The 144,179-nt window shown below is 41.1% G+C and overlaps 4 protein-coding genes across 6 annotated transcripts; 2 read left to right on the plus strand and 2 right to left on the minus strand.

Moving 5' to 3' along the window:
• Positions 1-802: 802 nt before the first annotated feature.
• LOC128784530 (complement C4-like) lies at positions 803-41,971 on the plus strand. The gene is made up of 41 exons (XM_053936217.1): positions 803-917; positions 2,386-2,578; positions 3,587-3,767; positions 4,412-4,482; positions 4,793-4,878; positions 5,566-5,648; positions 6,771-6,858; positions 9,252-9,357; positions 9,558-9,681; positions 10,001-10,116; positions 10,869-11,036; positions 11,779-11,976; positions 13,613-13,804; positions 15,123-15,272; positions 15,692-15,818; positions 16,189-16,260; positions 17,112-17,312; positions 18,148-18,259; positions 18,485-18,555; positions 19,448-19,587; positions 20,423-20,635; positions 21,876-21,927; positions 22,368-22,448; positions 23,507-23,710; positions 25,225-25,300; positions 25,731-25,887; positions 27,236-27,331; positions 27,659-27,827; positions 28,762-28,928; positions 29,380-29,538; positions 30,127-30,186; positions 30,640-30,733; positions 31,440-31,608; positions 33,207-33,294; positions 33,877-33,951; positions 34,564-34,672; positions 35,648-35,737; positions 36,128-36,220; positions 36,934-37,017; positions 40,385-40,517; positions 41,643-41,971. The coding sequence occupies exons 1-41, from the start codon at positions 853-855 to the stop codon at positions 41,779-41,781; spliced, it is 5,052 nt and encodes a 1,683-aa protein (XP_053792192.1). The 5' UTR covers positions 803-852; the 3' UTR covers positions 41,782-41,971.
• Positions 41,972-43,663: 1,692 nt separating this feature from the next.
• STOML3 (stomatin like 3) lies at positions 43,664-51,799 on the minus strand. Its single transcript, XM_053935498.1, has 7 exons — positions 51,748-51,799; positions 49,383-49,486; positions 48,689-48,761; positions 47,399-47,481; positions 45,499-45,702; positions 44,394-44,528; positions 43,664-43,986 (listed from the first exon to the last, which is right to left on the minus strand). The coding sequence occupies exons 1-7, from the start codon at positions 51,797-51,799 to the stop codon at positions 43,786-43,788; spliced, it is 852 nt and encodes a 283-aa protein (XP_053791473.1). The 3' UTR covers positions 43,664-43,785.
• A 3,249-nt stretch (positions 51,800-55,048) lies between these two features.
• Positions 55,049-76,627, minus strand: PROSER1 (proline and serine rich 1). Of its 3 annotated transcripts, XM_053935223.1 has the most exons (14): positions 76,079-76,627; positions 72,958-73,023; positions 72,154-72,222; positions 71,602-71,696; positions 68,841-68,934; positions 68,264-68,374; positions 67,439-67,522; positions 66,456-66,534; positions 64,137-64,232; positions 63,971-64,015; positions 61,531-61,712; positions 59,951-60,081; positions 59,145-59,292; positions 56,176-57,835 (listed from the first exon to the last, which is right to left on the minus strand). In XM_053935223.1, the coding sequence occupies exons 1-14, from the start codon at positions 76,121-76,123 to the stop codon at positions 57,713-57,715; spliced, it is 1,368 nt and encodes a 455-aa protein (XP_053791198.1). In that variant the 5' UTR covers positions 76,124-76,627; the 3' UTR covers positions 56,176-57,712. The 3 variants fall into 3 exon arrangements, with proteins under 3 accessions (XP_053791197.1, XP_053791198.1, XP_053791196.1); XM_053935222.1 differs by lacking the exon at positions 56,176-57,835 and adding an exon at positions 55,049-55,137 and having other exon boundaries at positions 59,951-61,712; XM_053935221.1 differs by having other exon boundaries at positions 59,951-61,712.
• Positions 76,628-76,941: 314 nt separating this feature from the next.
• On the plus strand, positions 76,942-86,304 carry NHLRC3 (NHL repeat containing 3). Its single transcript, XM_053936013.1, has 7 exons — positions 76,942-77,036; positions 78,048-78,197; positions 79,079-79,226; positions 79,702-79,902; positions 81,083-81,174; positions 83,050-83,162; positions 83,644-86,304. Exons 1-7 carry the CDS (start codon positions 76,989-76,991, stop codon positions 83,870-83,872), a joined length of 981 nt encoding a protein of 326 aa, XP_053791988.1. The 5' UTR covers positions 76,942-76,988; the 3' UTR covers positions 83,873-86,304.
• Positions 86,305-144,179: the final 57,875 nt, after the last annotated feature.

Below are 144,179 nucleotides of genomic sequence, written 5' to 3' on the forward strand. Positions count from 1 at the left end.
AAAAATGAGACCTGATGATGGTTTCAGTTCTTTCATTTACCTTTGAGCAAAACTGGTTTTTGTATAAACAGTTATTCTTCAGGTGGGCTTTTTTTTCCCACCTGTTTATCAGTATCCTACTTTTTAAGATGTGTTTCGTGCAGTCTGGAATGCCTTCAGCTGATGATTCATCTTACATATTTATGGTAAGACAAGACTAATTACCTTCTGGAAAAGCCCAGTGTCCTGGGCATAAAGGAAAATTGGACTAAGTGGCTCAGATAATGGCATCAATTTCATTTTCAGTGAAGTTAAAGCAGATGAATGCCTCCAAGCACCACAGATTGAGACTGATTTGTACAGGTAGATTTCCAGCACAGTTCCTTTGGTACTGTCTAAACCAGAAGGAACTTTCACCTTTGCTGGACCACAGAGATGTCTGGGGTTAAATAAAGGCATAGAGAAGGAACCTGTCACCTGCATTTGTCCCCATTTAGAAATACTCTACAGCCTCTTGAAGCCACAGTGTTTTGTTTGATTTTGGGATGCCTTTGCATTATTTGTGAAAACTTCTCTCTGCACTTGACTTTTAGTTGCTATCGTGTGAAAACATTGAAGCTGGGAAGAGAATGGATGAACAAAAAAATATGAAATTGTGACTTAGTCCAGAACGTTTCTCCCTAGGGTATTACTGTGTGCACCACCAGCATGTCCATCACTATTGCTTGCACAGTTTTGCAAGTTATTAATAAATAACCAAGATAGGCAACATCATTTGCTGCAATGTTCTGTCAGCCCATTTCCTACAGCCAGCACCTAGATTGATGGTGGCTCTTTGGTGCATGTGTCTTGCAGATGTTGTAGAGTTTTCCAATGGAAAGGCTGGTATTGTTGATGAGCTTCTGTTTGCTGCTGTCCAATACACAGCAAACACCATCGTAAGTATATTTTATTACAAATTCTTCAATGCTAACAAGTCCCTTGAAAGTGGAGGTAGGAAATAGTCTCTCTTTCCCAATAGAGAATCAAAAAAGCCAGGTTCTTGGACCACTGAAAGTTTTTGTAACCTTAAATAGGTGAGAAGTAAAAAGCTTAAATCTACCCTTTTGAGGAAGAAATCTTCTCTCAGGAGCCAATAACTAAAAATGTACTACTAAAGCATGTTGTTCACTCTCTTATTGCTGCTTGATCATTTATTGTTTGTGACATTTATTCGATTGAAAAATCTTGGGGGAAAAAACTCTGTAATTGATTTATACATTGCAGAAAGCAAAGGTTTAATTTCTGGGAGACCTTCAGTATTCTATATTTATCCTCTGTTTCAGTGGAGATTTACATATAAGCTAGGCCTTGTGTCACCTTTTGCTAGAGCCAACAGATTCCAAGTGAATAAAATTAAATAACAACTTCATTGCCTGATTTCTATACCTCACCATTCATTTTATGCATTTAAGAAAGAAGAAGGGTTTTTTTGAAAAATAAAAAAGGTAGTTCAGCCAACCCATTCTGATAATAGAAAATCATTCACCTTTCATTTTAGAAATCTTCTGAAAAATACTAATTTTCCAAAAGCACCTATCTTGAGCTCAGAACTGTTCTTTATCTATAAGACATCACAGGTGAAGAGACAGGACTTGGCTCTTCACACAGTTCTCTGATTTTTGTAAAATTGTTTTGTGTAAAATAGACTTGAAAAAATGAGAGCAAGGATAATGATCTACATTTTAAAGGTCATGAAATCAATTAGTAAGGAGCACCAGAGTAGTTAAGAATGAAGGAAAACAGTAAAGAAGAAAAAAATCCCAACCAATTTAGCCTCCAACTCAGCCCTTCCCAGGGATGTGTCTTACTTTCTGTGATCTCTCATTTCCAATATTTCACAGTGATATTGCAAGGAAGATCAGCTACTTGCAACCCCATACATAGGGTTATATAGGGAATCTATACCTCCTGACATAGTAAAGCATAAGCTGGCATAATGTGGGTGCTAGTACATGAAGATACATAACTTTGTAGCATTAATTGTGTATTTTTGAATATATATTCGTTGTCTTTCAATGCATGGCCTCATTCTGTTTCAGAAATCTGAGTTTACAGAGCTGTCTCTGAGTTGCACCAGGTTATAAATTGCGCTGGTAGTCCCTGGGACATATTGCAGGCTTTTTCTCGTCTATGTATAGTGATTGATGTTTTACAGGACTTAAATGGGAAAGTTCAGAATCTAGAGATCAGTCAGAGAAAATTATTTTCTTGTAACCTCTACTCTGACTAACAAGGGTGATGGATTAGTTGATCTCCACAAGTCCCACGCTCAGCTATTTTGTGCGACCCTGTTTTATCTTTAAAATTCATATTGTTTGGACATTCATTGAACATACTGGACAATCTGCTTATCTGTTGTTTTAGATTTCTTATTACTGCCCCAAATGTGGTGCATTTGGGCACACATGAGACGATAACAGTTCAAGTCCATGGGGCACAGAGCCCTGTGCAAGTTACTGCATACTTCAAAGATGAGACGAAAAATCAGCTAATATCAGAGAAGATCTACTTTAACCTTAATCAAAATAATGGCTACCAAGAGATGAAAAAAATAATGGTGAGTCTGCCACCACAGTGATTTTTTTTTTTTTTTAATTTTGTGATAAAAAGCACATAATCTCTACTTGGAATAGGCTGGAACCGAGACAACACTGATCCTGAGAGACACCGACAAAAACAATTCCAGTGACAGCAGCACCCTATTCACCCAACCAGCTAATAAAACAATGCTGAATGTAATTTCAGTGGTGATTGTAAATATTCTTTTGTGCCCATATAGCTCAAGAATTTGTCACATGGTGAAAAAAGAAATTTAATTTGAACACATTTAATTGTTTTATCACTGTTGTTTTTTTTTGGGATTTTTGCTTAAAGTATGACTGCATTCAGGCCTTTTGGTTACTACTGGCAATTTTACAATACAGGAGAAACCTTTAAAAATGTGTAGTCTCTCAGACCAAAGCCTGTGTTCTTTCTGCAGATTTTTGAGTTGATTAATTCTTTATGTCCTATGTTGCATCATTTACTCCTGGCATGATTCTTTGAAGTCTGGCAGCATTAATTTTAGTAGCACTAGTTCGGGCTATTTGGTTGGGAAAAAAGCACACAGCAATATTCAGTTTAGCTCTGGTTGGTTACTCCCAAAGCTAACAGCTGAGCTTTCAAATCAGGTTCCTGTCAAGGGTGATGTTTAGAAACAACACATTAAACTGCATGAAGTAAAGCAGCGATCTCATAACCAAGATTTTAGCATAAATAGGAGTTACAGGTTACAGGCATGTAGACTGAAGTCTCCCACCTGGAGTTATTGACACTGGACAGAAGAAAGTGTTTTTCTGTGGTGGAAAATGGAGGATCAGAGAGTATTTCTACTTTAAAAGAAATATTCACCTATTAAGAAGGATATAATACCCAGTAAGAAAGATATAATTGCAAATCTTATGTTGAATGGTGCTAATAAGATTATTTAAGTTCTTCAGCTGTTGTGGGGCCTCAGCTATGTGGTCCCAAAGTTACCAGGCTCATCTCTGACTCTGTGGGGGGTTTTCCCTTTTATTCTCTTCAGGTCAAGCCAGGGAGTCTGCAGCAGAGCCTGTTCAAGAAGAGTAATCTGCCATATGTTCTACTGGTCACTGAGAGCAAGGAGCTTCATATGACTGCCAAGAGCACTCGCATCCTCCTGTCCTCTAAGAAAGGCTACATTTTCATCCAGACAGATAAGCCCATATACACACCAAGTTCCCAAGGTTAAAATACAAATGCTTGTCTTCAGGTGTTGAATATGGATGTTACAAGGGCAGGATTAGAAAAAGTAATAATGAGCCAGTTGTTCTGGCAGCCAGGGCTTCTGCAGGGTCTGCGCTGCACATTGAAGCAACCCCTGTGGAAATGCTTCCAGAAACAGGCACTTTTAAGGGAGACAGACAAAATTTGCTCCTTTTTGTTCAAAAAGGTTAATGATGACTTTCCTTTGGAAAAAAAATTCATGAGCAACTGCCAAAAACTGAACTCCTACTGCTTCTGCTTGTAACACCAGCAATAAGTTACCTTTGCTTGTTATGAGCGCTACTGCTTTGTTACTTACCAATTTAATTAACAAAAGTGGGAAGTAAAAAAGGGGTTTGAGTTTGAGTTCAGGCCTCAGCTGCAGAAGGAACACAAAAACAAGTGGAGTTCCCAGAGTAATTTTCAGAATTTGCTTCAAATATTTATCCAGTCGTGTAACATGTGAAGACTATGGAAAATTATTTTTTTAAATTTCTCAGTCTTCTTTTCACTAAAAGAAAGTGTTTTATCTTAACTTTGGTAGCTCAGTTTCCAGAATGCAATGATATGTATATAGAAAGTCCAGAAAGAAATTTGTGAACATATTTATTCTTCTGTTAAACAGTCAGATACAGGATCTTCATTCTGGACAATGCTATGAGGCCGACAGATGACACGGTTACAGTTGCTGTGCTAGTAAGTATGCAAAAACACTTTTGATGAGCGCTTCTTCAGCACAGGAGCTATGGAAAACTTGTACAAAACATCCAAGAGCACAACAATAACTGGGACTCCTCTCCAGATATCTGCATTTGCACATAGTGAGATATCTAGTTATTTTTGGCCCATATCAGAAACATGGAGATACATGATGTGTGAATAATAAAGTAGGAAAGTAAGCAAAACATTTTCTCTTCCTTAGGACTAGGATATGACCTTGAGCTTTTGGATGTAAATGTTTGACACCTGGTGCATAATTTCATGTTTGCTTCTTCTGTCTCAACAGAATTCCAAGGGAATGGTGGTTAAAAAGTCAGACCGGAAAATAAACGCTGTGTTTGGTGAACACTTTGATATACCTGACATTGCTGAGTATGTTACTGCTGTGCCTTCTGCATCAAAACCTGTAGATTAAGATTTTTAACTGCTGACTTTCTTGAATTACCTTTCAAAATTTTCCTTCTTTCACCGTGGGACACATATGGAGCCTATGATCAATATCCTTTTACCTTTAAATATCCTATTACCTTGGAGAGATGAGTCCAGAATTTACTGTTAATATGCTGCAATTAGCAACATGTATCCTGATAAAGAACAATTAAACAAACTGCTCAAATATCTGCTCAAATGTATGGCTGCATTCAAGAGAGCACATCTACAAGGGCTAGTCTGTAAAGTGTCTTTTATTATATCTGATTTCAAACAGTCAAACTTTTTCTTAATAGTCAGGGTCTTCTGGCATGCTAGGTTGATTTTGATATCTCAGTGAAGATAATCTATAGGAAATATTTGATGAGTTCTCTGTTTCCGCAGACTTTTCAAAGGTAGTGGTTTGCAAATATGTTATCTTGCACTTCCTCATACTTGTTTTGAGTGTTTCCTAAGACATTTGGAAATATGTTGCTGGCTCCTCCCAGTAAAAAGAAAGCCATTAATTAATTAGCTAGGGATGAGATCAAAGTAAGGAAAATATTATAATTCAGTGATAATTTATATGTTGGCATCATAAAATATCTGAGGAATTGTAATTAAATATTTTCTGCTGAATCTGAACTTTAGGCCTGGAATTTGGAAAATCAAAGCCTGGTTTCATCAACATGAAATGTCTAATGTTTCCACTGAATTTGAAGTTAAAAGATACGGTGAGATATTATAACATTTGCATTATAAATATAAGGAGCTATCACAATGTGCTAAAAATATACTGCAGTGGTTAAAGCTGGCTGTAGTTAGGCACTTAGGACAACTTTCATGATATTTCAATGCATCATTGCTATCTCTGATCTCTGGGTTTGTGTAGCTTCCACTTATATTTAAAAAAAAATATAAACACCTCTGGTTTTATAGAGATTTAGTAACATTGTAAACATTTTTTTAACATTTTGTCACAAAACATTGGAAGGGCTCGCCTACCGCAGAAAAAAAATAAATGAGATGAGCACCATTTTGAAGTCATTGCAATTCTGGCTAAAGTTTGCAGTGAAGACTGGGAAGGAAAAAAAAAGAAAAAAAAAAAAAAAGCTGCCCATTTTGTCTCAGTCGAATTCAATCTGGAAGTTTATTTGAGTTATTCCTATCCTCAAATAACCTTTTTTATGGAAAATAAGGGCCCTTTGGATAAAGTAAAAATGTAACAATTTGGGACAAGAAGTGGTTTGATTGATTTACACTGAAATTATACTTTCTTGTAAAATTAATGTGGGGTTTTTGTTTCATTGTTTTGGTTTTTTTCTCCTTCAAAGACAAAAGGAAACCTTGAGATTGTATAAAAATCTCAGTTTAACAAAACTGATTGCCTTCGCTAGTGGAGGTAGCAGAATTGTGGAGATTACTGCCTCCTCTCCTGCAAGCAGGAGCAAATCACTCTGATATACCTGCAGGAGCAAATAGGTTGGCTTTGTAGGAGCAAATTCAGAATGGCACAGCTGATGCTGAGGAGCTCATATCCACACTCAACCCATTTCAGGGTGGGTTTAGTTCAGCCTGCTCCTAGTTCAGGGTACTTCATGCCCATGTGTGGTCAGAGTTTATTGTATTTTCATTGTAAATAAATACATTTTGTGTGCTTGAAGACTGCTCCACTATGTGAAGCAAAGCAGAATAAGGGAAAATGACCAGATTTGCTTCAGAAGAGCACTGCTAATTCAAACTAAAACATCCCCTCAGTGCAGCTGCATTGTCTCAGTGTGTGTTACCACAACAGGCGTTTAAGGTATGTTTGAAACTCACATGTCGTGACCTTTTGTCTTCTTTTTTTCATACAGAACTTCCAAGTTTTGAAGTCAAACTCATCCCACTTCATTCATACTACCACATCTGGAATGAAAGCTTTGTGTTTGATATCGAGGCAAAGTAGGTGTGCTCAGGGCTAAGCTGGTTAAGAAGCAGATAAGCAGTTATGAGTTTTGTGACTTCTTCCTTTTTCTTCTCATTAACACTTAACGATCTTCTGGCTTGCCTTGGATCTGACTAATCTTATATACTCTCTGTTTCCACCATGGACTTGATACATCAGCGCCGAGTGTTGCCTGGGTCCAAGTCATGGTGGTCAAGCTGGAACAACATTTTCTGAATATTTCAGTTTGCTAGCAAAGGTGGCTATTTAGGATTCTCCTCTGTGTTGCTAAGCAAGGTTCCAGGCTGATCACCTGGGGTTTTTTTTGTATATTTTTTAGTTTAAACATTTAGAAATGTTCTAAAGCCTCCACTGTGCTATGTAACATGATTCAAGTTCTGGTATGGAATTTTCTCAAAGCACAGTAAAGTCTGTAAGTAATAAGCTAGTGCTTGTTTGAGGGTAATGATTTATGCAGAAAGATCAGAGGAGTTTCCATGACCATCACTACCACATCACATGTCTATTGCTGAACAGCAGAGCACTGGTCTGGATGTTTTCCATAGCTACAGAGCTCTCAGATGGGCCAGACCATGGGGCAGGGCTCAAGGGAAATTAATTGCACCTGGTCCCATACCAAATTAGAATGGCATGAAACACAGAGAAACTTAGGAAGGCAGACAATGAAAATTGAATCCATCAAAATATTTTTTAATAAAAATAATTTTTTGGCTGTTGAATTTTCAGGTTTCATAAGAGTGGAAATGCTAAGAAACTGCCTCTTAGGAGAATGACTAAATTAGAACTTGATACTTTGGGTTTTTTCCTTTTTCTAAAGAGGAATAAATGTTATGAAATGAGAACAGGCAGGTGGAAGCAGCTGGCCTTCTTTCACAGTTGGGAGAAATCTATTCTGTTTCAGAGGAGTGAGGACTTAGACTACTGCCTGCTGTCCTTGACTGTGCTGGTCCTTCTGTTCCCCAGCACACCTTGAGAGAGCAGACAAAGCCTGTATCCACCTCCTTGTACTTGCCTGAACAAACTCAACTCTTCTTATCCCCTCTTGATCACCATAAATTTTTATTTGGTTCTATTGAATAATTACTAGCTTTAATCATGATCACTTGATATTGTGATATGAAGTGATTTCAAATCACTGGCTTTAGTATTTTGATTTTTCCTAAATTTTTCTCTGTGCTATTGCAGCACTCTATTTTGAGTTTATGAACTTCATATATATTTGACTCCTCATTAACATCATAATTATTTAAGAAGAAACATTGATGTTCAATAACTGGAGGCCATTCCTTTCCTTATTGGAAAAGCTCCTAGCAGTGCTACACAGGCCTGCATGATTTTCATCAAAATCAGCATATGGAATTCCTGATGACTGAACTTATTTCTCTGAACAGGCCATGCATGTAATGGCATTACTTGGTGTAATTGACTATTTTTTCCCATTTATTAGCTCTGGCATTTAATGCAGTTTTCATAAGAGCTGCTTCTCCGTTGGCTTTATTGGTAGAGTTCGGTGCTGCTGATCAGGTCAATTTGAAAGAGGCTTGTTTAAACAAAAATAAGCCATTACAGGACTGAGGTGAAGCAGGATTTCCACAAGCAAAAAACAGCACCATGGCCATGATGGGTCTCACGTAGCACATTGCACACTGTGCTGCTGGAAGATGCCATCTGCCAGGGCTTTCTTGAGTACAGAGCCAGGTGCAACAACATGCCCTATCCTCTCTCCCCATGACCTTCATTAAATGTTCAGGGGTATTCTGACCAGATGCTGATATGGCAAATATTTCACTTACAAGAGGACTTTTATGCCATACTGCCTAAATCTCTGTAGGAGCAACGTGGGGCAGAGGATGTCCACTCTACCCACTGTAGGTGTTAGAATAGCAGCAGGTAGGGTCTTCCTGCTGTATGTCTTCAGAGGTACCAAGTATTTCATATCAGTCCCTGGAATGATTCTCTGATCCCTTATTTTCTATGCTCTGCTCATAGAAAAGAGCATAGACATGGTGAAATGTTATGAGTGATGTTAGACTTCTCTGTGCAACTTAAGTTCTCATAAATTTGTTAAAAAAAAAAAAAAAAAAAAAAAAAAGAAAAATTGACTCTAGTGAAATTTTATCAGATTATGTCTCCCCATGTGATTCTGCCAATGTGACTTATGCTTTAAATATCTTTGCATTTGAAATTACCAGCTGGCACAAAGATCAGTAAAATTTTTCGTGTTTGAGTTATGAGAGAATGGGACTAAACTTTGTTTTAAAGCTATTAGTTACAAATGAGATGCCTACAAATATTCTAATATTGTTTCAGCATAAAATGATTAGTCTGCCTTATGCTTGCTTTTTTATTAAAATAATGATCCCTCTCCTCACTTTCCTTCCTTCAAAAGACATTCTTATGGGAAAGAGATTCAAGGTGCTGCATATGTGCGATTTGGCATAATTGATGAAAATGAGAACAAAATACTTATTCCAGGCCTGGAGCAACAGCTATCAGTAAGTTTTCAGTGGAACTACTGTGATTTATCCTACCTGAGTTGAATATTATCAGAAATTCTGGAAACTTACAAGTCCATAATACTGTAGTTGTGATACAAACAACACTTTATTTCTAATGGCAACAATGGCAACAAACAAGTAAGGGCTCTCTTTCCCTTTTTTTTTGTTTTTTTTTTTCCCTCCCACTTTTGTTTTAGATCCAAAATGGAAAAGGAAGAGTTACTTTAAATACACCACTTTTGGAAGAGAAATTGAGAAAGAGTATTTCCACTCTGGAAGGGTTTCATTTATATGTTGCTGTTACCACTGTAGAAACTGCAAGTGAGTACAGTATGGCTTAGCTGATACAGTCCAGAAGATTCACATTGATCTTTCTTGGGTGTAATCTTTTACGTGGGGAATCTGGTCTCACTGGATCCATCTTTGCTGTAAATCTTGCTCATGCTGTAGGGAATTAACTAGAAGAATCCTAGATGGAAAGCAGCTGCTCAAGCTCCAAGTTGCAGAAGATGACATTAGGTAACATTAACTCTTGCCATTAGTTGAAAATGAAAACAAAATCTTTTAGAAAAGTAGATATCCAAGTTATGCAAGTCCATAGTTAGTGCCTCCATAGCAACATACTGTTTGATATTAACAGGTGGTGAGATGAGGGAAGAGGAACTCAGCAGTGTGAAGTTTGTGAGATCTCCTTATGCTCTTGATCTGTCTAACACCAAAAAGTATTTTGTGCCTGGAGCCCCCTTCTCTGTTATGGTATGTAGTGCTCTGACTGTATCTGTCTGCCTCCACAGCAATGCTTTTATATCTGCCCTCTTTCCTTACCTGATCCACTGTGAGCTCTGTAGGACAGAGACCTTCAAGAATAGGTCCAACAGAGCTACTGTTTGTGTGTCTGGTTTGTCTCATTTCTGTATGCTCAGAGTCTGAACAGACAGAAAATGCTGTTTTTCTGCTCTAGAAGTTGACATGCACTGTCACACCACAGGGTTTTATAAAACTTAACAATCTCTTTCTCACTTCCATATCAAAAGACTGAAACAAGAATATTGTAACAAATTAATCCCACATCAAATTAAACTTCTGAAAAGTAAAACAGGGTATAGCCTTTTTAAAAAACTGCATTTAAGTTTATGTGGCTTGAAACTTCACACCTTCGATTTTCTAGAGTTTTTTACAAAGAATTGAAGTCAGAAATTTACCTTATAATAGTTAATGACAAATATCTTTGGGACCTACTTAGACCAAATAGATGCCAATTGAAAATCTGGGGCATTTTGTAATCTGCACTCACAGATTTTTGCCTCAACTGAAGACCAGATGGAGTCAATTGCTATCCCTTTTTCTCAAAGCTCAGATTTTTGAATGATGGAGCATACAGTTTTATATTTCTTCTCAGTTTACAAAAATTATAATTATAAATTATAATTGCTTCTTATTTGTGGGCATTTTTTAAAAATAAGATTTCCTTTAAATAACAGAACTTTTTGTTTTGTTTGTTTCAATAGGCATCTGCCACTTTGGTTGATGGTGCTCCTGCTGCCTTCCTCTTTGTCACTGCCACTGTTACCTTGCCTGGAAAACCCCCAGTGAAGAAGACTGCCTTCTGTAACAGGGAAGGTCTGGTCTCCATTACTTTTGACATCCCCAGAGATGCTCAAATGCTTGAAATAAAGGTAAAGAAAATGTGAGCATCCATGTTTAAAAGTATCCCACTGAGAATTGCTCATAAGACAATTATAAACAACTGTGAAGATGATCACATTTCATTAAACTAGCACAGAGGGTGGAACATGATTTCTTACACCACCTGCAGATTCTTGTCCAGATTGTGTAAGATTTGTTATACAGAGCAGGGGCCTGAAGGATGTCTCAAGTGAAGGACACTCCTGTACATCAGAGCCTTGGGAGTACATGCATTGGTTATAGTGGTGCATTTTTGTGTTTTGGGTGTGCATTTGCCTGGCATGAAGGATAGAAATGGGACTGTAATGAATATCACCATACAAAGTGATTGAAAATTATGAGAAGAAAGTGAAGGAAAAGGTCCTGAGCAATGCAGGGAGTCAACTACATCCGCCCACTCAGAGGGTTCAATTATGTGCACAATATAAAATGGGGAAAAAAAATTGTCTGAATACAAAATCACTTTGTGATTTTGACCCATTTATTCTCATTTAAAAAGAGCCAAGGGTGAAAATGCCAAATGCAAATACAGCAAGAGGCGAAATGGGGTAAGAGAATAAAGTAACTAAAATCCTGGGGTTTGATGCAACATTCTGCTAATGAGGACTTAGCAATTCCTCCTCTCACTTCACAGTGTTTTCCAAATAACCTGGCACAATATGATTATTGGTGACACTATGCACTGTCTCCTGTGAGACACTTTACTCACTCTGTCCTTTTCTTCCCTGACAGATAAAGGCTGAAGAGGGTAAAGAAAGGTTAGAAACACCTGAAGCCAGTATCAGAGCTGAAAGATACCAGTCTGCTTCTCCAAACTACCTCAGCATCAGCATCCCGCACACTGTTGTGGCACCTGGAGATACCTTACCCATCACCTTGAATGATATTCATCAGCCTGGCCGTGGAAACATTGGCTATTTCTACTATATGGTAAACAGAATAGTGTCATATCAGTAATTTCTTTCAGAAATTATGCAACCTGGAACATTTACCTAGTTATTGATACAAGGGAAAACTGAGGGGCTCCAGCAAAGGGCAAGTGGGATGACTGCTGTTCTGGCATTCCTGACCCACCAAGACAGGCTGAGGGAACTGGGCTTGTTCAGTTGGGTGAAGAGCCTAAAAGTGAGTTAATAGCAACTTAGAACTACTTGAAGAGGAATTAAGGCATGGTGGAGACAAGATGTCCTAGGTGGTGCTACGCAATGTAACAAGGGGCCAAGGTTAAAAATTATGGCCTGGAAGATTCATTTTGGAAAAATCTATTCACTAGTGATGAGTGCAATATTGGAAGAGGTTCCCCAGAAAGTTGAGAGACTTTCCAGCCTTAGAAAAATTCAACACTCAATAAAAGAAACCCTCACAAATCTCACCTAGTCTTACCCTCGTGATGCCTCATCTTAGAGCAAGCAGCTGAACTAGAGATCTCCATAGGTTCTTTTCAGAAATTATTTATATGATTCTGCTATTTTTTATACATTTACACTTATTTTGGGAGCATGTAAAATGCATAGTATTTATTTTGCTGCATGAGACAAATGTGTTCATGTGTAGATTCCAGGAGTGAATCTGTTGAATGTGAAATGTATTTAATCCCCTTCTTTCTCTCTTTGTCCTAATTTCCCTTGGCAAGTCTAAATCTCACAGGATGATAAGTGCCAAGATATCAGTTCTCATTTATTTTTAAAAGGACTCTGATATATTGGAATAATTGTATCCCTAGGAGTTAAGTTTAAGTTTGGGGGTTTGTTTTCAATGGATGATGTATCACAGGGCTGGAACGGGTGCTGCCAGTCTTTGGGAAGGTGTAGTGCTGGGCAGGCAGGACATGTGGGAGGGATGGTGGCAGACACTGCTGGAGCTCAGCAGTGAGGGTCTCTCCCAAACTTTGGTTGTCTTAACAAAGACAGTGAGGATTTCAGGGCAGGCTGTAGCATGCCTTTGTTTCTTCCTGAAACCCTGTATGTTTGGGAAAGCTTCACGTATTTTGTTCAGGGAAGAACACTCTCACTCCTGCTACTGTGCCTGTTTTTCGTGCCTCTGACCACCCATGAATATAGTTAACATAATGTAGGAAGGAATTAAATAGTGAAGGATGGGCTGAAATCAGTTAAAGACAAGTCTGTGGTACTTTTCCTGAAACCTCCTGCTCCAACTCTTTCACACCATCTGAAAGATTCAGTACTGATTACAGATTAAATAATGCTGGTATCTTCCTGGATGTGATGACCAGTCATTGTAGAAAACAAAATTTAGTCTACTATCTGGGTACCCCTTCTAAAGCTGTAAGACTGAGTGGAGGGTGACAGATTTGTGTTCAAACCTGGGCCACAAGACCAGTGTAGCAGAGATCCACCACCACAGTGTGCAGATCTCCTCCAGGCTACTGGTATACAGATTGGCAATCAAAACTGTTAGTGCCATTAGAAGAGAATATATTTTAAACAGAAATTGCCTCAGGAAAAACAAACAAACAAACAAAAACTAAACAGTAAAATTATGCAACATAATGCCCTTCCTGGAGCATAGTAACAGTATTTGATTTCTCTTTGTTTCTGCCTTGCAGGTTATGGCAAAGGGACAAGCTGAGCTTCTGGGAAGGGTCCCATCCTCAAACAAAGTCATAAACCTTAAAATCACTGAGAAGATGGTGCCTGCCTTTCGTTTTTTAGCCTACTACTTCATTGAGCACGAGGGCCAGCAAGAGATCATCGCTGATTCTGTGTGGCTGGACGTCACGGATGTCTGCGAAGGAAAGGTGCTTTAAGAGCTTGTGGCCTCTGTTGTTGCATTCCAAAATTTTTTAAAAATGGGGTACTGGCAGAGTAAGTGCAGGCCTGGGATTATAAAGTGAGACATGTCATTTTTATTGAAAAGGAGTCATCAGGAGTTGTGCCAAAAGGTATAGCTCAGAAAGGTTTCCATGTTGTGCCTCAAAGAGATGAAAAATACAGTTTCTTACAGAGAAATCATCCCCTGTGAGTGTCTATATTTTAGAAATCGACAAGAAAACACTGATAGAATTGTTGAGGGGGAAGAATCTCTTTGTAACTTTCTCTTTTTGTAGTGATGTGTGTTGCACAAAAGAAAATGAAGCCATTTATTGGGAAAAATTATGAATTTGAACTAATTTCTCAAGCTTTTAAATTTCTGATAAAAGTAATTTTCTGAGTTTTGGTAGCACTTCAAAAGCTTTTAAAAAGAACAGTTTACATTAGAAAATGAAGTGTAGACAAAATGGGAGTCTTTCTTTCATCTTCCTTCTCCTCTTCTTCCTCCTCATTTTGGGACCATAAGGTAAAATGAAAAAAAAATGAAGACACAGGAATTTCTCCCAATAGCATGAAACCCAATTGAAGAAAATTGTCAGGTGTCTAAAAATATTTTTCCACTGAAAATGTTTGTTTTGGAAAAAGCATATGATATTCCACAGGGGAAAAAAGTTTTCAAGAAAAAATCATCCATCTCCAACAGACAAACCAATCCTTCATTTATACAAAAATAATGTTCACAGGCATTTCTAGTAATAATTAATATTATTTCATAATCACCATGGCTACTTCTTCTTTAAACCATAGAAATGTGTACATCAGAACCAAATCTGTGTTTGCTCAGTTGTGCTAAAAATTTCAAGTGTATGATAAAAAGCAGGAAATATTATTACAGACTGGTTTAAGTTGGTTAATTACCATGTAATGACAAGGACACTGTACCATGTCTTTCATGGTAACTTTTTTTTCCACTGGAAAATAACAAAATTATATTGAAGACCTCAGTTCCACAAACCCCTAACACAAACTTTAAATTTCCCTTAGTGCTTAAATGTAATTGAAAGTCAACATCCAGTATTCTGCAAGACACATCTTTCAGTTCCCCATGATTTCCTCCAGTGCGAAATATCTGCACCTATGTGTTCCAAAACACAGGATCACTGGCAAAAACTCCTGTGATCACAAAACAGGGCCATGTCCCAGCCTCTGACTGCTGACAGTCACAGCTGGCAGTATTCCTGGCCCAAAGAGTCTTCACTTTTCATTAACAAATATGATACTTCTGTTTCAATCTTTTCAATTTAGATTAAAGTGAGAACAGAACAAGACACGTATGAACCAACAGACCAGGTCAATTTACAGGTTGAAATGGACCATGCGGGAAAAGTTGCCCTAGCTGTGGTTGATAAAGCAGTTTTTATTTTGAATAAGAAAAATAAGCTTACAGCCAAAAAGGTAAGATATTTGTAAGAAAATATCACATCTACTAGTCAAGCAAATTTTTCCATGACTAATGAGAGGATCAAAATGTAATTAATGGCTATTAATTGCTTAGACAACACTTTGCTAAACTTGAAAATGTTTTTTTCTTTTGCAATTTAGGATCTATTTAAGATTAATTGCATGTTTAAGATGAGTGGTGTATTTAAGATGGGGATTTCCATCTTATGGCAGACAACTTTGTAAATTTAAAAAAGCATGGCTTGAAAGTGCTCCCTAACTAAAACATCCCTCAACTTTAATCTGCTTCCAAATGCAGCTTGCACCACCAGTTTGTCTTGCTTCAGTGAACCAAAGGCTACAAGAATTTTTCTGATACATATGTAAACTCTTTACAAGCATGTATTATACACCTGTGCCATTTTATTTGGCAGGTATTTAATGCTATGAATTCCTATGATCTTGGCTGTTCTGTGGGTGGTGGCACAAATAGCATTCAAGTTTTTACTGATGTTGGTCTGGCTTTTATATCAGACACGATTCAATCCAGCATTCGGGAAGGTAAGTGCAATCTGCCCTTTAGAAATTTGCGTAAAACCACTATAGATCTGAGGACAATGCTCAAAAAATCAGAAACATTTTTACTCTTATGCTGTAAAATCTCCTTTGCCTTTGGATTTTTCTTCTTCTGCTCTTCCACCAGATGCTGGCAGCTCGGATATCTCAGATGGTGGGTGCTGGTCCTTTGCTGACCACCTCAGCTGGGGCAGGCAGCAGTTGGCTAGGCTGGAAGATCTGTGGGACTCTCCCTCAAATTGTGGGTCTTCTGTCAATGAGATGGGTCCTAAGACAGGTCTTCATGAATGATGTGAATGATCAGGCTGTTCCTGTCATATCATCGTGACCAAGCACTTCTGTTTTGCCTTCCCAGGATACAAATGCCACCAGGGCACCAGAAGGCAGAAGAGATCTTTGGATTTTCAGAAAAAAATGTCAGGAATCGGTATGTCTGCTCCTCTGGGTGGCCTGAAAATCTTAGCAGGGGGAGGCAAAGGGATGTGTCTGGGATCTAGGAGGCAAGAAGTGATGGCATAGTGAAGGAAGCCAAGGTAGACTTAGTTCTAGTTCTTGCATTATATGACATAACTTAGCACAAATGTATGTACTATGCTGCATGATGCATCATTCATCAGCACAGCTCAAAACCCAAAACCAAATAATGCTTATAAATGCAAACTAGTTCACTGCTTTATAATCCCAAATGCAAAGCACTTCTAGTAGATAACATGTCATGTCAGCAGTCACAACTTTGAGGTTTTCAAAATCATTTGTATGGTCAGAAGATGTTTTATAAATCCTTTTTTTTTTCCTTGACATTCTGCTTTGAAGTTGTGCCAACTTTGGTACTTTGTGCTTCAATTAAGAGAAGAGTATAGCATTTGGTATAAATTGTCGATTTGTGCAATTTCTTTTTCTCAATTTCTTGCCAGAAGACATGAAGGCTTGGAGTTTGATTCTTTCTTTCTTTTGAAATCAGACTCTGAGAAAGAGAACATTGATATTGCTATTTCTATTGAGAATTCCAGCCTGCAAAGAGGATTCAACTTTTAATTCAGTCTGACTGGGAAGAGAGGGCTTAGAACAGAATGTCTAGGATGCCATAGAGCCTATGATTTCCTCCTGTGTTTGTGGACTGTTTTTAGGATGGACTGTTTGCAGGGTCCCAGGCTGAAGCTTGGCTTTGCAGTAGAAACTGATGTTAATGGCAAAGAATGACAGGAATGAGCACAATGAACACCTTTACACCGATTTCTACGTACACAGCACTAATTCTGGGCTTTAATTCTGTTGCAGCCAGCAGATACCAAAACACTGCTCTACTAAAATGCTGCCAAGATGGAATGAAATTAAATCCCATGAGGTTTTCTTGTGCAAAAAGGCTTGCAAAGGTGTCTGGCTCCCAGGAATGCAGGAATGCCTTCCAGGACTGCTGTGAGAAAGCCACAGCCCTCAGGAAGCAGGCGAAGCAGAGGAACAGAGTGGGCTTGGCACGACGTAAAGAGCAGTGGCATACAGCTCTGCCACTTTCCCCCTTCTTGTGGTGGCTGGGGAGGGTCAAGGGGTTTTAGTGCTGTGGGGCTGGGGAGGAAGTTTTCGCATCAGCATTTCAGAGAGCCCTGGTACAGTGCAGCAGCCACACAGCATTGCATTTTCACACCTGCACAGTGGGGAGGTGGGAGTGGGACGGGATAACTTCTTGGGGTGAAAAAAGGCAGAAATCACTTCAGCCACTGCTGGCCCCTCCAGTCTTACAGAGGAACTGATGGCCCCTGCCCACACCCCAGAAAGGCTACAGACAGCAGAGCAGAGAAGGGGGTGGTTGTCTGCATTCAGGGCTCCAAGTGGTCTCAGATTTAAGCCTCTTTAATTAGTGGTACTACTATTATATTACAAAAACAAACAAAACAAACAAAAAAAAACAAAAAAAAAAAAAACAAAAAAAAAAAAAAAAACCACAAAACTTTGCATCTAAAATGATCTCATTCTGAGTGTAATTTGTGCTACCATTTGTCACAGATTTCCCCTGTCTGTCACCAAGTATGGGACACTGCGAACATCTTTGCTAGCCTTACTACAGGGTACTGATTTCTCATTTAGTAGCATATAATTATTGAAGTTGAAAAGAGGGACTATTTCTTTGTTCAGGGAAAAGCTATGTCATTGCTTCTTTTTTTTTTTTTTCAACATTTTTCTTTAATGTATAAGATGAAACCTAGATGAAATCTTCTCATTCAGAGCATTTTTGTGCTCTTACAAGTTGACTCTCTGCAAGACAGTATAAGTCAGCAGCTGAAGACTTCCAAAAAGAAACCTCACTCCTGTTTTGCAGAATACAATGAACATGAAGAATTGTTTGATGAAACCTCTGTCAGCTTGCGCAGTTATTTTCCTGAGAGCTGGTGGTGGAGTCTTGAAGAAGTGGAAGGCCCTGGAAAGCACAGGTACTGTGTTGCCTGACTAGCTGAATATGTTTAAATTTGTACTCTCAAATGTCTATAAATATCAGCTTTAAGTAGTATCTGATGCAGAGGACTTCAGAATATTGCAAGTACTTTGTCTCCACAACTGAGGGAATATGTTTTTCTCTTTAAATACTCAAACTTTATTAAATGACAATGTCTACATTTTATGCATGCCTTCTAATATATTTTATTTTGTGTTTTTAGTGTAAAAAACTTCGCTCCTGACTCTATAACTACCTGGGAAGTTCAGGCAATAAGTATATCTCCTGAAAAAGGTATAAGTATTGAGTATTTTTTGTTTGTTTCTTTGTTTATGGATGAATAGAGGATGTGTATTTTTTAAAAGAGAGATACAATATTATGTTGACAGAATAAAACAGTCTGTACTGTTTTACTTGATGATCTTGAAGGTCTCTTCCAACCTAGTCATTCTGTGATTCTGTGAAAAAACACTGTGTTTTGATCATAATAGCTACTTCTCTCTTTTATGCCATGTTAAAGCCCAACTAGAAGTTAAGGTATATATTTATAAAAGCAGCATGAAGTAGGGTCTCAAGGATGATGGGTCATACAATCAAAATTGTCATTTATTCTTTCCACTCTTTAAACCACCTCATTTTAGCTTCCACATGGCCAGGAAGCCACATGAGAGGTAGGAGCAGTAACACCACTTTTCTTTGAATAATTCTGGGACCAGGTTCTGGCCATCAAAGCATGAACATCTGTGGCCTCTATGGCAGAAAAGAGCACCATAGAAACCAGCAAAGGACCAGCAAGGGCTGGACACCAGAGAGCCCAGGTTCCCATGTACTGCCCCCTGGGAGCTCCTAGGAGTTGATGAGAACTACACAGGATGGACAAAGGGTCTATACTGTACTGCCCACTCCCCTTTGAAAGGGGAGGAAAACTGGGCCACATTTCACTCACAAAACATACAAATCCTCCTACCAAGTTTTAGCTATCAAAAACCATGGAAGTGACTCCAGGGGGCAAACTGGAGAATAGGTCTCTAGTGCAGATGAGTTTAAATGAGTTCTGAATATGCCTGTTTTCTTCGCCTGCTCAGGGGAGCCCAGGCACTATTTTTGATTTGACATTTAACTTCTTATCAGCTGATGTTAAGTGTGCAATTCTCGATTCTAGCTGTTTTCCTTTTTCTCACCCCAGGTTTCTGTGTGGCTGATCCCCACACCTTTGCAGTTTTCAAAGACTTTTTTGTGTCCCTGAGATTACCGTACTCAGTCAGACGACACGAGCAACTGGAAATAAAAGCAGTGGTTTACAACTACCTGCCCAATGATCTCCAGGTAGTGTTACCAACAACTGCTGTACCTTGCATGCCTAGCTAGCTAGATCTATAGTTTTGTAATGATTTAATGGGAATGACCTGGCCACCCTTAGTGCTCCCCTACAGCCCAGACACAGTGCTCTTATCTTGAAAGCTTTCCCAAGTATCCAGTTCTACTTGGTAATCAAGCTTATCATATAAAGCAGATTTCATTCACCATGTTTCATAGACATATCCTTTGTCTGTGGGTACTTCTTCCCCTTCATTGAAGCAATCTGTTCCCTTTTTGCTGCCTTCTGATCTGGACAATACCCAGTGCTGACACTGACACTCTCTAACACTTCACAAGGTACACAAGATAGTAAATGAGTAAATAGTAAATGAGTATGAGCCCACCATACAATGTTAGCCACAAAACTCATTGAGCATACAACACAGGGCCAATTTTTCTCTTCATGTGACTGCTATGCAGTCCTGCATATGGCCACAGTTGTCACTGGGCTTAGGGCCTCCATCGTCCTAAGGCTGGTACTCTTTTTTCACTTCTTCCTATCTCCTAACCAGCTGTTCAACTAGCATCCTTTGAACGGCATTGAATTGTGTAGAGCTGGGATGTATAAAAATGCACTGTCCTTCTTACTTCACTGTGGTTCAGGGAGAGGCCAAAACTCTGTTTCGATTTTAGTGTAAGGAAGAAATGTTAGCTGATTTACCTTCAGAACCCTAATCAATATAGCTGAATATTAACAGACCATGGTGCCACAGAACAATTTACATTGGAAGGGGCATCCAGAGGTATTTTCCAGTGCAGTGTTGCACCAGAACTGCTCTGGGGCATTGCCTTGTCCCCACAGGTGATAGTGAAGATGGAGGCAGTGAAGGGGCTGTGCACCGCAGAGACGACGGCGAAGGCTGTGCAGCTGCCACTGCTGGCTAAGGGGAACTCGGCAACACCAGCCTTCTTCTCAGTCGTCCCTCTGACTGTGGGAGAAATCCCAATCACCATTATCGCTTTCGACCAGGATTCTGGGCACAGTGATAGCATTAGGAAGAATCTCAAAGTTGTGGTATGTATAACTAATTGAGGGCAGGCACTTCACAAATTGTCCTCAAATGCGACATTCACTACGTGTGGAGCTCTTGTGGAGGGAGTGGAATGGTACAAACATAAAGCTGGAAGCAACCCAGGAAATCCATTTTTTAGCAAGGACTGAGGGACAAAAATTAAGCCTCTGTGTGTGTTGTATATGGAAAGGTTTGTTCTCTATGGCAATGAACATCCTTTACCCATGACACAGCAACAAATTCTTCAGCAGGTGCCTGTCTTAGAATCCTTAACTTCTCCCTGCTTCATCAACATGTATGAAAATTCTTTTTTCCTTGAGAAGCCAAGACTGAAGATGTCCATCTAGCAAACTTTTAAGAAGGAAATGCTCTCTGCTGGTAATAAATTAAACCCTATTTATTCCTTCTGGTCAATGGATCAATCTTCACTCTTAACAATTACATAGGTAAAAACATGCTAACAGAGATACTGCATTGATTATTTAATACCTTATATCTCTTTCAAAATTATAAAAAGGAGGAGCCTTTTAGAAAAAAATTACTTTTCAAGTGCCAACACAGACTCATTACAATACCTAAGTAATCCATGGAGGGCTTTTTTCCATCCACACAAAAAGTGCAAAATATGAATCCTTGCATTCCTGATGTCAGGTATTACCATGTAGGTAAGAATAAGGCACAGGATGCTGGGTACCTGCTGTTGTTAAAGGCTATAACTTTTGTAGATATAGACACAGTCTCAGAGTTCAGTGTTACACCAAAACACTAGAAGTAGCTATAAAAATAGCTTTATTAAAACTGAAACTGTAGGAAGAGGGGTGTGAGGAATCAGAAGGAAAACATGTTTAAGTCTTACACCCAAGATGTACTCAGAATTTCATGGATTTCATGCATGAGAGGTTTACAAAAATGAGACCTTCTGTGAACTTGATAGGTCACAAAGCTGAGAATAAAGTTTGAAGTTTCATTTTTGGAAGTTGGTTTTGGGTAAAGGAATTTCATTTAGAGAAATGTCTCAATAGTAACACAAAATATTCAGCAAAGTTTATCAGGATTTCAGCTGGGAAACTGAAATTCTGATTTGGAGGTTGAGTTTTACCTAGAGAGAAATCGCCCTTCAAAATCACTTATTTGTGCCACGTGTTGGCCTAGTGCTTGGGTGGACCTCACTGGTTTCTTGCAGCTTAATTTCAGTTGTGAGTGCTTGCAAACGTTTTGACTTTTCTTTCTTTAACTGTGCAGGCTGAAGGTGTTTTACAGAGAGAAGAAGAGACCATTTGCATTAACAGTGGCCGTAAGTTACCCAAAATGGTTAGATACGGATGAGGTTTAGAGTAAGAATGAGGAGTGGATTATGGGTGCAGCGGAATACTCCTTAATGCACAGATGTTCCTTTGGTTAACCAGAACTTGTCAGAAATCTCTCCATCCAATACATAGAAAAAGACTCGTGAAAGGAAAAAAAAATTCTAAATGTTTATAATTGATTTAGTTTACTTTTGTTTTTCAAGGTATCATTCTTTATATATTAACTGGGTATCTATTTAATTCACTAATGGGTCTTAAAAGGTATTAAAAACAAGGTTTTTTTCAAGTGTAAAATATTGCTAAAGATTGAAAATTAAATCACTATAAGAAATATATTTTTTCTAAAATTACAGGATGTTGTTTATGTTTTCAAAGTCTTGATGTAGATATCTTTTTTTTTTTTTTTAATATATTCATTTATTTACAGTGAAGTCCCATACAGTTGACCTGAACAGACCATCTAATATGGTACCGGGTTCTGATAGCCACGTGTTAGTTAGCCTGAAAGGTAAATGGAATTTTTTTGTCAACAACTTCTTCATAGGTGACAAGGGACAGGTCTCTCTGTGCTGCTCATTCCTGCATGGAAAGACTCCATTCTCTCTCCTGTTTTTTCTGTTATGACTCAAATGGTCTGTGCTACATGGTCATAAAAAAAACATCCCCAGGGTTGAGGCAGTACCTGTTCCTCTTTCTAACTACTCCTTCTTACTTGTAGTGAGTGTAATAGCTTTATGAGATCCATCTTTCCTCACTGTGCTGGGACTAACATTATGGGAAAGCCAGATGTGAAGTGAAGAGCTCATCTTCTCTAAAAACTTCATGCAGGGCTGTAGAAATCTGCCTTGGATTCCAGAAATAAGGATGCCAGACTCTGATGTATAGGTTCTGGAGAGTTCTGTATTTCCAAAGAGGAAATATGTTCATATATTCATTTAATCAAATATAGTTGTATGTATATATATATATATATATATATATACTCATGCATGCATATTTTAAAACATCCATTAGCAACTACTTTTATTAGTGATAAGTATTTCTCCCCCTGCCCCCCAGAAATGTAAAATAATGCATTTGTGACACAAAAGGTATTGGCCTCCATTTCAAATCTGTGTTCTAAAATAAAGGGATCATTGAATTTGTGAAGTTATAAAATTGCACAGAGAAAAATAAAATCACATAAAATATTTGTCATGATTAATGCACAATCTTTTTATCCTTCTGTGGGAGGATCAGGGCTGGTTTGACAAGATTTTTCCAGCCCAAACCTGATAGACAAGTCTTTCCCCCTTCGTTTATTCCCTGCCTCCAGTAGTCTGAGGACTCTTTCTCCTTCATATTCCTTAACTGTGCCAGCCTCCTTTCTCCAGCTTTCACGGGGCCTGGCACCTCATCCTTGCCCTTCTTCAAAGAGCTTTATGAAGTCTCAGGTAGCTAAGAACAGTGTTGAGCAGTGAGGAGTATCAGGCCATGCTGGAATATCAACCTGTAGTTAGGATCACCTTTCTTCATATTTACAGTTTAAAATAAGATACATACTACAGCTTGTATTTTTTACAACAGGGAACATTATGGATCAGTCTGTTGAAAACTGTCTGAGTCTCAGTGGAGTTGAGAAGCTGATTCAGCTGCCCACAGGCTGTGCAGAGCAAACGATGGTGAAAATGGCCCCTGCAGTCTACGCCATTGAGTACCTGGATGCCAGCGAGCAGTGGGTGAACTTTAACCCCGAGCTGAAGCAGGAAGCCATCAGTATGATTGAAAAAGGTAAGCAGAAAAAAAGAAAGCAAGGCAAACCAACCAGAAGCCAAAGGAAGGGATCCTTGTTATCCGTTTGCACTGCACACTGGCTGCAGCTGCCTCCTGAAGGAGTGCCCACTGTCTTACCACAGCTTCACAGAAATGCCCCTGGCAGTCTGCAGACAGATATGACACATGAGGGACAGAACATGTGAGGAGGACACTAATTATCAGCATCTGGCACTGGATGGTGTTGACATTGACAGTCCATTCTCTCTCTTGCCTAATTTAGAAGTGGAAAATAAAATCTGAGCTGATCAATGAAAATTCCTTTCAAACTAAATGGATAGCAAAGGCCAGTTGTTCATTGCCTCCAAATGAATCACATCCTAAAAATGCTTATTTCTCCCTATGGTTCACAGACACTGCTTAGAATAAGCCAGCTGGGATGTAGACATCTCTGTCTGTGGCTGTCAACAGAAGTTGACAAAGGAAATTCCCAATGCTAATCATGATATTGACACCTTCCCTTGCCCACTCCTGTATTCATCATTACATAAGATAGAAGGACTTCAGCAGCCTTGGGCCAAGCCAGGGAGGGAGTTTCCTTAGGGAGAGGACATCTGCAATTCTGCTTCTGGAAGACTCCACTCCAAGATGTGATCCAAAGCTGGTATTAAATGTACAGCAAAGCCAGGATCACATTTCCACAGTATGTGAAAATGTTCCAGCTCACAGGAATTAACACAGGGAATTGTCAGTATTGGAGAAGGTACAGCTGATCTTTCTAAATATAGTGGTGTGCTTATGGCATAAAGCAGTAAAATGCACTTGTCATTGTGATCTTCAGATATGATAAACACATTTCATCAATGAAAAAATAAGTGTATAAAAAATTAAATTATAAATTAAAAGCATGCTAGCAGTTGCTGCATGGAGATCTTTGCCTATTTATCAAGCCTGCCAAAAGTGACATGAGATCCTGCTAACAAGTATTTAGTATTATCAGCATCATTTAGTGCCTACATTATGCTTTTATTGATTCTTATTGAAGTTCTCCAGTGTAAAAAATTCATTATGTGGCTACAATACAGACTTTGTCAAAATAATAGCAGTCAAGATCAGAAGCCACGAGTCATGATTTTTCTAAGACTTTGTCCGACCCAACAGATGATGTTTTGTATACTTTTTGATTCAATGCACCATAAAATCAACAGCTTGAAAAGCTGTCAATAATGGGAAACAATTTCCCAATATTCACGACACATACAATGTTTTATAACCGTAGGTATCTGTAATTTTTAGGTTATTTTCTTGGCTCAATTAAGTCAAACAAGGCAGAGGACCTTCTAAGCCTAGTGATTTTTCTGTGTCAAATTCTGCTGACCCAGTAATTTCCTCCTTAATGCCCCACTGAACACCTCCATGAACTCTTCCACCAGTCAATACAAAACATGTCCATTATAATACAAATGATGTAGGAAAATATCCAATAAATATGGATGTTCTTTGAACAGTTACATACTGTCCTGTTCTTGCAGGTTACATTAGAGTGCTTGAGTTTCAGAAGGAGGATGGGTCCTATGGAGCATTTAGAACAACCCCCAGTAGTGTATGGTAAGTTATTTTCTTTTCCTGGGATTTTGTTTTTGGAGTTTTATTTTTGTTTATTTGGTTGGGCTTTTTTTTTTTTTTTTTTTTCAATTTACCTCTATTATCATTTGATGCATCAGAAGCTTTTCTTTGGTGATGGATTTTGAAAATCTGGTGGTTGCCTATGTACTTTTGTCATGAATAATCAGCCACCAAATTCTCTGACTGTATTAAGTCCTTGGTGAAGGAGATTTATACTGAACCACTGATTATTTTGCATTTGCCACAGAGTAGAAATATTCAAGCCGATGTTGAACATTAACTCGCTAGGTTCCAGTGAGTGCACTGTGCTGAATATGAGTTTGTGCATAAAATTAGTATGTTTTTCTTCCTGTCAATACAGTCTTCTATAAATATCTCTCAGCACAAGTTTGGAAAATTTTCTTTTGTGCAGGTTAACTGCATTCATTGTTAAAGTGCTCACAAGGAGCAGAGAATACTTCAGCATCCAAGACAGTCACATAAGCAACTCAATTTCCTACTTGGTTAATCAACAGCAGGCAGATGGTTCATTCCATGACCACCACCCTGTAATGGACAGGGAAATGCAGGTAGGTCATCCATAGTTAGAATAATTTGTTGTGCATTTAGGGCTTTCAGGGATTGAAAGGGATGCTGTGAATTGTTAAATAACAAGAAATGTATCTAAAGAGAATAAATCTGTAACGTAAGTACAAAAATCTGTAATGTAAAATTATTTTGTAAAGATGTCTGTTATGTCAGATGCATAGCTAGCACTTCACTTTACCTTTTTATACAGTCTTAGATACTTTTTTCAGCTATGCCTATCGAGCACTTAAAATATTATTTGGTAAAAATGTAAGCCTTTTATTGCCAAAGGCAATAGAGTGTAGAATTATAACTTTCTTTTGAAGGGGCATCCAGAGCTCATCTAGTCCAAATGCTGCTCAAAGCACTTCTAGTTAGATCAGATTGTACAAGGTCACGTCCAGCTGTGTCTTGAATACGTCCCAGTATGTCTGGGTAAGCTGTTTCAGTATTTCACCATGGCCATGGTGAAAAAAAGAAAATGTTTACACTTAATCACAATTTCCAGTTGCATATCTTGGTCTACATAACCTCTATAATTGTCCAGAAACACAAAATTATTATACTGTCCATGAATTTAGTCTAGGAAAGTAATGTGCATCTTCCAAAACTCATTGAAAATGCAATGTAGCAACCATGTATATATGAAAAAACATATATTAATATTTTTAATGATCTCTGTCAAATAACTAGTGAGACTTTCACCCCCAAAGCTAGTTTCAGTTGATGTAACACTGTTGGGGAAAAAGAAAATAGTAGCTAAAGGACTGGTCAAAGGGTTTTGGGTTTTTTGACCTGTGTTCAAGCTGAGATAATCTTCTATCTTACATATACTTCAAGAGCTTTCAGGGGGAAAAAAAGTTAATGAGATCACAGTGCTTACTTTATCAAGAAGAGGGATAAGAAATGATGTAGTATTGGTGTATAAATACCTTTACGAGAGAGTTCTGTCTGCAAGGTAGAGGGTTCTTTAGTGTGTAGAGAGTAGCACAGAAATGAAAACAACCCCACCCTCCTAGTGACTCAAAACTGAAACTATGAATGTTTCAATGAGAAATTAGAGGTTTTTAGCTCTAAGATAAATAACTAAATATTTGATTATCAGCTGGTTTCACGTGGTGGGTTCCTGATCACTTACACTGTTCAATGCAACCTTTAATGCTGCCACCATAGAAGATATACTTTAGATGGACACATATTATTGAGAAAAATTTAAGGCAATAGCTACATAGTACATGATCAGAGGGTTTGCATAGAAAATCCTTGACTCCATGGAAAGTAATTGTCTAGATTTAATCATAAACATATGCATGCACATTTAACTTTTCCTTTTCATATTTCATCTTTCAGGGTGGCATTAAGTCAGCAGAAGACGATTTGGCTATGACAGCCTTTGTAACCATAGCATTGCAGCAGACCCTACGTGTCTACCCATCACCTGATGTGGTAGGAAGCCTGGCTCTTTAAGTCTGCAGTCTATTGCACAATGGCATATCCACACTACCATCTCTTGGAGAATTGCAAATGGGGTTTAAAATCTGCTTACATCTGTGGTGGATAGGAAAAGATGTCGTGGCCTATTATACAGCAAGGTGTTTTGAGCTACACGCTCCATCATCAATGGCTTTAATTGCTAAGCAAATATTGTTATAATTGTCTTAAAAATTACTACAGGGAAGTATTCTAATTTCCAAGTAGTATTTTCCTAGTGCCAGAAGCAACAGTTAGCAGGTCTCAGTGATCTTTACAAATGGATCCATTCTGTTTTCACAGGCACGAGTGATTACAGGAGCAGTGGCTTACATGAAAAATCAATTTTCAAGAAATACTGACTGCTATTCTATAGTCATCACTGCTTATGCTCTGACACTTGTGCAGTCTGATAGTCAAGAAGCTCAGTTTGTGAAAGAAAAATTTAGGGACTGTTCTTCTTTTGATGAAGGTACTGGTAACATTCTTAAAAATCCCTTTAAAAAGCACTTTTCCTAAGGAAACATTCTGAGCACACTTATATGAACAAAACAATTTGAAGTAAATTAAGAAAAATTAATTTTATACAACTGTATATGTATATACGTAATATATTTAATTATTTAAATTGCATAATTAAATATTTTAATATTTGACATTTTAATATGTAATTTTAATAATTAATATCACTATAAAGTGACAGCTAGTGAAGCGTGGATCATAACCTTCTCTGATTTTGAAAGTGGATCAAAACTACAGTAAATATTCATTTATTTTTTTCTCCTTCCCTTGGGAAGAAAAAGAAGTCCAAGCCAAATGAGAAAGAAGAAACTTCATATGAAAAAATAGCAACATACAGGAGTAGTCCAGACTAGATTTGTAATCCAGCCCACCTTCTTTCAAAGCCCCCCACCAGTTCTGAGTGCTTTGTCCCAGCTCCCCATGGGTGTTTCCACTGACCCCCACAGGGTGTGGCAGTGGTGACTGCTGAGTCAGTCACCTGTGTGGCTGCACCACTGTCCTGGTTATCCCTTCCAATGCATTTGGTAAAAACAGTACGGTTCAACAGCCCCAGTTGAAGCGTAGGGAATATGCTTCTCCTTAATCAAGGCTGGATTTGTAGCCATAATTAATACTATTATGTCTGAGGGACCATCAGACACAGTGCTACCACTTCATCAGATGGACATTGCTGTACAATGGGATCGTTAGACCCATGGGTTGGAGAAATAAAATTCTGGGTTTTCTTTTCCATTATCTTTCTCCCTGGCTGATTTGTTGCTCTCACAACAGCATCTGTGTCTTGTGGTTCCACAGTGCCATGACATGAAGTATCCACTGTGTAGAATAGTGATTTTTGGTAAAAGTCTCTGCCAAGGGGATTCAGGACTGAGTTATTCTTGCAGCAAAGCAGCAGCGCTACTGGGGAAATGGCAACGACGCAGTCTCGGTGGAAAGCACTGCCTATGCCCTGCTTCAAACCTTGCTCCTGGAAGACATGGAATATGCAAGGCCTATTGCCACGTGGCTGACAGAAAGAAGGAACTACGGCGGAGGGTACTGCTCTACACAGGTGCCTGACCACCAGTTCAGCGGGAGTCTTGAGGGGAGGGAAGGAAGTAGAAGCCCCCTAAATACTTTTTCATTTAGATTTGAAAGGATCATAACAGTTAATTTTCAACTTCTTTAGTGTATGAAGCAATAAAGATTTTGGATTGTTAATTAGCAATGGGCCAAAATACAATAGTTAAAAGTCAGCAAAGAAAATTCTTTTTCCTTATGAAGAAGTAGGATAATCTAAAGGTCAGGACTCCAATGTGTTTACAATTTTAGTGCTATAAGAAGAAGCTGGGAAATTAAATGAATAGTCTGTGCGAGAGACTATTCAGACAGACAAATTCAGGAGAACTTCAAAGCAGCAAAAAGCATAAAACAGAATTCAAGGTGATTGATAATGTCATCTGACGTGTTGTTGAAATTACCTGGCATAACTGCTAGATTTTCTGCTTTTCTTCCTCACCTAGGACACAGTGATGGCCTTAGAAGCTCTGTCAGCATACAGCATACAGACACTGGACACTGCTTCCACCGACCTGACTGTCAGACTGGGAACACCTGGAAGGCAAAATTACTACAGCATTGTTCTGACTGATGCCCATGAAGGATTTCAGAAACAGCTAGAGGTATACAATCGTTGGTTGTTTCAAAGGGTTTTTTCCCTCAAGAAGGAGAAATCAAATCCTCTGGCATAGGTTTTGTCATGTTAAGCTACCATGATGTTGCTGATTTATTATACCTTTAAATAATTTGATCTGTAAAACAACAAAATCTTTTTAAAGTCAAAAAAACCCAAACCCAGCAGGTGCTTAGCAGCACACTTTAGAGGTGCTTTCCTGCCTTGAGGACTTTGGTGGCATGAATTTCTCCCAAAAGTGAAGAGCATCCAGAAACCTAAGTCCTTCTAGGGAATGAGGTGGAAGGAGAATATTCTGATCATCTCTGTGCCTGGAACTGTGAAAATGTGAAATCCAGGATACAAAGGAGGGGCTGAATTTGGTAAAATACATCTACTGGGCCCTAAAACAGCAGAGTAAGATTCATTAGCTCAGTACATTTAAAATCTTGAGACATGAGGTCTCATAATTCCTTCCATAGTTTTCCCTACCCAGGTTTGGGGGGTAAAGGCATAGAAGACTGTCAAGATGTCAGGAAAACAATAGACCAAATGCTGAGCACAAACTAAATATATTTTCTTTTCCCTTGGTTTGCAGTTTGAACTTGGGAGAAAACTTGAAGTATCTGTGAACGGCAAAGGAAATGGGACAATGAGTGTAAGCTGTAAATTCAAAATACAGAGTCCAGAGTCTTCTTTAATCTCTTTTTGAAACCAAAGTGAAAACTTACTTGACATGGCCTCAACCTTTGTGTTTTTACCTCCAAAATTCTAAAATTTGGGGCCTAAAGCCTTATGGGCTGTCAATTTTTCCTGTCTTTATTAAATTCATAAAATGTCAAGGGTGATAGAGGTGGCTGGAGTTTGAAAGACCTCTTTGTGTTTGGGAATGAAGAGTTATCTCAAAGGAGTTCCACACCATTTGTGAATTGCACATGGGACCTGTGCAATTCTCTGTTCAGTCCTCTGTGACCAGTCTGTGCCACGAGGGGACTGGTCTTTCTCTCCACACTCCCATGTCCCATGATCATGTGTTGGAGTCCTGAATGGGTAAATTTCTTGTCATTTAAATGATATTTTTAGTGGATTGCTGTTTGTGTGTTCATCTTAGATATTAAAAATGTACTGGTCACCTGAGCTGAAGGACAACACCTGCAATGATTTGATTTTGACAGTGGAAGTGGAAGGGAGCCTTAAGTACTCTGGTGAGTGAAAAGGGCAGAGGCTGGGTCTCAAAGGTGACACATTTGGCCAGCTGCTAATGGTACTTCATAGCTTTCCAGGCTTGGAAAGTGGGAACAAATTAATGAAACTAGGAAAAAGAGAAGTCCCTGAACTCTACCCAGTCATTGTTTCATTTAGCTTGTTATTCATATTCTAAATAGTATAACAACCATTTGAGTGACTGTAGGTGCAGCAGGTACTTGACAGTTACACAGATACTGTTAGAAACTCTTCTTGAGAAAGGGAAGGTGAACTCCCTTCACCGAGGGGAAAGCCCTGCTCAGTTCCTGGCTAAAAAGGGACCTACTATGTGGGTTTAAAATTCTTTGAGGCAGATCTGTCATAGGTCTTTCATATGAGCAAGAATGCGTTTTGCATCTCCTGAAGTCATCATCATCTCTGCCTGTGTCTGCATCATTTTTTTCTGTTTGAATTGTTAACTTTTGGAGGGAGGGATTGTCCTTTAAATATTTATGCATTGCCTAAACCCCACTCTTAGATAGGCTTGTTAGTTATTCTTCCTATAGTTATCCCTAGAATTCTAACTATGAATGAATTGAAACACAAAGACTGTATACAGTGAACTCACAGTGATGGCATGACTGCCCACTGGTATTTATCATTATACCAAAAGGAGTCAAACTGCAGGCAAATCTGTACATGGCTGACCATGCCTCTCACCTCCAGAAGCTGAATACTCTGATGAAGATGATGATTATGAGGACTTGACTACAGGAGGAAACAGCACATTTGAGACACAGTCTAAAATGGATTGGTTTGATATCCGCAGCAGAAGAAAAAGGGATCTGACAACTCCCAGCAAAACAGAATCCTTGCAATACAAAGTCTGTGTCAGGTAGGTCTGCAAGATCAGCTCTTCATTTGCTTGTAATTCTCATTTGTCACCCTCTTCATATCCACTAACACAGTATCCAACCTAGTCATCTTCTGTGAGTCTGCATACACTGTGAGTGTGGCCTCTCTCGCATGGCAGGAGAAAAGGTTTCCAAACAATAGATGAGATTTATTTACATGGTTTATGTAAATGTACACTGCTGATTCTTCCCCATCAAATTCTTGGGGAGACTAAAGCACTTGGCAGACTAAAAATTTGAAATAAATATTTTATTAAAAAAGGTCAATACAGCTAGACTGTAGTAGTAGCACATTTACAGAGTTCCATCACTTTCTGGAGGGATGCTGTTACTTCCTTTGTGGTCACACTCTGGCCTCATAAAAAAAGAAAGGATGACTAATACTATCTAGGAGAGAAGAGGAGATGGGATATTCTGATGTGACAAGAAGTTGGTAAGTGCAGAGGTATTCAGCATAACAGTGAAACACCTGTCTTTGCTCCCATTTACAGTCTGGCATTGGTCTCAGAAGCACGAATTTGTGGCTATACTGGGTTTCCCTTCTAGAGAGGAGCAGGATGGAAGAAGCAGGTTTTGCTCCCCAGTAGAATTTTGGTTTTCCTCTGACTTTTGTCAAAGCCTTGAAGACAGTCGTTTTATCTCCTCTTTTAAACAGTGGCACAAACAATGGCAGGGGAGGGCTGAAGCTACACTAATTCCCAATGTTTACTCTCCTTCATTAAACACATATTCAATGAATTGTGTACAGGTCAAAGCATCATCTTCCCCATTAATTGCTATGTAACATTTATCAGCTACCTGATCCACTGTTGTGCATCACTGTTCTGCTGAGTGTTAGGCTGAGGCTTAGACAATAATGTGAAATTTCTTATGGCTAAGACATGGGAGAAAAACTGAAGGCATTAATTACATCACCATTCTTCTTCCCTACACTGTGGTGCATCCTTTATGGAATGGAATATTTTACATACTAATTGTATGTAAAATATCTCATGTCAAGGCACCCCATGTGAGTGCAGAACAATTTCATTTTCCAGCCATGACACCACTACCTGATTTTGAGATGGTGAAATCCAAAAGATTGAAAATCTAATACATATATTTAGTGGGTAATTACAGCAATGAGGATTTTTGCCTCAGACAGCAAAGGTGATGTAAATTTGGCTTAGTCCATGAAAAATTTTGATAAATTCATTTTCTGCCTCCACTTTGTAAGTAATAGAGAACAGATACTTTGTCAGTGTTGTTTACCTCCCTGGCTTCAACAGTGCTTTTAGGTGAGAACTGTGATTTACAGGTGATTCTTTTTTTCTGCCTATCTGCTCCAAGGAAAGCCTATATGAAAATCTCAGGCAAGGCACCTGGGTTTTGGATAACCATTTGACTAGTTTAGATGAGTCATTTTACCTCGTAGCTCTTAATGAATTAGGCACATAATTTTCAAATTAAAATCCTCTTAGGAAATTTAAATGGAGTGGAAAGTTTTGCTTCACTTTTAGCAAGTCTGGAAAGCCAGACTCTTCAAAGCAACCTGGCTGTTCCGTGCACGTGGTCACTGCTGACCGTCTCCCTTATGAAGGTCCACAGGTCCCAAAGTACCAAAGATGTCCCTGGTTGATCTCACTCTGCTGAGTGGTTTGGAGCCTGACACAAAGGAGCTCGAACAGGTTAGAAACACACTTTTCTATGCAACCTTTTATAGAGCCTTTAGAAAATTTTTCTTTCAAAATCTTTCTAAAAATCTACAGAAGAGATATGGGAAAACAGATTTTTGATAGATAGATAGATAGATTGATTGATTGATTTTCACTATTCTCATTCTAATAAAAATATTTGCTGAATATATACAAGAAATGCAAAGCTTGTGGTGAACAGAGTTCAGATTTCTTAGGCTCAGAAGGTCAGTAATGTGCCTCTCCTTACCATACACTGCTGTCCTGTGACATGCCAGGACAGTGCATCCTGTGCTTGCAGAACAGAAGACAGGTAGTCTTTCAGTGGTGCTTGGTGGCAGGACACTGTGACAAGGAGATGGGGCACAGTGCTCTGAAAATGTGGCTACAGAGTTCAGGGTCTAGAGCTGGCTTGGTTGAGGGAGTTTGCAGTTTCAATCTTTCAGGGACTGTCTCCTTTAGGGAGGAAAAAAGAGGGCTGAACAAAGCAAACTAGAATATGGAAGGTGGCAGCAAAGATATTCCTGTTCTGCTAGGGGTTTGCTCTGATTTGCTTGCTCCTTTGTTTTCCTGCAGTTGGTGACAGCTTCAGACAGGTACATTCAGCACTTTGAGTACAAGGAAGGGAGGGTTTTGCTCTACTTTGGTGAGGTAAGAAAACCCAATGATTTTCTAATCCCTGCCATTTCAGATAGCATATAGAGTTTTTAAAAATCTAATAATTGCATTTTTCACTCTGTTACCTTTCTGTAATTTTTGTCATTTATTATTATTGAACAGCTCAGTGGAAAGAACAGAGGAAGGGAAGAAGGGAAACACACACTTTCATCTTCTACCTTTCTATGTCTAAGGAGATGTAGTTAATATTCAAGATTTGGCCTTTGGCCCAAGAAAAAAGAGAAATCCTCTCCATCTCTAGTCAGAAGGGATGCTTTTGATACATGATAACAAAAGTGTTAACTGGTGGTCCTGTAAATTCCACATGGACATCTTGCATGTCGAGACCAAGATCCAGATAGTGATTAGCAAATGTAAGCATCAGGACCCCTAGTCTCTCTGTATATTTCCCAATATTTTGAATAATGACTCCACCCCACATCCATTGAATTGCTTCACCTCTACAGCCAAAGCAGATATCAGTATTAATTCAGCTATGCAATCAGAACAAGTGTTCAACAACTAGCACAGGCACAAACATTGAATAATTGATTGAGGAGAGAGAGTTAGTTTTCTCATCAAAACTGTTCTTCCTTTTTCCTCCAGCTCCCAAATGGACCAGACCCAGATTGTATATCATTTGGGGCAAAGCAAATCAATCCCATGGGCTTGGTTCAGCCAGCAAATGCCATCCTTTATGATTTTTACAACCCTGGTAAGGGCACAGAAAAATGATACATAACTGCTTGAAAGAGAAACTCTCAAAAAAACCCTCCAGTCTATAGAAAGTTGATTTTGATGTAGTGTGTGAAACCATGTAATTTTGTTGAGTGATAAAAATACCAGTTTTGCGTAACTGTCTTCCAGTTACTCCAGATTATCTAAACAGAGATCTTCTCAGGAATGGTCCAGTATTGCAAATGGACTGGAAATATGAACTTTTACACTCATGGATTTTTAAATCATATTTCCTGAGTTCCTGTTTCTCATGGTGCTTTTAAGCATATTTCACTCATGTTTTGTTTTGACAGGCTGCGTCTTCATACATCTAAGATAGGCAGTCTTAGAGGTTTGACTTTTGCAGTGTGCTTGCCACAGAAAGCAATCTTGTTCCTCATTCAAAGAAAGGTTAAATGCAAATCATCTCCATTTGCCAAAGTTATGCAAACAATATTTGAAAATTAGGTCAAATCTCTACTTTGCCTTAATGGAGGGATCCAAGACAGTTTACAATGGGTTTAAACCACTAACTATTGGTTGATCCTATCTTCTTCTTCTGAAACAGTGCCATGTTCACTGTTGTTCTGTGGTTTAAAGAGGTTTTTAAGATGGATGGTTTTCAGAAGGAAAAAAAAAAAAAAAGTGGGGGGGATGCAGGGAGGGAAGAGTACAACTTAAAAAAAAACAAAAAACAAAAAAAAAAATCCCAAACAACAAAAAAAATGCCCAAACAAAAATTATCTAAACTAAAGTAAAATAACATCAAACTGTTGCCCAGCTGTAAGGCAACACTGTACATCAGGTGCCTAAGCTCTAGGTCTTTGGGAACTGCTGATGTGGATCTGATCCCTCAGTGCTCTGCTTTCTCTGGACCAGGGAAAAGCTGGGCTGCAAACGTAATTTGTGCTGTACTGTACAGGCTTTTCCACCTGAGCTCTCCCATACAAGCTGCTTTGTTCCTTGTCCACAGACAGGAGGTGCAGTGTGTTCTACAGTGCTCCCAAGCACAGTGCCATGCTTTCAAAGCTGTGCCACGCCAACGTCTGCCAGTGTGCAGAAGGTAAGGAATGACTGCATAAGCTGGTCTAAAAGAAGATAGTTACTTCTAGGAACAATTTACATGGGAATTGTTAAGCCCAGAAAGGACCATTAGAATTATCCTAATGTCTAATACAGGACACATTCATCCTCTAGGATATTCAGTATCAAACTGATTTTTTTTTTGATAGCTAAATGCAAAATACATATATATATATATTTTTTGCATATATTTTGCATATATATATATACACATGTGCGTGTGTACGTAAAAATCCTCTATCACACCACTAAGGAAATTGTTCTGCCATTTTATTCTCTCTTATACTGTTGTGTGAATATGGATGTGTAAATTACATCTGTCTACATATCCATGCCTATAGGGGTGTATCACTTATTTTCTTCCCTCCAGGTCCCTGCCCAAGACAAAAATCAACTTTCAGTAAATCATTAACACAAACCACGCGTGTTAGTTTTGTCTGCTACCAACCTACTGCAGATTACGGTAAGGCATGAAAGACAACTGCTGATTTCAGCATCATTCATTTTAATAAGTCTAAACTTGTAGTTCTATGTGCCCAGACCTCTCCTGAATTGAGTAGGGTTTCTGTATGTGGCCAAGAGGCCAAGGAGAAATAAACAAATGCATGTGCAGTTGTAGTCATCAGGGCAGTGAAGTGGGAAGTAAAGGCCTTGGAAAGATGCAGCAGGATGCTGGGGGAAGGAGGGGTGGACATTATGTTACAGGGTTTAGGGAAAAACCCATGGTGGAGTACCACAATCCACTACATCCCTCATGTTACAGGATGTAAATAAATAATAGGGTTTCCATGGCATGCCATAGTTCAGTAGCTCCTTCTGCAGAGCTAGATTAATATTTTTGCCTTTTTTAATTTGCCTTTCTGGCCTCTTCTTTGGATACAAAGTTGGATAAACTACTGAAGGAAAACTGGTTGTGTACTGGTTGTGCACCATTGGTAAGTTAGATGCTAACAGAAGGACAGGAAAGAGTGAAAACCTAACCACAGAGGAGCTTCCTTGAAAAAATACAAATAACGGAATACAAATCTAGAGTCTCTTGATTAATAATTCCATGATTTGTGAGTAGATGGTACACTGGCCTCTGTTCAGACATTTGATAGAAGCACAGCTATTATTCAGTCTTTGGATGCAATTTCATGTTGCCATCTGGCATCACAGAGTTGTTGTCTGTTGCAGTATATGAGGTGGAGATCCTCAACAATACAAAGAAGAATGTTTTTGATTACTATGAGGCCAAAATCCACAAAATCCTTAAAGCATGTAAGTATCAAAATGTTTTACTCCTTTCATTCACCTGTAGAAAAACTAGGTTGACTAAATGTTATCTAGTGTGAGCCATGCAGACACCTTCTTCTGCCATGGAAAAGTAGGGTCAGATACCTTTCTGCAGTAGGCTTTTTAAGAAGGCTTATTTATTGCAAGGCTTGTTTGGTGCAGCTGCCTCACTGCTCAGTTAAGCCCCGGGCTAGTTTTTTTGTTCACATTGTGCAATCCCAGAGCACACAAGCTTTAATAATTTCAGATGAAAATAAACCAGAAGACACATTCCAGACTCATTGAGTCCATGGTTACAAACTGTAGCTAGCCTAAGATAAACCCCTCCAAACACATGCATAGTGTGGATATTATGTCTTCTGCATCCACTATTTCATTTTATAGACTGTTGATAGATCCTTATTTTTTCTTGTGTGGACATATCCACTGACCTCTGTTCTGATACTAAATGATGATTTGAAGTGCTTATTACTCAACTAATTATTGAGCAATTGCAACCCTTGTGAAACAGGCTAAGCGTTGTCCACAGTGACTTGCCTGAGGTCAATGAAGACAGGAAAACTTCTGGAACTTCAATTTAATAACTGTGCTAAAGAAATAGAAAGGCTTCTTTGTTGTTAGGTGCAGTGTAAAGGTTTGCACAGCTCTTAGACGATGTCCTTATTCAGGCCTGCCATCCCAGCTGCCCCCATTTGAACTGCATCAGAGAGCACTGATACTCCTCAGAATAATTTCTGGGGAAGATGTCAGATGACACGCCAGATTTCAGCTGCTGTGGTATCATGTGGTCACCAGTTTTAAGTTTGGCAGCCAGAGATTGCCTTTAAATAGTAACTTCAAAGGTTTTGAAATCTTCCTTCTCTGGAACAGAATAATTAACTCACTGAATCAATCTTTGCCCAGGGGCCTGGCAATGTCACGTGGTACTTTACGGCACACAGCTTGTGACCTACACCCAATGTTCAGTAAAATAAGGTCCATGCTTCCTGAGTTGAGAGAGAAAGAGCATCTGACATACCCAGGGCTTTCCATATGGAGGGAAATTATAATGTACCTAGTGGTCAAAATACTGACCACTAGGATTATGGTATCCCAATGCAAATCTCTTGAGAATACCTACAGGATTTAAAGACTTTAGGGCTTTACTTGTACTCACAACTTGCAGGAAAGCGATAGAAAGATTTTGGGTTTTGGTAGCAGAGAGAAACATCCTTTGAATGTGAAGCTGAAGGGAAAGGATGTCTTCTATTCCCACATACTTGATAATTCTTTTTGGTTTGTGCTGTCAGAAGCAGCTTCTGAGCATCAGGAAGGTTTCAGCAGGCTTGGGAAAGGCTGGCAGGAGGCATGAAAACATATGAGGATGAAGAAAAAGCTAGGTGTTGCACCCAAATCAGCCTGTGACTGAACTAGTGTTATTGTCTCTTGTATTCTCTGTGGCTCTTTTGAGTGAGGTTGGCCTCTGTTGCCATCGCCAAATTTAGATGAGAATTAGTAGGGTAGAATCTCATTCGCTGGACCCCATCATTATTTCCTTAACAATCTTTGAAGTAAAGGGTTGGTTCAGAATACAGATAGAAACACTTATTTGTGTTTGGGAGTCAGCAAAAGAGAATATTGCAGGTGTGTGCTTCTCAGATTACTTTGGTTATTGATAGAATTGGTGTATATGTTTTGGATGGCTAACATTTATGCTGTCCTATGAGCCCCCCAGGGGCTTCCTTTAGAGCAACAGTATAGCCCATACAAAGTAGCACAGAAACTTTTTTTTTCCCTCTTCTTCCCCTTCCCCCCTTTTTGAACATTATTTCCCATTACATATTCCAAAACTTGAAGTAATTGTTTTCCTTAAATTCCACTTGGATGCTTTGAAACATTAAATTTCAACTTTCTTTTTAATTGGAGATTTAAAATTGAAAATTACATAATAACCACTCAAGGTAATGACTCAAATACTTATGATCCCACTGTCTGAATTGTATTAGGCTATTTGTGAAGCATATGAACCAAGAAACACCTTGGTAATTTAAGCCAAATGAGGCATAACATCATCATTTTCTCAAGTAGTTCTGACCCATCTCTACATTCTATGAACAAAATGAAAATTCAGGACACCATGTAGCATAGGAACAGCAAAAAGGTCTTGGGTTACATGAGAAAAGGTACAGGACTTATATTCTCTCTAAAAATGCAGATGTATAAGTTACATATATTAAACTGATGCAAGTTTTACCTAGGTGGTAGATAAGGTTCTTAAAGCTAGGCTTCACAGATTAGCAGTCTCTGCCAAATTCTCTGAAATCTAATTAATGTTAGAATATTCTACTTCAGTTTTGTTCTACTTTTAGGATTTTGATGACTAGTCTTTCCATACTTGTAATATAATACTCTATATTAGAGCAGATGATGCACAAGAGTCTGTTAACTGATGAAAAGACCATGGTGTAATTCACATGTAATTTAAACTGATTTAATACTGAATTTTTACAGGAAATTTCAAATTATAGTTAGAAAGAGAGTAAGAAATTAGAATATTGCTGTTATTTATTTATTTTTTTAATGGACTTTGAAAACCGTTGTTCTAGTTAAAAAACATAGTGTCCTCATGACCTGAGATTGGTCAGATGAATAAGTATCTTTTCAACTCTCATGTAATTGCAGTACAATTATAATTGTTCTCATGTAATCTGAGCAGCCATCTCATCTGCCTTGGATGCCCACTTCTGTAGTGGGCAGTGCAATCCTGAATTAATAAACTTCTGGGCCAGAATCCAGACCAGAATCTTCTAAGTTACTTTAACATGGAGATCACCAGGACATTGTCCTGTGTATCAGATTCAGAGGGAAGAGCATAAAGGCTGCATTAGCAAAGTCCAGGTCAGATGTACTAAGGAGAATGAGATTTTAATACTGTCTGCTGCATTGTTAAGCCTCAAAATGTTTGAATTTAGTTTGCTAGCTTTTCAGACCACCTGAACCTGAGCATTCTGTAATGGAAGACAGCATGTTTTCTATTTTCCTTGGCTTTTCCTTCTGTCTCTGAGATTTAAGCAAACTCCATAAGGCCTGAAGAAGGCCTAAGCTCTACAGGAAAACATCTCCTTGAATAACTACTGCAACCACCATGACAACCAGCTAAGGCAAAAGTGGCTTACTTTTTGTCAGGTTGCACTAAGGGAAATGTATCCTACCATAGCAGGACCATTTATTCACATGTCAAGTGCCAATTCACAAGTGAAATATTACCTTGGCTTAGCAGTGGGGCAAATGATCACAGGGGGTTGTGTCCTGTGGCCTGCAGTTCTTCTCTCTGTTAGAAAAGTTAATGGGGTTTTCTCTTCTTGTCCCACAGCTGCGGATGAAAGCATCCAAGTGGGTGAGCACCGACAGTTCCTATCACGCTCCATGTGCAAGTTAAACATTGTCCCTGGCAAACGCTACCTGCTCATGGGGAGAGATGGGCAAACAGTGGATTGCAACAACAAGTAAGTGCAAAATGGTCTCTGGACAGCAGCAGCTGCTATCATGGACCATAAGCCCAGAGGATACTCAATCTATTAGAATACCTCCAGAAAGTAAAGGCAGCACCAAATTTCTCAGGGTATGATTCTGCTGGATTGACTAAAATGCAAAGTGTTCCACTCCATAGGCAAAACTGGAGCTATGGGGAGGACGTGAACCACCCAAATCTATTGGCTCATGAATCTATGGTTTCCAGACTTCTCAGAGTCAAATCTGGCCCTGGTTCCCCTGGGTTAAAAACTCACAGCTAGAAAAGGAGAATGGGAAAAGCTACCCAGTCCATCTACTGCAGATGCCTTAAACAGCTCCTGTGTTTGCAGAAGAATTGTGTGGGACCATGACTAAGAGCAGCTCCCAAGGTTGCTGTTATACCATGCATGCGAGTAGCATGTTCTTCTAATTTCTCACTCTCACACTTTAATGAAAAAAAAGGAATTTATCTGAGTGGGAATTTAGTATGACACTATCAAATATTCAGGGAGGAAGACATCCTGAACGTTTCATTTCCCTGCACAGAACTGGTCAAATATAATGCCTCTGAAAGCTTCTAGGGAGGAGATCTCCATCAAGCTGCAAGCACCACTGCCTAAAACCTTAAAAAGTCTCATTCCCATCTCTATATGATATCAAAGTGAGTGCTTAGGTCAGTGGCCTGCTTCAAAAGAAGCCTGATAGGGACTGGAGTGTCCCAGCAGAGGTTTGATCTCCATCTTCTCCAGTTAACATGAAATACTGGAAGTTACACGGCTTCTCATCGGTATACTCTGTTGAAACTAAACTTCCCTTCACTGTCCCACTGGTGTGCACTTGGGCCTTTTGTATCATTCTGGAAACTCTAACAGAAACTTAGCCCAAGCTTACCTGACATAATCAAAACACAAGGACAGCCAGGTCTTTCCCAGCTTGGCACTGACACATCCCAGACTTTGTTCAAAGCTCAGTTAACCTGCTGGTGAAGGCAAGTTTCTTGGCTAGTATACCTCTTGATTTTGGAGATGCCTCTATGGAGGGATGCTAAGGGATTATGCTTGCCCATTGCTCCATGTCAGGAATAATGACTAACCTTTACCTGTCCCATTTTCACTCAGGATGCAATACTTACTTGATGCACAAGCCTGGGTGGAGAAAATTCCAGAGGACAGTGAGTGCCGCAGCACTCTGCGCCGACAGAACTGTGCTCGCCTGCAGGACTTCCTGAGCATCTCTGACAGCCTGTGCCATATCTGAACAATGGCTCTGACCCCCCATCTCTCTGGGACTGCAGCTCACCTTCTGCCAGAATTCTTCCTGCAAAGCCTCTGCATCCCAGTGGCATCTGAAACATTGCGGGGCTGCTTCCATTGCTGTTTCACTGATTGGGGTATCCTCTTGTGGATGTGTGTGTGGGTAATACAATAAAAATGCAGTTCCTCTACTAGTTACTGTGTTTACTGTACCTGACACTGGGGAATAGAGGGCAGGAGTTTGTGTCTCCTTGAGCTATTCTACAACAGTGCAATTATCCTGCAGAGAGTCAAAGGGAAAACATATTGTACATTGCCTGATTAATTCCTGCAGTCCTGGACAAGAAAAAATTATTTAAAAGAAGACCAAGACATTTTCATGGGTCAAAAAGAAGACTGGGTGTACACTGCTGCTGAAAGAGATGCCAACACTCATGCTTCAACACATCAGCTGGTCTGGTTGTAGCTGTGAGTCCTGCTAACCCCGTGGCTGGATCCCATACGCTTCTAAAGCTGGAACTAGAAGGGGTACACTGAGCATGCCCTGTGCTGGATTAGGGAGTCTGCCACAGGCTCATTAGGTTGGTAGCTCACTGAGGGCACAGAATTTCTTTTAATTGCACTCTGAAGCCACATGTCTTTCAAGGTTTTCTTTTTCTAGAGTTTAACTCAAAACTGCTCTTTTCTTAGGATAAGAAAATGTTTTGGTAATGCTGATAAGCAGAAGACTTTCAACTACAGGTTTTGCTTCTTTAGCTTGCCACATCAAAATGCCATTTGGCAGTCATGTCTGAAGCAGAGAAGAACTGGGTAGCTCTCCATCCGCAGATGCTCGTACCACTATTTGTGCCAGCAGCTACTGAGCACAAACATTTGCTACCTGGACTGCTTGTACTACGTTGCAGTAAAAATAAGAAAGGCCTGTGTCAGTGATATGATAATTAGTAGGTCCATGCTGTGCTGGTTAATTTGGAGTCAAATGACCCTACTGATAGAAAGGGCAACAGTGATGTTCATGTGGCCAAGACATTACACTGCAGCAGCACCTATCAAAACAGCTCCATCACAAGAAATTTCAGATTCACAGAAGACAGTTCATTGCTGTGTGCCTGAACTGTGAACTGAACAGCTGTCTTTGAAGGCTGCAAAGTCAAATTTAACATCAGCTGAACCTGGACACCAGCAACATCTTCCTCTCAGCTGCCAAGCATTTCAGCTTGGATGGAGGGTAGGGAAGGCCCATTTCAGGAAACCTCAATGACTGCTTCATGACATACGTAAAAGAAGATAAGAAACCTACTGAAGATGTAAGATAGACACTTAAATTGACAGAGGACCTTGAGGTTTGCCCCAGCTTTCACATTTATGAAATGTGATTGTAATGCCTCGTCATTCATTCTCTTTACTTTATTACACAGCTTATATAAATGTCAGTGTGATATGGCAAAATACAGCTGAGGTCAGTAAAACAAGTACTAATTTCTATTAATATAAGATAAAGAATAGGCTGTTCCACTGACATACTCGTTATCCAGTAATTCTGCCAATATTTATGAAAGAATACCGATAAGGTTAAGCGCCAAATCCTTCCTTTCCACTCCACAAGGTTTGAGTTAAATACCAATGTCTGACCCTTCTGCTGTGTGGAGTATATCAACAGCTCAGAGGTTCTTGCCTGGAAAACAAATCACCAAATAATTGCAACACTCAAGACTCTGTAAAGTGTGGTGAAAGCATAATTAAAATTTTATATCAGGTCTAACATACATTATACATATTTTCTTCCATTTTACTTGCAGGTGACTCTATGCTTGAACTGCTTAGTGTCTAAGCAAATTTTGCATTTGCAAATGCTGTCTAAATGTGGGAGCTGTGTGTGATACTTAAACTTGTTTTGGGGGCAGAGGACCCAAAGGTGCTTCTACTTTAACTCTGCCAATTGGGACCCCTTTGCTTCCTAGGAAAATCTTTAAATATCTCTGGCCTAGGAGCTAGCATAGAACAGCCTCTATCTCCCTGTACGTTTCTGCCCCAAACTCCCAAACATATTCATAGGGAGAGGGAAGACAATGGTGGAATTATTCTGTGCTGCCACAGCTGTTAACGTTTGCAGGTAGCGCAGCAGCAGACCTGCCGGAGACTCAGCCAGCACCATGGAGGCCTTCTGGAGAGCTTTGGAAGCATTCATTTCTCCTTCAGCTGCCACAACCTGAAAAGGAACCAAAATGGAAATGGCGTGGAAACACTGCCCATAGTGGTGAAAATCCAACTTTATAATGAGGAGAAAACAAACTAGCTTGGATTCCTGGAACCATAGGACAAGAGGAAATGGCCTTTAAGTTGCTAAGGGGAGGTTCTCATTGGATATTAGGAAAAAATTAGGTTTTCAAGCATTGGAAGAAGATGCCCAGGGAAGTGGTGGAGTCACTAACCCTAGTGGTCATTTAAAGGGTATGTAGATGTGGTGCTTAGGGACGTGGTTTAGTGATGGACTCGGCAGTGCTGGGTTTAAAGGTTGGACTTGGTGATCTGAGAGGTCTTGTCCATCCTAAAAAATTCTGTGGTTCTATGACAAGGAAATGAAAGCCTAGAGGTGAACACTGTCATGGGTCTCACCTTAGCTTTTGTCTCTTGAGCAGCCTCTGCTTCAGCTGCCATTGCCCTCTGCATGGCCATGGGGATCCAGATGTCTTTGATCTCCACATGGGCCACTTTGACTCCCCACTGCTCCGTGGCACTGTCAAGGATAGCCTTTGGGACAAAAAAACATGCCAGGAAGAGCACAGTGCTGGCAGAGGGAAAACCACATGGTGTTCCCTGCTTGGACAGAAGCATGGGACAAACCTGCACAGAAGAAAGAGGGACACTGCAGGGGCACCAGCACTCAGCATGGTGTGTGACAGTGGGTACCACAGCTTCAGGAAACACTTGCTGGTCATCACCAGTGTCTCCTCTGTGGCTTCTCTCCTGCCTCCTAAATTATGATCCCCATCCTTTCTTTAGGTGGGCACTTACTAAACTTCTCCCTCTTACAAAGAAATACTGCAGCAACTTCCTTAAACAGCACAACTTGACGAAAGTACGCTGTGGGTGAGACATAGCACTGGCTGCAGCAGCACTGGCAAACTCATCTGTGCTCCAGCTCCTGGGCACTCCTGCAATCCACACCAGCACCATGACCCTGTCTCTGTGTGGCCACTCTCCTGGCTGCAGAGGGTACAGTCCCTCTTTGGTCTGACTTGTCTCTCACTGAAATTAGTAAATTGGGTATTGGATTTTTCTTCTGCTCTCTCCCTGGCTGCCAAATCAAATGATGGCCTTTTAAAGCATACAGCAACTCAATTTTGTGCTTTTAGTTGTAATGACAAGAGATACAAGCCTTGCCTCAATGAAGGGTCTGCTCAAGACAGAGCTTCCCCTGAGCAGATCTCTTTCTCCATGTTTGCAGCTGCCTCTGTGCAAGGGATAAGCTGATTTTTTTTAAACCACTGGGTAATTTCAAAATTTTCATTTCTTTTTGATAGAGATAACTCTGCTACAAGAGCCTAGGGAAATACCTTTAGTATAACTCTTTCTGACTCTAAGCAACAAGATGTATAATTGAAAAAAAAAAAAAAACATAAAGGGAGATTATGTTATCCTTGTTGAAGAAAGATTATTTCTAATTTGCTACTCCCCAGAAAGCACCTCTGTGCTTGTGAATTTTGGGTGCCAAATTTACCTGGATACTGTGTGCAATCTCTTCACGACCTGCCAGCAGCTGAGCCAAGCTCTGTGTACCCAGAACATTTCTCAGGGTTGTCTGTGCCAGAAGCAAGGTCGCAGAGTGGACATCAGTGACATTGGCAACAGCACTGACAGCGCTGTGGATCCTGTAGTGCACCACCCCATCCACCTGGGCAGTAACAGCATCCCTTGTGAGAATCTGCATTTGAGAAATGCACACAGTTACACAAAGATCCAACAACACATCCTTTGCCTAGGAAGGGGAATATATTTTTTAACCCTTAGAGTAAAAGGCACTGATAATTCAAAGAAACTAAGAATTTCTTTTGATTTCTTTGTCATTCCCCCAAGAAATTACTTCAAGAAAGCTGTTCAGCATCAACGAAGTTTAAACTGAGGGAAAATGCTTTACATACCCTCTAAATAACCCTTCAATAGTAAGTGAATCTCATAATTTGAATTAATTTCTTTTGCAATAATAAATGATGGCTAGCCTCTTTCTTTCCTGTAAAAAGGTCCATTAATGAGTTTATACATTTCATGCATATTGGAAGATCTGTGCTACTTCCCCTAGACACTGTATTTGTAAGAAACACCAACAAATTAAAACAAAAATAAAAAGTGCAAGAAATTGTGAGAAGAAACTGAAAGAAATATTTAAGCATTCATAGAAGAGTTGTCATCTTTTGCCAGACAAGCTTCTTGTGCCTCAGAAGGCAGCTAGCCTCAGTGGAGAACTGATGTTGCTCTACTATCACTTCCCTCCTCAGCATCTTTAGCCTGCAAGTGAATGCTTCACAAAAACCCAGGCAAATGCTGCAAAAGCCTGGCCAAAAGCTGCTAAGCCTTGTACAACACAAGTTCTTGCAACCATCTTCCTTCCAGCCTCACATTTCGGGGGAGCCATTTTTCATCTCACACCACACACCCCTGCACCCTATGCTCTGAGAAAAGACTCTGTTTACAAAAAGATAATAGCCAAAAAAAACATTTTCTGGGGAACACAGTAGGAAATTCTGGGGGCCCAAAGGGTCTTGGAGCTGCCTCTTCTCCCTCTGCTCTTTGTTTAAAGAAAGGGACAGCAGCGCCAACTCCATAAGCAGAAGAATTTTTCTGCCATGGGCCTGAGGCTACAAAGAACCAAAATTTGATCAGAACAGGATTGCTCAACAACTGATCCTTCAGATTAATTTTTTCAGTCAACATTTGCCAACAAAATGCCTGAAGATATATCCTACTTGGATGTAGGATGTAGGATCCATTCCTGCTTGGACCTGAGTTTTGTGGAAGATTGTCTGCTAATTCCTGTTAATTTAGTGGGACTTGTTACCCCTGGGTAATTTGCCTTTCCAGACACATGTAGGAGGCTCTTTTGAATGGTGAGCTACATGTCAGATCCAATTTCATTAGGACATTAATTTACAACTGGGAATTTTGTAGCCTGCTCCTCTCTTGTCCTCCCTGTCTCACATTCACACTTGTAACTCCCTTCCCTTATTTTTGAAATCACAGTTCTGAACACCAGCGTGACCTGCAATGATGCATCTGCAAATATTCATTAGGGGAATCATAGAATAGTTTGGGTTGGAAGATAAAAGATCACTGAGTTCCAACCTTCCTCCCATAGGCAGGGACACCTTCCCCTAGACCTTGTTGCTCAGAGCCCCATCCAACCTGGCCTTGATCACTCCCAGGGATGGGGCATCCATAATTTCTTCAGGCAAGAAGTTATTTTGTAAGCAGCTTGAAATCCAGAAGATACAGCAGAAAAGCTAAATTCCATATGGTAGATAAATTCTATATGGTAGCTCAGCATGGCAAAATGACAAAACATTCATTATTTTTGATTGTGCCATGAATCTGCTCCTGTCTTAGATGGCCACTAGAGAAGTTACCTCTTGTGGAGGAATCTTACAGGTAACGGTCCTAAGATCAACCTTGATAAATGTATCTGTACATGGAAGTACAAGGATCATTCCTGAAAAATAAAAATTATTAGATGAAATACCTCTGAAACTAAAGTCCAGATCCAGGTATCTTAGAGAAAATAAACAGATGGAAATACCCACAGCATTTGGAATAACACCCTGCCTTATCACTGCAGCTGTCCTTTCTGCTTACAAGACATGACAACAGTGATGTTTTGCATTTTCAAATAACAGAGGGAAATGCAGATATCTGCAAATAATGTGAACTTATTAGAGCTTAATGACCTAGAACTCTTGTCCAGAAATGGGCACCTTGAAGCTCTTGTCTGAAGTTTGCCATGAGAGTTTTGGCAAAAATTCCTTCCATGCCTTTAATTTTCCCTTTTTAAATCACAAGCCATGTATGGTTCAGTATGTGTCCTCAGGAAAGACATCACCCAGGTCCAGATTCCTGCACCACATGAGAAACAGTGTTCCAGGGTGTGACAAATCCTGTGAAGGAGTCGCCACTGTCCTTCACTGGAAGGGGAGACTGTACAATACTTCCAACCTCAGCAGATTGCTTTGGTGCCCAGAGCCACACAGAAGAGCTCTGTACCTAGCTGCTCTTTGGACCACATGACCAGTATTCAAGAGGAAGGACAGTACCTGAAAAGGACTTTTTCCTGTTATTTCAACTTCTAGTTTGTTCATTTCATAGGCCAGAGGTGGTAAGTGCCCCAATGCAAACTCCTCATGCAGCTGGGTTTGGTTTGTGATTTGTAAGCTGGTCCTAGGGAGCAGCCTCGGTGTAACTGCTGTGTCCCTGCCCTGACACAGTTACCATTTTCAGAGCAGAGGACAGCTAAGGGGCTGGCAGAAACAAGCTGTGTTGGAAGCGGGGTGCAGGGAGAGAGGCCACAGTCACTCAAAAAAGACTGTGGCAGACTTGAACACTGCATTTAAACCTGCCTGCAGTCCCCTGACAGTGTGTGCAGCATGAATGCATCCTTGTGTTGTCCAAATTGCTCAGCAGCAAAGTCATACCTGGTATCAAGTTCCTCAAACTTCCGTGCTATGACAGGAGCATGGCTGTATCTTCTCTTCAGAAAAGTAAAGTCTGCAGGTAAAGGAACTGCAGTAGAGGGGACCTTCTCATTCCCCTCTATGCCATGAAGAAGAATTTCATGGAACCTCTGCAATTCTCTATGTGGTCTGGGTGCATTGTAATAAAATAAACCCAGAGGACTTTAACAGAGAAAAACTGCATGTATTCACCTGGTCCCTTTGCTTTCTTGGACAGAATACGTCCCAGACGAAATACAACAGCACGTTCATATTCTCTCACAACCTAGGAAAATATTTTAAATTTAGAATTTTACAACTAATTCTATTTTCATTCCCCAGTCCTTTAATCTTTGGCACTCATATTAAATGTGAAGAAAGTACAAATATTATAGGAAGCAACAAAGCTGCAAATCACTTTCTTCACATCTTCTATTTGCCTCATGATTTGCTGGAAAAACTCAGCCTCTGCCCATGGAAACAGGTAACAAAACAGGTCACATATGAAAGAATTAACAGTGATCTAAAAAGGACACCCCAGAGCTCTCTCAACATCAGCAGCATACTCAGAGGAGTTGTAGGCAAAGGGGCTCTCACCTCAGGTAATCTAAACCACTTCACTTAGTGCATCACAACTACTGAAGGCCTGGCATTCAACTGATGTTTAACTGGAAGTTTAACTGATGATGAATGTTGAGACTGGAAGAATTAAATGAGGAAGTTGTGGCAACACAGAACACTTGTGAAAGAACCTGTGTGGATCTCATTTCCAGAGCACATCTTTGCTACAAACACTTATGATTCCCAAAATGTGAATGTGAGGTGCCTTGTCTTAACTAAATCAGTAAAAAAGTAACAGCAATGATAATAGAGCATTCTTCATGTGCCTCAAATCCTGATAGCTTACCTTTATACATGCCCAGATGGAAATAGGAAAGGTAATAAGCATCAGGAGGAATGAAAGGGAAACTAGGATCCAGCCACAGACACCAATTCCTTCCTGCCTGTCAGCTATAAAAAATATAAGGAAGAAGAGCAATGAATGCAAAATTTGAGAAGTCATCCCAGGGATGTACATCTAGCCCAGCTGCAATCATATGGGTCCACAAAGTCCACAGAAACTCACTCCCTCTTCCTCCCTCCCAACACCCAAAGAAAGCCATAAACCACCTAACCATTCAACTTTATGGCCATTGAGCACAGAAAATTAAGAAAGGTTCAGAAAATATATTTTGCAACAGGAAGAAAGGAAAATTAAAGATATTACCAAAGCTGGGGGCTGTGAAGGAGAAATAAATGAATGAGTGGAGTAACCATGAGTATGAAACTATCAGATAGGGCAAAGGGTTTAGTTTGTGTGAAACAGATAACAAGGTAAATGAGGGGAAGTCTTGCTTTCTTTAGATGGACTTTTTGAGGAATATTCATAGACTAGTCCATCCACTGGACCATAAATTTCAACGTTAGTTCTTGTCAAAATGCATTTTAAGCAGTTGTCTTGTTGTGTTCACCTCATCTCATCCCAAAATTTCATTCTAATGAAATAAAACAAATATAAAACTAATTTCATTATTTTAGTGCCTGAAAGGAAGGCAGTAGTAAGGTAAGTTATTTCAAGGATTTAGGGCAGCACTGGAAATTTCTGATATCAAATAAAACTCACATGCAGACAGAAATGAGAAATAGGAAACAATTCAATTTATACTCTGTAAGAAAAAAAAAACCCAGCTTGTCAGGACCCTGAAACAGCACGAGGCTCCCTGATCTGTAAGGCATGAGCTGGCAGACCAGCAGAGCAGGACTGACAATTTTGTCAGAGCATTCCCAGCAACTACTGTACTTCACATTACACTAGTGGTGTGGCAGGCTACAACAGATACATAAAGCACCAGCAGTCAAATGTCTTTTAATCAGTGGAAAGAGATCAAGGAAAGTCACAGAGTAGGCATCATTCATAATTCTTAATTTGAAAACTGAGCAAATTAATCATGAAGGGATGTTTTGTTCAGCAGAACTCAACGTTTTTACTTTTTCTTAATTTCACATAAATGACCAGCTTACAGAAAATATCTGAAAAAATCATTTTCTCCAGTGACAAATTTGGTTATGAATAAACTCCTCAAAAGCAATTTTGGGCTGTAGCATCCTCTGCTATCATCCACCTGAGCCCACTGTGAAGACGCCTGGTGGGAATGACACAATCCACAGACAGGGGGAATAGATGAGAAAAAATGCAAGCACCCAGCAGATTGATATTCAAGCAGCTGAGACAAGTTAGGGGTCAAGATATCACCCCTAACCACCATGGGCAAAAAGCATGCATCCAAAACTTGACAAAGTACAATTGAATCCTTCTCCACAAGAACTCTCCTAGAGATCCTGATGCCAGCTAATAATGTAGGTTACAATTAGAAAAGGAGAACATGAAAATATGCCTTTGAATGAAACTCCTAGCTCTCCCAAACCACCACAGATCTTCTCTGATTACCCCAAAGTTTCAAACCATTTAACCACACAACAAATGAAAGACTCTAGAAAAAAAAACAACAGTGAAGAACCAGTCACAATCCTATGTATCATTGACCTGGGTTTGCCATCCCTGTATATGGATTATAATAGTCATGACCACCAAAAACCTCACTTGACTCTTTAGTCCAGAGCAAATCAGGAGCTGCAATGCACCACAAAAAGGGAGAGCTCATCACTCAGCAGTTGTGGAAAAAACTCCAGGGTACTGGAATAAGATTCACTTAATTTTTTCTTGATGCACTCATTAGGGTACATCACAAACACACTTGGTAAACAAACTCATGATGTGGGTTTCACATTTGGAAAGCAAAGGAAAAACTCTGTGGGCAAAAATCTCCCAAGTCTCCTACAGCAACAAAAAGATGGAGTAGACTCAGCCTCTTTAACCACCATGCTTTCTACTTTAACCTTTCTACTTTCTCCTAAAGGCTGAAAAATTCTTCTGTCTTCCCTAACTAGATCCTATTTTCCTCTCTCCAGTCTATCCCTCCATACAGAAGAGTATCAATAGCTGAATCAGTCTTTTTCATCCATGGGGTCATGTTGGCAGAAGGTAGATGCTGATGCATCCTGGCAGGGCAGCATGAAGCTACTGTCACTTACATTGGCAAATTCTGAGTTTTCATCTACAGCCTATGTCAGACATCAAAGGCAAAACAAATGTACTTTTTTTGTTTGGTTAGTTCTGCTCCTTTTAATATTATTGAGAAAAAGCCCACTCGCGCACACAAAACAAGGCTTACCAATTAGATGTTCTCTGTTCGTTTTCTTGGGTCTCCCTGTCTGGGGATCCATCCCCTTAGAGGGAAGCTCTGATCCCCTCACAGATGAGACAACAGCGTGCCTTGAAACTGCAGGGCTTGTGCAAGATGTTGAAGAGGGAGGCAGGATGGGAGGAGAAATTCCCCACATGAGAGTCTTCTGGGAGTTAGTTACCCTGGTGAGGAGAGGATGCTCACAAACACCAAGTCTTGTGTCTCTGGTGTAAGTGGATGGTATTCTGTGGCCGTCCTCTGTCTGGGGTGCACTTGGCCCAGCTGGTCTTAGGACCCAAAAAATACAAGCTGGAAATACTTTCTATAAATCCATCACCAGAGATTAAAACACCCATGAACGAGACAGGAAGATAAAAGTTAAGTCCTGTGAGGAGCAGCTGAGGTACAGCCTGAAGAAAATGAGGCTCAGGGGAGATCTTAACACTCTCTATACCTGCCTGAAAGGATGTAGTAGCAAAGTGAGGACTGGTCTCTTCGAAAGAAACAAGCAACATTATAAGAATAAATGGCCTCAAGTTGTGCCAGGGGAGGCTTAGATTAAATATGAGGAAAAACTTACTTCACCAAAACAGTTGCCAAACAGGCTATCCAGACAAGTGGTAGACTCTCCCTCACTGGTGGCATTTAAAGGACATGTGTATGTGGCACTTAAGGATGCAGTTTAGCAGTGGAGTTGGCAGTGCTGGGTTAATGGTTGGACTGGATCTTAAGAGGTCTTTTCCAACCTATGATCCTATAAAGCAAGGCAGAGATTGCATGCTGTTCCTCTGCTATTCTGGGGCTCAGCTGCTGTTCAGATCTCAAACATCAGCATAATAAATAAACAAAACTCCAGGTGAGGTCTCCAAACTGTGTAGACTAGCTCACCACACCCCTCTTCACACTGTCCCATCAGTACAGACTGAGCCCTATTGAACTGGATAACCTAGAAACCATAGCAGAAGCATTTCAGCTCCCAATCCTTAAAACTGTACCCCAAGAGTATTTTTCAATAAATATTTTGACAATCAAACTAAGCACAGCATTTCATTTCTGAAGGCTGTAGCAGCAGAGGGCAACCCTCTCAAAGGACAAGGCTGTTACTTGTTATTTTAACAAAATATGAGAGGTGCTATCTTTCATATGTAATTTATGAGTTTGATATATAGCTGCATTAATTACAGGGCTGGTTTTTGTGAGCATCTGTTAACTAGAATATCTGTGAAGATCTGGCTTCATTTCACCCAAGTCTTCCTCCTGGTCAGTAATCACCCTGGCCCCAGATGGATCATTCAAAGCTGATTGTTCCCCAGAAAATCCTTTTTCAGTCTCACAGAGAGGAAACTAGACCCCTGAACTGACATTTTAAATACCACTGAAAGCCATAAGCACAGTCTGAAAAATCAGGATTGACATGCTTATTGCAATATGCTCCCAAAAATGTGACAAAATTCATTTTAGGCCATTTGTAGCATTTTCATCATTATTTGACTTCCAAACATTTGAGCTGTATGATCACACCTCTTCAGGACAGATGCTTATTAGCAGGGTAGCATGTGTGAACAGTGACAAGAGAAATGTTGTTTAATTATTTCAGAAACAAAAACATAATATGCAAAACTATCCCAACAATTTTTTTTTTAATTTTAGAGCAAAACTAAAGTTATTGAAAATAGCTTAATTCTGAACCATTTGAACGCCACAATTTAAAAAGCTGTTTATACCATCAGATAAATGAGCAGCACATACTAAAAATTAACAGATACAATTGCTCCCTGTTTATTGACAATTCCCTGAGGTGACTGTAGATAGAGGTGAGCAAAGCAGATGTTTTGTGTTTGTGTTCAGGAACATCACAATATTCATTTTAACGTAAGCTGCACTTTTTTTCTCTTTTCAAAATTTTGAAATCAAAGTCAGGGCAATCTTAACACTTTCTCTTTGGGACTATAGTGGGGCATGTGGATAACTCATGTCCCAGATTACTACAGATCATTCAGAGATTAAAACACATGAGAGCTCTGGCGCAAAGCAGTTTACAAGCTGCAAGTTCACTGGTGCTGAACAGCCTGGTGCACTGCTGTGACAGAGTGCACAGCCACAAAGACTGAGCTCAAAGCTGCTTCAGCAGAACTTACTTAGAAGCCACATCAGATGACTGGTTTGGGCTGCTCACAGTTCAGCTATTTCTGCAGAGTTTTATATTTGTGATATAGCTAAAACCTACAACTTCTATTCCAAAAGCAGCATGAGGGCTCAGGCACGATCAGGTGCTTACCTGTAAGCGCATCATTCTCCAACATTCCTCTGCACCAACTGCTACATTTACAAGTGGCACCAGTCCTTTACAATGTCTCTGCAATGTCTACCTTCTCACACTTACCTCATCATCCAGTTGTAGAGACTCAATCCACAGCCATTTGTAAACAGTGCCAATCCCAAAAATGCAAAAAAGAATTGTCAGGCAGTCCCCACTGAGATTTGCAAACAAAGTTGTAGGTTTAAATTTGCCTTTTTCTGACCTTCTTAGGCCCATACTACTTTCTTTTCCATGCACTGGGCTTTGGCCCTGTACATTTCTCAGCTTAGTCTTTTCCTGGCCCCAGGTTCTGCCTACTTACTTCAGGCTCGGCATTCCCTTTCCCCAGGTCAAAATTAAGGAGACAGGACAGAGCAGATTAACAGTACTGTCCTTTGGCTTGTAGGAACATCCCCATATTGCTGCTTCTCCTCATGAAAACAGCATCAGTTTTCAACAGCTGAAAGTCTGGAGATGACAGAAGGCCCTGCTTTGGCCACTAGAGTAAATACGACAGAGAGACAAAGGTATTGCTCCTCTACGAATACAGAAAGGAAGGCAATTTGCAAGAAAGTCAGAACATTCATACTATAGCAAGTTTCCCTTCAGGACCAGGCAAACTCCCAACACTCATTTGCAAACCAGAGGAAAAGGACAGAAAATTACTGTTTCTTTCCTATTCACTGCAGCTGCAATTACAGCACTTGCAAGAAACATTGAAACGTGTTTGCAAACACAGTCCTGGTATGTTCTTAGTTGTTGCAAAAAAGGTTTTATTTCAAGGAACACTTCACCACACCATTTCTACGCAGGCCGTCAGTACACACAAAATAGAGCAGTAATAGGCAACTTAAACAGTGAAAAAAATCAATTAGTCCAGAAATTAAAGTCATACAGCAAGAGCCCTTTCCCGGCACAGGCTCAGTTTAAGGTGGTTTGCCTCAGGAGCAGGCATTTCCTTGGCTGTCTAAAAATGGTGCTCAAGTAAGCATGAAAGAGCTCAGGACAAATCACTCTCTTCAGAAATTCCAATGCTGGGTCACAGCAGTTTGCTGCAATGCAGAACACGGACTTTATTCCTGAGGAGGAAAAAAAATTAATAAAAACCAATTTTATATCAGGAGAAATATTTTAAAAATTGAATTTTAACCCTAACCTCTGTTAGTTCCTTTACAGTAGAGTTCCTTTAGAACATCCAGCTCAGTATGATTCAGTAAGATCCAGTAAGAACCAGAGCCCATTCCAGACATAAGACCTTTACAATTAAACACTTCTTAACACTGATGGGAGCATCAAACACTCTTCTCTGGTAAAGTGGCCGGACAACACCCAGTAACTACACTGCTTCAGGAGAAGAACATTTAATACAGGGGATTTCACTACTTCTCACCTGTTTTCATTTGGAGAAACAAGGCTCAAATCTCTTCAGCATCTCTGAGTTGTCCAGTGCTCAGACAGGAACCCCATACCCCATGACCATACAACAGATATTTTAGAAACAAAGGCACAAAGTGCTTATTTACTGACAAAACAGTATTTGTGAGGTTTTTGTGAGCTACAGGGTGACGTGAATTAGTTCAAAATTTGCTTGATGAGGAAACTAGGATTAAAACAGGATGTCAGACTCAGCACCCCAGTAAGGTTACGAAACACTTATTGACTTGGAACTGATTTACATTTGCATCCAGGGAAGAAAAGCCAATTTGCTCTTGATAAGATACCTCTATCTTTATTTTCTCCAACTCATCTGCAAATCTACAAAGAACAAGTTATGGAAAGAAGGACAAGCAGAGTAAAATGAAAGATGGTAGAGATATCTTCCACAGATTTCTTAAGTCAATATATCAATATCAGATATATCAATTTTAAAAGCAGTTCAGAGTGAAGAATCATGAGAATTTAACAGGTTTCACAAAATTAAAAATTTAAGAACACAATTTTTTTTAGATTTAACATAATATGTAAGTTTGATTATTAAAATGTCAAAGAATTTAAGTTTTTAATCTAAAAATTAAATAGGATATTTCTAATGTCACTCCTTAGGAGGACAATTCTATAATTTTGGCCAGAATTCTGCATCAAAAAGAAACAGCATAAGCAAGATCAAGCAATAGAAGTATCTTAGAAAAAAACAAGTTTATTCATTCATATTTTAGGTAAATATGCAAATAGTCAGCAAAGCCTTTTTGCCATGACTGTAAACTTTTTATTTAAAAAATTATGTTAAAAACCAATACAGTAATTTCCATTAATGTTCTAAAAAAGTTTGTTCACATCTTGAAAGAAAATACATTAGCAACATCTCCCAGCAGAATCAATCTTTAAAAAAGTAAAACTCTAGGTGCAGAACATTTCTACAGTGTAGTATCTCTACATTTTAATTTATTCACATGATTGAATATCATTCACCTCTATTGTCTCTAGACCATGATCAAGAGCATTCCTTAAATAGAAGATATTCAATGATGTGTTACACATTGCCACAGATACTGACATTAGAAGAGTGCACAACTCAATTTAACTAACAAAGCAAGACCTTTCTATATGCTGCATTATAACAGTTAATTTAGCTATATGCCTTTAAAATCACGTATGTTTTCCAAGGAAAAATACTAAAAAAATCCATGGTCCAAATTCTGCTCCCACTTATATTCACAGGATAAGATAAGCACCATCAAATTGCAGTTTTTAGCTGAAAAGCATATAGAGAACCAGTTTGTTTGTGAGTATAAGGGAGAGAAGAACTTGCCCCATGTCTGTAAACATTCACATAATTCTGCAGTCAAAAGTGCCAGATAGGCAGCCTATCCGCAGTACAATTATTTCATTCAGAGAGGTGCTGGGGGAAAGGAGAAGACTATGGAACATTATTTTAGAGGCAAGTTAAAATGTTTTTATGTATTTTGGAAAGACATTCTCAGCTAGCTAAACCATACTCCAGTAAAACATAATCCACTTCTACCCAAATACAGTATAGCAAAATTTCCTAACTTTCTTGTTCAGACAAAGGAGTACTCAATTCAGCAGCAAGCCCATGACAGTATTTCCAAGCATAAGAAAAACCCACACACACCTCTGACCTACCCTCCCCTTAACATACTGCTGATGCTAACAGGAGATCCTCACACACAGGAAGAAAACATCTGAAAAACCATAAACTGACCTTGATTTATGCACACACAAGAAGTGTGCTTCTAGACAAAAGGTCATCTACAGCTTTAATTTCGTTTCAGTCCAGATCTCAGTCTATATTAACCACATATACCGTACAAAACATAACAGAAGGATAGGTGCTTATTCATACTATTAAATATACTTAGTCTCCCTACTCAGCTTGACAGTCAATTGCCCTATTTACAAAAACATCTGTTTGAATGTTCCTGATCCTCTAAGAAACCAAACATTGAACTCTTAAAATTAAAGAAGAGTAAATGATGCTCAGCAATTCACAGGATCAGACCCTGAATCAAACTGAATGCAATTCGTAAATTAAGTATGACATCTGACACAGCCTCCTGGAAACATTTTACCCTCAAATTTTCCCTTTCTTTCCCCAGCTCAGACCATGCTCCAACTATGGCAGAGACAGCCTCCAAAGTGAATAGGATCAGGCTCTGTCAAGCAAACACTGCAGTCTTTAGAAATGCCTGGTATTTACTGCCATCCACTCTGGGGCAGACTTGTCTGCAATGAAAATGGTGTTCCTGGTGTTGATGGATAGTTAGCAAAACCTTCAGGCTGAGCTGTATAGTTCTCCAGAGCAGAAGCAGAATGCGCCTTTAAGGAAGATAAGAAGTTAGGAAACAGCACTGACAAAAACAAGGAAACAAAAATCTAAATTAAGCACAATTTCAGCCACAATACCAGTCCTGTTCAAGCCAAAACAAATGGATTATAATCTGAAGTGTGCAAAGAATAGAGATGAACAAGGCATCTATACAAAGATGTTAATCTGTAGTGCAACTATTGCTCCGAAATACCAGAGAATGAAAAAAGCAGTTGGATTAAGAGGGGAAACAGAGAAGTGTTAATGGCATTTATTTTCCAGTGGAGTAAGCACCAGCTGATTTGGAAGGCACAGCTTAATCAGGAGCTGTAATACTTTAGTGACTCTGAACTTTCCTTCTCTTCATTGGTCAGGTAAATATGTATTAATTTTAGTGACTGGATCTTATAAATAAGAACAATTATGTTCTCAATGCAATCTGCATACATTTCTACAGAACAAATAAACTCCTGAGCTGCAAAAGCACGGTCTAGATGAAGTAACTTGCTTCTTACAATCCCCTGTTATGCAAGAAGGTATCTGACAATATGCTGCACTCTGAATAATACTTAGACACATGCTCCATTTCAACAACTGATGTGTCACAGAACAGAGAAAACATTAAGTCAAAGACACTCAGCTCTCTCTTTTAGTTCCATGTAGAGAAGGTCAAATTTCTTACAAGAGACTGTACAGAGGCTGTTTTTAACAAGACAAGCTAAACATATAAACACAAAGTCTGATGATTTTTTCAGTTAACTTATGTATGTTGAAGGGTGAAACAAGCTGTTTCATGGACAAGAGATGATGAAATTACACATTACCCAAAGCCACTTCAAGCTTATATTACAATTATATTTGTGGGAACTATCAAGAGAAAGGCACAACCACAATAGACACAAATTCAAGACATCTGATTACATGTGCAGAGGCACATAACTCATAACAAACGGTCCACAGAAATCTGTAAATTATTCAAATGTCAGACTGGAACTGAGCAGAAATTTTGCAATGGTACAGTCAGCTCATTAGATTTAACACAAACCCCATAAAAAATTAATTTGCATTATCTTTTCTTTAACTTCTCCCCATTTTACGAAGAGTTTTAGATAATGTTTTAATCTCATTTATGAAGCATTGTACACTGGCCTTGAGTAAGAAGTTAGCACAAGTTGGTTTTTATCATCATCCTTGTAATCAGTTCTCACACAATTTAGGGTTTTAATCATTTACTGACTTAAACTAATCCCAAGGAGTTAACAGGTAACATGCTCAAGAGATCACTGGAAATAGAACAGTATTAACAAATAGACACATTACCTGTAGTAGTGCTGACTGTGCAGCTGCACTGTGCTGCAATTCCTGTAAGGAAGATTGTGCGGCACTTTGGGGAAAGCCAGGGATACCAGGGAGAGATAAAAGACCAGGAAAAACTGCATTTCCTGGTGTCTGTAGTCCAGAAGTCAAGCTGAAACAATGTCAAAATGAGGCTATTTTTAGGAACACCTGCACCATGTTTTATCCTGTTTCCCTCTCTATAAGCTTATGTCTACATAAATTACAAAAGCAGTTATTTTTCTAAATCTCATAAAGGCCAGAATTTCTAAACTGAAGTTCAGTCTTTATCTACCTAAAAATTATTCATACATACACAAACCAAGATTGTCTGGAATACATCTAACGGGACTCAAAATGTTTTGTACCTCAACTGTGTTGACAGTTTGCACACAAAAAAAAAAACTTTACAGACAAGAATTTATGCTGACTACTTCCTTAAAATATCTAAGATTTTGTCTGCTATTACCTGTGTGTATTAATGGATACCCACGTGGAATCCATTCTTGTAAAAGCCTAGGAGGTGCCAAGTATCCTCATCTGGGAAACAAAATCACTGAGCACCTCACTGGATTAGACTGTCGTAACAGAGACTATTAAGGCCAACCTGTTTAGTCACTACCCTATCAGCTTCAAAAGACAAGTGGAAATCTAGTAGTGAACTAACTTTGAAAACTATCTGCAATTAGTAACTATGACTGAAAACATTGTCTACACACCTAAAATAAAATCAGTGTTTTGCTCAAGAGAAAAAGAAATAGTTCTGACCTCCTCCAAAAACAGTAACGTACCCAGCCTGTGCCACAAGTGCAGAGTTGAAGTTTGAGCTAAAGGCCGAGGCAAACCCTGGCAGGACCGGAGCTGGAGATGGGGCTGTGGCAGCTGCCGGCAACGGTGCAACTGCTGCTACTGCAGAAGATGCCTGGAGGCCAGGGAAAGAAGGGAGAGCAGGAGTGACAGAGGGTGTGTTAGAGACAGGAAAACCAGGGAAGGATGGGTTTGATGATCCCAGAGGTCCCTGGGCGACAGAAAAAAGGGAAGGGACAGCACTGGACAAGTTAAGCGAGAAGGGTGGAGCGGAGACTGTTGCGGAGGCAGCGAGTCCTGAGAGCACGGCGGCGGTGGAACTCGCATGGGGGCCGGACACGGCTGAAGCGCTTGTAGCCGGAGTGGCCAACAGAGGCCCGGGGAGAGTGACGGGCGGGGTCAGTGCTGGGTTACCAGTAAAAGCAAAGTTACTGGTTAGAGATGTGAAAGGAGGAAGTCCATTGAACACGGGGGCAATGGGAGCAGAGGAGCCATGTGGGGTGAGGGAAATGGAAGCCAGAGAACTGGAGTTGTTCAGAGGAGCACTCAGAGAGGAGAGCCCTGACAGCGCTGGGTTCAGAGAACTGGGTAAGCTGACGGGCACTGAAGCTGCTGAGGTGTATGCACGCCCGAGCCCTGACAGTCCTAGAGTGCCATGAGAAGGGCTGGCTGAATGAGAAGGACCTTTGAAGGCCGACAGGGTAGGACTCATGGGCTCTGTTTTGACCAAAACTGGGATACTTGTGGCAGCTGGGGCTGATGAAAGCTGCTGGTCAGGATTAGTAGGACTTGTGCCATGCAAGAGGGAGGCTGATGAGCCACAGTTGACTGGCATAACTGATGGTGAAGTGGTTAAAGGTGACTGTGCAGGCAATGTGGGAGGAGTGGAACTAGAATTGGCTACAGATGGGGATGGGAGACCTGGAAAAATAGCCAGCCCGGGTGTGGAGGAACGCTGTGTGTGGGGGGTGACTGATGGAGTGTAACATTTGTTGACAGAGGAAGTGGGAGGGTCAGAGTTTTGATTAGAAAGAGCAGATAAAGAAGCAAGCTCACTTGTCACAGCAGAAGGTAAAGCAGATGAATTGATTAATGAAGTGTCATTTGATGTCAGAAATCCCTTTAAGACAGACAAAATCGGGTTAGGCAAGCTAAGCGAGCCAGGAATGGTAGTGGCAGGAGAATTAGCAATTGTAGATGGAACAGGACTAGAAATCCCTTGGGCATTGGGCGGCAAGGACAAAGGGAGGCCAGCAAAGACTGATGACAACACAGCAGGATTATTAGCAGAAGCAACTGAAGAGGTTGCAGAGAACGGGAGGCCAGCAAATGGTGTAGCAGCAGATGCGAAAGCTTCAGTGGGGGCAGGTGTGGCACATGGAGTGGAAGAACCTTGTGGAGCTGGCATAGCAGCAGGGATAGAAGCCAGCCCAGAAAAAACTGAGGGGATAGGGGTAGAGGTTGCACTGTGAACAGATGTGACAGGAACACCAGGCAATGAAAGGGATTTGATGACAGTAGGGGTTGGGGTAGATGGCTGAGATGTATGGATGGAAGAGGAGACCTGTCCTGGGAAAACAGGAAGGACAGGGGTAGACATGTTCATCCCAGAGATGAGTGGAGTTGCAGGTGCTAATGGATGGCTTATTGCCTTGACAGGTGATGGGGTAGGGACTGGAGTAGCAGCAGGTGTTGAAGGATTAGAACCATGAGGAGTAAAGAGCTGATTCGTTTGTGCAGAAAAAGCTGCAAAGAAACAAAACCGGTAAGAATACTTGAAACTGTCAGAAATGTTTGAAATCAACACAAAAACATTTTATACAGCATTTCAAAATATGATACACAGGCAATAGCAAACACAAAATGTCTACATATAAACAATGAACAGCGGGGCCTATGAAAACAAACCAAAAAGGTACACACAAACACATCACACAAATCATACACCATGTGGGCTAATACTCCCTTTTAAAAACATTCTGTGTGACATCTGCTACCTCTTCATGATCTCATGCAAAACAGTTAGAAACTCAAATGCACTCTCTAAGAACATCTAAGTGACACAGGTGAACACCCTCCCTCTGGTCCCTAACATTTGGCAGTACCCAAACCAGATCTAATATTCCATCAGCATCAGATCACCTGGGCTCCTCTGCATCCACTCTCACTGAAGGTCAGAATTTCCTTCAGAACCAGTTAATTCAATGTATCATGATTTCAGAGAAGTTTAGTCAACAACTGAAGAAAGCTGATTTCAGGTGCTGGTAGTTTTCTTTCCTTCAAAATCAGGTCATTCTCTTCACTGTGCTTCCTTCAGATTTTGATTCTAAGAAGGTACACTTTGAAATTCATGTATCACACTACAGTATTAAACTAACATTGGCACTTGACTTTCTCAACAAGTATTTTTAGGAATCTTTAGTCAGGTGTCTGTAATAAAGACAAGTACCTGCCACTAAAAGTATCAGCTTGTGTCAATCCTACAAAGTAAGTTAGAGACATCAGTCAAGCTACAGGAAAACAGGCACACTGTCAATGGGGAGGTGGAGGTTAATGGAAAGGAGCTGCATTTATGAATACTGGCATGTCAAAAGTTTCAATATGCCTGCCTCTAGTTTCCTGTGGAACATGAATATGTTAATAAATTATTCCTCTCAAACAACCTTTGTGCTTTATTTTACTTTTGGAATAATCTGTTTAAATGTAAGCAAGACACTCATCCAACCATTCAAACTCACCACCCATAACTCTAGCAGCCTTCATGTCTCTTGCTTGATTTCTACACATAATTCTACACGCAAATCCAGAAAATCACTCTTTAAAATCTTGGACCTAAGTTGATATAACAAAGTCCTATTCTATGTATGTTGAAACTCGAAAACAAGTAAATCTGCCAAAAAAAAATTTTTTTTACATACTCTTTTCAAAAATACCCCAGACTGCCCAACTCTGGATTGTGTTCTTTTTCTCATTCTATTTCCAAGCTGAAGACTCTCCCAAAGATCATAGTTATTTAATCCTGACAGCTAAGATAATCATGAATGAAATACAGCTGTACTAGAACCCAGAGCTGAACTTTTCTTCCCAAGAGAATATTTCATTCCTTACACTGTATTCATTTAGCTGTATGAACTATGTAAAAATACATGCACACTTAGAGAGGGGTATACAAGAATGAAGTGATTCTTCAAAACATTTCTGTAGAACCATCCCTGGACATAGAGAAGGAAATACAAAACATAACTTTTTTTTCGTCCCTAGGAATATTTACAGTAGCTAAACTTATCACAGTCATTTTATCTATTTGCAGCATTTAATATGCCTGACTCAGTGGTCAGTAAATTCTCAGTTTGTATTTGTAAAATCTAACAACATGTTATCAAAGCCTTTTTAAAAGTAGTTCCTAATGGGATTTATTATTATGCTTTGTACTAAGTGTACAAAGCATCACACAAATAAAAACAATAAAAAGTGCACAGCTGTCTTGGTAAAAAGAACAGGATCTTACAGGGTAAGACAAAAGTGCAGGTAGACATAGTTGGATCTAATGCTCTGGGATAAGACATTCAAAAACCTCTAAATCTCTCTCATATTCCTACTTTCCTATTGCAACTGATCTACAAGGTTAAAATGTCAATGAGTTTTCCAATAGATATCCAGAGTTTTAAAAATTGCAAAGATTTACTCAAGTATTTAAATGCATGACATTGCAAAGGGTATTTTGATTTAGTTTTTAGCATGATTTCTCACATACTTATATAATGATGAATACAAAAAACTTCGATAAGCTAACACAAAAGAATGAATTTTAATGTTTGAATACTTTTAAGTACAAGTGTCTGATGATTTGTTTTTTCTATACTATCAAGAGATTCTATTCCACATACTTAGTGTCTACATACTTAAAGGCTAATGAAGATCCCACTAAACAAGTTCTTAACATTTTCTGAACAAATAACAAAGATACAATACACACAAAAATCCCCTGTGGATTTGCAATTTACCTTGATTTTGGGAAGGTTTTGCCTGGCTGGAAAGGTCCTCATTTTCTAAACAGAGAACAGTAGCTTATTATTGAAAAGCAAATGAAACTCCAGCAGTGAATGATCCACTCCCAGCAATTAACCAGGAAAAACAACATGAATATTTTTAAAGATATGCATGCCTTACCTGATACCACTTGATTAGTAGTGTATGGTGGAGGAGCTGGTAAGCCTGGAGCAATGACATTGGCCATTGGAACTAAGCCAGCATTGTTGTAAGCACCTAAAATAACAAAGGCAATACACATCCCTGTCGTCAGAAGAACCAGTAAGCATCTTCACGTTTTAAAAAATATTTTCAAGACTGTAAGACATTCCTTCACCAAAAAGCTAGACCAGTAAACTATCCAGGCTGGATGTTGGCTTTTGCACATGTCTGCCTGAAGGGCATGCACTGTGATCCAAATTTTACTAAGGGCAATTATCTTAAGAGAGACTGAAAAAGTCAGGTTTCAATTCCTTTCAGTTCTATTTTGCCGGAAAAAAACTCAGAGGTCTGCTGATGTCTGCAGCATCACTGGTTCCCTTCCTATTTTTAATTTAAAGGATGTTGCAACTCCTTCTTCAGCATTAAAGCCAGACAAAGGAGCCAAAAACAGATCAGTAACCATGACCCTTTAACACTAGCCAGAAAATTCAGAGAAAAAACAATCCTTCTCAAATACTTAATTTAGTATTCTTCAATATTTCCTTAAATATTAAGAAATTCAAGTGGGTTAGCAAAGTATTTTAATATAAAATTCTTACAGCAACTAACATATTAAATATACATTTTTCCTCTGTTATTTTTTGGAGCAACTGAAACTGTTGCATTGCTGTGGTATACAGTTCTGATAAAACACATCTGAATTTAAACTGCATGAACACAAACACATTTCACAGTGGCCTTGAATTAATAGTTTAAGAGCATAAGAACTTGGGCTTCACAGGAAAAGGTAGCACTTGAACAATACTGAAAGTGCACTAATTTGTCATTTAGAAGTCCTTTCTCATTTCATACTTTCATAGTAATTCCACCTGATGTTAAGATTTCTTGCACAACAACTCTTGCCTGAAAATCAGAAAAGCAACTAACAATCACTGCATCACTCAGGAAGGAAGTGCCTCATTTCAAGAGGCAGAACACAATTCATTACCACTGACTAAAAACAATCACATTCAATAGTTTCAGGTCAGCATCTGCAATCTCACTAAACACACACATACACATATATATAATTTCACCAGTAAAGAGTTCTGTTGTCACAAGAGCTTTCTTAAAAAACACGTTACAGCCTAGTAAGGCCCTGAAACCTCAAAAGCTCATTCATATCCTAAAACTATATTTCTACCTAAATACCTAAAACTGTATTTCTATCCTGCCACAGGCCAAATTTTGTGCTTTAAGATACTTTGGATAGGATTTATTCAATACAAATTTGAGTTAGTTTGCAAGCTTTCTGTACGGCTTCTTGCGAACAAGTAATTTCCTGGGCATAAATAATCAGTCTTAGTTTAGCCACTAGTAATGCCCATTTTTCTAAAATGGCTATAAAAAGACTTGCAGACATCAAGTTGATTAGATGACTCAGCCTTCAGCTTGCTTGCTAGGAGTTCTGCTTCACTTTCTTATCAACTCCCTGAAATCCCCAACATCAGTGAAAAGCAAGAGTCCTAACCAGAGCACTCCTTGTTCTGCAATACAGAATTTCAAGATTAGAAGAGCCTTTCAGCTGCCTGCCAGACCTGAATCTGACTTCTTTAAGTATTCTAAGCTTTCTTCCAAAGAAAGGGCAATTGCCTTGCCCCCTTCCAAAAATGCCTTGAGTCTAACAATTGATGCAGCAGAGCAAAGAGAGGAGCTTATGAATAAAGGCTCAATCTTACTTAAGGCACTAGGCTAGAAATAGAGCAACAGCAGGAAAAGCAATCAGTATTACCCTTCTGAGACTGAAATCTACTTTTCTTTTAGGAAACTGTTTGCTCTCCATTATCATGGACAGAAGGTAAAGCTGAATGCAAGTGAGAAACAGATTACAGCCTTTCAGCAAGTTCCTACATAGTTCCACCCAATTCAGGGCCGTGGCTGACCATATCCCAAGGTGGGTTCTACAGCAACAAGTCAGACTTGTCAAGCCAAAGCACAAGCCTTGGCCAAGTGTTACAACAAAGCCAAAGCCCTTGTCTTGTCTAATATGCACAATGCCTCTCGTAAATTAAATCTTTTGTCATCAGAACAGGATTGTGAATTTTTCTTATGGATGTTGGAAAAAGAAGTCAATATATTCCTGTTTTTATCAATTCTGCTGTCATGAAAGAAAAGGTAGAAACCAGTACCTAGAGCATGCTCAGGGAGCAGAAGCCAATTTCAGATATGACCATGGTCAGAGAAACCAACACTTGACACATTACTTAAAAGGCAAATGCATGAACAATAGCATCAACCTAGAACACATAGAAACCTTACTTGGTGCAATAGTTGCATGTGGCCGACATGGTGGGATGGGGTATGGAACAGGTTTGTGTGGATTGTACGTTGATGGAGCCTACATAAACAAAAAACAAATGGAAAAAGCAATAGTGAAAGCATCACCTAATGTTTCTCAGACAAAAAGCTAACATTCAGATACTACTACAGACAGGCATTCTTTACTATAAATATAGGTGATATGAAATTATTTTCATAATATCCAGAGTGACAGCAAGTATTTCACTCTTTCTGAAAAGAGTGAAACAAATATCACTAGTATACCTTTAGATTTTAATAGAAAACTGAGCACAAGTGGGAAAGGGAGTTCCTTTCTGCCTTGCAGTTCTCATACTCTGTAGTCTTGGACTGACTTCTCATTTTAGAGGTTTAGCACATTTAAAACTAGCAAATAATTCTGAAGGTACCTATGTTTTTAAAACAATACAGCTTTGTGGGAAATATCTCATAATAGAAGTGATAATAAAACATTTGGACAATACTTCTAAGTAGTAACAGGTTCACTGAAAGTTTGTCCCATATGCTCAAAAATTTTGAAATACAGATCAGCTGTGTTAAAAAACAAGAACCTCTTTCTAAGGCACTGCTGTAATTCAAGTTTCAAAGATGGAGGCATTTTCTGTGTTCATGTGAGAAATCCTCAGAGAGCAGCTCATGATGGATAACGAAAAATGCTTTTAGTTTTCTCTTCTGCTACTCTCATTTAAATTCTGTCTTCAAATGCACATACACTGTATCCAGTAGAGAATTCTCCCCCTCTACAGATAAAAACTAGAGCTCATTTTCAAATTAAATAAAAAATACTAGGTCATATTCATTGCAGAAGTTTAACTTCAATTAAATTGCTGCTCTACAGTCTTCTTGCAACATAACAGCATTTTATAAAAAAGCCTTGTTGAATTGGCTGGTAATTGTTTTGGGGATTTTTAAAGTTTCATTTATTTATTAATTTTTAGACATACTGGTTTGGATGGTCCAAGTATACGAGCTGCTATTCCCTTTCCTTCATTAGTACATTCTTCTGTGTCCTTCTTGATAGGGGTTCCCTGAAAGAAAAGAAAATTAAACCAAGCATTAATTTAGAAGCAAATCTTGATGTACAATTTCTGCCTTTTTTTTTTTTACTGAACCACATTTCAGTTTTTGAACATTCCAAAAGTAACCATGTTTGTCAGGAAAAAACCTAACCCAACTAACTATTTTAGACTTGTAAAGAAATGTAAAGTAAGAGCATTCCAATAGCTTGGTTTGTAACACTGAGGTTTTGTAAAGAGAGGCATTTTAAACAGTGCATGTTGATGATGGAATTCTGCATTTTGACTTGTGGACATGATAACATTAATTTCAGTTGATTTTGCTGTCTCTTAAGTGTTCACAGGAAATGTTTGACATGCTTAAGTGACACACTAAGATTAGAAGTAGTACCGTAGTGATCATATTAGGTCACTTTATCACCTACCAGCAAGCCTCTTGACACTTCTCCTGATTCTGCCAAACACTGCTGGAGTTTACAATGTTTTCCTGATATGAACAATGTCTTATTTATGACATTGTTCAGGTAATCTTTACCTGAAGCAGCAGAGAAAGAATGGGCAAATAAAAATAATCCAAGTTCCCTATAAATGTTGAATGGGGTAAAACAAACAAACGAACCAACCCAACAAACACACTTTGGTTTTGATTCCACTCCTCCTTCCATGTATATGAATTCTGGGTTTGGTTATACTACAGTGAATCTTAAAATCAAGGTTCATTTGTGAAAAGCAAAAGTATAGGACCATGCTTACTGGAAAAATTCCATTTATGCGGCTTGGTTTGCCCTTGGGATAAGGATTGCCAGGAATCATGCCACACGATGATATCATAGCATGAGGAGCCTTACAACCTGTTTTTGAAGCCTGGAAAATAATCAAGAAAGAACATTATTTGCTATCACATTCAATGCTCTAAAGAAACTAGTTACTATTTCATAACATTTGGACTGTGTGAATCAACCTACACAGAACAACTGAAGTCTGTGTCTCAAGTCTTATTCCAAATAATCTAAATAGTGTAAACTTCTGTCAAAATCCCCCTCTGCTTACACTGAACTTGGGCTTAAGAACTTGGTGTTCTCTAAAACAAAACACAAACTGTTTCCTCCAGCATTGGTTGAAATTCTGTGTCATTTTTTCCATATGTTCCTAATGCCTGACAAAAACTTCTCCTTTTGTTGCACATGCTCTTATCTTTTTGCAGTTGCTTGTTTGTCTTACACTAGTAGCTCCCAGAAGTCCTCATGCTAAGCCCTGACCCCACAGTGACCACAAGGATACAAACACAATCCTAACAGAACCAAGGGTATTATGAGTTTATCTCGATTACCTGTTCAAGAATTCTTCTGCATCTTTTCTTCTCTGACATATTAATTCTGAACAGATCTTCAATCAGGCGATAATTCTGAGCATCAACAATGTTGCTGTAAAGACATTGACAGACAATTACTGCCATTCCATTTGCATAAGCTAAAACAATGCACTGTGGTATTCACATTCTCGGAACAGAGAGAGACATGATTCTCTCTCCCAGGATTTTTCCTGGGAAGTTGTAAGATGCAGTGAGAAAGTTCAGAGAAAGAAGAAAACAATTCTTATCTCTATTCGCTGCTCCTGTTGTTTAGCACATGTAGAATGTGTTATAAAAATTGGTTATCAAAGAGTGATTTGTTAATTGGACACTGGTGGAAGTTGTTTAGATTGATTAACCAATTAAGTCAAAGCTGTGTCGTGACTGTCTGGAGACAGTCACAGGTCTTTCTTAAATATCTTTTTAGTATGATATAGTTCTAGTATAGTATGGTATTAATGTAATATAATTTAGCATAATAAAAGCAATTTATTTAGCCTTATACAACATAGAATCAGAGCACGTTATTCTCCACGCGGGGGGGGTCACATGGCTTCAATAATGCACCCTGAAAAGTGACCCACACTTAGCCACTACCCAAAAGCACATTAAAAATCCATAAATAGTTCAGATCATAATATTACTATTATTATTAAAAATCCTAGGCTTAAATAGGGACTTCATACCTGTAAGTAAAACTATTAGAACTAAATATCAATACAGAACAATGGATGATGACAGCTAAACTTTATTGCAAGAGTAACTATGTAGAACAAATAAATTTTGCATTACAACAGTGATGTCTTGAGACTTAAGGCATCAACAGTTCACTAAAAAGCTTTAATTACTGCTAACACCCAATTCCTAGCACAGCAGAAAACCAGCAGCTACTCAGTTTGCCACCACTTCTTGCCAGTCTGGTAGAAAACCAAGCTTTCATCTAATTTACTTTACAATTAAAAAGATAATTCCTGTTAAATCTCTCTAAGTTCTGCAGAGCTAGTGAAAGCCTTCATAATGTTCCAAAAGGTACTCCTCCTCTCTCTTCTTCCCCAAACAACACTAGACACACCACAGAGAACAAAATATGTGACTACAAGGAGACCAATGCCTGCTTCTACCCACCTTATTCAAAATGCTGACCAATTTTTTACCAGCACCTCTCTGTCAAATATTACCTGTGCCACCTAAACTACTGGAAATACAATACAGCATCAAAAAGGAGGACTCCTCAAATGAGGATATTAGACAGAAATTAAATCAGCAAAACATTGAATGAAGACATGAAAAACACCTCAAAGAACAGTATTAAAATGTGAATGAGCTTTCAGCTTTGTTCACTATTCCTGATTAATGAAGTAAGCAGCACATAGATTTGGGTTAGGATCTGTAATCGTGACTCCCTTACTTTGCTCTATTACTGTAGAAATTCAACAGCTAAGGAAGTTATTGTGCTTTCTCCCCTCATCAGCTGAAATGTAGCAACTGAAGAGCCCAAGAACTCCAGTCTCATTATGAGAAGGCAACAGGTTAGTCTTGTGCCAGTAACTTTCCTTTGGCTACTGTTTTGTTTTGGTCTGAAATAGACTAGGAGCACTGACATGACTTCCTTAAGCTCAACTCCTAAAGCAAAATCATGTCTGTATCCTCAGTCTTAACTGTTTTATGGATATTTGTGCCATGAAATTATATGCCCCAGGAAGTTCAAGCAGGCAGTAATACAGCATTCACAGGGAAGACAGATATGCTTAAAGCAAAAAAACCTAAACAACCCAAAAAAGAACAATACTTTATAAAATAAATCCCCTGAACCAAGCAGAAGAGTTCCATTTTAAATATGTGTAATGGATCCTTTGGAGCAGCTCTGTTCACTAGGAAAACCCCAACTTTCTCTGTAAATATCAATTTAGAATATTTATTTTTTATAGACAGTAGATTTGCCAGTTTAAGAGATCCATTTACTTACCTCATTTCTACATATGTAATATTTAGAGGACTTTGCACAAAAGGGTAAATTCCCAGAATTTCCTGGCCTCAAGTCTTCCAGATTTCAGTGAGCAGAGAAATAAGCTTAAGGCCCTCTTTGTTCTCTACAACATTTGAAGACCACAGTAAAAACACCACCAACGTGCAGTCTTCCAGCAGGCAGAAGCTCACACAGCAGCAAGCACAAGACTCAAATGAACTATGGAGTTTTCCACAGTCACAGAATTATTGGTTGGAAGGACCTTAAATGTCATCTAGCTCCAAAGCCCCTTCAGGTGAGCAGAGACACCTTTTACTAGACCAGGTTGCTCAGAGCCCCATCCAGCCTGGCCTTGAACATTTCCAGGGATGGTAACTTCTCTGGGCAACCTGTGCCAATGCCTCACCATCCTCACAGCAAACAATTTTTTTCCCAATATCCACTTTAAACCTACTCTCTTTCAGTGTGAAGCCATTCCTCTTGTCCTGTAACTACACTCCAGCTCTCTTGAAGGCTCCCTTCAGGTACCAGAAGGCTGCAATTAGATCACCCCAACTCATCCCAGGCCAAACAAACCCAATTCTCTCAGCCTTATGTCTACTTCTACAATGTCTGCGTCTAATTAGTTAGTCTTTTAAACAGCCCCATCAGTAATGGATCTCTGCTTTACCTTAACCAGGCACAGTGCTTCCTTCTAGGAGAGCTAAAGTTTTATATCCTCAAACATGAGTTAAACCAATACAAGTTAAGGAACACAGCAGAAGAGATACTTACGAAGCCAAGATTTCAAGGGCAATAAGTTTATCTTTACTGAAGGTGAAGCAGTTGAGAATATTAACCATTTTTGATGCTGGAACTGCCACTATTTTCTGATAAGAAAGAAAGAAAGAAGTGTGTATAAAATAAAACAGTACAAGTGTTTTAAACTCAGAATACAATTCTGTATCAGCTTCATATGGTATATTTCAGTAAACTTTTAACAGCCTCTCTCTCCCATTGGGAAGGAGACTCTATATGCTAAATTCTGAACAAGCACCTCCAAAAGGCACTCACCAAAAGCAAAGAAATCAGGAGAGTTAACAAGAGTTAAAAAGGGTTACATCTCCTTCTGTGATACACAGGAAGGTAAAAGTCACTTTAGTCAGAAAAGATACGCCAATTAGAAGTATGAAATTTCATAGCTTGGTACCACTGAAGGAGATGAAGAAGAAACTTTGAAGATTTTGCAGAGTATATTGACTCATCAGTTGGAAAGTAGGTGTCATAAAATTAAAATGGCATTAAGAGAGCAAATTTATTCTGCAAGAACATGCCACAAGAACTTACATGTTGTAAAGCCTTTATTGCCTTAAGCTGCGGTTCTGCCCAGGAGAAGTATCTCAGTAATTCAACAACCTGCAACAGTAAGGCCTTCCATTAATCTTTCAGATCTATTAAAAATGTATGTTAACAGCATCAATATGACCCTCCCACTTTTGGAGCACACTGGTATACTGGTAAAAAACATCTGTCTGTGATGTCTGATTGTCGGTGCCTACCAGCATCTAACCGTTTTTTTATTTCTAAGTAGGCAGCTAAAAATTCTATGTTATGAGATAAAGATTTTCCATGGAAATATTTTAAATACTTACTTTTTGACATCTATTTGCATATATGAATACCAACACCACTGTATTACAATACGTAAAAGAAAAAAAAAAAAATCAAGTATCTCTCCAAGTATCTCTCAAGTATCTTTTATCAACTATCAGGATCCAAAACATACTCCCAAACATACACCAAGAAAAGCTAGCAGGAAAAGAAAGAGGAAAAAGAAAATCTACATATTACCATGCTATACATTATCTCTATTTAGACAATACACACAAAGTAATTCTAAACTCCATTACAATAAATTTATACAACTTTCCAGACACAAAAAGAATGAAAATGTAGTGATTTTGATGACATAACAACTTTGAACTCTTTTTAATATTGCCATGCTGATATAATAACAAGGAATTAAATTCTCCTCAATAAATACAAAAACCTAATATGATCAACCTCAGCATGACTGGAGACAATCAGTTTGTATTACTGAATACACAAAAACAATAGCTCCCATTAAACTAGTAACAGTGTTGACTTTACCTGTTCACTAGAAAAGTATCCATGAACATATTCAATAGCTTTTAATTTGTACTCAGTCAACACAGCCTAAAAGATATAGAAAAAAAAAGGATGCATAATTAGTGACTCAAAAATTATAATTACAGCACAACCATCTGCTAATATATTAATCTAAAATCTGCCCCTACAAAGTGACATTTGTATTAATTACATTGCAGCATTTTGAAGTAACAGTGTACTTCTTAGGTAACTGAAAACAGTGAAAAGCAGGAAGATGTGATTTAATTCTTCTGTTAAAAAAATACTCAGTTTTTTATTTACTTGATTTTGCTTTTTTGTCGTTGTTTATAACTGTGATGAGAGAACATCATCACTCTCCTTTTTGCTCCAATGATTTACATCAACTTGAACAAGATAATACAGTTGATTATTCAGGCAATCGCTCTGTATGGCCCCTGTAAACTAACTGACAAAGTATTTTACTTTGGTGAATTTATGAAGAAATTGGATAATGAGTCTATACAGACAGAATTAAATACACAACAAAACTTGGTCCAGAGATGGATACTGTCTTATCATTATTGTTATGCATTCCAAATTTTAACATGCATACCAGTCAAAGCACAGTACTTTAATGCAGCACTGGCAGTTGTATTGATAACTATATGAGCTGTCTAATAGCCAGGACCTCCTTCCTCCCCTGTACCCAGCCCTCTGTGACAGGTACAAGATGTAAAGACAGCAAACAGCTGAATTCCTGCCCCAAGCCAGTGAAAACGCCTTTCTTCCATAGTTTCCAAGTACCCCCTCTAATGCTACATCTCAGGTATTCTCAAACCATCTTTAGCTTTAATCACACACCCACTTCTATCTTCCTCCCAACAGCCCTAGAAACTACCCCTACCCCTTGCTTTTTTGTTCCTGTCCCTCCAGACAGACATGAAGGTCTCCATCACTGCAGCCTGACTGTGAATGAGTAGCACAGGTGCCCAGAAATCCACCTGGATAATATTTGAGGCAACCCTCTTCCTTTCTGTACCTCATTAAGAGACAAACACTCCCAGACACACTGAAGTCACAGGGGAGAAAGAATTTCTGTCTTCATGCTCATTTTTTCTTCTATTCCGTCCTACTCTTCATGTGTTTTGGAAAAAAGCAGGGTATGTCTTTTTTTTTTTACTGAAACAAATGTTACTTTACCTTCTTAAATCAACAACTGAATGACTTTGTAACAAGAGTACAAACACAAAGCACTGCTATGCATATTTATAGAAGGAACAAACAAACAAAACCCCCAAAGTTTATTTTGCTAGTACTTGTACATATATACAGGGGAAAACAGAAGTAAACTACACATGAAGACATTTAAATAATTGATCCTGCTAACTGTAGGACTGAAAATGGAACATGCCAACACAACAAACTTGTAAACCACATAATAAAGAAGGTTCTACCACAGAGCTAGAAATGAAGCTTAAACAAAAACATAGCTACAAAATCACAGAACCAGCATTTGGACAATTAATGTTACACCACAACAGCACAACTATTATTAACAGAGCACAGCACTGATCCTTAGATCAACAGCAAGTTGGAATACAGGAATACAAGCAGATAGCAAAGGAAACATAATTGCCTAAAATAACATGCCTTAAACCCTTGTGTCTTAAGTCTTTAGTAATCACAGAGCATTTTCTGAAGGACTGCACTGCAGTAATATAATTGAAACATTACTCCCTCCCACCATCAATCATCAGAGAAAGCATTCATGTGCTAGTCGTTCCTTATTTTTTTTTTTTGTAGTCCCCAAATTTTCCACACAAATTCATAAGTTGGGAGGGAAGTCCACACCCTGAAATATCTTAGACTGTCATGTTTTTAGCTGTTTTATGAAAGAGACCTTATGACTATGACCTTATGCAAAAATGTAGTTGTAATAAGAAAAACACCCCGGGGCTTCCATTGAACAGTTTTATACCTCAATAGGGTTTTATACCTCGATATGTTGCAAAATAATAATACTGCAATTGCAGCCATCACTGCCTCATGCCGAAGAGAAACTGAACTGAAACTCAACTCTGAGTCCAAACAAAGGAAATTTACATCTCTTAGACAAACCAACATAACAAAAAATTCTACTTAATGCAAAAATGCTATGGATTGCTGTTGTGCCACAAGGAAATCTCATCTGAAACAAGCCCTTCATTGTCACGCCAAGACACCTTCGGCAGGTAAACTGTTCTACTGTGACACTTAAATAACCTCTGCTTAACTGCAACAAAATACATCATCACAGGTTTCTGCTTCCCAGGCAAAACCAGAAACATTAATCTCAAAGGTTCTGATTTTTTTTTCTCTCCTTTTCTCCTTCTACCATTCAGGGAAGCGTGCCAACCACTAACCTCGAGCTCTCCTGTCAAAGCAGGACCCCGTGCAGAAACCAGAGCCCTGCCAGACACAAGGAAGCCCAGGTTTGTACCTCTTCTCACCACAACCTGCAGTATTTTGTTCAGAGAGTTTATAAACGGGAGATAAAGAAGCACACCTCAGAGTACGCATCAAAACGCAGGATTGACATCCCAGAGGAAGAAGGTGTGCACACAGTCACTCCCAAGCTGTGGGAGACATGACTTCCAACAAGGACAACAGCGTGCAGCTCAGAAATCGCTGTTCTCACGTCCTATTTGTGCACTGTACCTCCTAAACCAGTGTATAAAAGGTGGGTACTTCACACTGTCTCCGAACAGGCCAAGCAAACTCAGCCCTTCCCCTCAAATAAGACATGCTTGGCTACTTTGGTTTTCTTCCTCATCCTCCTTGAAAGTGAAAATGCTGCAGTAACTTTATCCAAGTGCTTATTTCCAATGAGGGCTCAAGATCATCCAAACGCAACCACCCCTGCTATGAGCAGGGACACCTCCCACTACACCAGGCTGCCCAAGGTCTTATCTAACCTGGCCCTGAACACTGCCAGGATTGGGGCATCCCTGGAACCTGTTCCACTGCCTCACCACCTCTACAGTAAAGAATTTCTTGTTAATATCTAAGCTGAATATCCCCCTCCTTTCAATTTGTAGCCATTACTCCTTGCCGTATAGTCCATCACCAAATGATTAAACTAACACACACAACGAGAATTTACCTTCCTAATTTCATCCAGCACGGTTTCAAATGATTTCTTATCCATCTTGATTATTGCCGACACTTAAACGTGGAGGAAATAATACTAGTAATAAAAAAAACCTAAATGTCTTTGAACATACAGGAAAAAAATTACTTTAAAAAAAAAAAATATATATATATATATATAAAATGCCGGGCACGGAAGGGGGCCGGGGCTGTCCTCGGGGATGGAGCGCTGCCGCCTCTGCAGTGGGGGACACGGAGACAAAGGCGCCCTCCGGGAGCCGCCCGGTGCGCCCGCTCCCCGCGCGTCCCGCGGGCGCTCCGGCGGGCGCAGGGGTCGCGGCGGCGGCAGGAAGGGAAGGGAAGGGAAGGGAAGGGAGGGGAAGGGAAGGGCGGCAGCCGCCCCGCTCAGCACGCGGCACCGCGGCCCGGGGCGCCCCCGCAGAGCATCGTTCGCGGCGCCGCCGCCCTGCGATCTCGGCGGGCAGAGCCGGGGCGGACGCGGGTGGCCCCCAGGGCAGGCGGGCCAGGCGAGGAAGGCGGCCCGGGAGCGGCGTGAACCCACGCAGACAGTGCACCCCCTCCGCCGGTCCCGCCTCCCTGCCGTCGCGTCCTTATGGCATCACAGCGCGGAGCCAAGGCCCTTTCCCACGCTGGGCGACGATAGCGATGCCTGCGCGGGTGCGGCAAGGACGCGGGGCGGACTCGCCCCTCGCCCAGCTCCCGGCGCCGCGCCGGAGCGCTGAGCGCTGTCCCGGGGCACAGCCGCGCCCGGCCCGCGCCGCCGCCGCCCCCGGTCTCGGGCCCGGCACGGCGCGAGGAGCAGCGGCCACCGGGGCGATGAGGGTGGGGCGGTGGTCACGTGGCTGCCGTGGCAACCGGCCCGGCCCCCGGGAGGCGGGAGCGGCCGCGGGGCCGGGGCTGCCATGGCCGGGACGCTGCTAGCCCTGCTGGCCCTGCTCGGCGGCTCCCAGGTGCGCGGCGGCCGTGCGGGGCTTCGTGCCAGGGCCTCCGGTTAGGGTGAACAGCGGGGAGGGCCCGGCGGGGCCGGAGCCGGAGGGGCGGGGGATGCGGGCGGCGCTTGGGAGCTGTTCGCTCTCGGTGCCTCCCGCGCCGCTTGTGGGTTCCGGGTGGAGACTGCGGCACTGGGCGGCTTCGCAGCCCCGCCGAGGTAGTGCCTGCGCGGGGCGGCCCCGTCCAGGGGGTTCCAGGCGGGCGGCGTGCTGCGCCCCAGCGAGGAAAAGGGAGTTTATGGGTGACTGACCTCCCGCTTGATACTGACAGGTGTTCTCCTTGCTCGACTGCCCGCGGTTTTCCTTCGTGATAGCCCAGCCTGTCTGTCCGCACTGTTTGATCAGTGTGTCCCCTGGTCCAGGCAGGGCGAGGAACAGAAGTATCAGGTGGCCCTGGGCCGCGTTACTTCTTAGCTCTGTGCTGAGTGTTCTGTTTCAATGCTTAGCTTCCCCTCTTCTGCTAGAAAAAAATAGAACAAGAAGGTGGAAGATTTTTTTTTCCCGTTACCGTTTAAAATGACCCGAGTCTGACTGTTCCTGGCATTTTACACTTCTTCATTTCCAAGGTGGAGTTTTGATTATTGACCTGTGTTTTTTTCTTTTTATTTTCACATCTTGAAGTGGCTACTGAATCTGGTGCATTTGGAACCTTCTGTACTATTTTCCTCATTTTGGAGAATGATTTACAGATATTACCAGCAGCTCTGGTGTAAGAAATTTCAGGGTGTGTGTTTTGCCTTCTAATTCCAGAGTTCCCCAATCCAAAGGACTTGATTGGCTAGTTTTCCAATTGTTAAAGCTTTCCCATTTGCAGTCCAAACCCCTGTCTGCAAGCCTGCTTCTATTTATCTGTCTTGTTAATTTGAGTAAATGAATTTATGATACTTCAGCACGCAGTTACTTTCAGCTGCTGTTTCCTTTGATCCCACCCTCATGGAATTTAACTACTATATATTTATTTTGTATTCTCAGGTTTTAAAAGCAGAGTACTTCTCTCCTTGGAAGGGAGACCAACAGATGTACAAGCTGGACATAGGCTGGCCTAAAACTCCAGAATACTTCACTGGCCAAACATTTTGTGTTGCTGTTGACTCTCTCCATGGTTTGGTCTATGTCGGACAAGTGAGTGGGAATATTGTTTTTCTCTCTGTGTTGTTTCTGTGGTTTTTTTGCCTTTAAAGCATCTGCTTAAGATTAGGATATATATGTGTATGTTTATTCACATATATTTACATATTTAGAATAATGATTGTATCAAGCTCAGAAAATATAAACAGAGATGTCTCTGCTATATCTATTTTTGAAAGCAGTTCTGGCACAACATTTGTTTGTGGTTTTTTTTTTTTAAGCATTACATTTCTGTGGTATGAATGATCCAACTTAACTGAGTTACAGCAGCTTGTTCCCTCAGCTGTAAAATAAAATGTGATTCTGGGGCAACTGAATCTTCCATTCTTTGAGGCCTTGTCCCATGAAATCAAAACCACACAGCTCTTTCAACCAGTTAGAGTAATGGGAGTTAAAGTATTTCCTCTACCCAGGTCCAAGTGTGATTATCTCTAGGCCATGGATAAGACATTCTCTCCATGGGATGTGGGGGGAATTTCTTGTAAAGCACAGTATGAGTACTTGGGTGCCATGCAGCTAATAAATAAGCCCTGTTGCAGTTTCTCATGCCTATTACATTGGGTACACTTTTCAGCAGGAACACAAAATCACAATTCAACCTGAAGACCAGGATAGCTGCAGGCACTTGGCTGCTCTGAAAGCTGGACTCTATCTGATGTAAAGTGACAGCCTGGACTGACTGGAATTTTTTTCATACTAAATTTAGACCCATATCTCTTTTTTCTTTTCTAGCTGGAAAAAGAGTTCCAGCAGACAATCATGTCACGAGATTCTTTCAATTAATGAAACATTGCAAAAACTTCAGAAAGAGGAATTTTAAACTCTGAGATTACTTACTTAATAGGTTTTCATTAGAACTTTTTTTACCTTTTCAGCGGGGAGACAATGTGCCAAAGGTACTTGTATTCTCAGAAGAAGGCTATTTTCTTCACTCCTGGAATGATACAGTTGAAATGCCTCATGGTATCTTTGTATGGAACACTGCAATAGGAAGTTCAGTATGGATCACAGATGTTGGAACAGGTATGCATCGTGGTGATATGAGAAATATTCAGTGGGGAAGAAAATGTAATATTGCTTTAAACAACTCACTTATTTAAGTCTCTCAAGCAATTCTGAGATAGATTTGTGCTTTAGTTGCTATGAACAAGCTTCTCAGGTGCTGCACAAAATAGTCTGAAGTTTCATGAGTTGTGCTGTGTGTCTGCTTACAGCTGCTAAGCTTGGTCAGCACTCCTCCCTACCACCCAGAAGTATCAGGGAAAAAAGCCTGATAGACATAAGTTTAGCCTGGCTAGACCCAGGTTTAGTACAGTGGATGAATAGTGTTAGAGCCTGTGGGTTTACTAACCCACTGTCATCATAGAATTTTAGTCTGTTAGATGTATTAATGTCACTTTCTTTTGAGTGTCAGATTTTCAATCTTTGCAGTCAGTTTTAATAGTTACATTATGTTTTGTTAAGATGTTGTTGCACTTTCTTTTTTTCCTTGATTCAGGGAAATACGGACACACAGTGAAACAGTATAGCCCTTTGGGTAAACTTATGCAGGTCTTGGGCACACCTGGTAATGCTGGTTCAAGTTTGATTCCCCTGCAATTTGATCAACCAGCAGATATCTTTGTGGAGGAAACTGGAGAAATCTATATTGTTGATGGAGATGGAGGAATGAACAACAGATTGCTCAAACTAACAGATGGTATGGAAAAAGGAACTCTTTGCAGTAGTTGACCACTGAAAACTGGATTTTAAATAACATGGATTGGGAATACTTTTAAGCAAGTACTAGGCAGAACTGTCATTTAACTTTAGTTTGAAGACCATATTGAGTCAGAACCTGTTTTACTGCTTGTTACTTCAGGAGAAATCTCCTAGTCATTCATGAGAAGAGGCTGAGTGACTTTGTTCAGTGTCCTGGCTACCCCAGCGTATTCAGTCTCCAAGAAAGAAGGCTAAGGGGGATTCTTACTGCTGTCTTAAGTCAGTAAAAGGAGGCTATAGAGAAGACAGAGACACTTTTTTTTTTTTTTAGATATACAGTAAAGAATGAGGAACACAGAGCAAAAGATTCAAGAGGGGTGAATTTCAGTTTGATTTTTGTTAGAAAACATTCAGAGTAAAACAGGGTCAGACAAGGAATGACAGGGTGGTCCAAAGATGGGTTGCACTCTCCATTCCTGTAAATGCTCAAAAACTGATGTGTAATGGGCAACTTGATCTAACTTAAGAGTTGGATTTTTTATCAAGGCTAGTCCTGCTTTGAGGACCAGGTTGGACCAAGCAGTATCTGGAGGACTTTTATACTTAAATTGTTCTGTGATTCTGATTAGCTCACTCATACTCCTCAGTTAGGGCAGTGACTAAAGAGCCTGCACATGTCCACAGTTGGAATAAGTGGAGGAGCTACTGTTTCTCCATTTTGCTAAATGCAGATACTTCCCTAATACCTAATTTGCAAAATAGTAAATTGTTAAAAGTGAAAACTTCCACGTAACAAGTGTTAAAAATCAATTTAGGAAATAAATGAATGGCATAATCAGCCAGCTTCTTGCTTCTTTTTTTTTTTTTTTTTTTTCCTTTTTGTACTTTTTTAATTCAGTGTTTAACAGTACCTTGGATTATGGCTCTTGTGTATTACTGGCTACATTTTTGTAATCATAATCATGAAACTGCTAATAACAATCCAGTAGTCACTGTAGTGGTCATGTTTTCTCTCAGATTTATGTATTGGGAGTACTGTTTTAAAACAGTTTAGAAATCTCACCTTTTACAAATTACCCAAAGTAACTTTGCAAGAGATTGACTTAAAAGCTGGTTTATTTGTTATTTTCTCACTGTGATTTTTTTTACTTTTATTTTTCATGGTGCTCACTGTTCAGACTACAAAGAGCTATGGCTGACTGGAACAAATGGGAGTGGCATTGGTCAGTTCAAGATTCCTCACAGTGTAACAGTGGATGCTTTTGGACGGGTAAAGAATTAAGGAAATTTTTTTTATTTCATCTTTGAACAGACTTGTTTATATGTATTTGAACAAAACAAAATGTAATTATTTTTTGTTTAAACTGTTGTGATCTGTGCCACTTTATTGGGTTACATTTTCTGGTGTGATAGTCCTGAACTGAAGTTTCATAGTGCAGGTTCTATGGAAGCAGCTGACTCCAAGGTTAACACCAGGATCCTGACCACTTACACTGTCAATGTCCGTGCAACAACAGTGTTCCTCCTGCAGTTTGTAACAGGTTGCCATTGTGAGACTACAGGAGAAGCATGTTCTGTAATAAATAAAACCACTTCTGTTTCTTCACGTAGAACCAGCAGCCTGCTCGGGCCATCCTGACCTTGATTAACAGCTCTTCTCCCATGGGAAAGTGCATACCAAAGGATCAAGTCCAGCCATAAATATCTGTGCTGTGATGTAAAACCCAGAAAACTGGTCTGTGAATGTGTGGGATGAATCATCAGAGCTAGAAACATCGGCTCTGCTCTTTTTGGTTTTTTTTGGTTACTTTGTCTCTCCTGCTGGCTGGCTGTGTAGTTGATCCTAAAACTTGTTCACAGAAGAAACATATAAATACTCAAGTGTGTTTATTAAAGATGATCCTGCTATATGATAAAGTAGTAGTCCGTTGCCCTCAGTTGCTATACTTCAGGGGGCTTTAATTTCATGTTTGGAAATTGCAAATAAGCTTTAGGTGATAGTGAGTCTCTAGCTAGGTTGTGGACGTTACTCTCAAGGCATTCCAAGAGTCTGCTTCTGCCAGGTGTTAATTGTAGTCTGTCTTTTGGTCTTCAGGTCCTAGAGGGGAGTTATGCTGTCGCTTCTTAATCTGTTTCAGGGAAAATAAGATTGCTTCACTAAAACACCACTGGTTGAAGCTAATTCTGCTGATGCTGTCTGAATCAGAATAAGAAGTGTATATAAAAATCAATTTTCTGCCAAAACTGGCAGAGTGGGAGAAAAAACAGGAGGAACACGGTCACTTTATGCTGCAGTTTATTAATTATTTATGCTGAGTTTATTAATTTAAAGAAAGTGACTGGGATGAGCTATGATTTTACTGCCAACATAGTGTTCATCATCAGTTTAGGTTGAGAATTAATTGTTAATTCATAAGAAATCTAAGAGAATGCTGTAGTAGTGCTTCATTTAAAAACAGTGATGAAAGATGTACTGTTATGTTTATTGCTCCCTTTTTGGTGATAGTCCAGAAAAGTCACAAAGTTTACTTACCAGACTGATGACTTGTCAGCAGCTAAAACTTCAATGACTGTTGTACAAAAAATGCCTTCATTGGAACTGTCTAATGGTATTGCTAGCTTGCAATGTTTGTGAACCCAGTTAACACTGGGTGGGATAGAGACAAAACTGGTTAGACAAAACCAGCTAAACATGCTCTAAGTGTTTAAATGGCTAAATATTTGTAGTAGTATTAGGCATATCAGGAGTGTTTGCAGATCATGATCATGAAGTGAGACTACCATTGGAAAAAAAAAATGCAGGTGATAGACCCTTAGACAGATCTTCAGAATTTAATAGGTGGAAAAATGTCCTCATTGTGGGGATAAAAATCGTACCAAATATATCATATAGCCACAAAAAAAAAGAAGAGAAGGCACTGATTTCTCTGTTAAAGTAGTATAAAATAATTTGTGTATGTTAACAGTAGGTCAGTTTTGGTTTATATCTGGCAGTCAGATCTATTGATTTAATTTTGAATGGGAAGGTATACATTCTTCCAGGGTACATTCTTCCATTTTCACTACAGGGAACTTTGCTCTCATAAGAAACAAATGCATTTAATTTGTTCTATTTATTGACAGCCATGATTTTTCTTTTTAACAGGTATGGGTTGCAGATAGAGGCAACAAGAGAATCCAAGTTTTTGATAAAGTCACAGGAGAATGGCTTGGGTCTTGGAGTGACTGTTTTTCAGAAGATGGACCTTATTCTGTCAGGTATTGTTGAACAGTTATAGGAGCACACAATTATGTAAATAAGGTGTATTCTTACTGGTGAATTAAAATGTTGATATTTAATGCCTGCTGACAAGCAGTTAACCAGTGAAATAAGGTGCTGGGTGTCCTAACATTTGCAAATATCTGCACAGTTGCATCTTGGCAGGGAAGTCCTGGCTTTATAGCAAGCCCTGTCGATTTGAGTGCAGTATTGGGAGCTGCACTTTAAAGTCGTTATGTTATTAACCTTACTGTTGCAGCTTTTACAGGAAGAAAGATTTTCTTGAATGAGTTTTCTGTAGCATAATATGTCTCAATGAGCAGCCATATGAAGAACAAGGCTTACAGCTTAATTTCCAATGTTACAGTGCATTCTGTTGGTCATAGCCTTCAGAATGGTGATTGTTAAAGGGGTTTTGTTTGTGATGAAATGAGATGTCATATGGAGTTCATAGTTGAAAAATATGTTTATCTTTCACAGGTTTACTGCTGATTACAAATACCTGATTGTAGCTCAGCTGAATATCAACCGGTTGGCAATCTTGGCAGCACCTCCAGTTGGCTCCATTGGGGACTGTGCCATAGTCCACAGTGTCCAGCTGGCTGATGAAACCAAACCACACCTTGTGGATGTAGACATGAGGAGTGGAGCAGTTTATGTTGCAGAGATTGGAGCCCAGCAAGTACAAAAATATGTACCCTTAAGCTGATGATTTCCCACAACTGCCATGGCACAAGCTGTGTGGCATTTAAAACCTATGACCACATTTCCTTGAATTCTTTATAGCTTGCAAGCACAGAACTGCACAAGTGCTCCCAGAACTCTAGAGCTAAGGCTCTGTCCTAGCTGTTCTGGAGTTCTGGAGAAATACTTGTCTTGAGCTCTTACTTGTTTAAGTAATGATATGGTGGCTTTTACTTTTGTCGCAATTGTAAAATGATAAGCATTTTAATTTTATTACATAAAAGTTTACAAACGCAATTATTCATCTTAAACGCATGGGGTCAACTTGGGGCTCTGCTTAGCCTTTGTGTGTTGTTAAATGGTCAGAAATGTCTGAAAGAAGTTTTACAAATTTACAATATTTCCTGGGAGAAGAGCACTTCATTTCAATGTTTCTTCACTTTGTTTTCTGAATGGTGGTGCTGGTACTGTCCAACAGAGAATGTAAGGATGTGTCACAATGTTAAATTAGATGCTGCTGGATATTGGTGTCAGTACTGGCATCTGCCTTAGGTGTTTAATGACATAAGTATTGAAATCTGTTTTCAGCTCTAGCTGAAGCCAAAAAGTCTGTAATAAGCTTGAGCTAAATTGATATTAGACACTTCAAACTAAATTAAAAGTATCTGCACAGCAGCCAAGAACTGATTCTTAACTAAATTAGTTCTTAACCTTATTTGATTTATATCAGCATGAGTTTTCAATTCCATAAGATTTCATAGTGGAACATATTGAGGTTCAAGTCTTGTAATTTCCTCAAGATAAACAAATTGCAATTTGCTAGGAAAGTCTTAATCAGCACTAGGGACTGGGAGACATATGATTTTCTTCTGATTTAATTGAAGCTCTGTCAGTTAACAGCAAAGCATCTGTTTTAATTTATTTCTAGAACTCAGACTTCATTAATGTGTAAAGTTTCTTACACTATATTATAGCAGATGTCTCTAAGCTTTGTCTGAAAAAGTCCTGCTTCTCCATTCCCAGAACAAAGTGGTTCTGCTTTCTTTACATGTTGCTACAAGATTTTAAGTTCACTTTATAGTATAGAGGGAACCAGGTATGGAAGAAATGGGATGAGGAAGATGTCATGGCAGAAGTGAGACCGTGGATAACTGAGTACCATGGTAAAACTGTGGATCCACATTCTGTATTTTCTAGCTCTTGAAAACATATGAGAGGATTTTTGCTGTTTCCACACATTTATTGTACTGTGTGGATTATTTTAATGCTAATTACCAGCTAAGAGAGGTAGTTTTTTTCTATTTCTTAGAAAGGGAATAGTGAAAACAGAATTGTACTGATGGGAAATACCTACTTCAGTGAATGTTGTCAAAAGCAAATGCTACTTAATTTGGTAGGTTTCAACCTATGATCACAAACTTGTGAGTCAACAGATGGAAAAGCTGTTCAAAAAAGTCAGATTCATACTTTCTCTGAAAAGTAACTCAGCTATGGAGCCTGACTGCCTGGTTTCAGCACTATTTGAGATTAATGCACTAAATGTGAAAGCTTTGTTGTTGGCTACATGCACAACAATAAGACCAGATCCCACCTGGGGCTGCCCTCAGTCAAGCCTTAGAAGTAGAACTTCAAGGTAATACACTAGCAAATACAGTGCATCACTCATGTGGTCTTGCATGGGAGCTAGTAAGCAATATTTATTTGCGGAAAAAGTAGCAGTACTTCCTTTAGACCTATGTGAACATGTCCACACAGTGTGTTGTGTGGCTTTTTTAACTAGTTTTTGACTAGCTCAGGGATCTCTGCTCTGTGTGCAATTTAGCTATTTCTTGTCTACACAAGGTGGGTTTATTTTATAAAATTTTACTATAAAGTCATGATACTTGAGCATATCTTGGTGTGTAGGGGGTCCAGACATACCCACCTTTCTTCACTACATCCTCTCCTTATTTATTTTTCCTTTGTCACATCCATTTGAAAATAGAACTCCAAGCTCTATGGGAACATATTTTTGTGTTCAGTAAAGCAAAGGTAGCGCACTTTTGGATGTTGACAAATAACTTACTTGGGATGTTGACAAATAACTTACTTGTACAAGTTTCTGTTTGCTGCATGGATCATCTCTTTTTCATTAGATTTTTGGCTCCAAGAAATGGGGAGCACCCATCCACTTTTGTGTGGCTTTACTGAAATAGGCCAAGGTGCCAAAATGTGCCTTACAACTAGGCTTTTGGGTATCTGTGATAACAAGGGGCAAGGGATGCTTATTATTAATAATTATGAGCTGCTTAGACTCTATTTTATCTCTGTGTCTATGACTAGACTGAGGAAATTATTTTGTGCACTAACTTGCTAATTCTCTGAATGTTTTCTTATGTATTGCCTTGAAACTGATTTCTGAAGAAATGCATAGCAGGAGAATTTGATAAAATAAATCGAGAATTTCGCATTATTAAACTCTTGGTTGCTTTTTTTCTGTATTAATATAAATATATTCCATTGTAATGGATTACTCTTCTAAATACAGGGCCCTCACCACTTAAATAAGGTATTTAATAATTTCTGATACCAACATTTGAATGTAATCTAAAATTCCATGTTATCTTTATACGTCACTATTTCTGTGGCCAATCTCTTTTGTATTCTAATTTATGTGTCAACACAGAGATGTAAAAATCTCTCATGTTTCCCTCTGAATAATTAGTAAAATGGAATGATGAGTTACATAAGTGCCAAGTTAAAAAAAAAGTATTTAAACTGTATATCCTTATGATGCTAATCAGGAAATTAAAAAGAAACTAGCAAAACACTTCTTATACCAAATCAGGTTTTATTTTCAGAAAAGATTACTGAGCAGTCTGTCTAGTTTTTAGAAGACCAAGAAGGATTCTCTATGAATTAGAAACACTTGCACAAGAAAAAAAGTAACATACTGCAGTGTTAACTAGATAAGAGAGAAACCTAAGGTGATTGCTAAAACTGTCCAGAAATCTAATTTTAGGTAATCAGCACCAGCTTTTAGGTGTGAACAGTAATCACTGGATTATTCAACTAATGGAGATAAAAATACCATCTGTTCTAATGATGTCTCCAATTTTGCAGGCCTTTTTTTTTTTTTTTTTTTTTTGGGATCCTTTTCTTTGAGTAAGTACCCAGGTTGTTAACAGGATGTGTTTCCCGGAAGTAAAGACCAGATCACATAGTCCTCTCTCTTCACAGAATCATAGAATGGTTTGGGCTGGAAAAGACCTTCAGGATCATCTGGTTCCAGCCCCTCTGCCATGGACAGGGAACTTTGCACTAGATCAGGTTGCTCAGGTCATCCAACGACACCTTGAACACTTCCAGAGATGGGGCATCCACAACTTGATTGGGGAGCCTATGAGAGTGCCCCATGATTTATGATTGTTTTGTAATGCTCAACAGTCTTTTTTTGTGTGTGTGTGTTCTCACAGTCAGAAATTTATTAACAATATTTGACCAAAACAGAAAAAGCCTGAGTCAGGTTTGTGCTATGCAAGATCAGGTCAGTCCCTCAATAAAAGCTGAAGGGGAGGGTACAAGAGTATGTTCGTGGGTCTGTTCATTGCTGGGAGTTCACTGCCTCTGTGGGTAAGTTCTCTGCCTTACAGTGGTTATTAACCTTTTTGAAGCATTCAGTAGTCACTTATCTCAGTTAGCACTTAATTTCTTAACAATTTCTATCCGGAGAAGCCTCCTCAAGCGGTCCATCAGCCAGCAGTGTTTGTAGTCACTCAAATTGCCTGTACCCAACATAAGAGGGCACCAAACCCCTGCTGATGCTTGGGGGACTCTGTGAGGACCGACCTAACAGCTGGTGCTTCCTGAATGTTTTCAGAAGTCAACAAGGATGATGAATTCCTCCAGACTTCCTTTCTCTTTTCAGAATAGACTGCTTTAAGCATAAGCTGATCATAGAATCATAGTAATTTTGCCCTATTATTACTGGATTTATGTCCATCTTTTATTTCCATGGTTTTCCTAGGGGAAAAAAAATCAGTAATTCAGTGTCCAGAGACAGCTGGATATTGTGAATTGATTCTTTTAGTCCTTACATCCTTGGTTTCAATTGAATTAATAGTAATAAGTTGCTTTGGAAACATAGTAATTTATAACATTATAACTGTAGCAGAATAATTATACCAAGAGAGCGATACCACTATGTTTCCTTACAGAGGTGACCCTGAATGAGATTAGAGCTAAATTTACTTCATCTTATTCACCAATTTTATTCTACCCCTCCTTTCTCAGCCTTTGTTTAAAAAAATCTTGCTCTGGTTTTGTATTACTATTTTATTCTACTCCTTTGGAAAATTGCATCTGCAAAAATTGTATTTCCCAGTAGTTGCCATGAAAAGGTTAGAACACAGACTTTTCTTCAGGTAAATGATTCAATATATTAGAATCATTCAGTCTTTCAGTGTTCATAAAACATTAAATTCATGTTGCTTATATGAAATTTTAAAGTAGGAGCATATGAATTGATGTACACAGGATGATTTGTTACTGCATTAAAGCCAAAGTAACACTCATACAAATGAGGTATTGAATAGACATTCTTTATCATAGTATCACATGTTTCAAGTGTGAGGAAACCACATGTAATTGTGTAAATGGATCTGCAAAACAGAGGTGGAAAATACTGCCCAGTTAAAACAGGAATAAGCCTGGTAATTCGGTCTCAGCTGTGGAGGGATCTCTTACAAACAAATTAAGACTTGAGAAATCTCTTTAATCTCTTGAAGAGTCTGTATACTTAAATTCTTCCTAGTAGTCAATAAACATAATGAAGGGGAGGCTTTATATTTAGTCTGGATTAATATGTCTTCAACACCCTGTGTTCTGTTTCCAGGTAGTTTAGAGATTTAATATGGCAATTTTTTTTCTTATGACCCATGTAATCATTTACAGATGATGACCAAGTCATCTCTTCCTCTGCTCCTTATCTAAACTGTATAGATCAGAACACTTGTCTTGCAATGGAAAACTGATAAGACTTTAATTTCAAAATGTTTTCATAGCACATTTTAATAAAAACAAGCAAATGCAGAAGAATGTTTACTGTGCTACGGGAAGTCTGAATATTAGATTGCCAGTATTAAACCTATCTGTGTGCTGTACAGGAGTAATGCTATCCCCCACATGATTTGATGAGGCTGAATTTATTCCTGGTACTAGCTCTCAGTACAGTACTGTCTCTGACAGTTGTCAGAGAATTTGGGTGACTATAGGGTCAAGGTGTAAAGGTGTAAGAGTAGACCAGAATGGACACAGAGTTTTTTATCACTCTTTGCTGTTGAAGTGCTTAGCAAAATTTTCATGCTGTTAACATTTTTTGACAGAGTCTTAATCAGAAGACCTGGCTGAATTTAGTATCAGTAAATGTCTAATTGAAACAATCTGATAAGTTACTAGCAGGTGGTCAGTTTATTACAGCCATTAAGTATTTTCAGGAGATTTCTGAAATGCTAACTGAAATGCTTAGAACTGCATTAGTATCACAGGAGAGAAAAAAATGGCAAATATGGTTCAAAGAAAGAAAAAATCCACCACACACACAAACAAAAAAAAAAAAAAAAAAAAAAAAAAAAAAAAAAAAACACCACACCTGTGTGTGAGATTTCTGTAGAGGTTCAAAAGAATTGATGACTGTACCTTGCCAATTGACATAAACCATAGTGAAAGAGTACTGTGTTGGATATACAACCATGAAATCTATTACAAGTCTTTGGAAGAATCTCCAAGCATGTATGTCAGGATGATCTGGCTAATAATGTTTTCTTAAAAGGGCTTTTAGCAATGTCTCATGCTAAGTGTCCAATTGTGTGAAATGAAAAAGAAGGACTAATTGTGGAAGACTAATTAAAATATTATAAATGAAGTTAAAAACTGATTCTGTGCTGGTCAATCTATTGATAAATGTTCTGGAAATTAATTTGGAGAGTCAGGGACAGAATTTACTAACAATACTAAGCAACTCAGGCTTGAGAGTAAAGACAAAAGCTGCACAATATCATGAGACTGAATGGGCAATAAAATAGCAAAAGAAATATAACACTGATAAATACAAAATCAGGTACAATTAGCAAAAAGAAGCCAAATTTTTTACACTGTGATAGCTTTAATATGTGCTTCCATTCAGGAAATTATTCCAGCTCATAAGAGATGATTCTATGAAAATATCAGCTTCCAAACTCAGCAGCAGTCAGGAAACAAAGAGAATAATGATCAGTACTACGAAAGTACCAGCTGATCAAACAGAAAGCTTTGCAATGCAGTGTTGTAAATTCCTAGTGCATGCTCATTTGGAACAGTACAGGCCATTCTGCCTCTTCTTCCCCCTTCTAATCTCAGGAAAGCTAAAGCAGAAATAGAAATAGTAGAGTAGGGGAAGTAAAGTCTGTTAAAAATCCTTGGCTGTATACAGCTGCTGTGTGGGTATCATCAGCATTTCATCACATAAGGCCTCTGCACGAACATACCTTTCCCCTACAGCTGCTGCTGTAAACTGCTTTGGCTTCAGAGCTCGCTTCAGCATGTACACACGGCTGGCATGCCATGGTGAGGTGGAGGATACAGATGGGCAGAGACATGTGGTGTCTGTTATGCAGGAGAGGTTAGCTTGAAAGGAAAATAAGACTTTGCAAACATCTAGGCTTTTAGTGGTGAAGGTACTTAATGAATAGGACACAGTCACAGAGTCAGTTACTTTGTCTTACTGAAAATCAAAAGTTTCACCAAAGGGATCAGAGTTGCCCTCATTCCAGTCTGATCACCTTTGATGCTGCTCCCAAGGGTCATGCTCTGGCTGCCTGTGCCACCTGCCCATCGTCCCATAGACAAAAAGCACTATACTCTCAGCATCAGGTACTAAAATATATTAAAAAAAAATTTTTTTTGGTAACACATCATCTCCCGTTGTAACACAAACACAAGGTAGTACAAGCTGATTTTTTTTCAAAGATTGGAGCCCTTGAAAAATGTTTGAATTCAAATGAAGGTGCTCTTTAAATGTTTTAATGATTTCCAGCCAAGACACAATGCTGATGGTTGTGCTGGTTTATCTCATGTGCATTGGTGTAGCTGGAATAAGCAGGCAGAATATGACTCTTGGCTCCCAAGTGAGGCTTCCCACTGCAATGTTCATGGCAGTGGGTGACTGGCTTGCAAGCAAATACCCATAACTGTCTCTACAGGGATGCTGTAAAAGAGAAATGAATCATACTAGAGGCATGTGCTTCAACATGTGTATAAATCTTATAGCGGAAAAAGTCTTTAATTGATTAAGGAGGAGACCTGGATGTCAGGGGGAAAGAGAGGGGAGGGATTCTCCCCAGCAGATTCCACACTAGCTCTGTAATAAGGCTTGCCCCATCTTCCTTAATGCCCAGTCTAATTTCAGAGCTTTTAGTAATGAAAACTAGAAAATTGTTATGAGCAGGAGACTTAATTATAATTAAGGATTGCCATGATTTGCCTCCAAGCTGTTGCCTTAACAGGGCTTTGTGATGGATGATGCTACCAGATGAAAACAGAAAACAAGTTTGAATCATATTTAAGACAATGAGATGGAGGAGGTAAAAATATTTGGGATGACTTTAAAGGTGGTACCTTTTGATTGATTTGAAAATGCTTGCCAGTGTTCTAACAGGGATACATGGTGCAGCAGACAGTTCCTGATTTTCATTTTGCCCAATCTCCTTGTCATAGAAGTCCTTCTTTCTCACAGACAGTTGAGTCAGGAGTAAATACAGGCCACAAAAAATATTTACCAAACATATTTTATGAATTAAACTATTAATATTAATAGAGTCAATTTGCTATTTTCTTTACAGTTAAATCTGATTATCTAACCCATGAAGATCTACCTCCAGAGCTCACACAGCTGCAAAGGGCTGCCACAGACAGCTCCCACCATGTACTTAGCTTCTCTCTGGCCTACTGCTTTCCAGTCTCAATTTCTCCATCCTCACAGATTTTGGGAGTGCACAAGTCTTTTCCCTGCACACAACTCCCCAGCAATGCACAGGAGAGGAGGATGGATTGCACACCAGGAAGCCCTTACAGCACTGGAGGGGCTTATGTTAGAAAAGTCTTTTTTTTTTTATAGCAAGCATTGCAAAGAAAGGCACAGCTTACCTAAAAAGGCAGATTTGCTGGCACTCTAGGAGAGGCCACCTCTAAAGCAGAGTTGGCCACCAGAAGGTTGCCAGGTGCTGTAAAACCCATGCAGCTCTGTAGAGCAGTCATGGAAGGTCTGGTGTGTCCCATCTGCTTCTCCCTGTGCCCTTCCTGTTCCACATGGAACAACAGGACTCCTTAGTCACCATGGCTGCTCTCTGAGCAGCACCTTCATTCTTCAACACAGGAAGAAATCATACTCCCAATGTCAAACCTCAAATGATCTGCAGACACAACTTTTGCAAAGAGAAATATTATCTCTTGTTAGTGCATTTGTGACAGTTTAAAAGCCTTTGGGTATGCAAGGCCTTATGTAACTTTCTTTATTTTTATCAACTTTCTCACTTGGTATAATAAAGGATATCACCTTCCCTAGCAAATTTCAACTTGCTCAAGATGCTGTAACAAATTGCAGATTGTATGGATTGCATACTGTATGTATCCTTAACACACACACACACTCAGGTATACAGATAATATATCAGGAGAGATGTGCAGCAGATGCAGTAGACATAATCTAACATTCATACATATGTATGTTATTTTAATTTAATTTTTATTGATCTAGTCCAGGTCCAAGGCATGCTGGGAGAGGAGAGTGGTAGCAAATGCTTCTATAATGAAACTGCCTAAGCCACCCAGCATCAGCAGCAGCTCCTGCTGTGCTTGCTCTGCACAGAGACTGCCCTTGCCCTGGAGGCCTTCCCTAAGGAAATGGTCTGGCATTAAAGAAAAGCAATATATAATTCAGTAAGACAATCTGAAACTTCCATCCTTTCAAAAGGAGGTCTGGTTTGGTGTGAGGGATCCATTAGACCAGCTCAGGTGTCTCAAGGAAAGCTATTGTACCAATCTGCAATAATTACAGTGTATGAGTTTGAATGGATTTTACTACATCCTTAGTTTTCACTCTTCTGCTTGGGAGAAATTTTAGCTAGGATAAGAAAGGAATAATAGCTGCTTGACCCAAAATCTTTATCAGAGAAGAAACATTTGCAGTTTGAACTAAAAAATCTCAAACACTGTGTAATTTCAAAAGAAAAAGAAAAAAAACAGCACTTGGCACCACACAATATATGAGAGAAAAACCTACATGTTGCCAAGAGGGCTTGACATAAGAACACTGCAGAAAATGAAGCAGTGGGAAAATTAATAGAGAGGAAATTATGAGCACCTTCTAAAAAGTTGTATCATAAACATACCTCTTAGCCCATGGAAGAATTTCTTTTTCACTGCAATGTGACTAGAGGTGAATCCAAGTAAACAAAACATTCAAAAATTAAGTGGAACACAGTGGCATTTCATGGAAGTACAAGTCAATGACACAGGCTGGAAATGTATCCTTTTAGTTAGGCAAAGATTTATGGAAGCCTAGTCAAATTGAATGTGGTTCCTGGTGCACACATTTAAAGAGCTAGTACCAGGATAGAGCTATTCCTAGGATAGCAGTCTCAAATCTGAAATGTAAATTAGACCCCAAATCAGGCGTGGCAATTGGTAACATTTAAATAAACACCATCAGACTGACTGACACGACCAGAGTGACTGATAATCCCACTGCCCATCCCTCACTAGGGATGAGGATGCCTCCTCACTGAGGATGAGTGACAAAACCAGGTGCATCCTCTGAAGAGAAATAATTAAATGGGCTGAATCCTGTGCGGCTGGGTGTTCAAAATTCAAATACTGCTGCTTTTTTAAATTCAGCAGAGAATTTATTAGCCTTTTATACAGATAATCAGATGCACTGGGGGAGGGATGAATGGTAAAATTGAAGCGATACTGGCAACCCAGAAACTGTGGGACAAATGGGATTGGGTTGCTTCACTCCTATTCTGGGATAAGACTATTTTAGCTGCTGTACTTGGTTTAATTGCCTGGCCTTAGTTTTTTAAGTGAGTGAAAGCAAACCTGAAGCCTTGTGTTGGTCCCTTATTTTTGGCTTTCTTGCTTGCTCTGCAAAGAAAGGGAATGAAACAGAAAGGGAAGCTGACCACTCCTCCTCCAGCCTGGAGAGGTCTCCAGGTGCCCATCAAGGGGTGCTTTGCAGGAATGCCCTCACCCACAGACCACCCTGAGAGGATGGAAGGGAAGAGAGAACAACCAGCCCTGGACACTTCTCCTCCTGTTTTTTCTGCAGATGTTTTACTCGAAGCCCGGTCTCAGACCCCAACCTCTGGTGTCCTGTTCCTCTTCTTCAACAAGGCACTTGAGGAAACTTGCAGGACTGCAGTGGGCTTATCAAAATATAAGCTGAATGACTGATAAAGCAAGTCATGTCACCCAGCCAAAACCTTCCAACATGCGCCTTTAGTAGACATTGTTTTTGTTTAATTTGACTGCTGAAGTTAAACTATTCAGGCTGAAGTCAGCCATGCAATGGATTTATCTTCGGCTTAAATCAGTGACTCCTAAGAAAGTATATTGTTTTCCACTTATTTAGAAGAATTTTAAAGCAGGCAGAAGCTCTAATACCTTCCTACTAAATATGGCTTTAAATTAAGCAAAGGTCATGTCCTCTGCATGAGATTTTTCCACTAGTTATTGCTGTGGAAAATATGTGGATGTATGGCTGTGCAGTGGGCCTGGAGATGTCCAAGGAACAGGAAGCTGGAGGAGGACCACCCAGGAGAGGACACTAAATGAGACAGGAGCCCCTGGGGAGAAAATAAATTGGCGATCATGTCATTAAAGATTGTAGCCATGATGCATGTGGGGAAAGGGCAGATTTAGAGTTGCACAGATGGCATTAACTCTGACACTTCTTAAGCTTTTGCCTGCTTGACTTAGTAGATTTAACAAGGTATTAAACGTGCATATGTGCACATACAGTATTGTTTTCTGACAATGTGCCTTTAACCTGGTAAACCTGTTTGTAATTGACAATACCTTGACACACAATGCCAATGATCCCTAAAACATAGCTGAGGAGAATGTAAAATTACAGTGTGAAGTGGGCTTTCAGTGTTACTGAGAAAGAAAATAATCTGTGTCACCAGAGGTGGGCTGCTGCTTTGGATTATTCTCTCTTTCCTTACAGTCCAATGGTGTTTACAGTATATGTGTCTAAGTGGAGGGGAGAAAACTGTTCACCAGAAGCCTCAAGAAATGCACAACAAAACATTCTTTTTGGTTTGTCAGTTACTTGTTTTTCTTACTTCTGTAATCAGCTCTTTTACTCCTTCTTAGCTTTAAATTTTATTTAGCTGACCTTGCCTGTACACAGATCCACAAATAGAACAAGCCAGTCTTCCCTCTCAAAGTGTAAGATTCAAAAATTAGTTTTTAATGGAAGATGCTTTCAATCTTTTTAAAAGAAATGGTGATTTGAGTTACCACAAGGACTATTAAACAATTTTCTGTACTGAGCTGCAATAGGTGTTTTCATCTCTACTCCTCTTCTCATTGCTCACTATTATTCTTACTGCTTATACATCTTGATGGGTTTTAATATGCTTAAGATGCTTCTCCAGAGTATTTTCCTAGATTATGGTGAGCAGAGTTGTTATATGATTGGTCCTTTTGTGTTCCTAGCATCTTACTACTTTATCACTTAAGATTTTATGAGTAGTCCTATCTTGCTAAAACTTGCAAATCAAATAACTTTTAATTTAAAGGAGGATGATTTGATGGTAGTGTCTGCTGGGTTTTAACTAAAGTAAATCACAACACACACAGCTGAAATTGTCTTGAAAGCAGAAAGGCAGTTCCACTGTGAATCTGTGGGGGTGGAGGTGATGAATTACACTGTGAAAGAAAATGAAAACCAGATGGCACTTGCCAAACACCAACACAGGGCAGTTATGCATAGTGGAGGCACAGCCACATAGCACTTACACAGACCTGTTACCTAGATCCTCACCAGGCTGCTGAGCAGAGTGAAGCTTGAGGTGTCTGGTGACATCGGGGTTTTGCGAGATGAAGACAAAGCAGCAGCTCAGGCTGAAAGAGCCCAGGCTGCAGATAAGATGAGGGATGGGCAGTTTGCCAGGACCTCCCCAGCACTGGTGACTTTGCCCAAAACTGCTGCACCGTTTGGAACCCCCACCAGTGCCTGCAGGGCAGGGAGCTGCTGGCTGCTCTGATAACGGGGATGAGAGGGGGGGTTGAAGCCTGAGCTTGAACAGCATGTTTTTTCCCTTTTACAACAGCTCAGGCATCACTTCGGTGGCCACAAATAGTTTTAAACTCACAACTTCAGTTGTGTTATGAATCTTAGCTTGGTGTAGGTGGAACTCAGATTTTATAAAGGAGGAGATAAAACTTGTAGAAAAGGTTAAAACACTGACTGCACTGCAACCAGGAATAAAATTGTCACTGACAGCTACAGCAAAAACATGATTTTCTCCTATGCAAATAGATCACATATTTTGTTGTTGCTAATATGACCCCACTCACTAGGACCAGAGCAAACACAAGAAGATACAAGCTGGTGATGAGGGATTGACATCAGAGTTGGGATGATTCTGCTGCTCCAAAGCATCCACAGTTTACTAGCTGGGGAGTGCAGCTGTAAGTGAACAGAAGCTTTTTGCTCAGCGAGTTATTGCTTATTAAATGTTGTTGTTTGAATTTCCGTGCAACTTTAAAGTAGATTTTCCAATCAACAGATGAGTCATTCCCCTAATCCTCTTTATTTTGCCAACAGACAAGTAAGAATACTCAGCTGATATACACCTTGGCATATTGCCATTTTATGATTCAGTCTGCTATCATAATTGTTTGCTGTTCTGCTTTGTTTCAGTGAAAATGATGGCTTATAATAATTATTTTGCATATTGTACTTCTTTTTTAGTCCTTAGATCTAGAAAGGGATTTGGACCCATCTTCCTGCAAGTGAACCACAGCAGAGACATGCCATTTTTATTTAGAGATACCTAAGTTAATTTCTGTTATCAACATCTCTTCTTAGCGATATTAAAGAGGAAAATCAATTCCCAAGAAAATCCTCTGGGCACTTTCCCATCAGTAAAAGGTCATGGCATTGCAGAGTTAAAGCAACATCATCTCCACATGACTATTCTTGCTGGGTTTGTTCCTTAAAATACCTTGTGAAATGGTCATATGAGTGCTTTATGATTGAATTCAGCAATTTATAGAAGATTCCCTTTGGCTAGAATTTTCCAGCCAGCAGCTGAGATGCAATAACTGACGGCATGCCTGGAGCAAAGGAAGGAACAAATTTTAACTGGAGATCCTAACAGCTTGTGTAGGAACACATTTTTAGGGGTTCTGCCATGCTGCAGCACCATGCATGGAGCTCAAGGTGAAAACATTTTGATCCATTAACATTGCAAAACTGACCCCTCCTTCAGCTTGGGTGAATGTTACATGTCACAATATAGAAAGCTTCTCTGTGGGAGAGTTTCCAGATAAGATCTCTCATCCACCACAATGTGAAGGCAAGGATCCAATAGATATATTAGCTGTTTTTCTTGCAAACTGACCTGAGATGTGCAGCTTCTGACCATAGTCCTGATTTACACATGCCTAATTCTCTCCATGGAAAAAAAAAAAAAATTAGCTCTTTTCCCTGGACAGCTGGAGGAGGGTCTGTACTCCAGTATCTCAGGTTGAAAGGCTGGATGGCAAAGACTATGTCCACTCTACTAAAAATAACAAAAAGCGGGTTTGGTCCCTACCCTTGAATGACATGGACAGTCTCACATCCACACAGGCCAGGCATGATCCTCTTGTAGCACTTCCACTCCATCCTCTCTCTGGATGTCCTCTGGCACCCTGTTGGTGCCCCTTCAGCACCAGAATTATGATTTAGAGGGCTGGGGAACTTCACCTTGTTCTCTTTTTCTGAAATAATCTAGGGTTTGCTCTGCAACTCTGAACTTCAAGAACCCATAAGTGGATGTTTTGTTCACATCAGTGTGTGGCATGAGGAAATACACCAATGATGGAGAGTCAGGTTCACTCATGGCATGTAATGCCTTCTGGCAAGAGTTGCTGAGAAAACACTCTCCCCAAAAGAACTTCTGGGCTCTCTTTTGGAAAACATTCATTGGAGTGGTCTGGTCAGCCCTTGAGCAAACTAAAAATTCAGCAGAGAAGAGTTGGGGACCAGTGTTCAGCTCTACTCCCAGCCCCACATTTGTTTAGCTGTACTAACATACCAGGAGTAGGAGTCAGCACCTTATTCCACCAAAACAGTATTACCAAATGAGCAGAAAAGGAATGACATGAGTCAAATTCAACATTGCACACACTCTCTCCCTGCCAGGGAGCAAACATTCCCATCAAATAGTTTAATCCAGATTAGATAGTTATTTATTTATTTATTTATTTTCTGCCTGGCTAATAAACAAATTGTATTTTAAATGAAAGCTGCATCTGAGTTTGTTCTCCTGCTGGATTCCAGCCCAGTTGACTGAGAAAAAAACTCCAGAGAAGTTCTGTTCTCTCTGGTAGTGATCATGATGAGAAGTGATGTGTAATGGTTATTTATTTATTTGCTTGCTTACTGACTTGCCATAGTTAATCTCTGTTTCATTGCCGCTGCTGTCTCTCCCCATTGGTTTAAAGGAGTGTTGCACCTTGGGTTGTTTTCTCGCTCACAATACTTTAGCCACCCAAACCTATGGGTGGTGGTGTGTCCTGTCTTCTAGCCCTGGGGATGCTTTTCTGCCATCATCATCCTTTATCTGTCTTAGGGTTAACTCTTGCAGTTCTTTTTCCCCAGAGGTGAGGGAATAGATAGACAAATGGAGCCAACAATGAATGAAAGCAGCAGGGCTGTACACCCCAGCAGGTAAAATGCTGACTTAACCAGCGCTGCTTTAGATAATCATAGTTTCTTCCCAATTACCTTACTGGTCACAATCTCTACAGGTCCTTGCTGTGCTCTGTAGTCATAAGCTTCTGAGACAAAGAGTTACACATTTTAATTTATCTGTGAGGCAACCAGCACAGCAGCAGTGCTTCTGAATGTAGACGATAATTCATTCTGGCACTATGCTGTGCTGTGTTAACATGAAAATGCAGTGCTGATTTTGTTTATTTGTTTTGTGTAAGGAGATTGATGCTAAATTTACGCCTGCAAATCCAACAGGATCATTGTGGTTTAAGATAATTGCATAGCTTAGCATAGTTGGAAAACTGCAGTTGATTCTGGCACTGGAAGCCTGCCTTTGATGCGTCTCAGGTTCATCTCCCGGAATGGAGTGCCAGTTTGTCCCACAATCCATCATTTATTTATTTAAATCTAAAATAATCAAGATCGGTTCCCAAGGCCCTATGGAACTACCATAATAAATTATGCAAAAATACTGTCAAGTTAAGCTTCAGCAGTTCAGCCAACTATCTACCTCCACTGTCAGCTGGAATGCATGTCTCTGCCTCCTCTGAAAACCCTCTTACATAAATGCCCTTTGCAGTGTGCCTGAAAAAGTCAGCAAAATTGCTCTCTTTAAAAGAAACAGAAGAAAAATTTCCACAACCATCAAATGTAACACTTTGCAAGTGCTGTGCTTTTCCCAGTTACTGGGAACTTCTGAGGAAAGACCATTTCTTGGTGTTGCAGACCCAGTCCACAGATGACTTTACTGTGCACACAAAACTGAGTGTGTCAGAGGACAAGACACTCTTAATCCAAACACAGAATAAGGAAAACTGCAAGGGATGACCACAGGTACATTCTTCCTGCTTTTCCAGGAAAACACCACAAACTCCAAGAAGACTCTCAAGCGCTGAACACAGCTCCTGAGATACCAGTATCTTATCTCTGCATTGGGTCTGTGTGGCAAGGTTTTGTTGGGGGGTGCTACACAGCTGGCAGCTGTGAGAAGCTGCCAGGCGTTTCCCCATGTCCGACAGAGCCGATGCCAGCCGGCTCCAAGAGGGACCCGCTGCTGGCCAAGGCCATCAGGTAGTGCCTCTGGAGTAACAGAGTTAAGAAAGGAAAAAAAAAACACAGCAACTTCAGCTGGAGAGAGGAGTGATAATATGTGAGATGAAACAGCCCTGTAGACACCAAGGTCACGTGCCAGAGAAGAGATTCCCCTGAGACCCGTGATGAAGACCATGGTGAGGTAGTTGTGGCCCTGTAGCCCACAGATGTCCACAGTGGAGCAGCTATCCCCCTGCAGCCCATAGAGATGTCTGATGAACTGTCTGCAACCCCCATTCCCTGTCTTCCTGCACTGCTTGGGGGAAGAATGCATAGAGTTCAGGAGAGAAATTAACCCAGGAAGAAGGGAGGGGTGGGGGGAAGTTGTAAGATTTGGTTCTATTTCTCCTTGTCGTATGCAGATTTAATTGGCAATAAACTGAACTAATTTCCCCAAGTCGAGTCTTTTTTGCCTGCAATGGTTCTTGGTATTGGTAACGTAATTGTCTTTATCTTGACCTTTTTTTTTTTATATTTTCTCTCCCCTGCCCACTTCAGTAGGAGAATGAGCAGTTTTGGTGGGCATCTGGTACCTAGCCAGGGTTAAGCCTCCACATACTCCCAAATATTCTGTCTGGATTTCAGTTGTTGAGCTGCATGAGGCGTGTTTACCAGCATCTAATCCTGAGAGAGCCATCACGTGGATCACACTGTCAGTGTTTGTGCCCAAGAGGGAATGTTGTGTGTGTCTCATGAGACACATATTATGAAAACTGGCTAAGAGGAATGCTAGCAAAGGAAGAAGAAAATGATAAATAAAGTAGGCTTAAAATAGTGAAAATATTTAAACTATTATTTTTACTGTAGAAGCTCTAAAGTCTCCCTTTTTTTCCCTAAAGCCTATGTCCATGGTATCTCCTGAATAACTTCACAGTATATCCTATTTCTTCCTACTCTTGTCAAAACTGTGGCAAAAAGGTCAAATGTCACAAAATACTATTAAATTCCTTTAGCCTCCAAAATGCTTGGCTGCATCTAGTCTGCCTGTTGGCACTGCTCTTTGATATGTAGTAGCTCCTATGCTCATTGTCTGGAAAAATGCCTGTGGACCCATTCCAAAATCACACCAAGAACTTTTGGCAAAAACGCAACACAATTTTGGCAATTTCAGTTGCATGAAGCACTTTCTGCAATCAACAGAGATCAACAGACCATGTCCAGCCAAGGATGCTGCCCATCCAAAAAAGCTTTTGACTCAGGAGACTCAAGATATGCATCTGCATCTCAGCCTGTTGTCCATGTGCATCTTTGGTCTCCAGAATGTCTGTGCCTTGGGATGGATTCTACAAAAAGTCCAGGCTGACTATGGTCTCAGTACTAAGTGGAAATAAAGCACTTTTCTGAAATCTGGTTCCTAAACACAAACAAGGGAAATATAATGGAAACTTGAGTGAATTGAGGCTAGACTTTAGCTAGATCACTAAGTCCCATTTTTCCAGATCTCATCTCTAGACCTTACAATACCAAAGAGAGCCAAGTACACACACTTTCAATTATAAAGGAGTTACACTCTCTTTGAAAATCATCCTTAGCCAAGGCCATATCCCAAATGGATTCTGTTTTTCAGCGTTTCAGTAAAGAAGCAGTCTCATGGGAATGCTAAACACCCTGGGAACAATATTAAATATTGTGTGATATTGGAAGGTCACTTACCCTCCTCAGTGTTTTCTGAATGAAAAACTCCTTAGAATGGGGAAAAGTAAAAGGCTGTAGGATGCTGTTAACTGAGGCTGTATATTAAGTTTTCTAACATGTCATTGCAGAAGTCTCTAAAACAATTCAGCTTTTAAAACTTGCAAGACCATTAAAAGATCACGGAGCACAATCCAGGAACTGAAATGGAAGAGTCTGTAATTAGTTTTGATGCAATTACCAGCATGCATATTTAAATCATACATGTACATGCTGTATGCTTCGCCGAAGTTGTGTTTAAGCTTCTTTTCTTATTGAAAGGCAATGACTGGCCTGCCTTTTGCACAGGTGAATGCAATCTAGGTATGTTCATAGGTAAAGCAGACACAGCAGCTGGAGGATTAATTAAACGTTTGCCTAACTACGTAAACAGACAGTGATATATCTTCATAGCATCTGGCAGTTTAACCATTCACTAGTCATCCCATAATTAGCATGCTGATGAATTTAATAGAATACTGTTCTAATATAGTGCCAGATGGTCCTTCTGACTTACAAGGGGAATGACAATCTCTGTCATGTTTACTTCAAGGGTAGCAAAACAGCCGAAAAGATCCTTCTTAGACTAAACACTGGTGATATAAGAGGTTACATTTGCTGCCCTCAGAAAGCTTTAAGTGTTGCTATATGAAGAAAGCATGGTTCAGGAACTTCACATGAAAAGTATGCTTGACTTCCCTTGTTTATTTCTGCTATTTGGTAAAGACATTAGCGTGCTTGCTGTGTTTGCAGACGAGCTTTGTGTAAGACAAATAAGTGCCTATCCCAAGGTGCTGCTGAACAGGAGGAAGTGGAGGATATTGAGTAGTGCTCAGAGAGGTCTGCTCTGCAGCAAGGCCTGTGAGATGATCCCTGGCCACTTCAGTGGAGCTTTAAGTTAGTCCAAACATTACACAAGTGAGTCTTCACTGTAGCTCCATTCATTACAGAAATTACATTTACAAAGCAACTAATGAAATGGCAAGGACAATAAAATGAGGAATATCATAGAACAGAAACTAAAAGACAGAGATGGTGACATACTTTCTGTCAATAAGTAAAGACAATTATTATGTAGCCAGCAGAGAATTTCAATAAACTTCAGTATCATTCTGGAGTTTGTAACAGACTTCAGTGGAATTAGTAGTCAGACTACAGCAATCTTATTATCAAAGAATGCCTTGTAACTAAGAACCTCTAGGAGAAGATAATGTGTGTGACAGATAAATCTCAGTGGTTCTTTCACTTTGAAGCTGGATGCTGCCTGCTAGGCCAAAGTCTCCTTCGTGACAACTATTGATCATGTTCCAGCTGAGCTCCAGCTGAGCTCCAGCTAACATTATGAACATTAAAACTTGCTGACCGGTACAATCCTTTTTTCTTAAATTACAAATTATAATGTCAAAATGTCAGTGTAGGGACTCTGTGTAGACTGCTACCTCACCAGCATAAGCAACATGCTCCATGCTAATATCCTAAATTCCCTGCTACAGAGAACAATTTCTTTTAACTTCAGGATCTTCCAAACCGTTTCTAGACTGATGGAGATCTCAAACTACTTTTATGGGCTCCTGCAGTGATTCTGACTTAAAGACCATTGCACAGTGAGGATTAGTGATCCACGGAACAGTGAATCTGTGAAGGCACCAGGCCGTGCTGTGCTGCGTGCCAACAGCATCACCTTCAGGCCTGTGCCATGTTGCACTTCTGCCTCAGTGCGGGGCAGATTCGGTCGGGTCATGATAACAGTGGAGCAGCTCCCACTCCATACCAGTGATAACACACCTGCACGGCCTTGCCTTTATCTCACAGCGTACGAAGAAGTTCTCATGTGAACATCCTCTCTGTTTGACAGTAGAAATGATGAATGGAGTTGTTTTCTTGTAAGAAAATCCTACAAAAGCTTTGAATGACCAGAACAGACTAATCCTTCCATCTGGTGGAGTCTGCAGGGCATGCTGCTACTCTCCAGTGCTGCACAACAAAGAGTTCCCAGCATCCAAAGGAATGTAAGTTTAACTCTACAGTTTTCCTTCCTTATGCTGTTAGCTTTTTTAAGTCTTATTTTAAATGATGCTTTACAGAATCCAGGTGCCTTTCTTACTGATGCCCAAACCCCTTGTTGCAGCCGGCAGTTTCCAGTCAGAAACTCCTCTTTGGAGAAAGGATCCTGAGGGAAGGGCAGCCTGGGAGGAAGGATCCTGAGGGAAGGGCAGCCCGGGAGGGTGCGTGGGTGACTGCCCAGGGTGCAGCAGCAGACGGGCTACAAGGCGAGTCACCCCGGTGGCTCCCGCGGCGGCCAGGGAGAGCAAGAAGGGGCTGTCTGGACGCCTCCCCCGGCCGAAGTACCAGGGTGTCCCACAGGGATGGGAAGGGAAAGCCGGGGGACGCTTGCCCTGCGTTTGCTCGTGTGTGCAGTGGAGCTGTCCCGCGAACCCGGCGGGCAGCAAGCGGGGCAGCCCGGCCCGGGCACGACGGCTCCGGGGGCGAAGAGGAGGTGGAGGGGTCCGGCCGCTGGTGACGGCCGGGCCGAGGCATGCCCGCGCCCTCCGCTCCGGGAAGATGCTCCTACCCCGCCACTGCCTCTGTCCCCGGCCGGGTCGGGCCGGAGCGACTCCTGCCTGCTCGGTCACGAGAGGGGCCCGGCAAAGGGCCCGGCGCTCACAGGCTCCGCGCTGCTCGTGATACTCTGGGATGGCAGGATATGCGACGGGTTATTGCTGTGCCAGGCGGCGGGGGAGGGGGAACCGCAGTGCATGGAACCCAACCCCGCTACCCCAACAATGAGCCAACAAATACGAACGTGTTGGGTGGGGCTGGCACGGTGGGAAGGTCGTAGGCAAGGATGTCACACTGGACAGCGTCAAACGCTTTGCATTAATCCAGACGAACGATGCCTGTTGCTCTGCCTCACCCACCAACACTGAAGCCCCGGCACAGAAGGCCATCAAATTTGTCAGGGCATGATTTGCCCCTACTAAAGCCATGGCGGCTGTTACCAATCACCTCTTTGTTTTCCATATGCCTTAGGATAATTTCCAGGAGAATCTGCTCCATGATCTTGCCTGGCACAGAGGTGAGACTGACTGGTGTGTAGTTCCCTGGGTCTTTGGCTTTCCCATTTTTAAAAATTGGGTTGTATTTCCCTTTTCCCAGTCATTGGTGTCTTGGTTTCAGATAATTTAAAGGAGAACACTCTGGAATGAACTGTCTCCCTCTATAGGAGAATATATATAAACTTATCTGAATTGCATTCACCTTTGAGAAAGGTGGGCGGGTTGTTGTCACCTTCAGGCTAGTCTGTGATAACTTCCAAGATCCCAGGGCAATTTGCATTTCCTATTTGAGCTCGTTGTGTAATGAGAGTAATCCACATACTCCAGGTAGCACTGGTGGTGTGACATATTGCAGTGACCTTTCCATTAAATATCCAGCCCAGCACTGGTAGTCCGGGTGCCAGAAGAAGCTGTGCTTCAGTGCCAATCACTTCTGAGGCAGCTCCAACCCCTTCATAGGCTGCAAGAATCTCTTCTGCAGTTGGGGTACAGTTGGCTCAGATCCTCTGTATACCTGACTCCAAAACCCAAGAGGTCATCCTCGAGTCTCTCCAGGTACCTTCTGCCAGAGGCTCCAGGCTGTGGTGTACAGCATGTAATTCACATCCCGTCCTGCTTGGCCCAAGGGCTGTGTGAGTAATTCCTTGTTTGATCTGTTCAAAAGCTTGCTGTTGTTCAGGGCCACACTTTAAACAGTTCTTTCTCCATGTCACAGGGTAGAGAGGGCTTACAATCTGGTTGTATTTTGAGATGTGCATCCTCCAAAAACCCACAGCACCTAGGAAAGCCTGTGGTTTTTTTTTCTTTCTGGTCAGTGAGGATATGGCAGCTATCTTATTAATCACCTCTGCTGGAATCTGTTGACAGCCATCTTGCCACTTCACTGCTAGGAACTGAATTTCCTGGGCAGGTGTCTTGACCTTATTTTGTGTAATGACAAAAACAGCTTTCTGGAGAATCTGAATTATTTTCTCCCCTTTCTCAAAAACATCTTCTGCTGTGTTTCCCTCTACAGTGAGGTCATTGATAGTGTTCTGGAACTTCACCCTTTTCAGTGCAGTCTGGATCAGTCCATAGAAAATGGTGGGACTGTGCTTCCACCCCTGATGCAGTCAATTCCAAGTATACTGCACATCCCTCCAAGTGACAGCAAACTGTGGCCTGAACTCTGCTGCTAGAAGAACATAGAAAAACACATTTGTACTGTCAAGAGTCGGGTCCCATTTCGCTGCCTTCATACTGCCTTCAGTTCATACTGAAGTTCCAACGTGTCTGTCACGGCAGCACTCCAGCCCATACCCCGCAGCACGGCCAGCCCGAAATAGCCCTCGGGCATGGCCCCGTAGTCCTGGGGGGTCGGCAGCGGCCCTGCGGCAACATCTTTGTCGGGCAGCTGGAGGGGGATAGCAACCGGGCCCCTCGGGCTGCTCCTGGCTCTGCCGCGCCTCCTGCACCGTCTGAGCCTCCAGCCAGGGGAGGTCCGGGGGAGCCCCGGCGGGAGTGGGATCTGTCCTGGGGGTGTCACAGCAGCGGGGCGGGACGTATATGGGCGCGGGGCGCTCCGGGTTCCTCAAGCAGGGACGGGGGATCAGGGGATCACCAGCTCCTGCGGGGGTGGCGGGGCCGGCTGCCTGGGGGTGCTGAGCAGCTCCTGGTCCTCTACTGCTGTCAAGGAGTCGGTGTCGGTCTCGGTGTCGCCGCCGCGCCGGGCACTACGCAGGGTCCCACGGGCAGCGGCCACCGCCGCTCCGCACTGCGGCTGAACACAAACGACACCGGCCCCGGTCCCCAGGTTCCTCCAAACACGCCAGTCCCCTTGGCTGCCCCCACGCCGCTGCCTGCCATCGTCTTCCTCCGCGGGGCCCTGTGCAAGGCACTTGATATAGGGCTCCAACACTTTTATACGTTTAGCAAATTAGCGTCATTGACAAATATCCCCATTAGAAGTACAGTTAATGATCTCATTTTCCTCTTGGTTTGGCCCCCTACTGAAGCTTCCCCCTTTTATTCCAGCCCCACATTGTCTATGTCTTCATATATGGAAAAGGAACATAGCCTTGGTTCAATGAAGAAGCAAGATTGAATAGGATTTCAGAAATGTGTTTGTCTAGAATGTGTTTCTTCCTTCTTCCTGTGTGAGGTGGTCAAGCTCACACAGGAAGAACCACAGGTCGGTTCGTGGGGTGTACCCCTCTCTCTCTATATGAGCAACACCTGCTGCTGATAAGAGGGGCTTTGGTCTATACTGATGAAATTTGGAGAAGGCCCTCTTTAAGCTCCTTGCTGAGTTTCTCAAGGGTCTCTTCAATCCTGTCTTCCAATCTCTGCATAAACTCAGTCAGGTAAATTTCCACAGCTGAGATTTGGGCTTGTGTTGCAGCATGGACAGTGTCTTCATACGCCTGGAGTCTCCTTGTCACAGCACCCACTTATCACCAAATCTCTGAAAACTGGAATAAGACTCCTAAACACAAATTTTCTTTGTGTTCAAGAGGGCATCATTTATTCAGGCCCCTGGAAGGGCATGAGGGATAACTCCTCCTAACATGCCTCCCAATTTCTACAAGCGTATTGCTAATATACAGTCACAACATGTATATTTATTATTTCGCCATTACCATAAAACCCTCCTCATGTTCCTCAGGTTCTGAAAAACTCAGTTGCTGTTTTGGCTGTAGCTGTATTCCTGAGCCAGATGTCTCCTCTTTATCTTCTAACGTCCTTGTTTGAGTAGCAATTTCTTTATGCCTTTCTTTTCTGCTAAAGGTCTGCAGACACAGAGTCTTCTCTGTTAAAAGTTCAGTCACAGTGTCTTTCTACTAAAAGCTCACAGTTACAGTAGAAATTAAATTAAACTTTTTAGTATTATAGTGCCCTCCTCAATCCACCACAGTGTTGCTAGGGCATGGCCGTACACTTGTGTCCTGAGTCATGCAAGTTTGAGCCACAACAGTGTGGTACATGTTACCATGTCTGGACTCTTAGTGGTTTGGTCATTTGAAAAAGGGAGCTCTGTCACAGCCAGTTCTCTCAAGCACAGGAGTCCTTGCTCCATGGTCTTCCAAGAGCCTTCCTATGGCTGTAGATCTTCTGGTCAGAGGTATCTCTCCCACACACTTGTTAAGAGCCGAGTCCAGAGGCTAAGAGGTTTGAACCTCCTTGCAATCCCACATCATGTGACAGAGATCTCAAGTGCCTTGTTTCAGTACCATCCAAAATTGTACCATCGCTTGCAGTGTCAGAGACTGGTATCAACAATATAGACTTGTTGGGCTGTCGGGTGAGGTCTTTTCTCAGCTTGTGGAGACTTTCTAAGGACAAAGATTTAGTGGTTATTTCTGATTCCAATTCCTACGCTGGCTGTGAGGGTCCTGACTCCCCATCATCATCCACTGGACAAAAGGATTTGGTCTTGTATTTCCTCCTCTGGACACAGGTGACCACTATTAGCTTACGTTGTCCTTCTGGTTTTACTGCAGCCTGAGTAACTGGAGTGTCTGATGATTTTTTTCTCCTTCCCCTCTGGCTATATCTGTTGCTCTAGGGTATTGAGCAGTGTGCAATAAGCATTACCCAGCACAGTGCAATGAGCTGCTTCTCTTTGCAGTTGTCATTGCAACTTTCTTTCAGATATTTCTCTTTCTCATCTGGGTTCTAAATTTATTCAAGGGGAAAATTCCAAATTATTGGGGCAGAGTGTTTCTTCAGGGCGTAGACTACATCCTTCCACATGCCACACCACTCAGGATTTTCCACCACTGGGGCAGGCCTCCCCAGAAATCTCAGCCCTGATTCTAAACATGCTGTAGGCCATATAGAGGAGAGTTAACAACAAAAATATGGCATCTTTAATATCCAGAAGGAAGTGAACATTCTCTAAAGGTAACTGTCAGACCTGAAGGGGGAGAGGGAGGTAAAAAGCTGGGGAAAATAATTTCCTACTGGTTTCCCCACAGGCTAGGTGTGATTAATAATAAACCCTCAAAAGCAGCAGCTGAGACCAGGACAGGCAAACAGCAATAATACACAGCAAACAGCAATAATCCCAAATAATTCCAATTACCTCTGATATTATCTTTATATAAGCTGTTACAGAGTATATCAACACAGCAATCCTGGTTTGTATCCCTGATCCAAAAAAGATCCATATCTTTGGCAAAATGACCCACGTATCTGGAGACGTATGCATGCCTAGGTGCCACAGCCCCATGATTAAACCAGGCAGCATGGTGACCAGTGAGTTCTGAACCCAATACAAAATGTCTAGGACAAAATTGTTATTTTTTCAGCTTGTCTTTCATGTCCCTGAAGTTGGGAGGCAAATTGTCTTGGTTTGAGACAATTTAAGGAGAAAAACTCTGGAATGGGTTGCTTCCACTGATGCCTTAGGATTTTAGCTTGTATATTTTCATGTATTTGTAATCCTGTAATTCTTTAGTGTATAGCTTTAAACTCCATATACAGTGCTAGCTAATGTCTTTACATTTTGGTCAGACAAAACAATTCCTCTCTAGGCCTAGGAATCAAGGACACCTTACTGTCTCAGGCCCCAAGAAATATAAACGAAAGTGGGTTGGGGTGGAGCAAACTGGGGGTAAAATGTCTCAATTATCTGAAGCTGTAATTGGAAGATTAAACCCCAAATATGCAAATGGACCAAACTTATAAAAGTGTGAAAACTCATGAACCATCGTCCATTTTGGGTGTAGCCCCTGGGGGTGCTTCATCTGCCCAAAATATACTGCTTTTATTCTCTTAATTTTGTCTGGCCTCTGTTTTAGGTAGCCCTGAAAAAGGCATCAGTTTCTGGCAACCACAAAGGTCAGCGGAGCCTCTGGAGAATCCTCTGGACTGGGTAAGACCCAGCTACAACACCACCCCCCCTGCAAAGGAGTCATTTGTGGCTATTGTCCAGGGAGATGATGAGTCTTTCCTAGTATTTGCAAACAAGTTGTCTGCCTCTGTGGAGAAGCAGGTGGACGATCTTGAGGCAAGGAAGCTTTTGCTTAAACACCTTGTGAGAAGTAACTGCAATGCCAATTGTAGGAGGATCATAGAGGCTCTTCCTGGTGATCCTCAGGTCATCCCTCAGATGGCAGAGGCCTGTGCAAAGGTAGGCATCTCAGATCATAAGATGGCTGCCTTGGCTACTGCTGCGCAGCCTGCCATGGCTACTGCTGCGCAGCCAGTCTGGGCACTGCCACAGGGCGGGCAGCGACAGCAGGGGAATGCTCAGGCCAGCAAGAAACAGGGAAAGAAGGTACAGCAGGTCACAACTCCCTTGTTTTTGTGTGGTCGATGTGGAAGGCTAAACCATACTGCAAATGTCTGCAAGGCAACTGTGCATGCTAATGGCCAAGCGTTGCCGGGCTCGGGAAATGGGAAGCGGAGCGCAACGGAGAGACGCGCCCAGACACAAGCTTCTCTCCAAGCCCTGGTGCCGATGGAGGTCTGCTTAGCCGGCTTGCAGCCAGCACCCGTGGCTCAGCAGGTGTTGATGTCTGCACAGCAGCAACAGTTGTCATAGATTCTTGCAAAATACACAAGGTTCCCCTGGATGCCTTTGGTCCCTTGGGTGAGGGCATGAGTGCTCTCCTTATGGGGAGGTCTAGTGCCACCCTTCAGGGCATCATTGTGCACATGGGACTCATTGATGCAGATTTCACGGGACAGATTTGTGCCATGGTTTCCATACCCACCCCCCCTGTCACTATCCCGAAAGGGACACGAATTGCTCAACTTGTGCCTTTTAAGTCTTCTGTTTGCAGGACAGTTGATCGACTGCGAGGTGATGGTGGCTTTGGATCCACTGGGCCACCTCAAGTTCACTGGTCTGCTGTCCTGACCGAAAAACGTCCCGAGATGCTGTGTACCCTGTCCATCTCTGGTGCGACGCTGCCGGAGATTCGTCTCCGTGGGTTTCTTGACAGTGGTGCGGACGTCACAGTTCTCTCCCTTGCCGCCTGGCCCCCGGCGTGGCCCTTGGATCCAGTGCAGACACCTATTGCAGGATTGGGAGGAGTAGCACATTGCTATGTGAGCCAGCAGCCCGTGATGATCGCAAACCGAGAGGGACAGACGGCCATGATCCGGCCTCATGTTACTTCAACTAGTGTTAACCTCTGGGGGAGGGATGTTCTGTCCGCGTGGGGGTGCACATCGGGACGGATTTTTGATGGGGGCCACTGCAATGAGTGTCCCACACCTCCTTTACTGTGGCTGGTGGACAATCCCATCTGGGAGAACCAGTGGCCCCTCCCTCAAGACAAATTAGTTGCCCTTCAAAACCTAGTGCAGGAACAGTTGGACCAGGGTCATCTGGAGCCTTCTACCAGTCCCTGGAACACTCCTGTCTTCTGCATCAAGAAAAAATCTGGGAAATGGAGGTTGTTACAAGACCTCAGAAAGGTCAATGATGTGATGGAAAGCATGGGAACATTGCAGGCGGGCATGCCATCGCCTACCATGCTTCCCACAGATTGGCCGATCTTCATCGTGGATTTGAAGGATTGTTTTTTTACAATTCCTTTACATCCTGATGACAGACCAAAATTTGCCTTCTCGGTGCCAGCAATCAACAATGCTGAGCCTGCACAGCGATATCAATGGAGGGTTTTGCCTCAGAATGTGCGAAATTTTCCTGCCATGTGCCAATGGTATGTGGCCCATGCCTTGTCTGGAGTTCACAAGCAGTTTCCTGATGCCCATATTTATCACTATGTGGACAACATTTTGGTGGCTGCATCCACCCAGGATGAGCTGCTGAGGATACAGACTCAGTTGCTTGATGCTTTGCATTCTCATGGGCTGCAGGTGGCTCCAGAAAAGGTTCAGCAACAACCTCCTTGGAAGTATTTGGGGGTCAAAATTCTGGAACGGACAATCCAACACCAGGAGGTGCAATTTGTGCATTTGGTGAAGACATTGAATGATGTCCAGAAATTGATGGGCGTCATCACTTGGTTGCGTCCATACTTGGGACTGACCAATGCACAACTGTCTCCTCTGTGTGATTTGTTAAAGGGAGACTCTGATTTAAAGTCACCTCACACATTGACCCCTGAGGCATGTCAGGTGCTGAAGGAGGTTCAGCAAGCTGTTTCTGCTTGCCAGGTTTATCGCATTGATCCTTCCGTTGATGTCACTGTGTTCATTACCACTCCAGATTCGCATCCCACAGGTATCATTGGCCAATGGAGTGACAAATGGTCCGATCCCTTGCACATCTTGGAATGGGTTTTCCTGCCCCATCAGCCACAGAAGATGGCAACTGCATTGGTTGAGCTAATTGCTCGCTTGATAATCAAATGCCGGCAACGGTGTTTGCAATTGATGGGTGTGGATCCCGCAAAGATCATACTCCCGGTACAGCAGGAGGATTTTGACTGGAGCTTTGCACACAGTGTGTCCCTGCAATGTGCTCTGGAAAACTTTTCAGGGCAGATCACTTATCATCTGCCCAGCCACAAGCTATTGCATGTGGCGAAATTCACACAAATATCTTTGCAGCCCAAAAATAGTCAGGAGCCCGTGCAAGGACCCACTGTCTTCACTGACAGTTCGGGGAAGACAGGGAAGGCCATTGTTACTTGGAGGGATAGATCTGAGTGGCAGGTCCTGGAAGGTCATGAGGTTGGGTCAGCCCAATTGGTTGAACTGAGGGCTGCTGTCATGGCATTTGAGAAATTTTTCCAGGAACCTTTCAATTTGGTCACGGATTCTGCCTATGTGGCCAACATTGTGCAGCGGATGGGTTATTCAGTTTTGAAGGAAGTCAGTAATCCTGCCTTGTTTCATTTACTGAAGACCTTGTGGTGTGCCATTCAGGCCCGGGTTCATCCGTACTACATTCTGCATGTAAGGAGTCACACCAATTTGCCAGGGTTTGTAGCAGAAGGTAACGGGAGGGCTGACAAGTTGGCTAACCCAGCGTGGGTGGCACCGCAGCCTGACACACTTGCGCAGGCCAAGGCATCGCATGGGTTTTTCCATCAGAACGCACATACCTTGCAGAAGCAGTTTCAGCTGACACCAACTGAGGCTCGTGACATTGTCGAGTCCTGTGATGACTGCCATGTGCTTGCTCTGCCTTTACCGGCAGGGGTAAACCACAGAGGCCTCAAGGCCTTGGAGCTTTGGCAGACCGATGTCACCTACATTGCTGAGTTTGGCCGGCTCAAGTATGTGCATGTCACTGTGGACACGTTCTCCTCTGCGATGTGGGCTTCTGCTCACACTGGAGAAAAGGCCTGCGATGTCCTTGCCCACTGGAGGCAGGCCTTTGCCGTTCTGGGTGTACCTTCTTCTGTGGAAACCAACAATGGTCCTGCTTACGCATCACAGAAGGTGCAGCAGTTCCTGCAGTCATGGGGTGTCACACAGGTGTCACAGAAGTTTGATATCCCTCATTCTTCGACTGGTCAAGCTATTGTAGAACGTGCTCATGGTACTCTGAAGCAGGTTCTTCAAAAACAAAAACTGGGAATGCAGGGTGAAACCCCGCATAGTTGGTTGGCAAAAGCTTTGTATACCATCAATCATCTTACTGTGCTGCAGAATTCAAATAACCCTGTCATTTTGAATCATCACCTTTCGTTGCAGGCTTCGGACAAGACACATCAGCCTCGAGGGAAGGTTTGGGTGTGGAATTTAGTCACCAAACAGTGGGAAGGTCCCTATGACCTTATCGCTTTGGGGCGTGGGTATGCGTGTGTATCCACAGGTACTGGGGTACGCTGGGTACCTTCAAAGTGTGTTCATCCTGACCTGCGACCGCAGAGACAGAATCTGGCCAACAGGCAAAATGGAAACTGTGACCAAACTGAAAGCCATTGTTTTGGTTTAGGACAAATTAGGGGAAAACACCTCTAAAGGAGCCTCTTATAGGAAACTAAACTCTCCGCAACCTCTCCCCTACTACTGGGTTCAGGAGGAATTCTTTCAGAGGGGAAGTGGAAAAAACTTGTTTATTAAGGCACAACAAAAAACACTCCCTAGCACAAGAGAAATAGCTTAAGATGACTACAGATGTTTTCACCAGTCTAAGGGGGTTGAGCTGTATCTCTCTTCGCCGCAGAGGGTACGCAGCTTCTTTTGCAGACTTCGGGGGAGCTCTTGCCTGGAGTAGGTCCGATGTCTTCGGGGGGGGGGGGGGGGGAACAACGGAAACTGGGAAAAAGGGAAAAAAAAATGGCAAAAAAGCAAGCCAGCGAAAAGCAGAGAAAAAAGAGAGGAAAGCAGAGCCAGCAAAGCATGCAGCTAGCAGCAAGCAAAAGCAGCAAGCAAGCTAAGCAGCAAGCCAGCAGCCAGCCGGGGGGGGGGGGGAAGGAAGACAAAACAAACTGAGGACAGGGAACAGAAATCACGATTGGGATAATGAGTATGAAAATGTCCTGTCCCCACGACATTCTACCCCTTATCCTATATCATGAACATGTTACTGAACTTCTTTCTCACCTGCTTAAACTTTCTACACTTACACATTCTTTTCTATTCTTACTTGCTCTGACTTTTGACATTTACACATTTCTTTCTGTCTCATGTCTGTGTGGTTTAATGTACAAACAATGGTAGTAACATTTAGTAAATTGAGATGTTTGCATATGAGTCTCACCCCACAATTAGGTCTTCTTGAGGTACACATTGTGTTCTTCTATCTTTCTGCATTATCTACTATGTACAACCTGGTTTCTGAGTAAAGACAATTCTACGAATGGGTTTGTCTGTACTTGAGGCAGAATTGATTTATACTGTTTTCCCTAACAAACTTCTGATATGTGCTACTGGGACTTTATTTTTGTTTACTATATTTAGGGATTCAGACTGGGCAGGACCTGCTTGATTGGTGGAACTTTGGGTGTTAACTAACTAGGTGGCCTGTGCTAAATGCTGCTTTCAGTTTTTGAAAGATCTTTCACTTAATGTTTTTAAGGTGGTTTTTAACAGTCTATTGTACTTCTTTACCTTGCCTGCAGCTGGTGCATGGTAGGGGATATGGTACACTTACTTAATGCCATGTTCCTTAGCTCAGGAGTTGATAAGACTGTTCTTAAAATGAGTCTTATTGTCTGTCTCAATCCTCTCAGGGGTACCATGCCTCCAAAGGACCTGCTTTTTAAGGCTTAAGATGGTGTTACGGGCAGTAGCATGAGACACAGGGTAGGTTTCTAACTATCTTGTGGTGGCTTCCACTATTGTGAGCACGTAGCGCTTGCCTTGGCGGGTTTGAGGCAGTGTGATGTAGTCAATCTGCCAGGCCTCCCTATACTTGTACTTGGACTACCGTCCCCTATACCATAGGGGCTTCACCTGCTTGGCCTGTTTGATGGCAGCACACGTTTTATAGTCATGGATAACTTGAGAAATACTGTCTATGGTTAAATCTACCTTTCAGTCTCGTGCTCACTTATAGGTGGCATCTCTACTTTGATGGCCTGAGGCATCATGGGCTCATCGCGTTAGGAACAACTCTCTCTTGTGTTGCTAATTTAAATCTATTTTTGACACTCTTATTTTTGCAGTCTGATTTACCTGCTGATTGTTTTGCTGTTCTTTATTAGCTCTACTTTTGGGGACATGAGCATTTACATGGCGAACTTTTACAGGCAGTTTCTCTACTTGGGTAGCAATGTTTTTCTATTTTTCAGCAGCTCAGATTGGTTTTTCTTGATGTTGCTAGTTAGCTCTTTTCTATTTTTCTAGCTATCCTCATAGAGCAGTGGCTACTATCTATGAATTAGTATAGAGGTAGAGCTTTGGCTACTTTTCTCTTTCTGCAATGTTTAGAGCTAGTTGAATGGCTTTGAGTTCAGTAAGTTGACTTGATCTACCTTCTCTTTTAGTGGCCTCTGCGACTTGTTGTGTGGGGCTCCATATAGCTGCTTTCTACTTTTGCTTCATCTTTACGACGCGACAGGAACTGTTAGTGAAAAGAGTATAGCGTGTTTCCTCTGCTGGTAATTGGTTGTAGGGTGGAGCCTCTTTAGCCTGTGTTACTGGTTCTTGTTCTTTATCTGTGATACTAAAGTTTTTACCTTTAGGCTAATTTGTAATCACTTTTAAAATTTTAGGGCGATTTAGTTTACTAATACGGGCGTGCTGCGTGATGAGAGTAATCTACTTACTTCATGTAGCACTGGTGGTATGGTGGGTAGTAGGAACTTTTCTTCTGAACATCCACCCCAGTACTGGCAGTCGGGGTGCCAGGAGGAGTTGTGCTTTTGTACTAATTACCTTTGAGGCAGCTTGGACTCCTTTGTAGGCAGCTAAAATTTCTTTTTCTGTTGGGGTGTAGTTGGCTTCAGACTTTTTGTAGCTCTGACTCTAAAATCTTAGTGGTTGGCCTCGAGTCTCATCAGGCACTTTCTGCTAAAGGCTTTAGCACAGACTATGGTTCCCGGCTGCAGAGTAAAGCACATTCTTGACTTCTGGTCTTGTCTTGATTGGGCTAAGGGCTACTGCATGAGCAATTTCCTGCTTAATCTGGGCAAAAGCTTGTTGCTGCTCAGGGCCCTAATGGAAATTGTTCTTCTTGCGGGTGACTAGGTAAAGAGGGCTCACGATCTGACTGTATTCAGGAATGTGCATTTTCCAAAAACTTATGGCGCTTAAGAAAGCTTGCGTCTCTTTCTTGTTGGTTGGTGGGGACATAGCTGTGATCTTGTTGATGACATCTGTAGGAATCTGATGTCGTTTATCTTGCTACTTCACTTTCAGGAACTGGATTTCTTGAGTAGGTCTCTTGACTTTGCTCTTTTTGATGGCAAAACCGGCTTTCAGGAGAATCTGGATTATTTTCTTTCCTTTCTTAAACACTTCTGTTGCCGTTTTCCCCTACACAATAATATTATCGCTATACTGTAAATGTTCTGGAGCCTCACCCTTTTCTAGTGTAACCTGGATCAGTCTATGGTAGATGGTAGGACTGTGCTTCCACCCCTGGGGCAGTCGATTTTAGGTGTATTGCACTTCCTTCCACGTAAAGGCAAACTGAGGCCTGCATTCTGCTGCCAGAGGAATGGAGAAAAACTAATGAGTAATGTTAATAGTGGTGTACCACTGTGTTGCCTTGGATTCTAGCTCGTACTGCAGTTTCAGCATGTCCGGCACAGCAGCGCTTAGTGGTGGAGTTACTTTATTTAATGCTCGGTAGTCTACAGTTAATCTCTATTTTCTTTCAGATTTACGCACAGGCCAAATAGGGCTGTTGAAGGGTGAGTGGGTTTTGCTAACCACCCCTTGGCTTTTTAGCTTACGAATTAGTTTGTGGATGGGGATTACGGCATTTCGATTCGTTCTATACTGCCGGCGGTGTACTGTTGAGGTCGCAATTGGCACTCGTTGCTCTTCTACTCTTAGGAGCTCTACTGCAGATGGGTTTTTTGTCAGTTTAGGCAAGGTGTTTAATTGCTTAATGCTTTCTGCTTTTACAGCGGCAATTCTAAAGGCTTACCTGAGTTCCTTTGGGTTTTTGTAATAGCCGCTCCGGAGGAAGTTTATGCTCAGAATACATGGAGCCCCTGGGCTGGTCACAATGGGATGTTTCTTCTATTCCTTCCCAGTCAGGCTTACTTCAGTTTCTACTAGGGTCAGTTGTTGTGCTCTTCCTGTCACACTGGCAATGAAAACAGGCTCTGCCTCCACATATCTTGATGGTATTAGCGTACACTGTGCACTAGTATCTACTAAAGCGTCATATTTTTGTGGCTCTGATGCGCCAGGCCATCGGATCCACACCGTCCAGAAAACACGGTTTTCCCATGCCTCTACCTGGCTAGAGGCAGGGCCCCTCTATGCCTGGTTATCCTTCTTTTCTTGGGCATATGTCTTGGAGGTTCCCTCAAGGGGGTCAGACATGTTATCATCATACTTGGCTGTTTGGCTACGGGCAACTGGGGTTGCTTTCCTTTTCTTACCTTCTTTCAATTCACGTACCTGTTGTGTTAGAACAGCAGTAGGCTTCCTATTTCATTTCTTCATGTTTTTTCTAGACTTACGCAAGAAGAACCACAACTTAGCTCGTGGGGTGTACTTTCTCTCTTTAACAAAGGAACGTTTGCGTTGGGTGTTAGGGCCTCTAATTTGCACAGTTGAGATTTGGAGGAGGTCCTCCTTAATCTCTTTTCTGAGTTTCTTGCGGCTTTCCTCTATTTTTCTTTTTAATTCTTGCAGTCGTGTCTCTATAGCTGTAATTCTGGCATGGGTCGGGCCATGTACAGCATCTGCATATGTCTGAAGCTTTTTTGCTATATTAAGCACAGTTTCATATACCTCTTCCTGCTTCATTATTGCTAGAGTAGAAGCGTATTTAGGTGGTTTAAGTCGTACTAGTTTTCTCCACATTACAGGTGTGCATGGTATAAGGTCCGGATTTTTAATTGTTACGTTTTTTGAAAAAATGATCTCTACTACTGCCATCTCCTTCAGGCGTTGGATCCCCTGTTCTATGGTCTTCTATCGTGTCTGCTGGACATAGAGGTTATAGGCACACAGATATTTTTGTGCTACGCTGTCTAGGACCTGTTCTTAGAGGCTTTGAGGGTTAGTGCCCCTCATCATGCTTTGGTTGATGACAGGATTATGTGACAGGGACTCTAAATGCCTTGCTTTAGTGCTATTTAGAATGGTAGCCTCCCCTGCCGCATCTTAAAGGCGGACCAGCCAACTAATTATAGATTCGTTGGGCTGTTGCCGATAATCTTTCTTTAGGCCTCGGAGGTCCTTCAGGGAGAAGGAATCAATATTAGTTTCTGATTTTGTGTTAGTTGCTTTGACTCCTGATTTTATGTCAGGAGGTGTTGAGGGTCCTTCTCTTGCATCGTACTTATTATTGTCATCTACGGGTCGATTAGTCTTTTTTGTGCACTTTTTACTTTGTGTGCTAGTAGCCACGGCTATTGGTTGAGGCTTACAGTCTGGTTTAACTACTGGGTTCGAACTTGGGCTGTTGGCTGCAGCCTGAGTGACTGGGATTGCTGCTGGTTTATCTCCCTGCCCCCCTTCCTCTGTCTGCTGCTTTACAGTATTGAGTAGAGTACGAAAAGCATATGTTAGGGCTCAGCTTACTGTAATGATCTTTTTCTTTTTGGGGTTATCTTGGCATTTCCCTTTCAGATACTTCGCTACTTCAGCTGGGTTCTGGATGTGTTCGGATGGAAAGTCCCAAACTATAGGATTAGAAAACTCTTTTAAAATTTTGCCCATATCTTCCCATTTCCCGCACTACTCAGGATTTTTCACCCTTGGTTGTACTCTTAAATTAGAGGTCTTACTAGCTCTTTTAGAAATTTCAGCCTTCATCTTATATAAACTGCGGACAGTATAGAGAAAGGTTATTAAATTAAATAACAGAAAGATGGTATCCTTGGCAGTCAGGGAGGACAGGACATTTCTTAACAGAGATGTAAACAATTTGGAGGAGGAAAAGGAAAGTAAAGGCTGAAAAACTTCTTCCCCTATAACAAATTTAGTACACAGCCACAACTATGAGTTATATATTCTTGGAGCCGATAACAATATTTTTATAAGCTTCTTGTAAAGTATTACAGTTAAGCTTAGCCCGATAAATATTCTCGTTAGTGCCCCTCTGCTACAAAAGCTACGTATTAGGGACAATACTGGAGCTACTTCTGGATAAGAAAATAACTTTAGGGACTATAAAGCGATCAAAACTTTGAAGAACCCTAATGACTACAAATAGAGGCAGGCTTTCACTCCAAATGACATCATAACTTTAAAAAGAGACATACCAATATTCCCGCAGAATGGTTAAAGCTAAAAATATTATTAGAATAAAGTTTTTTCCACTTTGTCTGGGCCTCCCCGTACGGGCCACCAAATTATTTGTCTTGGTTTAGGACAAATTAGGGGAAAACACCTCCAAAGGAGCCTCTTATAGGAAACTAAACTCTCCGCAACCTCTCCCCTACTACTGGGTTCAGGAGGAATTCTTTCAGAGGGGAAGTGGAAAAAACTTGTTTATTAAGGCACAACAAAAAACACTCCCCAGCACAAGAGAAATAGCTTAAGATGACTACAGATGTTTTCACCAGTCTAAGGGGGTTGAGCTGTATCTCTCTTCGCCGCAGAGGGTACGCAGCTTCTTTTGCAGACTTCGGGGGAGCTCTTGCCTGGAGTAGGTCCGATGTCTTCGGGGGGGCGGGGGGGAACAACGGAAACTGGGAAAAAGGGAAAAAAAAATGGCAAAAAAGCAAGCCAGCGAAAAGCAGAGAAAAAAGAGAGGAAAGCAGAGCCAGCAAAGCATGCAGCTAGCAGCAAGCAAAAGCAGCAAGCAAGCTAAGCAGCAAGCCAGCAGCCAGCCGGGGGGGGGAAGGAAGACAAAACAAACTGAGGACAGGGAACAGAAACCACGATTGGGATAATGAGCATGAAAATGTCCTGTCCCCACGACAGCCATCAAGTAGATGAATCATTGAGTGATGACTCAGATGCAGACGACATGAGTGATCACTCTGATGATTCCTCCACGAGTGGACACTGAACATTGTTCAAAATTTTTCCTTTTAACATTGTTCATTTTTCTTTTTTCTTTTTCTTTTTTTAATGGAAAAAGGGTGAGGTGTCATCCTGTTCTTTTGAGAGTTTTCAAGTTCTTCTAAAAGTTTTCTATGCCTTCTGATGCTTACATATTTCTACTGGAGTTTTCTCACACTGTTCATGTAAATAATGATTGTTTTGCATTCTTCTTTGTGGGAGGAGAGAATTGACCAGTGTGATTGGAGAGGTGGCAATTTCACCCTCCAATCCACTTTCACTTTTGGAATTCTGTATATTGCGAGGTCAGAAATAAAGTTCCCTCCTTTTGCTCTTTTCTTCCCTCTTTTGTATCTAGCGTAAGTGTGTGAGTCTTCGTGTCGTAGTGCGGCAAACGGGGCTGGTCTTTTGAGACCATGGCTAGTGGAACTGGCCTGAGGGCTGGTTGAGATGGACCTCAGTAAAGCAAGAGTTTGTATTCCAGAGCAAACCGCTGCTTAGGTGGGCTGCTGGGGAAAGGCTTCCTTCAATATGGGGAATCAAATCTCTACAAAGGAACAAATCGTCCTTTCTGTGTGGAAGGATGCATTACCGCACATGGGAATTGCTGTATCAGATCATTCTCTGCGCACCCTGCTCTGTTGGGCAAAGGCTTATGGATTTTTAGTAGACGCTGAGACAGCTTTTAGCCTAGGTGCTTGGCAGACGTTAGGAGACTGGCTGTGGCAGGAAATCTCCAGCAGAGATAAGAACGCATTTGAATTGGCAGTTACTTGGGGCAACTCCAAGTAACTCCAGCTGTGTTACCTTTAGCCGCTTCTGATACTACAGAGGAAGGGAATGATAAGAAGGAGCTTGAAACTTCTAAACAAACTATAGGGGTGCAAGAGTCAGAAAATGATTGTACTTCTGAAGAAGAAATTGACTTGCTTGAATCTGGTCCCATGGATCCAGATTTAAAACCTGACTTGTTCTCTCCAGACCCTAAACAGTCTCTGATCCTTTCTAAATCAAAGGATCTTCCAGAAAATAACATAAAACTGACTGATTGGGCTGGGATTTGCCATCAAGCAATAAAGGAGAGAAATTTTGACTTGGCCCATTGTAGCAATGTACTTAAACAGCTTAGGCCACAGTGTGCTCCAGATAAACCATTTTTAGTTATTCTTATCAGAACCCTCTGGAATTTGTCAAGGTTAATAAGACATAAATTATGCTAAAATAAGAAAGAAGAGGCTGAAAAACAAAATGCCAGGACCATAAGAACTAGATGAAGGAGGGCCTTGAAGCACTGGACTGTAACCAATCATATATCTTGAGAAGTGCATGTAGAGCATGTGGACAAGATAGCACTGTGGCAAGCGGACTGGGAGAGGCAGGTAGACACTGCTGCGCTGCTGTGATTGAAAATCTTGGGCTTCCTCAAGGGGACCCTCGGCACTTCGCCACCAGATATGATGTTAGGGAAAGGGCCTTTTGCTGACATGCAAACTCAGGCACGTTTACATACAGCAATTTTGCAGCAGTCTCAGAAGCTGGCAAGCATTCCACGCTGTCCAAGACATGAGACTTCCACCGCCATCCTATACAAGCATTAAGCAAGAGGCAAAGGAGACTTTAATGAGTTTTCAGATTGTCTGCAATTGATCAAGTTCCGGGAATGTCTCCAGATGTTAAAGCCACACTGGGAACAAAGCTGGCTGTGGAAAATGCTAACTCCATCTGTAAGAGGATCTTGCAGACTTTGCCTCAAACAGCCACCTTGGTGGACATGATTGAAGCTTGTTCTAGGGTTGGAACTCCAGAGGAAAAAGCCACTCACTTAGCAGAAGCAATGGCAGTTGCCCTTAAACCACTGGTTCAACAAAGAAAAGGTGACTCTAGCCCAAAATGTTTCAACTGTGTTAGACCTGGTCACTTTAAAGTCCAGTGCTGAGCTAAAGCCATAAAGAAAAGTAAGGCAACAGCAACATCTAATGTTTTCATGGGAAACTGCAATAGATGTGATAAATTTGGTCATCAGGCCAGCAAATGTCAATCGAAATGCAAGAAAGAAAGAACACTATTGGAGAACGGGGGGCAGAGTGTGAAGGAGGGATGCGCAATAATACAAATTACCCCCCACAACCAGGTGGCTGCCTGGGTATCCTCCACTCAGCAACAGCAGGAAGTGCCAAAGTGGACCTTGGCAATAGCAGTAGAAGTAACCCTGGAAAACGCTGATGTTCAGACAAAGGATCTCGATGGGTTTGTGCCTGGCTTGAGAAGGACACTGATCCCTAATATCACCAATGAACCAACAACCGGTGCTACCTGAAAACAGCAATTGCCCTCAGAACTGTGGATGCTTTTGCCATCCTCGGGTGAAATTAGAAAGTGTGGGGTATGGAGTCTTTATTTTCAATTATTTCAGGAACCCTGTTGAAACCTGCGTATTTTTATTCTTCTTCCCAGTTCTTTTCTGGGATAGGCCAAATTAAGGCACTAAGTTATTTTTTTTTGCATTCAACTCCACAAATTTGAACCTCTTTTGACTCTTTCCAAAAACTGCTGAGATGAGGACTATTTTGTTTCTTGTGACCTGATGTAATTAAAATTTCAATGGCGTTATACCTCATATGAAATTCTGAATCGTAACACAATCCACACCACGTTTTTGCCAACAAGGCTGTATGATATGTGCGGCCCCTCAGGGCCCCCGAGGTTCCCCTGATGGGGGAAAACCTCTCTTTAACAGTTCTGTGCCATGATTGAGAGATGCACGGAACCTTTTTTCAGCCTTCAAGTTGCTGTTTATTTTTATCTTATCTGAAGTCTGGCACGCCGTCTGTACCAGACTTAGCACGCCAGAAAGTACAGCAAAAATGGTCACAGGATATACAGTCTCATGATCTTTTAAAGCTGTTTTGTCCAATTAACTCTTAAAGCATACTTTGTTTCTACCTTTCTACCAATAACTAATCCTTTGTCTGTCCATGTAACCTCTGCACTGCAGCTTCCCACAGCCGATCACCCTGTGCCACCAACACTGCAGAAAATGGAGTAGATGAAGAAAAAGAAGAAGCTCAGACAACGCCCAAGATCATCCATCTTGTCTCCTATCTACCTCCATACTAAAATCCCAAAACTCTAAACTTCTCACCCTGTGACAAACGACACTATTCTCTATTATCTATTTCACACACTTGTAGACTCCAATCCATCCTAAAGTCTTGGAAGCCTTCTCCATGGGCGAAGGTTAAAAGCTGTGCTTCCCTGAGGGTCAGGACCCCTCAGAGCAGACAGAGAATATGCCCTGTGCCCTGGGTTCCAACAGATGGAGAAGAAGGACCAGCCTGTGCCCTAAAACCTCCATCTAGTAATCGCTAACATCTGGCTGCTTGCTACAGCCCTGCCTCCAGCCTGGGGGCCAGCTGGGCCCGCTGGGCCCCAGGAGCAGCCCCAGGCTGGGGCCAGATCCCAAATCCCACCACTGTGAAGATTCGCCTGCAACCCCCAGGCAGGGTAAGGAGAAGCTGCCACCTCGCCCCGCCCCCGGCATGCTGCTGCTGATTTTTGGCCTGACTGATTAGATCCTAGCCACCCCTCCCAGATGCAGTTACCCGCCGCAAGCTGCCAGCCAGAGTCAGGTGACCATCTGCAGGCTCTGGGCGAGATGTTAACTCTTCCATCCTCCCTTGAGTGAGAAAAGGGAACAAGATGTAAGTATGTAAAGGAGCAACCTGAAGACATTGAGGTCAGTGAAGAAGTCAAGTCCCAGATGGGAGGGATGAGGAGATGCCTTAATCTTGGGGCTGAAATCCTCTTGTAAAGCTATGGAGAAAAAGACTCTTTTTCCCTATAACACATGAAACTATGGGGAGATTAAAGTGTTTAAATTGTAGATATCAAGCAAAGACCTCCATGCTAAAGTAAGCAGATATTAAAATAGCTGTAATCTATGAGATGCTTGAACAGAGAGAGAGAGAGAAGAGTGAAGACCCTGTGACCCCAGAGAGAGAAGACCTCTATTCCCAGAGATTAAGATAATTTTAGAGATAGATAATGAGAACCTTTGCCTTTGAACAAGTTCATCTTTAAAACTGTACCCCATAAGTTGACATGCCCCATAAGCACAGCTGTGGGAAAAACTTACGGGAAATGGGAGGGACTTCATGATTGCCCATTTCCCCAGGTGGATGCTATTCTTGAGAGAGCTACGAGAGAACTGTTTTTTCTTGTGGAGAAGTCTCCATAACATGAACATGAAGAGGGAATTCTCTCCCTAAGTGAACTGAAGAAACACTATTTTAGAGGTGATAAAGTGACTGAAATTTTAGGGTTTGTTCCTTTACATTGTCAGTGGGAAGAAAAGGTTGTGGGGAGAGGAGAAGTGTTCTGAAGGTTTTATTCTGATTTTTATTACTCTTTCTTTTAGTTAGTGTTAATAAATTTTTCTTTATACCCTTTTAAATTTTTGAGCCTGCTTTGCCTTTCTCCTAATCCTACCTCACAGCAGGAGATGAGTGCACTGGTGATTGGCCAGCACTAAACCCCACCACTCATTGGTGAGCTGCCTGGGAAATCTCAAAATTGGCGATTCTGCCTGGTTTCGAACTGAAACCTGCGCAAATAGTGTGGGGTTTTTTTACCAATGATGAGTGCGGGAATTGGAAAAACAGGAACTTCCACAGTCATGGAAGCGGTTGATTTGCAGCCTTAGGAGAAGCTGGGATTGATGTAAAAATACAATACACAGACATTAAGTAGAAAAATCATAAACTTATGATAGTTTCTATAGTTGTAAGTAAGAATATGCCTTAAGTAAGTAAGAAACTTGTGGATGCTGACAGTTTAGTCAGAAAAAGAAACAGATAACTTTCCCAGGCATCGTACTGGGGAAGTTGTGAGAAAGCTCAGAGAAACAATTAACACAATTCTTATCTTAATCTCTGCACCTGGTGTTTGTGAACACGTGGAATGTTTGTACATGAAGTTTATGAAAAGATATTTACAAAAAGGTGTTGTTCCTAATTAATCAATGGTGTGAGGGGTGTTGTTTAAGGACCAACCAGCTTCTGGATGAACCATCCTCTCTATAAACATGTGTAGTTCCTAATAAACCTCACTTCATGCCTTCTGAGCATTGGCGTCAATGTCGTCTTCTTTCAGCCATTCCGAACTCAACAGCTACATGTGGTGACCTCTGCGGAAACTGCAGGACGAACGGGACGCTTCGGATCTTCCCCACTGGGAGGCACTGTGGCAGCCGCGACGGTCCTTGCAGGACGGACTGGAAGCCCTCTGTCCTCCATTTAAGAGAGGTAAGAGTGATTTTCCCTGCGCGTCTGTAGCAGAATTTCTGAGAGAGAGGACACGATTTATATTTAGAGTGAAGGTTGAGCTCCCCCAGCCTAGGCCTCAGATACGGGCCTCGGTGAGGCCTTAAAGCCTATGACGCAGTTAGAAATTAGTCTGTAGCGCAATATGTTAAGGTGCACAGTGTAATGGGCTTTCTGGGTGTGAATTAGTATGGGTCTGCAGTGTGAAACTTTAACCACCTTAAGACAAAGACATAATGTTTGCTTGCCAATGAGAGCGTGCTCACAATTGTAAACTATATTGAAGTGTATATAAACTGCCATCTTATAAACAATAAAGGGAGAACATATGATTAACCACATTGGTTTGGATCTGTGTTTGTCCTGTCCAGCTTTCCCGATTTTATATGAAGTCCCTTGCTTCATATGGCGCCCGAACAGGGACCCTGAAGACTCCGATGAGTTCCCAAATCGCCTCTATGGAGACGGGAGACTGTCTCCAAATCATGTGAAAGGAAGACGTGATGGGAGACACAGATCCCAAATCGCTTTTATAGCGATGGGGATCGGAGTGTTGGAGCATTGAAGACTTCAAACTCCAAATTGTGCTGGTCGTGATGGGAGAAAGGTTTCCAAATCACTTGTTTTGCGATGGGAAACACCGGACCCCAAAATGGAAGACTCTACGGTTCACACATTGCCCTCGTGGTGGAGGTGAATGAGACGGAGCAGGGAGCTGGAATAGGTGTTGCCACTCTGTCGAGTGGAAGCTAAGGGTCGCCTCGCACTGGTTGGAAGGTAAGCCGCATGTAAAGAGAGTGAAAGTGAACATGGATAGCAACTGGCAAGCAGCACTGGGGCTCCTTTTGCATATTCTCTCCAAGAGAAGGGAAAAGATAAAAGAGACTGATTTAGAACAGTTGGCCCTGTGGGCCAGAAATAAGGGCAAATTACAAAGCCCTCACTCATTTTTAGTGAGACCAAGTGGCAAGAACTAGGGCAGCTGCTTTGGGATTCTGCCACTGAAGGTGGAAAAGATAAGAAAACAGTACTTGAGTTCGGGACAGTTTGGAAGAAAGTTTTACGTACCTTGCAAAGTATGTCCGCCAAGAAAAAAGCGGCAGAGGCCATGATTCAGGTGTTTGAAGGGTCTGTGGCAGAGAAGACAGAGGTGCAGAAGCCATCTCAGGTCGAAAAGTTTTTTGGTGTTTATAATATGTGCCCGATGCAAGGACAAAGGGCTCCAGTCAGCTCTTCAGTGCAGGAGGTGGTGGCCCGCATGGAGGCGGCAGCAGCCGGACTCAGCCGTGCGCAAGCAGCGGAAGTTCGCGTGCAAGCAGCGGAAATGACTCGGCCAGCTGCCAGGCAGAATGAAGGGCAGCAGGAAGTGGGCCAGCCACCCCACTCTTTGGCCGGGGTGAAACCCGAGGAGACAGGTGGAGTTGATGACGAAACAGGGTTGGGTCAGTGGATGGAACACAGGGGCGGAGACCAAGGCAGAGACGGGAGCGAGGAGGCGCCGCCCCTTCACCCCCCTGGGAGCGTGGCAGCAGCGGCAGTGCATGGGCGGTGGGGGGCAGCCCTGCATTGCCCAGAGGCAATGGCAGAGACCCACGCGCAGGGGGGCGGTTTCGAACATGGCCACGGCGGCAGGACGGCAGAAGCGACCACACAGACTATAGCGATACAGCCCGCAGCTGTCAGTTCACGTCACACCGCTGTAGCGCTGCAATGTCCCCTCTCACCAAACTCTGATTCGGATGAATCAGAATCAGATCCTCCCTATTTTAATTGTCGCAAAAAGAAGCGATGACAGAATAAGATACCGAGAACAAATACCTTACAGCAAAAAATAGCCCAGCTTGCCAACCTTTCAAATCAACAGGTTCAATTAGAGGAACATCCATCTGAGCAGCAACTGACATTACCAGCTGGTTTAAAAAATCCAATTCAGTCCCAGTGGGCTTCAGTGGTGAAGAATGCTATTTTAGATGGAGACTGGGACACTGCCAATTCTTTACCCCGCCCTGTCATTGTAAGAAATAATAGTGCAGTCTGGGAACTTCATGAATGGAAAATTCTCCAATCAGCCAAACAAACAGTCACAAATTATGGGATCAGATCAGAGGCAGCTAGGAACATAATTCAATATATATTTACAGCAGATGTTCTTTGTCCTTCTGACTCATCTAGCACTGCATCCCTGTTGCTGACACCTTCACAGTTCCTCATGTTTGAAAGGGAGTGGAGACGTTTAGCAATTGAAGAAGCCAACAAACATACAGTAGTGGTAGATCCTTTTTATGGAATCCGGCCAGATATGCTGACTGGGCATGGACCTTATGCAACAAACAAGGTACAACTCACCTACCTGATTGAAATGTATCAATTGTCACAACAGCTGGCCCTTCAAGCTTTGCTTTCAGTACCAGATAAAAAAAAAATCAGCACCTTATGCAACTATAAAACAAGGAACCACAGAACCATATGGACAGTTCATTGACAGGTTGTCAGCCGCTTTGAAGGATGCTCCTGATGTGCCAGCAGACATTCAAGAACATTTGTTTCGCTCACTTGCCTTTGAAAATGCTAACTCACATACAGAGTGTTTCTATTAAGTAGTGTTTTAGTAACTAAAGTATTTGGAATGCTTGACATTGACAAGAGACAAAACATGTGGATCATTTGGACCAAACAAACTGGGCAAGATTCATTCTGTGTGTTGTTAACCACACCATCCAATTCTTTTCGTACTTGTTTAATTGGAGTTCCACTGGGTTCCATGGCAGAGTTCAAAGCTTGGACTCAGGCCAAAATAAATCCAAAAAGTGTTCTGGGAGCACAAGCTGTTGCAGTTGTGCAAAATCTTAAAGTTGTTAATGTCAAACCTCAAGAATTAAATCTTTTGGGTTCTGTCCCAGGAAATTACTGTTTTATATTTGGACCTCATGCTACAAAACCAACACAAAAAGAAAGACAGCCAACAGATGACAACACCTGGTTGTCTCCCAGATCTTCATTGTATTATAACTACTCAGAATATTGTAACAATTGGACACAATCTGTGATACCATCAGAAAGTGCCTCAAGAAAACTGCCACCAGAAATTTTCCTCCTTTGTGGGGATCAAGCCTGGTCTGCAGTGCCTCAAAAAGCTATGGGAGGCCCATGTTACGTTGGTAAATTAACACTGTTTGCTCCCACCATTCATCAGGTTCTAGGATTGCCTCAGAAGCCTCAATGAGCCAAACAGTGTTCTTCAACTAGACCCCAATTGTAAAGATCAAGTATCACTATGGGGATGCACATCTGTAATACTAGCCTCAATTTTCTCCCCAGGATTTGCTTCAGTGCAAGCTCTCACACAATTGAGCTTCCTGGCCTGCTGGACAGGAAAGCAAATTAATATTACATCTAAAATGTTAAATGACCTTGCTACAGATGTAGATAGCATCCATCATGCAGTTCTGCAAAACAGAGCCGCCATTGATTTCCTTCTTTTAGCACAAGGACATGGGTGTGAAGAATTTGAAGGCATGTGTTGCATGAATTTATCTGACCGCTCTCAATCAATTTACAAACAGTTAACTCAGCTGAAGAACAACATGAAGAAACTTGTTGTTGTAAACACTTTGTTTGCTAACTGGCTCAATTCTTTAGGTTTTGCTGGTTGGGTCAAAGATTTAGTTTGTTTTAGTATTGTACTTTTTTTTATTATAATTACTCTAGTTTTTATACCTTGTTTACTACAGTGCATGCAGAAAATGACTAACTGCGCCTTTAAGTCAATCTGGGTAGCTCAAAAAGAAAAAGAATTGTAGCAGAATTTCTGAGAGAGAGAGGACACGATTTATATTTAGAGTGAAGGTTGAGCTACCCCAGCCTAGGCCTCAGATATGGGCCTCGGTGAGGCCTTGAAGCCTATGACGCCGTTAGAAATTAGTCTGTAGCGCAGTATGTTAAGGTGCACAGTGTAATGGGCTTTCTGGGTGTGAATTAGTATGGGTCTGCAGTGTGAAACTTTAACCACCTTAAGACAAAGACAAACAATGTTTGCTTGCCAATGAGAGCGTGCTCACAATTGTAAACTATATTGAAGTGTATATAAACTGCCATCTTATAAACAATAAAGGGAGAATGTATGATTAACCACATTGGTTTGGATCTGTGTTTGTCCTGTCCAGCTTTCCCGATTTTATATGAAGTCCCTTGCTTCACGCATCCTTGAAGACAGCTGGTCTTTTTGTGACCATGGGTAGCAGCCCAAGGCCAAAAGCTAGGGTGGAATGGCTTTTCCCAGTATAGCTAAGGTGTCTACAACCCTGGGTAGCCTACTGGTTCATGTGGGCTGGTGGGAAGGGTTTCCTTTAATGGGGAACCAACCTTCTATGGAAGAGAGATTAGTTCTTTCTGCATGGAAGGATGCTTTGCCATGTATGGGGGCTCCTGTGTCAGATCATTCTGTTTGCTTTACTTGCCTGGGCAAGGTCCTGCATGCCATGGGCAGGGCCACGCCATAGTTAATGGTTGGGCCCCTTGCCTCTGCGCTGCCAGCGACTGGCTTTTCCGTGCCACAGTTAGCATCTGTGCCCCCCGCCATTGTGCCACCAGCGGCTGGCTTCTCTGTCCCGGGGCTTGCAACCAGCCCCTCTGCTCCACAGCTTGCAGCCGGTTCCTCAGCTTTGGTTCCTCCGACAAACCTGCCATCCTCTGCTGCCCACAGGCTTTCCCACCCACCCCCGTCCCAGGACGCGGACAGTGACAGCAACAAACACCTGCCCCCGCAACAGGGGTGTGCCCTGGCAGCAGAACTCCAGCACCAACAAGCAGTGACACCGTCCCAGAGCCCTCTCTGGACATTGCCCCTTTGTCGGGTGACTGTGTGACTGATGAATCCTCGCCGTTTTTGGGAATTAGTTAAGTTGCGGGCTTTAGAGAATGGAAATTGGAACCTGATAGAAAAGTTGGGGTTGCCCAATGGTGGACTTACAGGCATGGCAAATCCAGGGGAAGGAGCTACAAATGATGATCAAGTAGTTAATCCGGCATCTCAGGAGGGGACACAGGTGGATCAGGGGTGCAGTGTTTGCCAAAAGGGGGAGTCCAAGCTATTACCACGTATAAAGGTGTTGCAAATACAGGACAATCTGACAGGCACAATGTCTTTGGCTGGCGGGTCGTCCAAGATTTGCAAGATAGAGTAGAGAAATATGGCCTTGGTTCTACACAAGTTATGCAAATTATCAGAGTGCTAAACACTGACCAGCTTGCTCCATTTGATATTAGACATATAGCTCAAATATTGTTCCAACCTGTGCAATTTATAGTTTTTTAGGGCAATTGGAGGCAGATCGCTCAAAGGGTTGAAGCAGAGAACATGCAATTGCCTCAGACTGATCCTAGATACTGTGTGGGGGTGGATGCTCTCATGGGGGAAAATGCCTTTTCTAATCCTGATCTTCAGGCTGCTTGGGACCCTGCTGTTCTTGAGCAAAGTCAAAGGATAGGGCTTCTAGCATTGTTAAAAACTGTAGAAACGACTGCCTCCAAGCCACGATATGTGAAAATAACTCAAGGAACGAAAGAACCATTGCTACCATTTGTTGAGAATTGCAGCAGCCCTGGAAAAGCAGACTGAGGATGATAGTTTGAGGCAGGTGTTATGTAAACAACTAGCAAGAGACAACGCAAACCACAATTGTAGGAAGATCATAGATGGTCTTCCAGGTGACCCAACATTAACAGACATGGTCCAAGCATGTTCTAAAGTAGGTTTTGTAGACTACAAAATGTCTGTTCTGGCGGCTGCTTTACAGCCAGGCTGGACATCCTCAGGGGATGGACAACAGAAACGGGAAACGGGAAAAATAAAGGCAAACAAAAACAGGGAACACAGAAGCAGAAAGGAACAAATACTAATTTCTTGTGCGCTAAGTGCTTAAATGCAGGTCATTATGCAACCCAATGTAAGTCTAAATACCATGCCAATGGTCAGCCTTTGGTAGGTTCAGGAAACAGGAAGATGAGTGCAAAGAGGAACTGCGTTCCAACACAAATGATTCCCCAGGGTGTGGTACCGGCACATGCTAAGCTCAGACAGTTTAGGGGTAGCACCCAGGAAGCAGCAGGGGTGCATGTACACACTGCAGCAACAATAATTTTAGAATCTTGTTGCGTATATAAGGTTCCTCTGGATGCATTTGGACCTTTGGGTCAAGGGCTGAGTGTGCTGCTTGTGGGAAGATCTAGTGCCACCCTCCAAGGAATCTTTGTGCATTTAGATGTCATTGACTTTGATTTTACAGGTCAAATTTGTGCTATGGTTTCCACACCCATCCCCCTTGTCACTATCCCGGCAGGGACTCTATTAGGGAAGAAAATAAAAAAATAAAATAAACAATGCAGTAAACCAAAACAACACTGACAGAGTCAGAATACAACTTGACACCCTATTGGACAGGGTGTTGGTAGCAGTCCAATTGGAATTATGGCTGCAGTCCTCCTGGAGTGTCAGGTGTGGTTCTGTTGGAACAGTGATCCTGTAGAAAAGGATGTAGTCTTCCTCTGAAGAGGCAGTGGAAAAGGCAGTTGTTCCTCTGGAAAAATCCAGCACAGAAAAAAGCTGTGCTGGTGGGCCAGAATCTCAAGGCTATATGCAGGTAGGAATGCTTGGCTCCTCCCTTTGGGCGGAGCATCTCACAATGGGATGCCATAGTTCTTATCAGTCATGCAGTGACACTCAATGGCCCATTATCAGCAGATGTCTCCCCTGAGGGAGGATTCATTGTGGAAGAGATAAAAAGAAAAACTGCCCAATTAATACAAGACAACTGCCATACAGAAAGCAATATAATACATCTTGCTTTTCAATCTGGGACAGTCAGGGAGATTTGTTTACCAAAGGGTGATTTCTTAACTGGACACTGGATGGTGTTTGGATTGATTGATAGTTAGGTCAAAGCTGTATCGGACTGGCTGTAAGGGTTACTGAGTTTCTTAATAAGTATAGTATAATATAGTGTAAGATGACATAATAAAGGAACTGATCAGCCTTCTGCAATCATGGAGTCAATGCTAATTATTACCCAGCTGGGGGCCTGCAGCAACAGATACCAACACAAATGCGTCTTAAGCAGGCAGAGAAGACTAATTTGTTTTCCTCCCTTTTGAACTGTAACAGGGAAGAAGCCTTAATGAAATCCTTTTCAAATATGTGGAGACAGGAAAGGGTTTGTCTAACAAGAAAAGAGGTGTGTGTGAGGCCTGGATGTGTTCACTTGTATCTTCACAGATTTTTACAACTGATCTTTCATTCTGAATATAAAATAGATATTTCCCAAGATAATAGATCATTGGCAGGATCACTGGCAGTTTTTTATGCATGGCCTTTAAGTGCTGAAGTCAAATGAGTTACACCATTAAAAACTGAACTGCACCTCAGCAGTCCACAATCCCTGGCCTTCTCTGACCATGAAAAAAGGAAAAATTTTGTTGAAAATAGCTGGCTGAGGGAATATACTTTCGCAAGATGAACAATTCCACATAACAGTCACAGGTCTATGTCTCCACTCCAGGTCCCAGTAAACAAGTTATTCATCTGTTAAAAACAGTCCTGTCTTAAGTTAGGTCAGGGAAGGAGCTAGAACACAGGAGTAGTGCCAAGAAATGGCTGTGAATTTTTTATTTCTGGCTTTCTGCCCTTCTAGGACTCCCTCACAACCCCGATTTCCTCAGAGAAGTGTTTTGGCAAAGGGGTTACTTGCAGAGCCTGGGATATGAACTGTGTGGGCTGTAGCCAAGACCCCCTCCATGTGGCTTCCTAAGCCTTGCCTTGTTTATCCCACTGTTCCTGCCCTTGAGATGGCCTCAGGGGTTGTTGATAGATTTAGAAGTCCAACTAGTTTGCACACTCATGGCATTTTTCATCTGAACAGCCAGTTGTTAACAGCATCATCAGTTATCTCCTCGATCATTGTGAAGAACACACTAACAAAAATCTGGAAAGCATTTGGAATATCTCAAATTATTTCAAAGATTTTCAAAAGCACTCATAAGGAACCTGGGCTGATGCCATTCCCCTACCCCATAACCTTTAACTGATCATTCCCATGGTAGGTATCTGCTGCTTAATTTGCAAATGTCTAGTGCTAAGTTATGGAAGTTGCTGAAGACATTTAAGTTATTAAACATTGGTAGAACATTAGGCATTATGACTCTGTGTAGTACAAAATGGCTTGTTTTTTCATTGAGATTTTAATTTTCAACTCAAAAGTAACCATAAACATCGGTGTCTTAGTCCAATTTAACTCATAATTCTATTGCATGCTCTGCAAGAATCATCCATACAATAGACTTAATTTATTACTAGCCTTAATTGTTGGCAGAGACAATATAATTCTGTTACAATGCTTCACAGAAACACTGCAAATATAACACATACATAAATTACTTCTTACTGATGTGAAGGTCCCTTTCCAGTTAAGCACACTTGTGCTGTGAGAATACAGAATGGCACATATTTTCCTGGGAGCATATAGCAAAACTGCATAGTCTACTGAAAGACCTACTGGCAATTAGTCTGCTGAAGGGTCAAAATTTGAAAGGTAATACTAATTCTCTTACAAATCTTAGAAAATTTCAGTGCTCAGAACCAAAGAAAAGGGCATTCAGTTAGATTAACTTCCCAGTCTACAACTATTTGTTCTTCCATTTACTTTGAGCTAGGAATAGAGAAAAAAAATGCTTTATCACTGTGTCACCTGCATAAGCTGTTATATTTGTTGATCCCTCCCTCAGGAAGACACAAGAACACTATTCTCATCACCTCCATTGGCCATAGAAGAACTCAGCTGTGTAAGCCAAAATTAGACATATCAAAGCACCTTTGATCACTTCATTGTCTGTCAAGTTCTCTCCAAAGCAAGCACTGTCTTCCATAATGGATTGTATTACTTTGAAATGTCAAATTTAATGTGTGTTCATTCCTTCAGATCCCTGATACCGTCTAAGGTGCCAACTGCACAGCACCACATGGAGAGCCTTGCAGGTGGGTCTATTAATTTCAGTGTGTTCCTGCTTCTCAACAGCATGTGGTTTAATTGCAGAATTGGTGAAGCAAGGGCATCACAAGAATTTATCTCCATTTTTCTGTGTGTGCACAACGACAAAGTCATCCTGCAGCATAGGTCTGAATGAGTTATGGGACCATAAAAAAGTACTTCAATTCACAAAGCTATCAACTCTTTGTCATGAAACAAAAACACCTGTCAGAAGAGTTTTATTCTTACTTGATAATCACAGCACAACTAGGCATGGGACAAAGCCATCATTTAAAGGGATATTATTATGCAGCAGACATGCTCTGAGGAACCATAGTCTAAATTTAGTTACTAATTAGAAAAACACATTTTACAGATGTCATTAATTAGCCAACAATCTGAGAACTGTCTCTTTCAAAAAGGAAATATAATAGTCATTAGTAAAGTACCCACCACAGGATTTGACTTCTCTTGTCCAATAGATCCAGCAATGGGTCATTACTCGTGTAGGTAACTTGTTGTTTTCTACAGATAAAATTAATTCTAAGCTACATTTAGCTAATACTGAAATTATGCCCTTGAGAAGAAACTGCAGAAATACACAGCAAGCCAGCATTCTTATGTCACTTTCCAGTGTTTTATGAAATTCATTATCTTTCAGTCTGTTTGGACACAATCATCAGATCATACTTTTGTCTAATAACAGGTATTCAGAAACTTTATTTTTCATACAGAAGAGCTAAAATGCTGAGGAATTCCTGTAGTTCTAGGAGTCAGGTCCCTGAAAAATCATCTGTAGCATTAGTAAAATACCAAAGCTGACACTCAGAAATGATCAAGTAAGTTGGAATAAAACTGCAATATGAGGAACAGGATGAAAGTTGCCAGTGGTGGGAACATAGATTTTTCTGTCAAATGAAAAATCTTGAACTCTCAAAGAAAAGAATGTCTCAAATATTTCAACCAAGAGAAAAAAAAAAAATGTTGTTAAATGTTACAGTGTTGATTTATGTGAACTGTGGTTCAGTGGCCATATGCACTCAATTTTTTTATTCTTTGCACTGGGTCATATTTCTCATAGTGTCTCATTTTGGGAAGGAAAATGGCTCAAGAAACTTGTAAGACTTTCTTTGGCCACAGGCACATTTCAGGAAATGTAAAATGTACCTAGGTAGCCTGAAAATGGAAAACTATAAGGACATGGGGCATCTGTCCTGCAATATAACTGAGGCACACTGCTTATATATACCCTGAAGCACTGGGTACTTGGCCAACTCTTCATTCCAAGCTTTCATTATTAAGGTCTCACTTTTCCAAAGAAAAAATATACTATGAGTGGGAAAGACTTACCCTTCAGGAAATTAAAGGTATTAGTCTCATTTTGAGTTTTGACAGAATTATTTTAGTTAGCCCTGGAAAATCTGAACCCTACCCATCAACAAAATCCATGTCTCATGCATTGTTTTTTGTTTGTTTCTGTTTTGCTTGGTTGTATTTTTGGCTTTGTTTTTGGCTTGGGTTTTGTTTTTTCTTTCCAGCGTTAGACAAATTTCAAGCAATTTCCAAGTATATTGTTGAAAATATTTTAGAAGGAACTCTCCAAAAGAAGGACATGGCAAACACTAAACAAAGCTTTAGGATATCTTTTGAGAGTCATAGCAATGAGAAATATTTGTAGACCAAGTCAAGCATGTTTCTTAGTGAAGTGAAAATGCAAGGATTTAGTTTCTATTGATTCTTAAAAATCTCAGAGACTTTGAATGGCATTGCTTTCCTAAGACACTTAGACTGAGCTGGTTGTGGAAATTTCTCTTGTAGTTTATGGAGACTGAAAGGTAGCTCAAGAAGGAGAGTCATCCTACCTTATCGCTTCCAGCTTCCAGGGTTAAAACCCCAGTTTTAAGAGTCATTCAGGGCCTTTCACTATGGAGGAAATTGGGAAACAGTGAACATTTTTTCTCACTGTTTGTTTAGGAAACCCTTCTGGATTTCCTTCACTCAAAAAATAATTCAGTGCTAATGTTTTGCTCCTAGAAAATGATGCATTTCTCTGTTGTCTGATAATCACTATTCTCTCCTGGGACATTCTGTACAAATAATTTCTGAACAAGTTATCAGTCATAGCCATGTCTGTGTATTCAAATTTTCTTTCATGGGTATCCAACCTACATTTTAACCTCATCTATATACACAGCTTTAATTTAAGTAAACAGTGAAACATGTACATGCCTTTTCTACTTTAGGAGATACCTACAAAAAGTTTTTCCTGTCTGGGTTAATTTTTGCTTTTTAAAGGTAAAATTAAGCTGGTGCAAATCTTCCTATTTGTTAGTCTTGGGATCCTTTATAATGAGTTTGCTGAAGAGACTTAAACTTGAGGCATGTAGCTTGACCACAGTGGCTCACCCAGATTCTTCAGTACTGTTTCTGTACACTGATTTAGAAAAAACATCTCAGCAGGTATCATGTGTTTGGAAAATACATTTTCTTTCAGTATTTTCTTACATAGACAGTCACCCCCGTGAATATTCTGGCTTCTAAAGCCATTTACTAGCACACACTGTGAAAGAAAATCCAAACTCAATTAAAGAGGATTAACTCTCTCTGTCCCATGAGGTGGCCTTTCTGCTTGCATCTCTCCTGCAGCTTTCAGTTTCTGAGATTCATGGCTGTTACCCTGGGAGCCAAAGTCATATATATGTTGTGTTCAAGACACTCAGTGAGAGAATAGAGAATGGATTGCCTGTTAACATAAGCCCAGCTCTGTGTGGCAAGTGGCATATAGTTGTTTGTATACGAATTCAGGCTATTGTGCAGCAGACAAAGTAAGACTTCAACTCAAAAGAAAATGAAAAACGTTGTTGCTTTTGCCACTTCCTTTTACCTAAATGTCTTTATGCAGATGCAATACTTTAAGATCAGACAAGAAGATAAGAAGAAATAATTTGCACATTTTTACAGTATATAATTTAATGATGTTTCAATTCTTTGTATTACTTCAACAGGCATGGGAGGCACTGAAGAATTTCTGGACATTCTATCTAAGTATTCATCTCCCACCCTCCCACCTTATTTTTCTTTTTTTTTTTTTTTTTTCCTTTTTTTTTTTTCCACGTGGCTTGTAAGCATTTTAGATTAGAATGTCGTACATATTTTTTTTCTTGGAAATATTTGCTAGCAGATAATACTAGCCTTCTAGTTGGAATGCAGGAAAAATGCAATGAAAATGCCCCCAGTCTCAAGAGAAACAAATGTTTCTTGTCATTCTTTTTTATCACAATAAATACTTATTTATCAAAATTAGATAGAAGTATTCATTATTCAGAGTAAGATGTCTAAAACACTGTGTTAAATAAAATCACAAGAGTACTGGAAGCAGTACAGCTTTTTCCTACTGGATTATATCAGACCAGCTGTCCTAGTTCAGAGTTAGCTTGTATTGCTAATATCACTGTGGCACCAGCTCACATCTTATGTCCCATGTTTGGGGGCAACAGCCTAATGCTGTCTGTTGTGGCAACAGGGAGAATAATCACCAGAAGAGGATGCCAAAAAGGTTAGCAGTTCTTGAGGAGGGTTGGTGGAAAAATGTTTCTACATTTAATTTTCAGATTAAGATTAAAAGTTAAAACAGTCTTCCAGATGTCTGGATCTTCAGTTCTGCCTTCCTTGGTGGAGCAGTGAGCTGCTTTGATACTGGGACTAGCAACAGTCTGGTGGGATCCAGAGTTTCCTCAAATACATCTGTTGGGTCTTCACAGGGATCTACAGAGTTAATAATGTCTTCTTCCTAATGGAGCTATGGAGAAGCTCCACTTTTTCCTTTTTCCTCATATCTTTCCCTATATGTGTCCTTCCAGCTTTGCTATACTTCTTTTTCTGTTAGAGTGGCTATCACTGTCTTCTGACCCTGTACTAAGTTCTTTCAACTTGAAAATGGTCAGAAAATTCTTTGGGTGATGTTTGGTGGTTTTCCCCCTCAAATTAGTTTTTTACTATATCAATGCACTGAGCTCACTCAGCATGCAGTCGGAGGAGCACTAGGGCCAGTATAAGGAAAGGAGCAGGTTAAGCAGTCATGGTCAGGGCAAAAAGGAAGAAAGGAGAGGAGAGATGAATGAACTGGACTCCTTTAGGGTCAAGCAGCCATCAGGTCAACTCAGCTCAGCTGTATAATCAGCCTAACTCCATTATTTATTAATGGAGTTAAAGCTACCTTATCAACAGCACTATTTCAATCCAAAATGCAAACTTTGTTTAGTTATTTAAGTGAAATGATTTTCATGTTCAAGATCCTACTACTTATCAACCAGGAGTTTATTTTTACTTCCTATTGATATTTCCTATCAATATGCTGATGGTGGGGACCAGGCATTTTGGTGAGGCATGCTGGATACTGCAGCACTTTATGAGAAAAACCATCCCAAAAGAACTCTCAGGCTGTACAGTTAGGATGTTGCACCTGAACTCTTCTTCCATTTTGTATCCTATTTCTTCTAATCGAGAATCTTTCATGTGCTTTTTGAAGCCATGTTAAAAAGCCAGGCTGGTTTGAGATAGTAGAGAGGAACTGGTCATTCTTGGGATCTTCCAATATAAACTGAGCAACTGACTGGGTGTGATGGATTGCAGTGTAACACAGCAAAACTCTCTGCTCTAAAGGGAGCCAGTTCTGACAGGCCTGTCTGGAGGTGTATTCAGAAAGAATAGGCAGAAGGCAAGCAACTTTAAAAGATGGAGTTCCTAGGAGGAAAGCCAAACTGAACAAGATCCATCTGCTCCAGAAGGAATCCTTGTTCCACTACGAGAGGAGGAAATGGGTTGAGCAATTAGGCAGAGATACAGCTCTGTCTAAATTTAGTTCCAGAGATTATATAGGCGTGTCTTCTGCTGCTTGTATTCCCAGTGATTTCCCTGAAGCGGTATCAGTCTGAGCAGTGGTTATTACGTTATTCATGTCTTTATGTTCTGTATAAACTATTTAAGAGATATGGGGAAGAAACCTTTTGTACATGGCCTCTAAGGTTCTGGGCAAGTTACAACTGACTGCTTTCCTTTGTTTAAGCCTGTTCATTAGAGGAAGAAGAACAAGAGGAGAAACCTTTCCATTAAGTCATATATATTTGTTAAAAAACTTTCACCAAACTTTCAGAAAATACATTCAAGGCAGATGCTTACAGTGTCCTTTGGTCTATAGGGGGGCAGGAAACACCATGCTTTGTTTTTCAAGGAACAAAGATGTGTATCAGTTCAAATGCCATCCTGACTGTAATGGGAAAAGCTCTGATAATGGCTGGACAGCATGAAAGGAAACTGTGGAAGGAGCACAGAAGCAGCAGATGCCTGGAGAATACAGAGTGGCAATGCTGGTGGATGCATTAAAAATCTGAAGGAATAGAGGAGAGGATGAGTTTTAACTTGAACTTAATGAAGACTACAGGAAAATGGAGAACCAGATCAATAGTCACAACTGACTTGATCTAGCATATGCAGCAGTCCTACTGTAAACAGGGCTTTGAACTAAGTGGCTTCCAGATGTCCCTTTTAATCAACATTTCTGAAAGCTTTTGAATTCTTGCAGTGTCAGGTGAGGACACGCTGCCATTGTCTGATTTTTTCTGATTTTTCTACATTGCACAAGTTTTCAAAGACATCTCCCGATGGCCTAAGTGCCAGGATCCTTCTCACCTGGAAGGGAAACCCACAGAGGAACAGGTGGGATGGGGCACATGAAAGTGGGTAGGGATGTGGGACAGGGGCAGGCTGCAGGGCAAAGACTGTTGGTCAGTTTTATAATGGGATATGGAATTGATTGTTTCTTGGTAAATGGGTAGAGAACGCTGGTAATTATTAAGGGGTGGGGACCATATGGTGTGCTGCAGGTATGCCTGCCAGGTCAATTGTAAAAGAAAAGGTTTCCAGACCAGGTACCAGTGCTGATAGGGGTTAGTGTAAGCTGGCAATATGCTACAAGACCTTAGAGAGGCTGAAGCGTGGGCAGCTGGGGAAAGCTCAGCTCTAGCCTTTATGTTTTCCAGATGAAGGATGGTGCACATCCCACAGGTCACTTGAAGACAGTAGGTATCTGTTAAGCTACAGGGGCATAGTCTTCCTAAGTTCCAGAATAACCATAGCTGTGTTTTACTGTTTATCTGCTGGCCCAGGACAGGAGTCATGGACCTCACTCAAATCCTATCCAATCTCCTGCTGTCAGGAAGCTCTTCAGCAGAGCTCAGTGTCCCTTCCTTAGGCACAGAGCTTTCACCTCCTGCTCCTGACAGCCACTGAGAAGCACCCTGGGTCCCCTTTTTTGTTCTCAAGAGCAGGAAAATTTGACAGAAGTGAAAAAAACATCTGGCAGAAAGGAATGAGCAAAAAGTGAAGCCTGCCCAGGGCTGGTTTTCTTCATGCATCCAGCTGTGCACAATTACCATCACACCCGCATGCCAGAGCACACACATAATCATGCCTTGTAGGCACAGCCCACAGCAGCCACAGGGTGCTTTCAGCTTCTGTGGCAAAAAAACATCCCAGTTACTATCAAATCCACTAGACCTGCCATGATGGGCACTCAGTCTCCTTCTCAATGCACTCACTGATAACCCAAATCAATCATATATGCATGATTTTGGTATCGCAGTATTTCAGGCAGCAAAGAAGGCAAATGATAATGAATAGAAAAATGCAAATACAATATCTCCTGTAGAAATCTGCTGTGGTGTGGTTTTTGCTTTAAGTTTGTGTTTGCCCACTACTCTTCTCCCTAATCTCCCCTCCCAAGTTACCAATCTCCCCAAGCCCTTCCCTAACTTCCTCCCTCCCAAGTTGTCAATCCTCCCTATCCTTACCCCTTTTTCCAGAGTGTTCCTTGTCTATCTTGTAGTATTCAATACCCCATTTGTTACTTTGTATTCTCCCCCTCCCCTACTCTCCCTGATAGGTTTATAGAATGTTAGTCCTACCCTAGATTCCTCCCCTGCCATGCCCTCATTGCTTGGTTGCCCTATACCACTCCCCCTATAAAAACCTCTGCAGATCCCCCTTGGCTTTGTCTTGGGGTCCCAGGTCATGGACCTAATAAATCCATCCAAATTTACCCCGTGTCCCATGTCATCGTTATCTGTTCCTGCACCGGACCAAGCCATAACTGGGAATAGCAGAGCTCATGGGGGGAAGGTCGCGCCCCTGCTGTCGCTGCCCAGCACGATACGACAGCGCACTGTGACAGAAATCTACGTTTTCTGCACAGGTTTTATACTGCCCTTCAGCCTAGGACCTGGGGGTCATATCAAAACTAGGAGCTGCAGTGATCTAACTGCTTACCTGTGCCTGTAATTAATTCAGATGATCTTCCCAGAGTAGTCTCCCTTGCTATATAAGCTATGAATATAAATAGACATGATAGTTGAAGGCTTCATTTCTAGAACAGTGGAAGAATTTCCTAACTCCCTGGTTTTATTTATTCAAATCACATCCCAATACAATTTTGGAGCAAGAACTGGGAATATGCTGTCTCCCCAAACCTGCTTTCTGAGCAAAGGAAACCAGGGTCCAAAGAGGTGAAAGGACCATGATCCCGGGGTATGACACAGTATATTCACTAGGTAGTCTCTACACAACCTGATAAGTAGGTCATTTGTTACAGACACTTAATTTAGGCATTATAACTTATTTTCAAGCTGACTGAAAGGGCCATCATGGCCCGCCAACAAGCTCTCCGAGATGCTCATTGCTTATTGCTCTCTGCTCATTGCTCTTGTCACAGTTACTTTCAGAAGCCACCAAAATAAGCATTTAAAGTTGGTGTCCTGAAAATAGCCCTGGACATCTGTAATGTCCCAAATCCAGGTCTATTCTTCCAAAATTTCAAATGTAGGTCTCACATTTTTAAAGAAAAATGGTTTTTCACACTTTTATGCAAACTTTTGGGTGGCTTAGGTGGGAGCTAGAGTGCTTTTCAGGAGATGGTAGACCTAGGTTCAATTTTTGTTTGAGCAGATTCAAATCCACAACTTCTGTCCTAGCACCAGTATGATTTATTTTACCAGGTTTCTGACTTAGCTTAGTTCTAGCATTCTCTAACTGTCTTCTTGGGACTGAGTAATTATGACAAGAAATATTTGTGAATCACTAAGCCAGGTTAAGAGAAAAGGGGTGCAAGTATCACCCTGTAGTTTGGGTGCTTGGATGACAAGGAGGGTTTCTGCTTTATGTTCTAATTGCTGTCCCTTGACTTTATTCTAGAAACTTGTCTAATATAAAATAAATTTGCATATTTGAGCTAGGGCTTCTGTGGACTGTATTACAGAAAAGAAAGCTGCTGAAGGAAGAGACAGGACAAGTTGAGATACACCTAGACCTCTGACTCACAAATAGATGAAAACAGACCAGGCCAATCATAGAGAACATGTTCAAAGATTGCATTGTGCTGGAAAACTGTACCCACACCTACTGCTGTCTCAGGAACAGGTGTATGTCTAGTAAAGAGATTCTTTAACTAAGTTTGTATTCCTGACTTATTGGCATGATGTCCTTCAGAAGAACTAATCAAGAAATCAGTATGCTGTGAGGTGAAATTCTGATAAAAAGCACAAGATTAGAGATTTTGTAGTGTTGAGGCACCATTTACAAGATGGTTAGGATAGAGAGAGTGAGATGTTCTGGGATTGGTCTTTGGCAAAGTTATTTGGATGCCAGACTAAATGTTTATGGTCTACAATAGCACTGCTTCATCTAGATCTTGCCTGGGCAACAACTGTGTTCCCCAATTTTAGTCTAGTGACTTCCAACAGGAAAACTGGGCCAGCTTGGAGCAGTCATCACCAGGAGTGTTAGTTGTGCAGGCAGCTGAGGGTTTTGAAAGTCACCCACACTCCTACCTGGCAAATGCAGCTGATGGATTTGAAGGTTGCCAAACCAGGGAACCTTCCCACCTCTGTGTACAAGCCCCCCACAGTAGAACTGGGGCACAATGGCCAACCTGTGTGGGACAGTACCATGAACATTATACAGCATTTCAGTACCCCTGGCAGACAGGAGGCCCCTGTGCTGTGTTTTCACCTGAGTTTGAACAAGATACCTGGAATAACAGGATGTGAAAGCAGCTTGCTGGAGTTCAAAAGAAAAAGATGGAAGTAAAGGACATCAGAGGCATTGAATGACCAGCTTGTGTTGGCACTGCCAACCATGGCAGCAGACTGGATTTCTAATGTTAATGCCAATGTTTAATGACAATATTGCAGCCTTTAATCTGATATAAACTGAGTTGATGTAGTTGAATAAGATGAAGAAAAAATAAAAGCACAGGGCTTGACAGCTCCCATTCTAGCCAGCATTGACATAAAATTCTCCTCCATCCTGTCCAGAACTCCAGCTCTTTTAAAACAATCTATGAAGTAGTCATGCTGCATTCAGTACATTAGCAGTGACTGAAAATGTAATCACTGGAAGCAATACACAACTCAACAGGCTGCAAAGAAGTTGTTCTATGACTTTTGAAAGGGCCACATATTTTCTGATTTAGTGTTCCCTTTATAAAAAACCTGACTTACTCCTTCTCACTGAGAAGTTACTCGGACATATTGAATTCTTTGGAGGAAATATTTCCATCTAAATCTGTCTACAGTCATCAGATAAATTCTGAATATACACAAGGGAAGATTTTGTTCTTTGATCA

Source organism: Vidua chalybeata, chromosome 2, assembly GCF_026979565.1.
Source record: "Vidua chalybeata isolate OUT-0048 chromosome 2, bVidCha1 merged haplotype, whole genome shotgun sequence".
In the NCBI taxonomy this organism is placed as follows: domain Eukaryota; kingdom Metazoa; phylum Chordata; class Aves; order Passeriformes; family Viduidae; genus Vidua; species Vidua chalybeata.

Coding starts and splice junctions, on each gene's coding strand:
- LOC128784530 (XM_053936217.1), top strand. CDS start 853: ATGGAAAGGCTGGTATTGTTGATGAGCTTCTGTTTGCTGCTGTCCAAT. Junction 13,805..15,122: donor CGGATGTCTGCGAAGGAAAG/GTGCTTTAAGAG, acceptor TTTTCAATTTAG/ATTAAAGTGAGAACAGAACA. Junction 22,449..23,506: donor CGTGTTAGTTAGCCTGAAAG/GTAAATGGAATT, acceptor TTTTTACAACAG/GGAACATTATGGATCAGTCT.
- STOML3 (XM_053935498.1), bottom strand. CDS start 51,799: ATGGATCCCCAGACAGGGAGACCCAAGAAAACGAACAGAGAACATCTA. Junction 49,487..51,747: donor GAACAGAGAACATCTAATTG/GTAAGCCTTGTT, acceptor TATTTTTTATAG/CTGACAGGCAGGAAGGAATT. Junction 47,482..48,688: donor CAAGAAAGCAAAGGGACCAG/GTGAATACATGC, acceptor TTTATTTTTCAG/GAATGATCCTTGTACTTCCA.
- PROSER1 (XM_053935221.1), bottom strand. CDS start 76,123: ATGGATAAGAAATCATTTGAAACCGTGCTGGATGAAATTAGGAAG. Junction 73,024..76,078: donor TGCTGGATGAAATTAGGAAG/GTAAATTCTCGT, acceptor TATATCTTTTAG/GCTGTGTTGACTGAGTACAA. Junction 68,375..68,840: donor GCAGAAGAATTCTTGAACAG/GTAATCGAGATA, acceptor ATTATTTTCCAG/GCTTCAAAAACAGGTTGTAA.
- NHLRC3 (XM_053936013.1), top strand. CDS start 76,989: ATGGCCGGGACGCTGCTAGCCCTGCTGGCCCTGCTCGGCGGCTCCCAG. Junction 78,198..79,078: donor GTTTGGTCTATGTCGGACAA/GTGAGTGGGAAT, acceptor TTACCTTTTCAG/CGGGGAGACAATGTGCCAAA. Junction 81,175..83,049: donor CAGTGGATGCTTTTGGACGG/GTAAAGAATTAA, acceptor TCTTTTTAACAG/GTATGGGTTGCAGATAGAGG.